General features: G+C 50.1%; 8 protein-coding genes, 4 non-coding genes and 3 pseudogenes across 15 annotated transcripts; 12 read left to right on the top strand and 3 right to left on the bottom strand.

Annotated features, from left to right (window-relative positions):
• Positions 1-12,392: 12,392 nt before the first annotated feature.
• Positions 12,393-20,757, top strand: LOC116893330 (annotated as a pseudogene).
• Positions 20,758-22,817: 2,060 nt separating this feature from the next.
• LOC116894354 (glandular kallikrein-7, submandibular/renal) lies at positions 22,818-26,811 on the top strand. 2 transcript variants are annotated; one of them, XM_032896053.1, is made up of 5 exons: positions 22,818-22,863; positions 24,662-24,821; positions 25,743-26,029; positions 26,126-26,262; positions 26,627-26,811. In XM_032896053.1, exons 1-5 carry the CDS (start codon positions 22,818-22,820, stop codon positions 26,780-26,782), a joined length of 786 nt encoding a protein of 261 aa, XP_032751944.1. In that variant the 3' UTR covers positions 26,783-26,811. The 2 variants fall into 2 exon arrangements, with proteins under 2 accessions (XP_032751944.1, XP_032751945.1); XM_032896054.1 differs by having other exon boundaries at positions 25,734-26,029.
• A 24,683-nt stretch (positions 26,812-51,494) lies between these two features.
• Positions 51,495-55,283, top strand: LOC116894353 (annotated as a pseudogene).
• An 8,610-nt stretch (positions 55,284-63,893) lies between these two features.
• LOC116893329 (kallikrein-2-like) lies at positions 63,894-66,025 on the top strand. The gene is given in 4 exon segments (XM_032895146.1): positions 63,894-63,923; positions 64,150-64,435; positions 64,540-64,697; positions 65,885-66,025. Coding segments are annotated over 4 exon segments (615 nt in total).
• A 14,202-nt stretch (positions 66,026-80,227) lies between these two features.
• On the top strand, positions 80,228-87,172 carry Klk15 (kallikrein related peptidase 15). Its single transcript, XM_032896051.1, is given in 7 exon segments — positions 80,228-80,267; positions 84,338-84,410; positions 84,412-84,483; positions 85,136-85,359; positions 85,362-85,418; positions 85,520-85,656; positions 87,020-87,172. Coding segments are annotated over 7 exon segments (756 nt in total).
• A 2,738-nt stretch (positions 87,173-89,910) lies between these two features.
• LOC116894351 (kallikrein-1-like) lies at positions 89,911-94,124 on the top strand. Its single transcript, XM_032896050.1, is given in 6 exon segments — positions 89,911-90,043; positions 91,967-92,126; positions 93,044-93,330; positions 93,427-93,563; positions 93,924-93,981; positions 93,984-94,124. Coding segments are annotated over 6 exon segments (864 nt in total). The 5' UTR covers positions 89,911-89,916; the 3' UTR covers positions 94,079-94,124.
• A 6,730-nt stretch (positions 94,125-100,854) lies between these two features.
• On the top strand, positions 100,855-107,208 carry LOC116894350. 2 transcript variants are annotated; one of them, XM_032896048.1, is made up of 5 exons: positions 100,855-101,567; positions 101,908-102,176; positions 103,289-103,435; positions 106,735-106,866; positions 107,141-107,208. In XM_032896048.1, exons 1-5 carry the CDS (start codon positions 100,855-100,857, stop codon positions 107,206-107,208), a joined length of 1,329 nt encoding a protein of 442 aa, XP_032751939.1. The 2 variants fall into 2 exon arrangements, with proteins under 2 accessions (XP_032751939.1, XP_032751940.1); XM_032896049.1 differs by lacking the exon at positions 106,735-106,866.
• A 4,646-nt stretch (positions 107,209-111,854) lies between these two features.
• LOC116895083 lies at positions 111,855-111,945 on the top strand. Its single transcript, XR_004387250.1, has one exon. It is a non-coding gene; the product is annotated as a small nucleolar RNA SNORD88 (small nucleolar RNA).
• Positions 111,946-113,931: 1,986 nt separating this feature from the next.
• On the top strand, positions 113,932-114,021 carry LOC116895079. The gene has a single exon (XR_004387248.1). It is a non-coding gene; the product is annotated as a small nucleolar RNA SNORD88 (small nucleolar RNA).
• A 159-nt stretch (positions 114,022-114,180) lies between these two features.
• Positions 114,181-116,419, top strand: C2H19orf48 (chromosome 2 C19orf48 homolog). The gene is made up of 2 exons (XM_032893784.1): positions 114,181-114,439; positions 114,729-116,419. Exons 1-2 carry the CDS (start codon positions 114,340-114,342, stop codon positions 115,640-115,642), a joined length of 1,014 nt encoding a protein of 337 aa, XP_032749675.1. The 5' UTR covers positions 114,181-114,339; the 3' UTR covers positions 115,643-116,419.
• On the top strand, positions 114,235-114,324 carry LOC116895082. The gene has a single exon (XR_004387249.1). It is a non-coding gene; the product is annotated as a small nucleolar RNA SNORD88 (small nucleolar RNA).
• Positions 114,566-114,656, top strand: LOC116895084. Its single transcript, XR_004387251.1, has one exon. It is a non-coding gene; the product is annotated as a small nucleolar RNA SNORD88 (small nucleolar RNA).
• Positions 116,004-124,370, bottom strand: Acp4 (acid phosphatase 4). 2 transcript variants are annotated; one of them, XM_032893782.1, is made up of 12 exons: positions 124,177-124,370; positions 123,673-123,906; positions 121,080-121,184; positions 120,915-121,001; positions 120,004-120,150; positions 119,333-119,431; positions 119,161-119,256; positions 118,394-118,526; positions 118,228-118,310; positions 117,729-117,856; positions 117,462-117,640; positions 116,004-116,551 (listed from the first exon to the last, which is right to left on the bottom strand). In XM_032893782.1, the coding sequence occupies exons 6-12, from the start codon at positions 119,414-119,416 to the stop codon at positions 116,142-116,144; spliced, it is 1,113 nt and encodes a 370-aa protein (XP_032749673.1). In that variant the 5' UTR covers positions 119,417-119,431; positions 120,004-120,150; positions 120,915-121,001; positions 121,080-121,184; positions 123,673-123,906; positions 124,177-124,370; the 3' UTR covers positions 116,004-116,141. The 2 variants fall into 2 exon arrangements, with proteins under 2 accessions (XP_032749673.1, XP_032749674.1); XM_032893783.1 differs by lacking the exons at positions 116,004-116,551; positions 123,673-123,906; positions 124,177-124,370 and adding exons at positions 117,271-117,383; positions 121,262-121,464.
• Positions 124,371-128,311: 3,941 nt separating this feature from the next.
• Positions 128,312-129,403, bottom strand: LOC116894714 (annotated as a pseudogene).
• Positions 129,404-136,677: 7,274 nt separating this feature from the next.
• Positions 136,678-137,710, bottom strand: Gpr32 (G protein-coupled receptor 32). The gene is given in 4 exon segments (XM_032895145.1): positions 136,678-137,193; positions 137,196-137,258; positions 137,260-137,361; positions 137,363-137,710. Coding segments are annotated over 4 exon segments (1,029 nt in total).
• Positions 137,711-140,188: the final 2,478 nt, after the last annotated feature.

Raw genomic sequence — 140,188 nt, 5'->3', positions numbered from 1 at the left:
GACTCCTCCTTACACCAAATGTTTAAAATTACTAGGGAACAAGCCAGAGAAGTAGTAAAGTCCTGCGATAGATGTGTCACCTTGTTGCCAGTCCCTCACCTAGGAGTTAACCCACGTGGATTGGTTCCTAATGAGCGATGGCAAATGGATGTCACTCATTTCCCTTCTTTTGGCAGGCCAAAATCTATTCGTGTAACTGTTGATACCTATAGTGGATTTGTTCATGCTACGCCCCCTTACAGGAGAGGCATCTCGAGATGTCATTACCCACACCTTACAATGTATGTCCACTATGGAAAAGCCACAGGTTATCAAAACAGATAATGGCCCTGGCTATACTAGGGCTAAATTTCAACACTTTTGTACTCAATTTAATGTTAAACATGTCACCGGCATCCCATATAATCCTCAGGGCCAGGGCATAATAGAGCGAGCCCATCAGACCTTGAAAAACATGCTTCAACATTTAACAACAGTCACAGATGCCTATTCTCCTTTGACGCCTCGAAATAGGCTCATTTATGCCCTCTTTGTACTTAACTTCCTATCCCTAGATCCTGAGGGCCGGTCTGCTGCTGACCATTTGTGGTATTCTAGATCACAAGATTCCCACGCATTAGTGTGATGGAAGGATCCCCTGGATAGTGAAAAGGACCAGACCTTGTCCTCATCTGGGGATGAGGATCTGCCTGTGTTTATGATAAAGAAAATGCTGGTCCAAGATGGCTGCCAGAGAGGCTTTTGAGGGTTATCAATCCACCCTTGTCCAAAAAGGAGCAGTCGTCTCCTCCTGAGACTTCTTTTTCTCTTGCAGATGTTGCTCTTCCAATTGCTCCTGATGACCCCTGCCTGGACTATCGTGACCACCAAGCCATCATTGCCTCTCCCTAAGCCTACTGTCAGTAGGCATTTCCCCTGGAACTATACCTGGGTTGTCCTTTCTGATAGACATGACCCGGTTTGAGCCACCTCTAAGATTTCCACCACACCATGGTGGCCTCCCCAATCTGACCCCAGATTTGTGCACACTTGCCCAGGGCTTGGCTGCCCCTTGGGGCTTGGAAGATAAGTTTGGCTTGACCCAGGCTCCTGAAGATAATCTACCTAGTACTTCCTTTTCTGCCATGTCCCCTTAGGGGCCGGCCCAGAGAGCTCCAAAACTCTATGATCTGGGCTGGGATAATTGCTATCAGCGCAACATTCTGGGGTCTCATGATTTTTATGTTTGCCCTGGCCTTCATCGGGATCATTCCTTTTTGCATTAATGTGGCGTTCTTGATGATCTTTACTGCCATTCATGGGGCTGTGAGACCACTGGTGATGCCTATTGGCATCCCACCTCTTCCTGGGACTTTATTACAGTGACTTATAATACATCCCACCCTACTCATATGCATGTCCCAGATTCCCGTTGTGAAGGTTCTAATTCTAAAACAAGGGGATAGTGCATCCCCCTAAATATTAAATTTACCTCCACAGGTAGAAACCAGGATTGGACACCAGGATATACTTGGGGCCTTAGAATGTTTCAATCAGGTGCTAATACAGGCATTATATTTACCATAAAATTGTTTAAAAAAAAAAAAGCCTGTATATTCCTCCTCCCCAGTCCCCCTGGGTCCTAATCCAGTCTTGGTTCCTCCTGCCCCTCCAAAAACTTTCCAGAGCCCCACAATAGCCCCAATTATATACAATGATTCCAGTCCACCCAGTTTGTTTCCCTCGGGCCCCCTTAGCTCCCCAAAGATTAACCCTCCCAATACCAAAAGCTTGATTTTCACCTTGATCAATCAAACTTTTTTTATCTTAAAACTTACAGATCCTAAGTTAGTTGAAAATGGTTGGCTTTGCTATCACTCCCAACCCCCTTTTCATGAAGGAATAGCTGTGGTTGGAGACTTTATCCCCATAAATGATTCCTGCCATTGCAGATGGCAACCAGGGGAATGGAATGGTTTGTCCCTGTCCCAGGTGTCAGGACTGGGGCTTAGTGTTGGGAGATCTCATCTCCCCACTATGTATTCCCACCTTTGTCATCAAGCCATAGCCCCTGATAAATATTCTCAGGATTTATTACCTCAAACTGATACCTGGTGGATTTGCCTTGATGGTCTCACCCCGTTTGACTACTGAGGCTTTTTTCACTGATAGTTCTGATTTTTGTGTATTGGTTCAATTGGTTCCCCGTCTTGTACATTATCATTCTGAAAATTTTTTCCATTTGTAGGACCAGTCATTCGAGTCCCCACCCGCTGTGCTGTCTAGACAGCGCAGAGAACCCATCTTAGTGCTCACCATCTCTGCACTCCTCGGTTTGGGGGTGGTGAGTGTAGGAACAATCATTTCTTCCCTGATCTTATCTAACTCCAGATATCAAGAACTTAGTGCCACCATTGATGCTGATGTCCAGAGGCTCCAACAAGGGGTCGATGACCTCTCTGACTCCCTCTCATCCCTCGCAGAAGTGGCCCTTCAGAATCGCAGAGGACTCGATCTGCTCTTTTTACAACAGGGAGGACTCTGTACAGCACTCAAAGAAGAATGCTGCTTCTATGCCGATAAGACAGGAATAGTTAAAGAGAGCATGAAAAAGGTCAGAGAAGGCTTAGAAAAGAGAAAAGGAGAAAGAGAAAAAGCTGAAAACTGGTATTAAAATTGGTTCTCCAACTCCCCTTGGTTGTCCATCCTGCTTCCCTCCCTGTTGGGCCCCCTAGTAGGACTTCTTTTGCTTATATCGTTTGGCCCTAGTGGCATTTAATCATTGAAACAGCTTTATTAAACAACAGGTAGATAATATAGCAGCAAAACCTATTTTGGTATATTATCATAGGCTACCTATGGAGGATGCCTTTGACGATGGCCAAACTCACCTACACAACTCCTCCCAACCCAGGCAAGGACCTTTTTGTCCTTCAGCCAAATGAGGAGAACATTCTTTTCTGCCTGCTGTCCTGATGCCTTTGCTGAAACATCATCAAATCCTCACCCCTGCATGCTAAACTGGACAGTGAATGATGGGTAAGAGAGTGATATATTCATGAATAAAGGGCCTAAGACAAGAGGGCTGCCATTACCTGCTGCCTTATCCCATGATGGACCCTGGCCACGAGATTCTGTTGGCCATGTGACAAATACTGCACCAACCTAAGACAGAAGCATTTCCCGAGGGGCTAATTCCAGGACAGCATGGCCATTTGGTCGCCTTTTTATTTGATTAAAAGGAAAGGGGAGATGTTGGGAGTTAGGCTCTTAAAACCCTCCATTATTGATGTTAATAGTATAGTTAGAGTTAAGTATGACTGGGTTCATGGAAATTTCCCAACCAGCTCCAGAAGACTAATACAAATCTGGTGGTCAGGATGAATAATGATATGATAACGTTCTGACCTTGCTGAGAAATACATCTGATATCAGGATGCCCAATGTGATGACCTGTAACCTTTCTGAAAAACAAATATCCTGCTGACTAATGATATGACAAACCTGTGACCTTTCTGGTTGACGTCAGCCGATTGATGACCACAAGAACTATGTCCTTGGCCTGCGTAAATATTTCACACTCCCCCCTCCCTCTGTTACCCCTGTTATGGTATAAATTCAGCCTTGGGAAAAATTAAAATTGTCGCCTTGATCAGACTCTTGTCTTGGCGTCCTCCTTTGCATCTCTTGTCCCCCAGTCTCTTCCAGGTACCCTCTGCACCCTCGTTGACTGTCCTTCAGAACGAGACAGAAAGTGCAGGTATGGGAACAGACCCACACTCACTGGGGACTTGGTGGTCACCCCATTCCTTTTTCTTCCCAGCCTTGTGCAAAAAAGAATCTCACCCTAGGTCCTAAGGAAACAGGGATACCCAGCCTTCCATATTGGACATTGGAGACCATAGAGTGAGTCATGGGGACATAGAGAGACCACAGCTGAGGAGTAGGGCATGGCTGGGCACATGGAACCACACCACTGTAAGCAGAATCAGGCTGAGGAGTGACACAGCTTAGTGAACTCCCGTTCTCCTAGGGAGAATGGAATTGTGGCATCAACATCCAGAAGGCTGGCAGGATATGAAGACTTTGTGAGATACTGCTGATGGTGCCACTGATGGAGAAAGAAGCTAGGTTGAGAGCCTTCCTTAGGGTGGGGCCCTGAGGCCTCTGAGGCCTCCTGGTGACAGACTTTGAGACAGAGGCTGTTGTTGAGGACACAGGGTGCAACTGGATCCCTCCCTCACAGTCAGCAACCTATGGAACCCAGTGCATGGGCTTCAGGACTTTAATTACTGGTCAGGAGGACAGGGTCTGAGTCATGGCTATGGCCCTGGTATAGGAGGTGGTGCCTGAGCTACTCCAGGAGCTGAAGTCTGGTGAGATCATACCCTACAAGGAGGCTGAGAAACAACATGGATGTTCCACTCCCCCATCCAACTGGGCCTGTGAGTCACACGGACAAAACCAAGTCCCCCAGGAAAAGCTGCCTGCCCTAGAGGCTTTGGGAATAGGGTGAAGCCTGCCTAAAGTGTAGACCAGGATATAGTCCATCCTCCCCCTGAGTGCCTCGCTCTCCAATAAGCTCCCGTCTTCTACATAAAGCTCTCTGCACCTCAGATGAATTATTTTTGATGGAGATCACAGGGCATGGGGAGCCAGGGGGAATCCAGCACCAGGTCTTGATGACTGTACCATAAGTATGTGACGGGTCATTTGGTGACTAAAAATATTTAAGTTGAATTCCAGGTTGAGTTAGAAATGTTCTATTAAAGGGCTGGAGAGAAGGCTTAAGCATTAAGATCACTGGTTGCTCTTCCAAAGGACCTAGGTTCAATTCCTAGCACCTACATGTCAGCTCACAACTGCCTGTAATTCCACTTCCAGGGGATCCAAAACAGATTCAGGGAAAAGACCAATGCACCTAAAATGATAATAAACAAATAATTTTTTAAAAAATCTTTTAAAAAACGGAATGTGCTAATAAATAGACTGAAGGAGATAAGGCAAGATATTAACAATATTGAACATGAAAGCATTAAGCAAGGCTGGAAAAAAACTAGGGAGGAAGATTTGAATGCACTTAAAGAAAGAAAATTTTCAGAATGTGAAGATCTAGGCTAGATGAATGACTCAGTCACTAAAGTGATCAGTGTGCAAGTGCAAGGACCCGAGTAGGCATCCCCAGAATGCACATGAAAGCCAGGTAGGGCAATGCCTGTCTCCTGGGCTTGGGAGACGGATTCCTGGAGCTTGTTAGCCAGTCACTCTGGCTGAATCAGTGAGAGATTTTCACACACACACACACACACACACACACACACACACACACAGAGAGAGAGGGGGGGAAGAAAGAGGGGAATGAGAAGGAGGAAGGACAGGAGGAGGGACAGGAGTGAGAGAAGCAGAAAAGAGGGAAGAAAGAAAAGAAGAAATGCCACACAATTGGTTATTTGCAATGGACTAGGTAGGATATCAGCTGTCTGATTTCAGATCAGAAGGCTCTCCAGGGCACTGCATGTGCGAGCTGGCCCCCTCCCTGGAGAATACCTAACCTGTTACACTGACCAGGCACAGGCTGTCAGCATCCATTACAGTCTCCACTCCACAGACACATAATTTCATGAAAATCCTGTGACAAGGGCCATACCTGCAGCAAACAGGAATCTTCCAGAATGTTCATCCCAGGAGAACAGCACAGTCAGTGGTGTGGTCTTCACAGCAATGAGGACAGTGTGCAGTGACCCAGGACTGTGAACCATCAAGACAGAGCAGCAGAAACATGGGGAGTCTGGGCTAAAGGGGGTAAGAGGAGCTGTGAAGCTATGCAGGGTGTCCAGAGACACAGGGAGACAGGAAGGCCCTCTCCAATGAAGATGAACATCATGGTGTCTGGGGTCGGGCTCTGCGCTGGACCTACCAGGATCCCACTGAACACAGTTCAACCTTCTCTGATCCTCTCTGCCTGGCCCCTTGCCTCCATCACTGTCTGCCACGGTCTCTAAGGTTCAGTCCTGTGAGTGAGAGTCTCAGCCTCCACCTGACTCTTGTCTCACATCTTCTCCAACTCTCACCTTCTAAGGACACTGGGGTTCCTGGAATCTGATCTAGCAGGTTGGTGTATGAATATTGGGTCTCTCTGGTCTGGGTCTGCAATTCTGAATCTCTACACTGGAAGGTTTTTGTTTTGTTTTTTTTGGGGGGGGGTTGGTTGTTTTTTGGTTTTTTGGTTTTTTTTTGGATGACTGGATGTACCTGGACTCTCTCTTCTAGCTCTGTGAATATGTCTGAATACACACACATATGCTCGCACACACACACACACACACACACACACACACACACACACACACACAAGCACGGTGACTAACCCTATGAATCTTTTATTTTTTTCGGAGCTGGGGACCGAACCCAGGGCCTTGCGCTTGCTAGGCAAGCACTCTACCACTGAGCCAAATCCCCAACCCCTAACCCTATGAATCTTAAATAAATAATTTTCCCTTGAGAAAAATAATCACTTTCACAGAGGAGCTCCTGTATTTTGGGGATTATCATTCACACACAATTCCCTGTACCCTTAAAAACAATGGGCATCTCACAGATTAAGTAGAATAGTGTGAACAAAGAAATTCTTCGAAGAATGAGAAATGACCTGCTGAATGGCAGACATTCAAATTGGTATGAACTTGTTGTGCGGCAGACCATATTTTGATAAATAATTCTGTCACACACCCACAAAGCTCTTTGGGCCCACAAAGCCCTTTCGTGGAGATTTGGAATTGCAGACTCAGCTCCAGAGATTCAACATCTAAGGACACATTAGATCACATCCCAGCCAGCTCTGAGACACAGAGTAGGGCCTCAGTATATGTCAGCATCCCCCCTCCCCCACTTCACGTGCAAACTTTTAGAGACTCCCCCCTTGCACATCCAGACTCTGTGTGCAAATATGTGCTCATGGGACATGAGACATCCAAGTTTATACTGGAGACTGAGTTAGATCTAATTTTACATCCAAAGATGTCTCAATGTTGCATATTAATATATGCATATGAACATACGTGTTGTGGTTATTGAAGCTTCACTGTGAGCACAGTTGTCATCCACAGTGGTACGCTAGCTGTGCCCATGGATCCTCAGCTGCTACGGTCACAGCCATGCTGTCCTGGTTAGGGTTACTATGGCTGTGATGAAAGACCACGACCAAACCTCTCAGATGACTCTAGCTTGTGTCAAGTTAAAACTAGCCAGCATGGAGAGGAGGGGACAGAAGCCATCAATGCCTGCAGGACAGACCATGGAGAGGGGAAATGCTGAGGAGGACTCTGCTCTCATGGATGGTGACACACTTCTGAGGGCTGTAGCCCCTGGGTCCCATGCCCAGCCTAGAAGGTGACCTCCTGGACCTTGGCAGATTGAACCTCACGCTCACCTCAAACATGTCCCCTCCTGAATGCTCTCTGGGGACTGCAGCTCCTGCAGTAGAAAGTTAGGGTCTGCATACTGGCATAAGGCACTCAGAGCAGGAAGTCCTCACTGCTGGGAAGCATTGGGGAAGACAAGAGCCCACAGTCATGGGTCCTGGGGCAGACAGGCGCTTGTACCCAGCCTACACCTTCAAATGCTCTTCGCATTTTTGAACAAGATTATCCTTCCTTCAGCAACCCTATAGTCCAGGTCCCAGCCCTCAATTCCTCAGACCCAAAGCTCCAGGCCTAGGATCCTCTCTCTCAATCCCAGGGGTCCACACACAAGCCCCCATCCCTTAGACCCAGAGACCTAGACCCCAGTTCTACTACTGAGAACCATGGGACCGGACTTCAGCCATTTCCCTCAGACACAGGACAATTTCCAGCACTTGTTCCTCTGACACAAAGGTCAAAGCAGTTCCCTCTTCCCTCAGATAGAGGAAAAGTCTCCCTGGTGCCACCTAGTGGCTAATCCCTCTAAGTACAAAACCGACTTTTTTCCACTTTGCACAGCACAACAGAAGCCCTGTTCTTGGCTCTGTGGTGCTGCTACACACCAGGGCCTCCCACACTCACTCACCTCTCCCATGCCTCCAGTTCCTCAACTGTAAACAGGGTTGTGGTCGAGGGGCTTTAGGGATAGAGAACAGGATGTCGTGTCTGTCAGATTAAAAAGAAACAGCCAGGGACGGTGGTGAGCATCTTTAATCCCAGCACTTAGGAGACAGGGAGAGGGAGGCAGATTTCTAAGTTGGGGTCAGCCTGGTCTACAGACTGAGTTCCAGGACAGCCAGGGCTACACAGAACATCCTTGTGTGGAAAAAAACAAAAAGAAAGTAAGAATCAAAAACAAAATGTCTTCTTCCACTGACTCTATCCACTCCCATGAGCTCTGTGCCCAGATATTGTAACTCAGCACTGACTCCCAGCCAGCAGGAACCCCAGCCACCAATGTTGCTGAAGAGGGGACTTATTGCTCCTGCCTCTTAAATGAGGAAAACACGGCACAGAAAGACTGGGTGATATGCCCAAAGGCAGGAAGCATTATGTGTCTGGGCAGGATTTAAACTCAGCACCTTATTCCAGATCAAATGCCTGAATCACATATCTTAGCTGGTTTTTAAGCATTAGCCTGATTTACACACATACTTCACAGACATTACATCACTGTAGCCCTGTGAGGTCTGCACCTTCCCATCAGCCCAGCCTAAGTCTGTGACAGCCAAGCAAGACTGGTGCACACCCAAGGAGCCACCCTGGAACCAAAATCTTAGCCTCTGTCTGTAGCTTGGAGACTGCACCAGTCTTCTTGTGAGCTGCCTGTTTGTGTGTGATGAGTCTAACACTGTCACTTGCTATGCAAACAAAATGTTACTTAGCTTTTCAGAAAAAACTACCATCTGTGCACTCGCACGCACGCAGGCGTGCACACACGCACACACTTAGAGGGATAAGAGGGAAGAAGGGAGGGAGGGAGGGAAAGAGGAAGAGAGAGGGAAAGATGAGTACACTCACACGAACATACACACAGACTCTTGTAAATGCATATAGATGCACACACATGTGTAAATAAATCTTTTCTTCTCCTGTTGTAATGGTTGTCACTGGAGTTTATTGCCTCAGTCTCCTAACCTAGCCCTAGTCCTGCAAGCTTCTAACCTCCATACAATGTTTCCTAGGTCTAGAATGTTTTCAGCCTCTGAGACTTCCTGCTGAAAACGCTCACTCTTTCTTGTTCATCCTGAACTCCGATTGGCTGGTTCAACTCAGCTGTTCTGACTCAAAATTCCTCTCCATACTAAACAATCTGATCTCTCTCTCTCTCTCTCTCTCTGTGTGTGTGTGTGTGTGTGTGTGTGTGTGTGTGTGTGTGTGTGTGTGTTCTCTTAATTAGCTTTCCTATACTCTCCTTTTTGTGAGAGTTGGATATGTCCTATCCTATCAAATCTTTCTCCGACTGGTCACTTTGTCTGCCACTCAATTAGAGATCCTTTCAAACACGTGTGTTTCCTTCTACAAATTAACTTGACCTTCATTGTTTGGGATTAAAAGTTTGCATTAAGGGTGTGTCTAAGTTCCAGCCAGAGGGCTGAGCCACACCACAACTAGAAACAGGGACTTTCAGTAACTAATACAACTTGGGGTTCACAGTGTAATCAAATGTCCTGCAATACGAACACACCACTGATACTGGACACTAACTAAGTTAATGGATGGAGTCTGAGCTGGGCTCTGTGAATCCAGTTAGAGGCTCTGAATGCATCCTTGACTGAACGGGAGAAGAGCGGGGGTTGGGAGGTCAGGTTCCCTCAACTGAGACATCTGCTTTCCCTGAGCACAGGACTCACAGGCATTGTCTCCAGCAGAGACTCCTCCAAAGCCTGCAGCTCCAGACTATAAGTCAGGGCCTTGTTCAGGGTTGATAGAAACATCACAGAAGGGCTGTGAGCCTGTGAGGGTGTGGAGACCAAGTGGGGATGAACGGAGTGGACAGACTGCAGGGTGAGAAGGCAGGGAGGAGGGCGCAGTGACAGAGCAATGAAAGATTAGAATGTGAAGCCAGACGGAGAGAGCAGAAAGGTGGGGACTTGGCTGAGGGAGAGGCTAACAGGAAACGGCTGGGGTGGGTGAACCACAAGAGGGAAGAGGTTAGTGAAAATAAAAGAATAAAAAGAAGATATGACAAAGAAGAGATAATTTCATGACAACCAGATCCAAGACCTTCCCAGTCCATTTGCTAACAGAAATCCACATGCAAGGTGGCATGGTGACACACACCTGTCATCCCAGCCTTTGGGAGGCTGAGGCAGACGGATCTCAAGTCCACACTCAGATCAGCAAGACCCCGTCTCATAACAACAGGAAGAACCAAAGCTCCAAGAGTCTCTCCCGGGTCTGAGAAGCACGACTTTAACAGTCAGCGTCCACAGCTACCAAGAAGCTCTGGCTCTGTGCTACTCTATCCTCTGGTTTCTGCTCTTTCTCTCCTGTCCCCTCCCTCTGAGGCATCTGCCCCTGGGTGGAATTTCTCCTTGCAGACTCAGACAATGCCTTCAGACTAATAAATGCTCATTAGAAGGACCTAGTCCCACAACCCACCCGTCACCATGGTGTCCAGCCTGTAAACCTGACCATCCACTGCCTCTCTCTCCACTCTACCCAGCCCCACCCCGAGACCCAGGCTGGGCTAGGAGCTTATATTCAAGCTGTCGGGTGTCTGCTTTTCTTCTAGCATGCTAGCTGCCCTGGATATCACTGGAAGACCCGGAAGGGGTGAGATCTTTGACAGATAACATGGGACAATGGGTGGGAGCACACAGGGGACCCTAAAAACGCCATGGTGTCCAGGAGGCAAATACTACTCTGGAGATCAGTTGTCAAGAAATTTGGGTCTTCTGTGTTCTTTTCCTGTCACTTCGAGTTGAATTTGAACCAAGAAAATGTCTTGAAACTTCTAGAAAGAGCCTAGGCTGAGGTGGGAGGAAGGGACTGGGAGGTGCTTGTCATGGAGCCAAGAACATGGTCAGCAGTTATCACAGGTCAAGTCAGTTCAGAACCACCTCCCAAATGTGTCCCATGCTGGGCAGAACTGGGGACAGGAGGGTCTGACCTGACTCCATCCTCCTCAAGATAAGGAGTGGGGAGCAGCCAGGTCTCAGTATCTGTAGGCACTGCTTCCATTCAGGGGCAGGACAGATGCCATGGAATCTTGATGACATCGCCTCTGGATTACCATGTCTTGGTCTTCCAAGGCTTGCATAGTCTTTCAGGATGAGTTGAAAGAGGAAATAGCAAGATGAGAAGGACTTGAACTCACTCCCCAAACTTCCTGAGGTCAATCCATGGGCCAGACTCTAAAACTGTGTGGAACCTGGGAATCTAGGGTCAGCTTGGTGGGATCTGCTTAGAAGGAGCTCTCAGTCTGATGAGGAGAAACCACAGAGAGTCTGGGGATTGAGGGGGGACAGAGAAGGTCAAGAATTGGGGCAAGATAAGCAGTCTGTGTGCGAAACTGCAGTCCGAAGTCCAGCACTGGCAATGCCTAGGGCAAGGTCACAGAGACCCAGCTGGGCAGGTTGGAAGGGGAGGAGGAACTTCAGCCTCTCTAACTCCTGCTGAGGACATGGGACTTTATTTAGGGGCTATCAGAAGTCCATGGGAGGCTTGACAGGAGAAAGGAGTGCTCATCTCTTCTGTAGAAAGACCCTGGAGAAGGCAGATGAGGTAGTGAAATCCTGCCATTCAACACCTGAGAGACTAAGGCATGAAGGTGGAGAGTTCAAGGCTAACCTGGGTAGTTTAGTGGGACCTGTCCCAAAATGAGTAGTAATAAGAGAGGTGGGCATGTAGCTTGGGAGTAGATGGCTATTCTAGAATCCACCAGTAAGGAGCAAGTGGTATGTGTGGCTCAGTGCAGTTATCCAGTTTCGAACAGAAGAGAGGGAAGAAAGAAGGGAAGGAGAGAGGAAAGCTCTCTGGGGATTTGTGCATTGGGAAGACTACAGAGTACTAGATTAAAGAGGATCCATGGAAGCTGGATCAGGTCCTGATCCAGGGCCTTAGGAATAAGAGAGGGACCCAGAGGCTATTGAGTAACACTGGAGTCTGTCAATTCTGGAAGGCACAGAGGACCCTCCAGAGATAGTGACCAGGAGGGAACAGAGGTGGAGGCTGCGGGAGACAGGAGGGAGATCAGTAAAAGTAGATCTCTCAGTCAAGCTTTACAACTGTCCTCTCTATAGTCAGGAGGCTGAGGCTGGAGGATCATGAGTTTGAGGCCAGCCTGGAACATGTAGAGAAACATTATGATAAAAGACAAAAGAAAAGTGTCTCCTACACAGGGGATGCACTTCTGTCTACAGAAGGGTGATGGGGACAGATGGATCCAGACTTTCCCCAGTTTTTGTCATGACCCTCAGATCGCTAAGACCTGGACCTTACTCTACAATGTGACTTCTCCTTGCTTTCATCTTGCTGGTGTCTGCAGGTGAGGGGCACCAAAGTCAGGTACTGGTTTGATCAAAGAGGGTACCCCTTTCCCCAGAGTATCTGCACCCTGGGACCTGCCAGCTCATACTTCACCCACAGACCCCTATTCCCTTTTCCATCTGAGCCACCAGCTAAATGTCCCTGAATCCTCAATCCTGAGTCACCAGAAATTCTCAGCCACCTGAGTCCTGAGTCCAAGGATGATCTCTCTTGCCGTGTAACCTAGGGGAAACTGTTCTGCGTCTCTGGGCCTGGAGAGCTTTCTAGCTATGACAGTCATGGTGAAGTCCCAATCACATCATGTTGGTGACACATGGGACAAGCAATCAGGATGGTTTAGACACCAAGAGCTCAGAACCTAGTTTTAAGTCCTGCGGCTACCAGTTCCCCAACACTGCAAGTCTAGTTTCCCAACTGTAGGAAGGAGGCAAGTGTCCTCCCTAAGAATTCAGTGTTGTTCTCTATTAGGTGTATGAACATAATGGGACAATCTGACACTCCAGGCACAGCTATTCCCACACCAGGACCAAGTGAGCTAGAGGGCTTGGGGAAAGCCCAGTGGATACAGCATTTGCTGTGGAAGCATGGGTGTCTGAGTTTAGATCCCCAGTACCCACATGGAAGCCCTGCTGCATGCTGGTAAAACTTCAGAGAAGGGAGGTGGAGACAGGGGAACCCTGGGGCTTGCTGGCCATCCAGTCCAGCCAGTCTCTAAACTCGATGTTTCATGAGAAAACCTGTCCACCAAAATAAGGTCGGAACTTTTGAGATGACACAGATTAGGTACATGCTGTCAGGCCTGAATAATGGAGATCGGGACCCACACTGTGGAAGAACAATCACTATTGCCTTCCTTTACTGAGGAGCAGGTTGGAATCAGGGATGGACAATAAACCAAGGTCACCCTGGGTGACAGGCCAAACACACACCAACCAACCTCTGTCACACATCTTGTGGAAATTTTCAATGTAACCTGATGCTTTCTGCCCTGCAGAAATCTGGAGGGGTGTCCATTAACGATCCTCCTGTTCCCCACATGACCTCTGCCCAGGGCTCTCAGCCTTCCCCATGGTGGCCAAGCCTCCCCTTGGGCTCTCCCTGGGCTCTGCCTCAGCTGTGTGCTGCACCCAGCCAGAGCCTCCACCCTCCTCCAGCCGGGACCGGCTGGGTGCAGCTCAATGCCCAGCTGTTCAGCAAGTGCCCTCCTCCACAGGGCGACCTCACCCTTCCTCTGTTAAGCCCCTCAACTGCCACATCAGCACTCCCACAGCCTCTCAGGTCCTCAGCTCTATTCATGACCTTGGAAGGTAGAGGGCAGAGTGTAGACAGATGGCTTGGTTGTAACAGTCCAGCCCAGGAGTAGGTGACTGTGATGATCTTGAACTTGGAGGAGTTGGGAAGAAAATTGCTGTAGTGTCTTGATTGTATTAGTCTCTCTGTGTCTCTCTCTGTCTCTGTCTCTCTGTCTGTCTCTGTCTCTGTCTCTGTTTCTCTCTTTTCTGTCTGTCTCTCTCTCTCTCTCTCTCTCTCTCTCTCTCTCTCTCTCTCTCTCTCTCTGTGTGTGTGTGTGTGTGTGTGTGTGTGTGTGTGTGTGTGTGTGTCTGTGTCTGTGTGTGTGTTGTGTCAGGAGAAGGTCCCCCCACCCCTTGTGTCCTTAAACATTAGTGGTCCTGTTCCTAGGTCTGTTCTCTCCTGCTAGGGGTCTTTGACCTTGAAATCTCAGGTCTGTATCTGGTGGTATCTGTATGTGATCTGGGTTCATGAGAACTGCCCGTATCTGAGTATTCACCCTATAGGTGAGTGTCTGGGTCCCTGAGTTCTACAAAGTGGCTTGTGGGTAAAACACATTTTTTTCTTTGTGTGCACAAGTATACACATCCAATATGTGCACATGCATGTCAGACACTGCCTGCCTTGTTTTATTTTATTATTTTATGTGAAGGAATGGTTTGTCTGCATTCATGTATGTGCACAGTATGTGTGCCTGGTGCCCTCAGAGGTCAGAAAGGGCCATCAGATCCCCTGGAACTGGAATTACAGATAGTCATGGGCTACCATGTGGTTGCTGGAAATTGACACTGGATCCTCTGTGAGAGCAGCCTGTGCTCTTAACCTGTGAGCCATTTCTCCAGCCCCACCTTTGTTTTTTGATACAGAAGTTGTCAAAGGTACAATGCTCACTGGTTAGCCCAGGCGAGCTCCAGAGATCTGATTGCCTCCAGGCACTGTAGCTTATGGAGTTATAAGCACGCGCCACCATGCCTGACTTTTTACTGGAGTGCTTGGGATGAAACCTCGGTCCTTGTGATTGCAAGGCAAGGACTTTACCCACTGAGCTGTGTCCCCAGACTTTAAATTGTGGTTTGATGTTGTAACTAGATCTGCACAGATGTCTGTCATACTTCAGCCATACCTACCATCACCAACATGAACATCCTCATGGACACCCCATAAATAAATGGGTGTCCTTTGTTTAAAGTAACAAGTGTAATCCCAGAACATGAGAGACTGAATAGAGAAGACTGTCATGCATTCAGACTGCCCCAGTTACAAGTTTTAAGCCAGGCTGTGCAACAGAGTGAGACCTTGCCTGAAAACACTGAATGAATAAATCAGTTCGTAGTGTTTCAAGGACTTAGAATGCTTCAGGCACAATTCACCACACACAGACACCTGTAGGCCCCTTCTGATTTTCATGTCCACACACACGTTCTAGTATTGAGAAAAACAAGCTCCAAGAGTCCAACATCTGGCTGGGGAGACAGGTCAGTCAGTGAGAGTCCAGTCAGTGAGCTGCTTACTGTACAGGATTGTGGATCTGGGTTTGACCCTCAGAACCTGTCAGAAGCCATAAGAATACAGCACTGGGTGTGGGGTGGTAGACCCAGGGGGTTCCCGAGGGTCACTGTCCAGCCAGCCTAGCACAGTCAATGAGCACAGGTTCAGTGAGAGTAATCTATCTCAGTACTTGAGGTACATGAGCCTGAAGAGTGACCCTGGAGATTTTCCTATGACCACACATGCGCATGTGTACACACAGGGGCACACGCACATACAAACACAGGAGTCAAGGCCTCAGTGCAAGTACAGGTAGCAATTGTCAAAAACAAAATATAGAACTTCAAGACAAGTAAGTGTGTATGTGTGTGTGTGTGTGTGTGTGTGTGTGTGTGATATGCATGTATACTCATAGGTCCAGTGTGGGTGGAAGCCAGAGCCTCTGTCACTTCTTATTTATTTCTCTTTGCTTTAAGAATTTATTTCCTTTTTAATCGCACATGTGCACAGGAACGCAGCCATTCAAAAATGTGCGTGCACATATGCACATGTGTGTTTGTAGGTGTTCCTGAAGGTCAAAGATGTCAAATCCCCTGGAACTGGAGTTACAAGTTGTGAACCATCATTTTGGTGCTGGGAACTCTAATCACTCCTTCAGGAAAGTAATCTGAGTTCTTAACCCAAGAGCCATCTCTTTAGCCCTCCATCTTTTTCTTTTTTCTTTTCCTTTCTTTTGTTTGAGGCAGGGTCTCTCACAGACCTTACACTAGCTGGTCAGCCAGCCCTGGGATCCGACTGTCTCCCTCCCCCAGGCTCCAGCACTAGGGTTGCAGGCATGTGCTGCCACACCTGACTGTTCATGTGGGTGCTGGGGATCCAAACTGGGTCTTCAGGCAGCAAGCGCCTTACTCAGGAGCCATCCCCAAACCTAGCAGGGATTTCTTTAACGAGGAGGAGCTCTGACACACCCAGCGATTTCTTAATGAACAAATGACCTGGGCGAAGCCTGTGGGGATAGGGTGAGGAGGAGGCAGGAATCCTGAAAATCCAGAGATGAGGAGAGCTCTTCTACCTGTATCTCTCCACAGCATAGGATGGTGACAAGGTGCTAGAAAGCTAGGGGTGTGTGCCTCATTCGCAGCCATGGCAAGTGGCCTTCCTGTGGCCCCTTCAATTGTGGTGCATTCCTCATCTCCCCTCACTGGGTGTTGACTGCTGCCCACTGCCAAACCCGGTATAAAGGAAGGGTATGGGGACCAGGGTGTGTGACGATAACTGGAAACTTCTAGGTTTGGGATGCATAGACTGTGGCTTTGGTGGGGAAGTAACCCAAGTTCTTGGTTTCTGAAGGATGGGTAGGCTGGAGGTGAAGGCCCTGGGTGGGGAAGGGAGTGGATTCTGCACCTGTGGGTTCCTAAAGGAGAAAGAGAAGGCTGAAAATGCCCCATCTTTTGGGTCCCTGGTGCAGAAGGGGTCTAGGAGGTGAGCATTTTCTATTCTGAAGGAAGGAAAGGGGCCAACCCTGGAGCCTAAGTTCCACTTGTGTACCTCATTTGTGAACCATCATTTTGGTGCTCATTGTGGGACTCCTGGTTTTTTCTTTCTTTGTTTTTATTTTGTGCCAGGGGCCAGCCTCGACATTAGTCTTCTTTCTCCTGTTGGTTTTCTTGAGGCAGAGGAGGGGGAAGAGCGTCTGCGGAGGGTAAGACTTTGTCTTAAGAGATATGGGGTAAGCCTTTGTCTTAGGAGATATTTAGGGTTGCTGTATAATAATAAGTTAACTTATCTAAGTCTAAGTTACTATGTTACTGTAGCTGATTTACTTATCTATGTCTAAGTCACTATGCTCTGCTACTGTAACTAACCCGCCTTCTGTGTCCCTCTGAGGCCAGAAACTGCATCTCTGGCATTTAGCACCTCATTCTAAAACAGCAGGAGATAAAGTAGAGGATTAATTGCTGGAGCCTTTTCCATTTTGTCCCTATGCCTCTTCCTTGTCAGGCCAGGGGGAAGTTTGGAGCAATAAACTTCTATTGGACCAAGAGAAGTGAATAGCGCTTGCAGAAGGAAAAGCTTCTACTTATCCAAATATACATAAACATATATAATTTCACACATGGATTCATAAATGCATATTTATACATTTCCACTTATAATTTGTTGGTTCCAACTTACATACATTATCACAATTACATTCTTACACACACACACACACACATGCATACATTCTCATGACACATACTTACACACACAACCATACTTACATATGCATATGGAGCAAAAACCAAGCATCAGTGCAGAAAGAACTCCCTCATTCTGGATGAAAGATGAGCTCCAATCTTTATTACATAGAGAAAGAAATCGCTTCTACCCTTTTAATGCTAAGTGAATTAAACCCAAGTTTGTAAGAGAAAAGGCGTGTTCCTTTTAATAAGACTAAGCCTGCCTTGCTATTAAGAAATGACCTGTTCTGTCCTATGGTAAGGAGAAACCTGCCCGCGCCTTCTGTTCTCTCCAGCTTCTGTTTCCCTCTTTTCCTCTGCATTCTGCACATTGCTCTCTTATGTTACCTATAGTCTCTAAGTTATTCCTCTCTGCATTTCTTCTCAGCCCAGATCATGTGTTACAAAATTCATCACAAGTTCATATGAAAGATCAAAGCATAAATTGAAATAGAAGTTTACAACAGAAAATGTTTACATGAAAATCTATCAGGAGTAATTATCTGGCTAACCATTCATCACAGTGTCAGCTATACAGATTTGCTGAAGGTCTAAAACCATACCTAAGTTGTTAGTGAAGTTTTGTATAGATAAACCCAGTCAATATCTTATCCTCTGTCCTTACACCTGTAACAAATCGTTTGTTCTCTTTTTATGACTCTTGATAATTGTTTTACAACCTCTTGGAATGTGTTCTGAGAAGGAGAAAGTCTGGTTACTATCTAAGAGCAATTAACTGGTGACACCTGGGAGACTGGCAGAGTTCTCACTGCAGTTTTGACTATCAGAAAGAGACTTAATAGCAGACCCACTATAAAAGAGCTTAATAATCATTGATATAATTTTAGGAATTCTTACAGGATCATCATTAAGACTAAAGAAGTCATCTATTTGTCTATATAGCATCATTACGAGACAGTACATCTTCATAGATCTGCAGAGATCTGCTCCAAAGGGGTGGGCTATTACTTAATGATTGCTATATGTGTCTAATAATAACAACAGAAAAAGCATTTTAATAGCAGGAATCTTTCCCAAAATGAATCCCTTACAGCCTTGCTTAATAAGGACGAACCAGTCGCAGATTATATAATGATCCAAGGCTGGCCATCTCAGGATGATCACCTGCTAGTTATTAGCTTGTCCTGTTATGACTCCTGACAATTTTGTTTGTATATTTTTTGAGACAGAGTCTCACTGTGTAATCCACCTTTCTCTAGAACTCACTGCGTAGATCAGGCTGGTCCACAACTTAGAAAAATCCACCTGCCTCTACCTCCCAAGTGTGGGGATTAAAGGCATGAACCATCACATGCAGAAACTCCTTGATTCTGAAGGGGTCATGGTTGGAGCCACTGGCTTCAAGGACTTGGGAAAACAAAAAAGTTCTCAGAAAATCCCAGGATATCCACTCTGACCACTTTGTCTACTCTTATTCACTCACCCAGCTTCATGAGAGTGCGCCTGGGCGAGCACAACCTTCAAAAGTTCAATGGCCCAGAACAATTATGCTCCATCTTTCGCATCATCCCCCATCCGGGCTATGAGGCTCACACCACCATCATGGCATCATGATGTTGGGACTTTTCCAGCCTGCCCGGCTAACGCCCTAGGTATGTCCTGTGGCGCTGCTCACAGGTTGCTCCCTCATCAGTTAGGACAGAGTGTTGTCAGGCTGGGTCCTATTATCAGACATCAACCCTGGAGCCACGGGGAGTCACAAGTGACAAGGTGAGTGGAAGGATGGGGCTGGGTGTAGGAATTCCAGCAATGCTGTCCTCCAGGGTTCTTGAATGGAGGGGACAAGGAGCAAAGGGATTGAATATACTCCAATCCATCTGTTCTCCTCAGTAAGACTCCCTGAGACATTGCATTGTGCCAACATCAGCATTATCTCTGAGGCATCTTGCAATGAGTACTACCCCGGTTGGTCGCCTGTTACCCACCATTTTCTGTGAATGTGTTGAGGGTGGTGGCACAGACTCCTGGGTAAAGGAGGGAATGGGATGTATCCTAGCTTGATTCACTGTTGCTGTGATAAAATACTCTGACCAAAAGCATCTTGGGGAGGAAGGAATATATTTAGCTTACACCTTACACTTTGACATTGAGGGAAGTCAGGGCAGGAACTCATGTGTGTTCCCCTGTATGTATGTCTATCTGTGCATCACACGTGTGTACTGCACATGAAGGTCAGAAGATGGCCTTGAGATTGAAATTACAGATGGTTCTGAACCGCCTTGTGGGTGCTGGGAATCAAACCTGGGCCCTATGCAAGAACAGCCAGTGCTCTGAATCGCTGAGACATCTCTCAATTTCTTACACAGTCAAGGCCCATTTGCCTAGGGATGGTGCCACTCATAGTGGGCTGGATTCTCCTACATTTCACCAGCAATCAAGACAACTTCCCACAGACACGCTCTGGGCAACCTCTCAATTGAGACGCCTCAGACGATCCTAGGTTGGGCCACATTGGAAGCTGAATTAAGACAGAATAGGACAAATAGGGTTCCTTGAATTTTCTTTGGGCCAGAGACAATGCTGTGTGTATTGTGTGTGTGGATGAAGTTACAGGATCAGTTAGAAGCATGGTGAGGTTGAAAGTGGGTTTAGATATATGTGTATGGAATAGATTACATGGCCTGGGAGGGCACTGAGGGAGGGAGTTTGTTTGAATTCAGAATGGGAAGGATATTGTGGTTGTCATTGGGTGGCGTGGGTTTGTGGGAGGGGTAAAGAATGAACAAAGATGGGAGTTGGGTTGTGTTTAAAGTGCCCAGCTTTAGTTTGGCTTTGGATAAAGACGATATTTAGAATTTGGAGGGCATCTGACATGAACTGAGTGGGGCTGGGTACTGAACATGGGGGACTGAGTTCTCATGGGGGCTTGGAGTGGTTTGGGTTATTGTTGGAGTTTCATGGGCTGGAGTTGGCTGGGGAATTCATGGATGAAAAGTAGTGGTTAGTTAGAGTAAGCAGGACAGTGGGTTTCGGTGTAACTCAGTTGATTGGTAGAGTTCCTGGCTTCCATCTCCAGCACCACAGACAACAGGCAGGGCGGTGCACACCTGTCACCCCAGCACTCAGGAGGTTGAGACAGGAGGAGCAGGTGTGCATCCTCTCACTACATGGAATGAAATATTGAGGAAAACCCCTTCCTATGTCTACAGGGTGACTCTGGAGGACACTTGTTCTGCGGGGGTGCCCTCCATGGCATTGGATCCTGGGGTGATGTCCCCTGTGATACTACCACCAAGCCTGGAGTCTACACAAAAGTCTGCAGCTACATGGAGTGGATCCAGAAAAATATGAGAAGGAACTGACTCATTGGCCCAACATCTATGTCCCTCAAGGACCACCTGGGACTCTGACTAACAATCTCCCTCATACCTACCTGAGAAAGTTGAGTCCCTCTGCACATCAACATACACTGTTATCCAGGGCTTCTCCCCTGCTGCTGTCACCTGCTTAGCATGAAGAAAACAGTGTTGGTAGGGTGGTAGCGTGGGTCTTTGATCCCAGCACTCAAGAATCAGAGGCAAGTAGATCTCTGATTTGAGGCCAGCCTGGACTACAAAGTGTGTTCCAGGATAGCCAGGGCTACACAGAGAAACCTTCTCTTAAAAACGGAATATAGAAAAAGAACATAGTGTTGATCCATAGTGTTGATCCAACTTTCTCTGTAAGGGTGTGGCTGCTATGTTTAGGGTATTGCTGTGGTAAATAATATTTGGGGGTTTCTACATCAACTTAGATCATTTAGCTCCCAAATAAAAGACTCAAAACCTTTATATTTATGATAAGCCATAAAGCACTAAGGTGGGCAGATATCAGCCCTCTGTGCTCTTCTGTCTACTTCCCTGTCAATGACCCCAAGATGCGACTCTCCTTGTTACACCTGGGCCACTCCTACTGTGAGAGACTGGCCATCGTGGACATGTGCTCATGAACCACCTACCCAATGACGACTTCTTCCTTCTCCCATATCCTTTTCTTCTCATGGTCCTGCCTGAACCCCAAGCCCAGGAACCTCCAGGCCTGCCTATCCCTCTTCTGCCTATAGACTGTAGGCATCTTTATTAAACAATGACAGATAACTTGGGGGCAAGGTTTTACAACAAATGTGAGGATCTGCTGGTCTTGGAGCAACCAGATTTTGTGGTACAGGATTTAGCATTGAATATAAGGGCCACAGTACCAACCCTCTACAGGGCACTTAGCCTGCATCCCAATCCCACCCATCCCCACACACACTTCTTTTGGAAGACAAGGTCCACGTAGCCTGACCTAGAACTTGTTCTGTAGCTGAGCTGACCTTGAACTTCAGGTCCTCCCTACTCCACTTCCCCAGTGCTGAGGTTGCAGGTGTGACCACCATGCAGGCCCTGTGAGCAAAATCTTGCCCAGGGAAGGAAGTTAGTCCTGATCTTTGGGACTTTGAAGGATGGGACCTTGCGTAGCCTTACCTAGGAAACAAGAAAAAGTCATTGTGACTCCAACACTGTTCAGGGCGTGTGACACTCCCCAGGAATAACCTGAATCCTCGTATTCTAGAACCAAAGAGTGGCAGGCATGGTAATGTGCACCATAACTTCTATTTATCTTATTTTATTTTATTGGTTTGTTTTGAGACAGTTCTCTATATAACCCTGGTTGTCCAGAAACTCACTATGTAGACCAAGTTGATCTACATCACAGATTATTAGAGCCTAGAATCACAGAGATCCGCCTGCCTCTGGCATCAAAGTGCTGAGATTTCAGGTGTGCACCAGTATACCCAGCTCCCAAACTTCTAATAGGAACAATAAAATCAGTGATCCAGAGTCCAGGTCCACAACAGCAACATTTTTGCCATTCTCAACAAAAAGGAAATAAATAAAAACGACATATATGAGGGAAACTTGCAGCCTTCTTGGCTGTCACTGGTGCAAAGAATTTGTTCTAATGGCTGATTTCTGAGGATAATCTTGGTCTTGAGGTGCAGGACTTACCTTAGAGCTGTGCGTTGGGGGTCACTTTCTCCTCCACCTGCCTATTACACCCCTTCACTGTCACCCCTGACCTTGCCATTTGGCTTTAATCACCAAAACATGAACAGGTACAGGAGAACCAGTCACTGCCCTACCCAATCTCAGCCCTGGGAAGGTATCCAGGGTGACCTAGAGCCTACTGGATGGCAGGTGCAACAGGGCCCTCCCCTCCCACAGCCATGAGGGTGAGAGCACGGAATCCACCTCCGTCAGCAAGGGCAGGGCCTTAGTCAGCATATGGGTGCCAACAGGACAGGGGTGGGGCTGGGGAAGAATGAGGAGTTTTTAAAGGCTCCCCAAGGAGGCTCCTCAGCTCCAAGATCACCACCTGCTGCCCCTGGACACCTGATACCATGTGGTTCCTGATCCTGTTCCTCGCCCTGCCCCTGGGACAGATTGGTGAGACAGGGTGGGAAGCTGGTGGGGTCACAGCCCTGACTGTTATGCTGCTTTTGGCCCTGGACATCCCTTTCTCCTCTCCCCTGGCCCCACCTACATTCTAAAGCACCACTTGTTCCTCCCTCTCTGCCCCTGCACACTGCCAAGTCCCTCACAGTCCTCCGATGCCAGGCCCCTATTTTCTCTGAGCTTCTCCAATCTTTCCAAAGAATCTTTCCAACCCCTGATGAACGTTAGGACCTCGGTTTCCCTCTATTTTGCTGTTTTCCCTAGAGCCTAAGAATCTAATCCCTGAGTCAGGAGCTTGCCCAAATTCCACACTAGAACCCTTGGCTGTCCAGAAGCTGTCAGACTTCAGCTGTGCTCTCCACATCCTGAAAACTGGTCTCCCATCTTCTCAAGGTGCTCAGTTTCTATTGATAGTTTCATTTCCCAAATTGGCTTGTGACATCAGATGAGTCTCCCCACACTTTCTGCTGTGGGGAATTGGCCCATGGCCCTTCTCCATGACTTTTTGGTTAAGTCTGGTTTTGGGAGGAGGAGTCAGGTGTCAGAAGCCATTCGTGGACATCAAGGATCTTCCTTGATCACTTGGATAGAGTCTCACTGAATGGGGAGTTTCTCTTTAAGCTAAACTGGCTGTCTGGAAGGTCTCAGGGGACTCCTACTGCTTCCACCTTGGTGTTACAGGTGCACACTGCCACACCTGACCTCTTACCTGGGTTCTGGGGAGTTCAGCTCGGTCCTAATGCTTGCACAGCCAATACTGTAGCAACCAAGCCATCTGCCCAGCTCTTGGGAATAAGCACTGAGCTAGTGTCTCATGGTGAAATTCAGGCTTGTCTTTGTTCTGTGGCAACTCTCCTGCCTCAGCCTTCTGTGTGCTGGGATTACAGATAAATGATTGCCAAGCTTCCCTGTTTCCTAACGCAGTGCTTTGGCCCACTCTTCCCTCCCGTGCTGCCCACCCTCAGCGGCAGGCCCCTTGTTCTTTCTAGCCCCACCAGCTCCTGTCCTACCTCACTGGAACCCCACTGCACAGCTCTAGTTCCCATGCTGTGCAGGACATCCCAAGACCCCAACACCTAACCCTAGCACCCACACCAACTGGGTCCTCCTCTCTGCCTCACAGTGGTCTGACTTGTTTAACTCCTTTTCCACCCCTGTGCTGTCTTGAGGCTGCCTCCAAGAGAACCCTGAACCTCACCAACACCCTGACCATTTGCCCCTGCCCACTCCGTGGGAAGCAGAACCGTTCCCTCACATCCCCCAGAGTCTCCTTCTCCCACTGCTTGTCCAGGCTCAAACTATGTTCTTAGGGAGCCCCACCCTCTTAGGTATCATCTCCACCACAGACCCTAACAGGAGCCCACACCTAAGCCTTGACCCTGCCCCTTTGATCTGGAAACCCCTCATTCTCTCCCATCCCAGCTGGTTGCTTCATGCCCAATCCAAGAATCCCGAAGTCATCCTGAAGCTCCCGTTTCTGGATTCATTTATTCCCTCAAATCTAGTTATCAGGGGGCCTCACCCTTTCCAGAATTCCCAAAACCCAATCAAGGCCCTGATATCTTCTCAAGCTTTGGAGACTTTAAATGCGAAAGTGTCTTGGCCTCTGATTTCACTCTCATTAAACTAGGAATGGTCCTCTCCTCTCTCTCTCTCTCTCTCTCTCTCTCTCTCTCTCTCTCTCTCTCTCTCTCTGACTGCCTGCCATCCCATAACTTTGTCACCCAACACTACAACCATACCCTCTAGCTGTGCCAACCATACCCCACCCCCTGTGCACCTGCTGCAGATGCTGCACCTCCCGGCCAGTCTCGGATTATTGGAGGATATAAATGTGAGAAGAATTCCCAACCCTGGCAAGTGGCTCTATACAGCTTCAGTGAATACCTCTGCGGGGGTGTCCTGATAGACCCCAGCTGGGTGATCACAGCTGCCCACTGCTCTAGCAAGTGAGTAACAGAGGGGACAGGAATGACTAGAGGACAGGCTGGGTTACTGAAGGGCAGGAGGGTGGGACTGGCTCAAAGACAAAGGAGGACAAGCAGGACTGGACCCATGGTCTGTCCATGACCTCCTGTGTCTGTCTTTGCTTCTCTCTCAAGGCTTGTGTTCAAGTCCTGGTTCTTTCTTTTCTATCTTATTGTTCATGTCTCCTGTCTGTATTCACATCTGAGTGTCTCTGTGGCTGTCTGTATCTCTGTGTCTCCTCCTCCTCTTGGCCCATTTCAGTCTGGGTCTGGGTCTCATGTGGCCTCTTTTATTACTACTGACAATACTGGCCTAAATGCCTCTAGGATACAAAGTCATGTCCTTGACTGTAGGGTGTCCCTGAATGTAGGGTGTGAGAGAAGTCCTCACTCTCCTCAGACCAGCTTGGCCTTTAGGACCTTCTGTCCACTCACAGGACACAGGGAAGGGCTGGTCAGAGCTGGATCTGGGTGAGGTAACTGAGTACAGAGGGAGAGCAGGATGCTGGTGTGGGGGAGGGGAGTTAGGGAAGGGGAGCTCAGACCTTGGGCTGTGGGCCAGGCCTTACCCACTGGGGAAGTTCAGCCCAGTTCCAGCTGCACCTGAGCAGCTCTCAGGCCCTCCCCCTCCTCCCTTCCCCCTCTTCCCTTGTCTTCTGTATCTGTCTCTCTGTCTCTAAATATGTGTATATATGTGCCTTTCTGTGTGTGTGTGTGCACGTGTGTGTGTATGTATGTGTCTGTGTATGTATGTACCTTTCTGTGTGTGTGCAAGTATGTGTGTGTTTCTGTCTGACTCTCTCTTCCTTTCTCCCTCCCTCCCTCATCCCTTCTTTCCCTCTATTCTGCCCAATCTCCCTGGTTGCCTCTTCTCATTCACTCCATCTCCTTTCCTGCCCTCAGCAATTACCAGGTTTGGCTGGGCCGAAACAACCTATTAGAAGATGAACCATTTGTTCAGCACCGGCTTGTCAGTCAGAGCTTCCCTCACCCTGACTATGAGCCATTCCTCATGAGGAACCACACCCGAAAACCTGGCGATGACCACAGCAATGACCTGATGCTGCTCCACCTCAGCGAGCCTGCGGACATCACAGATGGGGTGAAGGTCATCGATCTGCCCACAGAGGAGCCCAAAGTGGGGAGCACCTGCCTTGCCTCAGGCTGGGGCAGCACCAACCCCTTTATATGTAAGTCTGAGCCAGGAAACACAGCTGGGTGTGAGGGAGAGGCAGAGAGGACCTGGCTGGGGTCTGCTCACCACCCTCTTGTCTCCTGGTCCACAGGGGAATTCCCTGATGACCTCCAGTGTGTGAACATCCACCTACTGTCTAATGAGAAGTGCATCAATGCCTACAATGATAAGGTGACAGATCTCATGCTGTGTGCAGGAGAGATGGAAGGAGGCAAAGACACTTGCACGGTGAGACAGCCCCTCCCTGCGGTTAGGTGAAGGGCTGAGAGAGGGAACTGAGGTTCTCCATTCCCACTTCCAGCCCCTGTCTAAGCAGAGGCTTCCCATCCTTCCTGTGGAAGTGATGTGAGCTGGGAGGGGAGGATCCTGCAGCTGGTACTATTCCTCCTCATTGACTTGGCTTCAGGGACTGGCCTGTCCACCCCTCACTCCCCTGAAGAGATGGCCTCCCAGAAGCTAGGTAACCTACCCTACTGGCCAGAGCTGCCTCTTAGAGTCCCCCTGTCTTCCTCCCTCTGAAGTCAGTTCCAGGTTGTCAAGTAGAACCCAACTCCCAATTCCTACCTTACTCCTGTCCCTCTCCTTCTTTCAGGGTGACTCAGGAGGCCCCCTCATCTGTGATGGTGAGCTCCAGGGCATCACATCATGGGGCTCTGTCCCATGCGCCAAAACCAACATGCCGGCCATCTACACCAAACTTATTAAGTTCACCTCCTGGATAAAAGAAGTTATGAAGGAAAACCCCTGAGTGTCACACTGTCCCCTGGTCTCAATAAAACCCATCATGCAGCACACGTGTTCAAGTTCTGATTCTCTCTCACCTTCTGGAGTCTGGAGCTGGGGTCTGCCCAGCTAAGGTCAGGACTTCCAAAGCAGATCAGCAAGGGATAGGGGTCCATGTATGGTTGGATAAAGGGATTGGCTTGAGACAAAGGCAGACAAAAGGCTCAGACCAATCAGGGATGGCCCAGGGTTCTCCTCTGGCAAGTAGCATGTTCAGATCACAAAGTTTAGTAAAGTTAGACACAGTAGAAAGATCAACTCCAGCTAGGCCGGACCCTACACCAAAAGCAGAAGAGATGACAAGCAGTTGGGACACTAAAAATTTAGAGTGCCGACCTGCTTTTATCAAATCTGGGAAGCCAGAAAGATGGCGGGATGTTATATTAATTAAGCCTTTACGTCTTGGGGAGTTGTCTGTCCACAGAAGGGTAGGTACTGCCCCCAAGGCTAGGCTGCAGAGTATCCCCTGGAGCCCCTGGAGCCCCTGGAGCCCCTGGAGCCCCTGGAGCTCTGGAGCCCCTGGAGCCCCTGGAGCCCCTGGAGCCCCTGGAGCCCCTGAAGCCCCTGGAGCCCCTGGAGGGTATGTCTCTGGTAGGGCTGGACCAAAGATGAAAGGTGGCTTAGGGGCATGCCCTGTGGGGCAGAGCATCGCCCGGCTTGGGAAAAGGACCACATTGCTCCCACTGCTTGGGACCACAAACCAGTGTCTGTTCAGAAAGACAATGCCACAGGTGAGAGTATTGGAGGACTTTCAGAGGAGGGTCCCTGCCAAGACTCAGGCAGTAAGGAGTGGGTCCTAGAGCTGGGAGTGGGGCTTGCCACCTGTGTCCCCAGGGTGCTCCCTGCTCTCAGGGGAAGAATGGGACCTCAAGGGAGGTCTGATGGAAACTGAGCCACAGGGACCGAGGTAGAGGCATCAGGCTGCGGGGACTCATCAGTGTCCTGAGAAGTTGCGTCGTCCCTCTGTTGGGGAGGCCCGGGGTAGTTCACAAAGTTGCTTGCAGTAGACAGCTTCTGGGCGGGCTCCAAGCTTCTGGCCGAAATGGACAGCTGCTGCAAGTGTAAGGAGTGGTGTCGCGAGGCCCAATGGAAGTAGCTGAGCCTCCGCTCCATGAAAGGCGTACTGTAGCTCCACATCCGCACTTGGTTGAGGAAGGACAAAGTCCCTGTGGGAAGGGACCCCATGGGCACTCGACTCAGAGCCCCACCCCAAGCCCCAACTCGGTCCTGGAGGATGACCCCCTTTCCTGGGCTCCGCCCCTGCCCTGCCGAGGCCCCGCCCTTCCCACTGAGTCCCCGCCCTCACCGGCCCACAGCGTCCAAGACTCCAGTGCACCAGTACAGGAAGAAGGCCAGCTAGTAATATACCTGTGGCTTTGGGTGCCACGGACCGTTGAGGCAACCCAAGGGGACTGGTTTCAGGTGGACAAGGAGTCGGGGAATAACAAACAGACACAGACGCGAGGTGGTCTTGGATCTGAATGCAATTTTACTATTCAAGCGTCAGACTTTTATAATCATAAAGCAAAAGAGAAAAGCAATGTTGCATATGCATAGGAACAGAAAAGACAAAGGTTCTCGGGAACAGTTTTACAATGTTCTTATTAGATATTCATAAATTGGACCCAACTCTAGGAAATCAGTAAACCATTCATTGGCAAGGAACATGTGAAGTTGATGTTATCTCTAATGTTTGAGACAGTAGCCAAGTTGGCAAGCCACTCAGTGGTGCCTGTGGTTAGTAGTTAACTATCTAAGATTTTTACAGTAACCTTCCTCTTGTTGCTTTATAAGCTGACAAGTTAGATTCATCATATATGGGCTCCTTTCTAATTTCTTCTAATATATTTAATTCTAACATTAACTCTACTTAGGGGTTGCTGTAATTGTGTAATGATACTATTTCTATTCTCTTTAAATAATAGACACCATGAGGGTCATGATTGTGCCAATTTCTCCATAAATGGGAGTGAATAGTATGATACCTTTTTATCCATTGTGATTGATCCATCGATTCCCAGATCCATTATAAACTCCTATAATATGGCAAGGGATCAAGGGGAGCACTCTGTGGCCCCATCCTGCTTACAGGGGAGAAACCACCATTTCCCTTCTATAAGCCATTGCCATCTGCCATCCACGAATCTCTTAGGAATGCCACACAGCCCCCCCTTTTAGAGATTTCAGGATCTTATGAAGGAAACTCATAAGAGTGAGTGACTGGAATTATTTCCTGTCTAACCATCCCCATATTTAAGGACTATGTGTCTTTAAGGGGGTTCTAGTAAAGCAATTCTTACTGCTATAGTTCAGGCAAAAGTCCCTGTTTTCATAAGATAAATGGTGACATTTTCCCACAGAAAGGCCAAATCCAAAATAGGGTCAGTGGTTGCCTCTATTGCACTTTCTGTGATCTTTCTTTGTCCATGGGAGGAGAGCAGGGCAGAACATGCCCTGAGCAAAAGTAAAGAGGGTAGAAATGAGATAGCAAGAAAAGATGTTCCAAGCATGGCAGCCACAACACATAAAGCACATATCCTTCTAGGAGCACAACCAACCCTCCAGGAGACTGACTTCCTTGAAGCCATCGCCCCAGGTGAGTGTGCCAGGCTTTCGCCCAGTCACACAGACTCTACTGGGGGGACTGTGGCACTTGAGTGCAGCCTGTTGAAGTTGAAGACAAAGAGCTGAAGAGAATCAGCAGCTGTACAATGGGGTGGGGCCAGAGAAGGACAGAAGGCTAGACAGGGAACACCACCCCACACCCCAAATGGAGAGAAATAGAGACAACCACCCTGACATGCTTCAAGTGGGCACGCACACACACACACACACACACACACACACACACACACACACAAACACAAACACACACACAAACAGGACAAGTGGATACACACTCAGAGGGGAAAGGAAAATGGGAGACAAAGCCATCAGTCACAACTAGTGGGCATAGGCTTTTAATCTCAGCTACTTAAAATACTGAGGCAAGAAAATGGTATATTCAAAGCCAGCATGGAATAGAGTGAGACCACAGCAGGTCTGAGCTACAGAGAAACCCCTAGAACGACACAGAGACACCCCTCTCCCTCAGAGCAGCAGAATTGGAAATCTAGCCACACCTCTGGGTAGGAGCAGTTCTGGGCTTGAGTGGGGAATCTCCAGTCACCCCTGTCCTTGCCAACACTTACTGATGCCAATGCTGAGGAAACTGAAGATGAAGTCTATCTTGTTCAGGCAGGGGCAGACTGGTCAGAAGGAGAAGAACATGGTGGGCAGAGCCAGAAATATGAAGCCCTTGCTCATGTGAATGTAAACTGGGGAGAAGAGTCAGAGAGATGACTACAGTTATCCCCCCCCCGCCTCTCTGTGTCTCTGTCTCTGTTTCTGTCTCTGTCTCTCTGTCTCAGTCTCTCTCTCTCTCTCTCTCTCTCTCTCTCTCTCTCTCTCTCCCTCTCTCTCTCTCCAACCTAATTACTCCAGCAGCTGGGAAGGAGTGCCACCTCAAGGCCTGCCTGAGCAGTTTAGAGACACCTGGACCTTATCTGTCTCACAATATAAAATATAAGCAGTCCAGGGGTCCTGGGGTTGTGGCTTCATTGGTGGAATGCTTGCCTAGCATGTGTGAAGTCCTGCACTCTAGCCTCAGCACTGTGCTGAACTGAGGTGGTAGCACACTCAGGGGATCCCCGCCCTTGGAAGCAGGATCAGAAATTCAAGGTTAGCCACAGCTACACATTGGCCTGGAGGCCAGCCTGGGCTACATGAGACCCTGTCCCAAACAAGGCAGAGGATGGGAATATAGCTCAGCACCTGTCTAGAATCCCCCAGTGAGGGTCTGGGGCTTACTTCAGAGGTAGAGCACCTGCCTAGAATCCTCAGTGGTAGGACATGGCTCACTGGTAGAGCCACTATGGACTGTAAGCTCTGGGTTCTAACTTCAGCAAACACTGACCCCACCCCCAAAAGAAGAAAAAGCGTCACCTCCACTCACATTACCAAAATGACTATGTAGAATGTCTAAAGTAATCCTACTACCACTCACAGAGTTACATTCCACCACCAACAGTGCCCCTACTGTGAGCCCTTACCTACTCCCCAAAAGAGACTCCTGGGAGAGAGCACGTGGCCCACCCCACAGTCACCTCTAGCACCCATTATCAGGACCCACAGTCTATGAATACACTGACCAGTGAATTGGCCCACATTGGCACACTTATGCCTACTGCAGTCAATCCAGATGAAGCCAGTGTACGGACCATGCACATAGGCCATCCGACCATCCACCACGCTGAACACCAACAAAGTTGCCAGGAAGATGAAGAATAGGGACCCACCTAGGACCAACTTTCGGTCCTCCTCCCAGTAACAGAGCAGGTCAGCTGGGGAGGGAGAAAGTTCTGGAAATCTGGGTCTTTCTCCTTGCTCTCACTGCCAAATTTAATCCTCATCTCATTTCCATTCCACCCTCTCATCTACAACCAGTTCCCTGTGGCAGTGTCTGCAGCTCATCTCCAACACCAGGTCAACTCTTCCCATTCCCACTGGCCTCCTGTGATGCAGTACACCTATCTCAAACTCCAGCTGACTGATGATGCATGCATGACTGGATGAGTGCATGAATGAACTCACGAGTGCACGAATGCATGATTCCTGTCTTATCCTTTAGAGCAAAGAACAATGTAGTTTCCAGAACACACACACACTATAAAAAACACGTAAATGCTCTGAGGTGTTGGAAAGTTTGTCTTGGCCTCAGAACAGCAAAAGGGCCATTGGCATAGATTGTACTGACCACTGAGACTTAGCAGGGAGGATTTTATTGGAGTCTAGGCAAGGACACTTTGATTGAGGGCCAGTCATACCCCTGTTCTTGTCACTCTTTTCCGAACTTTCAGCTTCTTTGATCAAGCAGCCCTGCCATGGGTCCTTCCCAAGTTAGATCTCAGACCCCAGCAATTCATCCAGTGTCCACAGAAAAAGGAGATATGGGTTCTCATGCTCAGCCACTGTACTTGGTATGAGTGTACAACTCACAGACTTAGAGACATGGCTCAGACATTTCCCGTGTGCCAGAAGGGCAGGGTGGGTGTGTGGAGGGGTGAAGGCTTTCTAAGGCCTTGCAGAGAGACCAAGAGACCTGAGCTCTAAGCTCACCTCCTGCTGCCATGCAGTTCCTGGTTCTGTGCCTCATCTTGTCTCTGGGGGATTATGGTAAGAAGTTGAGGGTTCCACAGGAATAAAAGGGGACCAGAATCCTCCCTTCTTTCCCAAAAGCCCTCCCTCTTACAGCAGCACAGTGTCATTCTCCAGGAAATGGTATTCCTAGGACTGGGGACTAGGGTTCTTATTTCTTGTGGTTCTACCCTGAAGCCCGTCTCCGCACTTCGATACCACATAAGCTTTCTCCCTCCTTTTCTCTACCTTGATGTCCTAGAACATCTCTTCTAGTCCACACCCTGCCTCCAGCCACTTTACCTCAGGTGCAGATCCCGGGTCACCTCTGTCTGTCATGGTGGGATTCAGAATTCTTCACTGCAGAACATCACTCTGCCTTTCAGCATCCGTTAGCTCAACCACAACACTCCTGTCATTCTCACGCAGCCTCAACTATCACCCTAGGCCCTCCACCTTGACTTCTGTCCCCGTTATTTTGCTGGGAACACATATCCCAGGACACACCCTCCTCTATGATATAACTAAGAGGTCTAGTGGAAGATTCTAGCACCCCTTAACCTGACCACCCTCCTGGTCCTCTACCCCATGTCCCTTCACATTCACAGGAAAGTTTTTCTTCCCAATCCATTTTCAATGCCAACACTGTGCCCTACCCAGAACTCCTTTCTGCAGGTGCCTTTCCCCTCGTCCAGTCCAGGATCCTTGGAGGCTGGGAGTGGGAGAGACATTCCCAACCCTGGCAGGTGGCTGTGTATCACTATGACAAGGCCGTCAGGGGTGGTGTGGTGGTGTCCTGGTCCAACCCCAGTGGGAACTCACAGCTGCCCCCTGCATCAGCAGGTAGGATGGGTTCAGGTGTGGCTGTGGCCGTAGCACTTGTCTGACAAGCAAGGGTCCCTGGGATCCACCTCCCAAACACATTAGTAGGAGGACAATTGGGGTGAGGGAAGCTCCTGTTCTTCAAGGAAGAACATGACAGCCTCTTCCTTGGAGGACCTCATGGGAGGATTAGGTCTGAGGGATGAAGGTTGGTGCTGGGTCAGAAGGGCAGAGTGGTGGGTGGGCCATGAGCACCTGAGTCTCTCCTCACGTCTCCCATGTTCTTGTCTCGCTAACTCTTGGGACCCTGTTCTTTGTATGACTATGTGAAATTGTGTTTTTGTCTCTCCTCCTTCCCTGAATCCATGTCTGGGCATCTGTCCTCTCTCTGTCCTCCTCTAGGTACCTCTTTGACCATCTGTCACTATGGGTCTGCCCCCTCTAGGTCTCTGCCCAACTCTCTCTGGGGACTGGGTCTCTCTCTCCATCCATCATCACTGCAGACCACACTGAAGAACAGGATTCTCTGGGCCCTAGTAAGCAGGAAGGCGGGGGGGGGGGAGGACAGGACATATGCACGTGTGAGGGAAGTCCTCAGCTTCTCCAGATCAACCTAGTATTGTAGTATTGTAGGATCATGTCCACTCTTGGGAGACACAGGGAGAGGCTGGGCTGGGCTGGGACAGGGCAGCTGCATGAGCACAGAGAGAGGGCAGGGTACTGGGAGGAAATGGGCTCAAACCTTGGGCTGTGACTACGTCGTGGGGGCCAGGCAAGCTCAGTCTAGCCCAGTGCACCTGAGTGGCTCTCAGGCCTGCCCTTCCCTGTTACATTTCCCCTTCTCTCTATATTTCCTGCCTCATTTCCACTTCCGCTGTCTCTGCCTCTCGTCCATCCCCAGTCCCTTCGTCTCTCCCATGTACTTGCTGCTCCCACGTGATCCCACATGCTTTACCGTGGTCCAAACTGCCCCTTCCCTCCATTACATTTGCAGTTCTCTCATTTTAATCATGTGTGTGTGGAGCATGTATGTGTACTGTTTGTGAGTGTGTGTGAGAGTGCGTGTGTGCATATGGAAGCCAGGAACACACGTGAGCTGTCTTCCTCTCTCGCTCTCGAGCTTGTGTTTTATAACATGATTGATCAAGTTTATTTGTTTTATATGTGTGAGTGTGTGAGTGTGTATATGTGCAAGCATGTATGACACTGCATGAGCTCGGAGGTCAGGACACAGGTTGCAGGTGTCAGTTCACTCCTTCTACCATATAGATCATGGGATTGAACTCAGATCACGATGCTTGGCTGCAAGAGCCCCTACCAACTGAGATGCTTCACTGCCTGTATCTTTTTTCTTTAATCATCTTAATAAAATAATCCTGTATATGAGTGTTTTGCTTATGTGTGTGTCTGTGCACTATGAACTAGAGCTACAGACACTTGTGAGCCAGCAGGTTTGTGATAGGAATTGAACCCAGGTCCTCTGAAAATGCAGTCAGTGCTCTTAACCACTGAGCCACCATCTGTCTAGCCATCTTCTGCCCCTATTTTTTGAGACAGGAGCTCATATATTCAGCATAGCGGGGTCCCAGGCAGCACTAGAGATCATCATGTCCCTGTGTCCTCAGCTGGGAATTGCAGGCACGTGCGCCACTCAACCTGATTGGCATCTGAGTTCCTAAGGTCAAAGTCAGGTGCCCACACTAGTGCAGTAAGCTCGTTACCTGCTGAGCCATCTCACACCCTGGTGTCCCTGCCTTTCCCATTCTGTGTCTGCGTCTCCCTCCCTCTCCTTCCAGTACTTTCCTGCTCTCTCTGCTATCCACCCTCTCTTTCCCCATCCATTTCTCTTCTCATTCTCCCTGTTGTCCAGATCCCCTGCCCGCTCTTTCTCGCTCATCTCTGCCTCTTCCCTTGCAAAACAAGGTGAGGCTGGGTCAGCACAGCCTGGATGCTGATGAAGACACTGGCCAGTACGTCCCTGTCCCACATTCCATCCCATACCCACTCTACAACATGAGCCTCCGAATGCCCACGTTTCTCAGCCCGGATGCTGACAACAGCCACGGCCTGATGCTGCTTCAGCTGAGGGAGCCAGGCAACACCTCAGAGGCTGTGAGGGTGACTGAGGAGCCCACTGAGGAGGCTAAGCTGCCTGGCATTGAGCTGGTGCAGCACCAGGCCAGATAAGTGTATGCCTGGGTCACACCCTGTAACCTGGAGCAGGAAATATGGTTCTGGAGGAACAAGCAACTGAGCTTCTCTGCTGCTGCCATGGTTGGGTTCTCTCAGCCCACAGCTCTAAGTGCAAAGATGCTGCAGTGTGTGGACCTCACCCTCATGTCCAGTGATGTCAGTAAGGATCCTTATTCACAGAGGTGACAGAATTCATGCTGTGTGCTGGACACCAGGAAGGCTGCAGAGATACCTGCATGGTGAGCAGCCCCAACCCCAGGTCGCTGAGACGAGACATGGAGACAACCAGAGTGAAGGAAACTGATTTTACCTGAGGCCCAGCCAGCATCTCCTCAGATGCTTAGGCTCCATAGCCCATCAGCACCCTGCCCCACAGTGTGTCACAGCCTCCTCTGCTCCAGTCCTGTCCCCTCTCCTTCCCAAGCCACCCATGTCTCTCACTCTTCCACATCCAGGCTTCTCAGCCTGTGAACACCTTTTCTTATGGATCTCCATGGTGCCTATGACCATCCTAGGTCCTGGGCAGCCAACAGTTAGCATAGCACAGCCCCTCCCTCCCAGAGCAACATCATGGGGGTGTGGGGAATGCTGCATGGCTCTTGCTGGGCCAGCATTTCTACTCACCACAGACAGAGAAGACAACACACCAGGTCATCCATCTTGGCGAGCTCATGAGTTGTTAGATTAGCCTCAGGAGCACGGAAGGCAACTGCATCATCAAAGAGCCTGCCCCAGGACAGCACTTAGGAAAGCTGCACCTCCTGAGTCTCCTGCACAACTCAAGCCGTTCCCCTCAAGACCCTCCTGTCCTGAGGGGCCTCCTGAACCCCATGCTCATGCCAGGAGGGGGATTTGGATGTGGAGAACACAGATCCAGAAAAAGGGGCAGCCATAAGCACCGAGCACAACTCAGGCGTGATGGGATAGAATTTAAGGTGGTGGAGACTTGAGGCAGACAAGAGGCCTGAGATGGTGGGAGGGTCACTGTGGTAGGAGGGAATGTTGTGTGCAAGGTCAGAAGAGGCAGCACCTGACACAGGGGTGCAGGGTACTTGGAACTAGGGGGGAGCAGAGGGGGAGGCAGGTACCAGGTCCTCAGGGGAGAGGCTAGAGGACTTAGGGGAACCAAGGCTCTTGTGACTAAATAAGTGTCAACAGACAGAGTGTGAACGGGGCTCAGAGCACAGGGGATGGCCCTGTCTGCAGGGCCTCAGCTGAGCCACATGGGACAGGAGAAGGAACAAGTGGAGGGAGAGGAGGAGGGAAAAGCAGAAAAGAGGGAAGAAGAGAAAAGGAGAAATACCACACAATTCGTTATTTGCCATGGACTAGGCAGGATGTCAACTGTCTGATTTCAGATCAGAAAGCTTCCCAGGGCGCTCCATGTGTGAGCTGGTCCCCATCCCTGGAAAACACTTGATTTGTTACACTGACCAGGCACAGGCTGTCAGCATCCATTACAGTCTCCACTCCACAGACACATATTTTCATGAAAATCCTTGTGACAAGGGCCATACCTGCAGCAAACAGGAATCTTCCAGATTGTTCATCCCAGGAGAACAGCACAGTCAGTGGTGTGGTCTTCACAGCAATGAGGACAGTGTGCAGTGACCCAGGACTGTGAACCATCAAGACAGAGCAGCAGAAACACGGGGAGTCTGGGCTAAAGGGGGTAATAGGAGCTGTGAAGCCATACAGGGTGTCCAGAGACACAGGGAGACAGGAAGGCCCTCTCCAATGAAGATGAAAATCAAGGTGTCTGGGGTTGGGATCTGTGCTGGACCTACCAGGATCCCACTGAACACAGATTAACCTTCTCTGATCCTCTCTGCCTGGCCCCTTGCCTCCATCACTGTCTGCCACGGTCTCTAAGGTTCAGTCCTGTGAGTGAGAGTCTCAGCCTCCACCTGACTCTTGTCTCACATCTTCTCCAACTCTCACCTTCTAAGGACACTGAGGGTTCCTGGAATCTGATCTAGCAGGTTGGTGTATGAATACTGGGTCTCTACGGTCTGGGTCTGCAATTCTGAAACTCTATAATGAAAGGGGTTTTTTGGCAGGGGAAGGGATGATCCTGGACTCTCTTTATCTAGCACTGTGAATATGTCTGAATACACACACATTCGCATGCACACACACACACACACACACACACACACACACACACGGTGACTAACCCTATGAATCTTAAATGTACCATGTTCCCTTGATGAAAATAATCACTTTCACAGAGCAGGTCCTGTATTTCGGGCATTATCATTCACACACAAACACAGAACTCCCCTGTACCCTTAAAAACAATGGGCATCTCACAGATTAAGTAGAACAGTGTGGACAAAGTAATTCTTCAAAGACTGAGAAATGACCTGTTGAATGCCAGAGGTCAGATTGGCATGGACTTGATGTGCCGCAGACCCACATGCCTGGGATGAGGAATTCTGTCTCTCACTCACAAAGCTCTTTGGACCCATAAAGCCCTTTCATGGAGATTTGGAACTGCAGACTCAGCCCCAGAGATCCAACATCTAAGGACACATTAGATCACATTCCAACTGACTCTGAGACACAGGGTTGTGGCCTCAGTATATGTCAGGATACCTGCCCCACCCTGGGCAAACTTTTTGAGACTCTCTCCTTGCACATCCAGACTCTATGTGCCCAATATTTGCTTATGGGACATGAGACATTCAAATTTACACTGGAGACTGAATTAGATCTAATTTTGCATCCAAAGATGTCTCAGTGTTGCATATTAATATGTGCATATGAACATGCGTGTTGTGATTATTGAAGCTACACTGTGAGCACAGCTATCATCCACAGTGATACGCTAGCTGTGCCCATGGATCCTCAGCTGCTATGGTCATAGCCATGCTGTCCTGGTTAGGATTACTATGGCTGTGATGAAAGACAACGACCAAACCTCTCAGATGACTCTAGCTTATGTCAAGTTAAAACTAGACAGCATGGAGAGAAGGGGACAGAAGCCATCAATGCCTGTAGGACAGACCATGGAGAAGGGAAATGTTGAGGAGGACCCTGCTCTTATGGACGGTGACACACTTCTGAGGGCTATAGCCACTGGGTCTCAACCCAAACTGAAGGTGATCTCGAGGACATTGGCAGCTTGAACCTCACACTCACCTCAAACATGTCCCCTCCTGAATGCTCTCTGGGGACTGCAGTTCCTGCAATAGAAAGTTAGGCTCTGCATCCTGGCATAAAGCACTCAGACAGGAAGTTCTCACTGCCTGGGAAGCATTGGGGAAGACAAGAGCCCACGGTCCTGGATCCTGGGGCAGACAGGCGCTTGTACCCAGCCTACACCTTCAAATGCTCTTCACATTTTTGCACAAGATTATCCTTCCTTCAGCAACCCTATAGTCCAGGCCCCAGCCCTCAATCCCTCAGACCCAAAGTTCCAGGCCCAGGATCCTCTCTCTCAATCCCAGGGGTCCACACACAAGCCCTCATCCCTTAGACCCAGGGACCTAGACCCCAGCTCTCCTACAGAGAACCATGGGCCCAGACTTCAGCCTATTCCCTCAGACACAGGACAATTTCCAGCACTTGTTCCTCTGACACAAGGGTCAAGGCAGCTCCCCCTTCCCTCTGATAGAAGAAAAGACTTCCTGGTGCCACCTAGTGGCTAATCCCTCTAAGTGCAAAACCGACTTTTATTCCACTTTGCTCAGCACAACAGAAGCCCTGTTCTAGGCTCTGTGGTGCTGCTTCACACCAGGGCCTCTCACACTCACTCACCTCTCCCATGCCTCCAGTTCCTCAACTGTAAACAGGGTTGTGGTCGAGGGGCTTTAGGGATACAAGAACAGGATGGCATGTCTGTCAGATTAAAAAGAAACAGCCAGGGATGGTGGTGAGCATCTTTAATCCCAGCACTTGGGAAGCAGGGAGAGGGAGGTAGATTTCTAAGTTGGGGTCAGCCTGGTCTAGAGACTGAGTTCCAGGACAGCCAGGGCTACACAGAAAATCCTTGTGTGGAAAAAACAAAAAGAAAGTAAGAATCAAAAACAAAATGTCTTCTTCCACTGTCTCTATCCACTCCCATGAGCTCTGTGCCCAGATATTGTAACTCAGCACTGACTCCCAGCCAGCAGGAACCTCAGTCACCAATGTTGCTGGAGAGGGGACTTATTGCTCCTGCCTCTTAAATGAGGAAAACACGGCACAGAAAGACTGAGTGAGATGCCCAAAGGCAGGAGGCATTATGTGTCTGGGCAGGATTTGAACTCAGTACCTTGCTCCAGATCAAATGCCTTAATCATATATGCTAGCTGGTTTTTAACCGTTAGCCTGATTTTATGATTTGCATACATACTTCACAGGCATTACCTCACTGTATCCCAGTGAGGTCTGCACCTTCCCATCAGCCCAACGTAAGACTCTCACAGCCAAGCAAGACTGCTTCACAACCAAGGAGCAACCCTGGAACCAAAATTTTAGCCTCTGTCTATACCTTGGAGACTGGACCAATCTTCTCCTGAGCAGCCCGTTTGTGGGCGAGAAGCCTAACACTGTCACTTGCTATGCAAACTAAATGTTAATTTAGAGTTTCAGAAGAAAACTTCATGTGGGAGGCAGCAGAAGCATTGTCCTTAGGGGTGTGTCTTAAAAGAGGAGCAGGTACGCCAGGGTCTTCACATTACTCACTAACAAACAAAAGGTGAGGATGTAGCTTAGTCAGTAGGATCTCACGTTGCGTGCACAAAGCCCTGTGCAATCCCCATTAGACATAAACCAGGCATGGTGATACACCCGGGAGAGTAGCAGCAAGAGAATGAGAAAAAAAGATCATGGCCATCCTTGGCTATGTAGCAAGTGCAAGTCTAGCCTAGACTACATAAGACCCTGTGATTAAATGGGGAGATGAATTGTTGGTAAAGTACTAGCTGCACAAACATAAGGCCCCGAATATCATCCCGAGCACCCACATAAAAGTGGGGCACATGTGGAATGAATGTACTAAAGAGATCTGGCAGGAGGAACTCTGAGGGCCAATCAGGCTAAATGCACAGGCATAACGCTGGGTTCAATGAAACATCCTGTCTCAGACAATAAGATGGAGAAGGATAGAGACATCCAAGGCCAACCTCTACCCTCTGGGATTGTGCACACACAAAAGCACAGGCATGCACGCACGCACGCGCACACACACACACACGCATGCATGCACACATGCAGTGAGGGTGGAGGAGGGAAGGAGAGAAAGATGAGTGCACACACAGGAACATACACATAAACTCTCGCACATGCATATAGACTCATACACATGTGTAAATAAATCTTTTCTTCTCCTGTTGTAATGGTTGTCACTGAAGTTTATTGCCTTAGTCTCCTAACTTAGCTCTAGTCCTGGAAGCTTCTAACCTCCATGCAATGTTACCAAGGTCTACAATATTTTCAGCCTCTGAGACTTCATGCTGAAAACGCTCACTCTTTCCTGTTTGCTCTGAACTCTGACTGCCTGGTTCAACTCAGCTGTTCTGACTCAGAATTCCTCTCCATACTAACCAATCTGTGCTCTCTCTCTCTCTCTCTCTCTCTCTCTCTCTCTCTCTCTCTCTCTCTCTCTCTCTCTCTCTTCTGTGAGATTCTTTCAAACATGTGTGTTTCCTCCTACAAACTAACTTGACTGTCATCGTTTGGAATTAAAAGTTTGTATTAAGGGTGTGTCTAAATTCCAGCCAGAGGGTTGAGCCACACCACAATTAGAAACAGGGATTTTCAGTAAAAAATAAAATCGTGGGGTTCACAATGTAATCAAATACATATACACCATGATATTAGAAACTAATTAAGTTAATGGATGGAGTCTGAGCTGGGCTCTGTGAATCCAGTTAGAGTCTCTGAATGCACCCTTGACTGAACGGGCGAAGAGCGGGGGTTGGGAGGTCAGGTTCCCTCAACTGAGACGTCTGCTTTCCCTGAGCACCAGGACTCACAGGCATTGTCTCCAGCAGAGACTCCTCCAAAGCCTGCACCTCCAGACTGTAAGTCAGGGCCCTTGTCCAGGGTTGATAGAAACATCACAGAAGGGCTGTGAGCCCGGGAGGGTGTGGAGACCAAGTGGGGATGAACGGAGTGGACAGACTGCAGGGTGAGAAGGCAGAGAGAAGGCTGGGGTGAATCTTTACAGAGCAGTAAAAGATTAGAATGTGAAGCCAGATGGAGAAAGCAGAAATGTGGGGACCTGTCTGAGGGAGAAGCTAACAGTAAGTGGTTGTGGTGGGGGAACCACAAAGGGGAAGAAGTTAGTGAATGAAAAAAGAAATAAAAGGAGGACATGATTGATCCTAAGTGTGGTGGAGGAGAAGGTTTATTGTAGATATGAGGGACCATAAGATTCAGAGAGGACAGAGCTGGCAGACTGAGCTAGATCATGAGAGGAGAGGGAGGAGGAGATGAGAGCCAGGTTCCAAGAGACCAAATGGGCGAAAAAATGGTAACCAGAACGGCTGAGGTTATATAGGGAGGAAGGGCAGGGTACCCCAGCTTTGAGGACCCTATAACAGGCAGGACCTGAGAGGCACCTGAGGAAAACCTGACAGCCAGCATCAGCTTGGAGACATTAATACTCACTCCAGGTTTGAGACCTAACTAACGATGAGGACAGCAGGAGGATGCAGGGCAAGCTAAAGAGAGTTCCAGGGGGAGAAATGAGTCAGGGAGGGGAGTACTAGGAAGCCGGGGCCTGCAGAAGACCAAAGGTCTGCATAGAGAGAAGTCCTGAGTTTTCATAACTGATCCATGGGAGCTGATCAAAGAAAGACTCCTCAAGAGCTGAAAGGGAAAGTAAGAACGGGAAGAGAAGGAAAGAGGGGACAAAGGGAAGAGAGAGAAGGGGAGGGGAAGAGAGGAGAAGAGGAGGAGGCAGAGGAAGATGAGGGAAGAAGGGTGGAGAGGAGGAAGATGGAGGCAGGACAAAGAAATAGAAAGAAAACTGGGAGGTGGGGAGGAGAGGAGAAAAGGGGGAAGGGGAGGCAGAGGAGGCTCTGGGGAGGAGGCACAGGAGGTGCACAGAGTGGGAGCCAGGGGAGGAGGAAAAACAACACACCCAGCCTAAGGCTCAAGGACTTCTGTGTTGGCCAAGGTTCCCAAGAGGTTTGCTGCAACCAGCTTGGGGCAGGCAGGAGGACATGCAGATGACATCACCTCTAGGGGGGCAGGGCAAGCACACTCCCAAAGCCCACACCCTGGACTGTAGTTGACAAGGTGTGAGAGCTCCTAGGTTGTCCCTTTGTGTGTCTTAGAGGCAGGATGTGCCTGGGACCCTCACAGTAATGTGTCCTACAGGAAAGCTTAGTTCAAGCTCCTCCTCCAGATCCATCAGGAGCCCTCAGTATAGCCACCAGGGTGTTCCAAAGAAGTGGCTGGAAGCTGGGAGTGTGAACTGTGGACTCCCCTCCCCTTGGCCTTCTGCATAGCTTTTGCCCCTATCTGAGCTTCATTTTCTCTCTATTAAGGAAGCCCAGGCACCATCTCCCAAGAAGACACAGGGATCTGAGGGCAGACAGCAGTGAGCAGCAGCCCGAGTCCCACAGGAAAATGACACAGATGAAGCTCATCTCAGCGTGAAGCTGGGCAACGCTGAGTGTGAACGTGGCAAAGAGACACGTGGACATGAGAGACTTCTAGAACAGCTTAACCTAGGGCGTCCAGAGTGTCTGTAGGTCTAGCATGGAGACCTGAAATGGGGATTCTGGAGGATCTGAAGCACCAGGGTTCCAGAGTGCCTGGAGTCAGGTGATTCCAGACAACTCTAACGCCTTGGGCTCTGGAGTTTCTGAGGATACAAGTAGACAAAATACTCTAGAGTCTGAAAGCCCATGTTCTAAAGATATGTTTCCTGTATGTACAGGGGGACTGAGCCAGTCCTTCAGGTTTGTCCCATAAAGCCAACAGCTTCCCAGACCTAGACAGGGACAGAGCTTGTAACTGATGTCATGCTTGGCTGTGTGACCTCAGCTTAGTCCCTCCTGCTCTAAGGAACTTCTCATTATGGTGGTTCTAGGGAATTATTCAAGGCCCTCTGGGGGTTCTGACACACAACTTTCTGTTACTCTAGTGCCTGGTGATCCCATGTCTCTAGCCTCACGGGCACCTGCACTGGTACACAAGTTCACATACGAAGCACACACACAAAAACTAAAATAAAATAAATGAAACTCCCTAAGTCACTTTGGGGAGATATGCAGACTTGATATCTGGTCTCCATGTGTACATGGGCATGTGTGTTCAAATTTAATATATTTTAATGAATAAAACTAAAATTAGTCAAGCAGATGGTAGTAATGCACACCTTTAATCCCAGCACGTGGGAGGCAGAGGTAGGAAGATCTCTGAGTCTAAGACCAGCCTATTCTAACGAGTGAGTTCCAGGGTAGCCAGGGCTACACAGAGAAACTCTGACTTGAAAACAAAACAAAAGAATTAAACTCACACTCTAGACTTTAGGTCATGACAACCAGATCCAAGACCTTCCCAGTCCATTTGCTAACAGAAATCCACATGCAAGGTGGCATGGTGGCACACACCTGTCATCCCAGCCTTTGGGAGGCTGAGGCAGAAGGATCTCAAGTCCACACTCAGATCAGCAAGACCCCGTCTCATAACAACAGAAAGAACCAAAGCTCCAAAAGTCTCTCTGGGGTCTGAGAAGCACGACGTTAACAGTCGGCGTCCACAGCTAACAAAAAGCTCTGGCTCTGTGCTACACTGTCCTCTGGTTTTTGCTCTTTCTCTCCTGTCCCCTCCCTCTGAGGGAACTGCCCCTGGGTGGAATTTCTCCTTGCAGACTCAGACAATGCCTTCAGACTAATAAATGCTCATTAGAAGCACCTAGTCTCACATCCCACCAGTCACCATGGCGTCCAGACTGTAAACCTGACCCTCCACTGCCTTGCATTCTCCACTCTACCCAGCCCTACCCCGAGACCCAGGCTGGGCTAGGAGCTTATAAATTCAGGCTTTCAGGTGTCTGCTCCCTTCTGGCATCCCAGCTGCCCTGGATGTCACTGGAGGATGCAGAGGGGTGAGATCTTTGAGAGAGAACTTCGGAAAGTGGGTGGGATCTAAGAGGGGACCCTACAAATGCCTTGGTGTCCAGGAGGCAAATACTACCCTGGATGATCAGGGGTCAAGGGTTTGGGGTCATCTGTGACCTTTTCCTGTTGCTTCAAATTGAATTTGAACCAAGAGAATGTCTTGAAGTTTCTAGACAGAACCTATGCTGATGGGGGAGGAAGGGACAGGGTGAACTGGGAGGATGTCCCTGAAAACAGTTGCCATGGAGCCAAGAACATGGTCAGCAGTTACCACAGGTCAAGTCAGTTCAGAACAACCTCTCTTACATGTCTCACGCTGGGCAGAGCTGCGGACAGGAGGGTCTGACCTGACTCCGACCTCCTCAAGATAAGGAGTGGGGAGCATCCTGGTCTCAGTATCTGTAGGCACTGCTACCATGCAGGGGCAGGACAGACGCCATAGAATCTTGATGACATCGCCTCTGGATTACCATGTCTTGGTCTTCCAAGGCTTGCATAGTCTTTCAGGATGAGTTGAAAGAGTAAATAGCAAGATGAGAAGGACTTGAATTCACTCCCCCAAACTTCCTGAGGTCTCTCCATGGGCCAGACTCTAACACTGTGTGGAACCTGGGAATCTAGGGTCAGTCTGGAGGGATCTGCTTAGAAGGAGCTCTCAGTCTGATGAGGAGACACCACAGAGAGTCTGAGAAGGGAAGGGGACAGAGAAGGTCAAGAGTTGGGACAAGCTGTGCAGTCTGGGTGTGAAAATGCAGGCTGAAGTCCAGCACTGGCTATGCCTAGGGCAAGGTCACAGAGACCCAGCTGGGCAGGTTGGAAGAGGAGGAGGAAGTTCAGCCTCTCTAACTCCTGCTGAGGACATGGGACTTTATTTAGGGGCTATCAGAAGTCCATGGGAGGCTTGACAGGAGAACGGAGTGCTCATCTCTGCTGTAGAAAGTCCCTGGAGAAGGCAGCTGGGGTAGTGAAAGCCTGTCATTCAACACCTGAGATCTAAGGCATGAAGGTGGAGAGTTCAAGGCTAACCTGGGTAATTAGTGAGAACCTTTCTCAAAATGAATTGTAAAAAGAGGGCTGAGGATTTAACTTGGGGGTAGAGGGCATTTCTAGAATCCACCAGTAAGAAGCAAGGGGTGAGTGAGGCTCAGTGCAGTTATCCAGCTTAGAGCAGAAGAAAGGAAAGAAAGAAGGGAAGGAGGGAGATAAGCTCTCTAGGGATTTGAGTATGGGGCAGACTACAGAATACTAGACTAAATGGGAATCATGGGAAACTGGATAGAATCCTTATACAGGTCCATGGGAATGAGAGAGACCCAGAGGCTATTGAATAACACTAGGGCCTGACAATTCTGGAAGGGCACAGAGGACCCTCCAGGGACCAGGAAGGAACAGAGGTGGAGGCTGCAAGAGACGGAAGGCAGATCAGTAAAAGTAGATCTCTCAGTCAAGCATCGTGCTGTACAACTGTCCTCTCAATAGTCAGGAGGCTGAGACTGGAGGATCATGAGTTTGAGGCCTAGCCTGGGACATGTAGAAAAACACTGTGACAAAAGACAAAAGAAAAGTGTCCTACACAGGGTGATGGTCTAAGAAGGGTGATGGGGACAGATGGATCCAGCCTTTCCCCAGTTTTTGTCATGATCCTCAGATCACTAAGACCTGGACCTTCCTCTACTCTGTGAATTCTCTTTGCTTTCATCTTGCTGGTGTCTGCAGGTGAGGGGCACTAAAGTTAGGTACTGGTCTGATCAAAGAGGGTGCCACTTTCCCCAAAGTATCTGCACCCTGGGACCTGCCAGCTCACACTTTCCCCAAGACCCCTATTCCCATTTCCATCTAAGCCACCAGCTAAATGTCCCTGAATTCTCAATCCTGAGTCACCAGAAGTTCTAGGCCACCTGAGCCCTTGAACCTGAGTTCCCAGGATGGTCTTTCTTGCCCTGTAACCTTGGGGAAACTCTTCTACCTCTCTGGGCCTTGAGAGCTTTATAGCTACGACAGTCATGGTGAATTCTCAACCACATCATGTAGGTGACACATGTGATAAACAATGAGGGTGGTTGAGACACCAAGAGCTAAGGACCTAGGTTTGAATCCTGTGGCTACCAGTTCCCCAACACTGCAAGTCTAGTTTCCCAACCCTAGGAAGGAGGCAAGTATCCCCCCTAAGAATTCAGTGTGGTTCTCTATGAGGTGTGTGAGCATGATGGGACAATTTGGACACTCCAGGCACAGCTATTCCCACACAGGGACCATGTGAGCCAGAGGGCTTGGGGCAAGCCCAGTGGATACAGCACTTGCTGTGGAAGCATGGGTGTCTGCATTTAGATCCCCAATACCCACATGGAAAGCCCAGATGCATGCCTGTAAAACAGAGCTGGGAGGTAGAGACAGGGGGATCCCTGGGGCATGCTGGACATCCAGTCCAGCCAGTCTCAAAGCTCCATGTTTAGTGAGAAAACCTGTCCCCCAAAATAAGGTCGGAACTTTGAGATGACACAAATGGTACCTTCTGTCAGGCCTGAATAATGGAGACCCACACTGTGGAAGAACGACCACTATTGCCGTCATTTACTAAGGAACAGGTTGTCAGCAGGGATGGCACATAAACCAAGGTCACGCTGAGTGACAGGCCAAACACAGACCAACCTCTGTCACACATCTTGTGGAAATTTTCAATGTAACCTGATGCTTTCTGCCCTGCAGAAATCTGGAGGGGTGTCCATTAATGATCCTCCTGTTCCCCACATGACCTCTGCCCAGGGCTCTCAGCCTTCCCCATGGTGGCCAAGCCTCCCCTTGGGCTCTCCCTGGGCTCTGCCTCAGCTGTGTGCTGCACCCAGCCAGAGCCTCCACCCTCCTCCAGCTGGGACCGGCCGGGTGCAGCTCAATGCCCAGCTGTTCAGCCAGTGCCCTCCTCCACAGGGCGACCTCACCCTTCCTCTGTTAAGCCCCTCAACTGCCACATCAGCACTCCCACAGCCTCTCAGGTCCTCAGCTCTATTCCTGACCTTGGAAGGTAGAGGACAGAGTGTAGACTTGAACTTGGAGGAGTCCGGCAAGAACATTGCTCAAGTGTCTGATAGTGTGTGTGTGTGTGTGTGTGTGTGTGTGTGTGTGTGTGTCTGTCTCTCTCTCTCTGTCTCTCTCTGTCTCTCTCTGTCTCTCTCTGTCTCTCTGTCTGTCTCTGTCTCTCTGTCTCTCTGTCTCTGTCTCTGTCTCTCTGTCTGTCTCTCTATATATATATACATGTCTCTCTGTGTGTCTGTGTGTGTGTGTGTGTGTGTGTGTGTGTGTGTGTGTGTGTGTGTGTGTTTTGCTGTCCACAGGCAGGAGCAAACCCCCCCATTCCTTGTGAACTTCAAAGAGTGTCCTTAAACTTTTGTGGTCCTGTCTCCCAACCCCCGTCTGTGCTCTCCTGCCAGGCGTCCTTCACCTTGATATCTCAGCTCTGTATCTGAATGTGTTCTGGGTTGGTGGAGAACTGTCCCTATCTGAGTATTCACCCTATAGGTGAGTGTCTGGGTCCCTGAGCTCTACAAAATGGCTGTGGGTAAAACACATTTTTTCATTGTGTGCCATATCTTTAGCCCTCCATTTTTTTCTTTTCCTTTCTTTTGTTTGAGACAGGGTCTCTCACAGACCTTTGCACTAGCTGGTCAGCCAGCCCTGGGATCCAACTGTCTCCCCTGCCCCAGGCTCCAGCACTAGGGTTTGAAGGCATGTGCTCCACACCTGACTTTTTATGTGGGTGTGGGTGTTTCCCCTGGATGTATGACTTAGTATCACACGTGTGTAGTGCACATGAAAGTCAGAATATGGCCTTGGAATTGAAATTACAGATGGTTCTGAACCGCCTTGTTAGTGCTGGGAATCAAACCCGGGTCCCATTCAAGAATGGTCAGGGCTCTTAGTCAGTGAGACATCTCTCTATTTCTTACACAGCCAAGACAAATTTGCCTAGGGATGGTGCCCACAGTGGGCTGGATCCTATTGGACCAGCAATCAAGACAACTTCCCACAGACATGCACAGGGCAACCTCTCAATTAAGACACCTCCGATGATCCTGATCTGTGTCAAGTTGGAAGACTGAATTCAGACAGAATAGGACAAGTAGGGCTCCTTGAATTTTCTTTGCTTTGGGGCAGAGACAATTCTGTGTTTGAGTGTGGATGAAGTTCAGGATCAGTTAGAATCATGGTGAGGTTGAAAGTGGGATAGAGATGGGGGCATGGAACAGATTATATGGTCTGGGAAGGCATGGAGGGGGGGAGTTTGTTTTGACTCAGGATGGGGAGGATATTGTGGTTGGCATTGGATGGCGTGGGTTTGTGGGAGGGGTAAAGAATAAGCAAAGGTGGGAGTTGGGTTGTGTTTACGAAGCACAGGTTTAGACTGGCTTTCGATCAGGATGATACATGGAATTTGGAGAGCATCTGACTTGAACTGAGTGGGGCTGGGTACTGAACATGGAGGACCGAGTTCTCTTGGTTTGTGTTGAATCAGAGGAGGCTTGGATTGGTTTGGGTTAGTGTTTGAGTTTCCTGGGCTGGGTTGGCTGGGGATTTCATTGATGAAAAGTCGTGGTTGGTTAGAGTAAGGGGGACAGTGGGTTGGGGGTAACTCGGTTGGTTGGTAGAGTTACCTGGCTTCCATCTCCAGCACCACAGACAACAGGCAGGGCGGTGCACACCTGTCGCCCCAGCACTCAGGGGATTGAGACAGGAGGAGCAGGTGTGCATCCTCTCACTACATGGAATGAAATATTGAAGAAAACCTCTCCCAGTATCCATAGGATAACTCTGGAGGACCGTGGTCTGGGGGGGTGCCCTGCAGGGCATTGTATCCTGGGGTGATGTCCCCTGTGATACTACCACCAAGCCTGGAGTCTACACAAAAGTCTGCAGCTACATAGAGAGGATCTGGAAAAATATGAGAAGGAACTGACTCATTGGCCCACCACTTACAACCCTCAAGGACCACCTCGGACTCTGACTAAGAATCCGCAGTAGTAGGCCACTCCTACTGCAAGGGGCTGGCCATCATGGACATGTGCTCAACCACCTAACCAATGACTACATCTTCCTTCTCCCATGTCCTTTTCTTCTCATGATCCCTGCCTGAAACCCCAAGCCAAGGAACTTCCAGGCCTGCCTATCTCTCTTCTGCCTACAGGCTGTAGGCATCTTTATTAACCAATCACGGATAACTTGGGGGCAGGGTTTGTACAACAAAAGCTGGTACATGAGGATCTATTGGTCTTCAATCAACCAGATCTTGGGGTACAGAATTTAGCATTGAATATAAGCAACACTAGACCAACCCCATACAGGGCATGATGGGAAATGAATGGGGAACTAGGATACAAAGTCTACTGTTGCATGTTACCCAAAGACCCCTTCCTTGGGAGATGGTACACGGCTTCAGGTATGGCTTTGCTCATTTGAATTAGATGTGGAATCAGGGATCAAAGGTGTGACCTCACTCATCCTTGGTGTTCCCATCTGTGACCTAAGTGACCACAGCACATGTCTCCTAGGGTGTCTGTGAGGATTAAATGAGCTGTGCATCTTAGCCGATCAGAACTGTGTCTTTTACTTTGCCCACACTCATGAGCTTTAGTCCCCCCAATAAGAGGACCTAAATCTAGATTTCCAAGATCCACCATTAGGTCTAGGATTCCTGGTGGCCAAGCCAGTAAGGGAAATGTTCTCTTTGCCTTGGTTGCGTTGGTGACACACAATCCAGGCTTGGACACGGTGAGCTGCCTTGCTGATTGCATCCAGGTCTCAGGGTTGAAGCCTGTGGCTTTACCATCAAGGATACAGGAGTCCAGTTTCTGATTCTCCTCAGAGACCCCAACCTGTGATTCTTAGGATCACTGAATGTTGAAACCCTTGATATTGATCAATGAAATCAACAGATTTTGAATAATATTTTTTATTGCAGCTCTTTATTGTGTGGGTGAGAGTGGCTGTCACAGGACATGTTTCGAGAGTTGGCTTCCTTCTGCCACTCAGGAGTGAATTTAAAGGACGTCAGGCTTGGTAGCAGACACCTTACCCACTGAGCCATCTGGCCAACCTCTAAATATTTACTTATATATTTATTCCCTCCTGTCAGTCAAGGATGACCGTGAACTTCTGATCCTCCTGCCTCCACATCACACATGCTGGTTCTACAAGCTTGCACCACCTCACCTGGTTTTACACAGTTCTGTGGCTCAAACCCAGGGCCTCGTGCATTCTAGGCAATGAGTCCACCACTTGGCCTGCATCCCAATCCCACCCATCCCCACACACACTTCCTTAAGAAGACAAGGTCTCATGCAGCCTGACCTAGAACTTGTTCTGTAGCTGAGCTGACCTTGAACTTCTGATCCTCCTGCCTCCACTTCCCAAGTGCTGAGGTAACAGGTGTGACCACCATGCAGGGGCAGTGGGGAAAATCTTGCCGAGAGAAGGGGATTAGTCCAGATCTTTGGGCTTTTGAAGGATGGGACCTTGGGTACCCTTACCTAGGAAACAAGAAAAAGTCATTGTGACTCCAACACTGTTCAGGGCGTGTGACACTCCCCAGGTATAACCTGAATTCTCATATTCTAGAACCAAAGAGTGGTCAGGCGTGGTAATGTGCACCATAACTTCTATTTATCTTATTTTATTTTATTGCTTTGTTTTGAGACAGCTCTTTATAAAACCTTGGCTGTCCAGAAACTCACTATGTAGACAAGGTTGGTCTACATCACAGATTATTAGAGCCTAGAATCACAGAGATCCGCCTTCCTCTGGCTTCAAAATGCTGGGATTAAAGGTGTTCACCACTATAACCAGCTCCCAAACTTCTAATAGGAACAATAAAATCAGTGATCCAGAGTCTAAGTCCAAAAAGGAAATATTTTTGGCATTCTCAACAAATAGACTCATATCTGAGGGGAGCTTGCAGCCTTCTTGGCTGTCACTGGTGCAAAGAATTTGTTCTAATGGCTGGTTTCTGAGGGTATTCTTGGTCTTGAGGTACAGGACATTCCTTAGAGCTGTGTGTTGGGGGTCACTTGCTCCTCAACCAACCTATCGCACTGCTTCACTGTCACTTCTAACCTTGCCATCTGGCTATGATCCCCAGAACTTAAACAGCCCCAAGAGTAGCAGGCCCTGCCCCACCCAATCTCAGCCCTGAGAAGGTATCCCGGGTGACCTAGGGTCTACTGGGCAGCAGATGCAACAGGGCCCTCCCCTCCCACAACCATGAGGATGTTAGCACAGAATACACCTCAGTCAGCAAAGGCAGGGCCTTGGCCAGCATCTGGGTGCCAACAGGGCAGGGGCGGGGCTGGGGGAGAACGAGGAGTTTTTAAAGGCTCCCCAAGGACACTCCTCAGCTCCAAGATCACCACCTGCTGCCCCTGGACACCTGATACCATGTGGTTCCTGATCCTGTTCCTCGCCCTGTCCCTGGGACAGATTGGTGAGACAGGGGGAGAAGCTGGAGGGGTCAGAGCCCTGACTCTCATGCTGCCTTTGGCCCTTTCCCCTCTCCCCTGGCCCCAGCTACATTCTAAAGCACCACCTGCTCCTCCCTCTCTCCCTCTGCACACTGCCAAGTCCCTCACAGTCCTCTCCCTCATACCAGGCCCCTGTTCCATCCAATTTTCCAGAACTTTCTCCTCTTCCTTAGCCACCTGATCATCTCTGGACTTCTCCAGTCTTTCCAAAGAATCTTTCCAACCCCTGATGAACATTAGGACCTCGGTTGTCCCTCTATTTTGTTCTTTTCCCTAGAGCCTAAGAATCCAACTCCTGAGTCAGGAGGTTGCCCAAATCCCACACTATGGGCAGTTTCCTTTACATAAATTGGCTGTCCGGAAGGCCTCAGGGGACGTCTACTCTTTCCACCTTGGTGTTACAGGTGCACACTGCCACACCTGACCTCTTACCTGGGTTCTGGGGAGTTCAGCTCGGGTCCTAATACTGCAGCAACCAAACCATCTCTGCACAGCTCTTGGGAATAAGCACTGAGCTAGTGTCTCTGGCCCATGACAATCCTCCTGCCTCAGCCTTCTCTGTGCTGGAATTACAGATATATGATTGCCAAGATTCCCTGTTTCCTAACTCTGTGCTTTGGCCGATTCTTCCCTCCCATGCCACCCACCCTCAGCCACAGGTCCCTTGTGTTTCTAGCCCCACCAGCTCCTGTCCTGTCTCTCTGGAACCCCACTGCATAGCTCTAGTTCCCATTCTGTGCAGGACATCCCAAGACCCCAACACCTAACCCTAGCACCCACACCACCTGGGTCCTCCTCTCTGCCTCACAGTGGTCTGACTTGTTTAACTCCTTTTCCACCCCTGTGCTGTCTTGAGGCTGCCTCCAAGAGAACCCTGAACCTCACCAACACCCTGACCATTTGCCCTCGCCCACTCCGTGGGAAGCAGAACCGTTCCCTCACATCCCCCAGAGTCTCCTTCTCCCACTGCTTGTCCAGGCTCAAACTATGTTCTTAGGGAGCCCCACCCTCTTAGGTATCATCACCACAGACCCTAACAGGAGCCCACACCTAAGCCTCAACCCTGCCCCTTTGATCTGGAAACCCCTCATTCTCTCCCATCCCACCTGGCCACTTAGTGCCCAATCCAGGAAACCCCAAGTCATCCTAGAGCTCCCATTTCTGGATTCATTTATTCACTCAAATCTACTTATCGGGGGCCTCACCCTTTCCAGAGTTCTCTAAACCCAACCAAGGCCCTGATGTCTTCTCAAGCCTTGGAGTCTTTAAATTCAAAGCCTCTTGGCCTCCTTTCACTCTCATTGGACTTAGAATGGACTGGAATATTCTCCCCCACACTCTCTCTCTCTCTCTCTCTCTCCTCTCTCTCTCTCTCTCTCTCTCTCTCTCCTGCCATTCCTTAACTCATACCTGATTTCTGCTTCAGGAGTTATCTCTATCCTCACAGCATTGATCTCCCTACATAGGACCAGCCACACTTGAGTCCCTTCCCCACATCTTCTGGCCATGTCCCAGCCCTGCCTAACTGTGTCCCCCAACACTACAACCATACCCCCTATCTGTGCCAACCATAACCCCACCCCCGTGCACCTGTTACAGATGCTGCACCTCCTGGCCAGTCTCGGGTTGTTGGAGGATATAACTGTGAGAAGAATTCCCAACCCTGGCAAGTGGCTGTCATCAATGAGATACCTCTGCGGGGGTGTCCTGATAGACCCCAGCTGGGTGATCACGGCTGCCCACTGCTATAGCGAGTGAGTAAGGGAGGGGACAGGAATGACTCCAGGACAGGCTCTGTTACTGAAGGGCAGGAGGGTGGGACTGGCTCAAAGTCAAAAGAGGTCCAGCTGGGCTGAAGAGGTCCATGACCTCTTGGGTCTGTGTTTGCTCCTCTCTCCATGCTTGTGTTCAAGTCCTGGTTCTTTTTTTTTTTTTTTCTGCCTTATTGTTCATATGTCTCCTGCCTGTATTCACATCTGAGTGTCTCTGTGGTCATCTGTCACTGTGTGTCTCCTATTTGGGTCTAGGACCATCTCAGTCTTGGTCTGGGTCTCATGTGTCCTCTTTTATTACTACTGACAATACTGGAGAACAGGCCTAAAGGTCCCTGAGGATACAAAGTCATGTCCGTGACTGTAGGGTGTCCCTGAATGTAGGGTGTGAGAGAATTCCTCACTTTCGTCAGAGAAGCTCGGCCTTTAGGAACTTCTGTCCACTCACAGGACACAGGGAAGGGCTGGTCAGAGCTGGATCTGGGTGAGGTAACTGAGTACAGAGGGAGAGCAGGATGCTGGTGTGGGGGAGGGGAGTTAGGGGAGGGGAGCTCAGACTTGGGCTGTGGGCCAGGCCTTACCCACTGGGGAAGTTCAGCCCAGTTCCAGCTGCACCTGAGCAGCTCTCAGGCCCTCCCCCTCCTCCATGCTCCCTCCTCCCTTGTTCTGTCTCTGTCTCTGTCTCTATTTCTCTAAATGTGTTTGTATGTGTGTGTGTGACTGTCCGTGTGTGTGTATGAGACTTTCTGTGTGCATGTTTGTGTGTGTGTGTGTTTCTGTCTGACTCTCTTCTTTCCTTCCTCACTCCGTCCCCCCTTTTTTCCCTGTACTCTGCCCAATCTCCCGGTTGCCTCTTCTCATTCACTCCATCTCCTTCCCTGCCTCAGCAATTACCATGGTTTTGCTGGGCAAAACAACCTATTGAAGATGAACCCTTTGCAGCACCGGCTTGTCAGCAAAGCTTCCCACCCTGACTTTAAAACCATTCCTCATGAAGAACCACACCCGAAAACCTGGGACTACAGCAATGACCTGATGCTGCTCCACCTCAGCGAGCCTGCTGACATCACAGATGGGGTGAAGGTCATCGATCTGCCCACGGAGGAGCCCAAGGTGGGGAGCACCTGCCTTGTCTCAGGCTGGGGCAGCACCAACCCCTCTGAGTGTAAGTCTGGGCTAGGAAACATAGCTGGGTGTGAGGGAGAGGCAGAGAGGACCTGGCTGGGGTCTGCTCACCACTCTCTTGTCTCCTGGTCCACAGGGGAATTCCCTGATGACCTCCAGTGTGTGAACATCCACCTACTGTCTAATGAGAAGTGCATCGAAGCCTACAAATGGAAGGTGACAGATCTGATGCTGTGTGCAGGAGAGTTGGAAGGAGGCAAAGACACTTGCAGGGTGAGACAGCCCCTCCCTGCAGTGAGGTGAAGGGCTGAGAGAGGGAACTGAGGTTCTCCATTCCCACTTCCACACCCTGTCTAAGCAGATGCTTGGCTTCCTTCCTTATGGAAGTGATGTGAGCTGGGAGGGGAGGATCCTGCAGCTGGTACTATTCCTCCTCATTGACTTGGCTTCAGGGACTGGCCTGTCCACCCCTCACTCCCTGTAAGAGATGGCCTCCCAAGAGCAGGGTTCCCTCCCCTACGGGCCAGAGCTGCCTCTTAGATGCCCCCTGCCTTCCTCCTTCTGAAATCAGTTCCAAGTTGACGAGTAGAACCCAACTGCCAATTCCTTCTTACTCATGTCCCTCTCCTTTCAGGGTGACTCAGGAGGCCCCCTCATCTGTGATGGTGAGCTCCAAGGCATCACATCATGGGGCTCTGTCCCATGTGGTGAACCCAATAAGCCAGGCATCTACACCAAACTTATTAAGTTCACCTCCTGGATAAAAGAAGTTATGAAGAAAAACCCCTGAGTGTCACACTGTCCCCTGGTCTCAATAAAACCCACCATGCAGCACACGTGTTCAAGTTCTGATTCTCTCTCACCTTCTGGAGGCTCGAGCTGGGAGTCCACCCAGCTAAGGTCAGGACTTCCAAAGCAGATCCGCAAGGGATAGGGGTCCATGTATGGTTGGATAAAGGGATGGGGTTGAGACAAAGGCAGACAAAAGGCTCAGACCAAGTCAGGGATGGCATAGGGGTCTATTCTGGCACTGAACATGTGCAGATCTCAAAGTTTAGTAAAGTTAGACACACCTGAAAGGTCAACACCATCTAGACCCAACCCTACACGAAAAGTGGAAGAGTTGACAAGCAGTTGGACACTGAATACTTAGACTGCTGGCCTGTTTTTTTATTTGTTTGTTTGTTTGTTTGAGAAGTGGAAGCCAGGAGAGAGGCAGGGATGTTATATTAATTAAGCATTTTCTTCCTGGGGAGGAGTCTGTCCACAAAAGGGTAGGGACTGTCCCCAAAGCTAGGCTACAGAGTATCCCCCTGGATCCCCTGGAGGGTATATCTCTAGTAGGGCTGGAACAAAGGATGAACAGTAGCTTAGGGGCATTCCCTGCAGGGCAGATCATCACCCGGCTTGGGAAAAGGGCCACATTGCTCCCACTGCTTGGGACCAAAAACCAGTGTCTTCTCGGAGGGACATAGCCACAGCTGAGAGTATTGGAGGACTTTCAGAGGAGGGTCCCTGCCAAGACTCAGGCAGTAAGGAGTGGGCCCTGGAGCAGGGAGTGGGGCTTGCCACCTGTGTCCCCAGTGTGCTACCTGCTCTCAGGAGAAGCATGAGACCTCAAGGGAGATCTGATGGAAACTGAGCCCCAGGGACCGAGGTAGAGGCATCAGGCTGCGGGGACTCCTCAGTGTCCTGAGAAGTTGCGTCGTCGTCCCTCTGTTGGCGATGTCCCTGATAGGTCACAAAGTTGCTTGCAGAAGACAGTTTCTGGGCGGGCTCCAAGCTTCTGGCCGAAATGGACAGCTGCTGCAAGCTTAATGAGTGGTATCGCGAGGCCCAACAGAAGTAGCTGAGCCTCCACTCTATGAAAGGCGTACTGTAGCTCCACATCCGCACTTGGTTGAGGAAGGACAAAGTCCCTGTGGGAAGGGACCCGGTGGGCACTCGACTCAGAGGCCCGCCCCAAGTCCCACCTTGGTTCTGGAGGCTTGACTCCCTTTCCTGGGCTCCGCCCCTTCCCTCCGAGGCCCCGCCCTCACCAGTTCACAGCATCAAGACTCTGGCCCACCAGCACAGGGAGAAGGCCAGCTGGTAGGATACCTGTGGCCTTGGGCACAGCCTATTGCAGTTGAAGACAAAGAACTTCAGTCTGAGGAGAATCAGCAGCCCTGCACTAGGGTGGGGCCAGAGAAGCACAGAAGGCTAGACAGGGAACACCACCCCACACATCAAAAGGAGAGAAATAGAGACAACCACCCTGACATGCTTCAAGTGGGGACACACACACACACACACACACACACACACACACACACGACAAATGGATACATACTCAGAGGGAAAGGGAAATGGGAGACAAAGACATCAGTCACAACTAGTGGGCATAGACTTTTAATCTCAGCTACTTATGATGTTGAGGCAAGAGAATGGCATATTCAAAGCCAGCATGGACTAGAGTGAGACCACAGCCAGTGTGAGCTACAGAGAAAGCCTAGAAAGACACAGAGACACCCATCTCCCTCAGAGCAGCAGAATTGGAAATCTAGCCACACCTCTGGGTAGGAGGCAGCTCTGGGCTTGGGTGGGGAATCCCAGTCACCCTTGCCAACTCTTACCAATGCCAATGCTGAGGAAACCGAAGATGAAGTCTATCTTGTTTAAGTGGGGGTAGACTGTTTGGAAGGAGAAGAACATGGTGGGGAGGAGGATGAGGCATAGTGCCAGGGCCAGAAATATGAAGCCCTTGCTCATGTGAATGTAAACTGGGGAGGAGAGTCAGAGAGATGACTACAGTCTCCCCCTCTCCCCACCTCTCTCCATCTCTCTCTCTCTCTTTCCCTCTCTCCTTCCTCTTACACCATAAGGAATCAACCTAAGTACTCCAGAGGCTGGGATGGAGTGCCATCTCAAGGCCAGCCTGAGCAGTTTAGAGACACCTAGACCTTATCTGTCTCACAATATAAAATATAAGCAGTCCAGGGGGCCTGGGGCTGTGGCTTCATTGGTGGAATGCTTGCCTGGCATGTGTGAAGTCCTGCACTCCAGCCTCAGCACTGTGCTGAACTGAGGTGGTAGCACACTCAGGGGATCCCCGCCCTTGGAAGGAGGATCAGAAATTCAAGGTTAGCCACAGCTACTCATTGGCCTGGAGGCCAGCCTGGGCTACATGAGACCCTGTCTCAAACAAGGCAGAGGATGGGAATATAGCTCAGCACCTGTCTAGAATCCCCCAGTGAGGGTCTGGGGCTTACTTCAGAGGTAGAGCGCCTGCCTAGAATCCTCCAATGAGGTTGTTCTGAGGACATGGCTCAGTGGTAGAGCCACTGTGGAGTGTAAGGCTCTGGGTTCTAACTTCAGCAAACACCACCCCCCTCAAAAAAACAAGAAAAGTCACCTACACCCTCCCTCCTCACCCAAGCCTGACCTCAGACTCTTCCTCTTCCAGAACCCAGACTTCCTCACTACCATTAACAAAATCACTACCTAGAAAGTCTAAAATAACTCTACTACCACTCACAGTTACCCACCACCAACAACGATGCCCCACTGTGAGCCCTTACCTACTCCCCCACAGAAACTCATGGGAGAGAACATGGCCCACCCCACAGTCACCTCTAGCACCCATTATCAGGACCCACAGTCTATGTATACACTGACCAGTGAATTGGCCCACGTTGGCACACTTATGCCTCCTGCAGTCAATCCAGAGGCCGATGAAGCCAGTGAATGGACCATACACATAGGCCATCTGACCATCCACCACTATGAACACCAACAAAGTTGCAGGAAGATGAAAACGAGGGACCAGCCTCACGTGGGACCAACTTTCAGTCCTCCTCCCAGGAACACAGCAGGTCAGCTGGGGAGGGAGAAAGTTCTTGGGACTTGGGTTTTCTCTCCAAGCTCTCACTGCCAACCTTCATCCTCATCCTCATTTCCATTCCACCCTCTCATCTACAGCCAGTTCCCTGTGGAAGTGTCTGCAGCTCATCTCCAACACCAGGTCAACTCTTCCCATTCCCACTGGCCTCCTGTGATGCACTACACCTATCTCAAACTCCAGCTGACTGGTGATGCATGCATGACTGGATGAGTGCATGAATGAACTCACGAGTGCACGAATGCATGCTTCCTGTCTCATCCTTTAGAGCAAAGAACAGTGTAGTTTCCAGAACAACATGGGCACAGAGGCCTAGGACACAGAGGAGAACTTGGTGGCCAACTGGTCATCTCCTCAGTTAGCCAGGATTCGGGCTAGCCTGGCCTTCTTGGACCTTATAGTGCACACATGCATACACCCAGGTCAAATGTGATAGTTGCCATGAGAGTTGAAATAGTCTAGATGCTCAATGAGAGGGGGTCAGTCTGAAACCTGCAACAGCAGCTAGGTGTCAAAGGCTAAGTATTTTTCTTCTCTGTAACAACCCATGCTGAATGAACTCTCCCACTCTAAACCCTAAAATAAAAACAATACTCCTAAGTACACATAGGGGTCCTGTGGAAGAACAGTCAGTCTTTGTTTCCGTGGCCATGTTATCTTCATTAGACTAGGCCACAACCACAGACTTTTCATTTACTGTCCTAAGCAATAAAGAAGTTGGTTGCAAGAGGGACAGTACATTCACTGCTAGGACAGCAAGCAAAGCAGATCTCCAGAGACGCCATCTCACCAGGCTGCCTGCTGGGCAAACATCCTTGAAGGGCAGCTTGGGAAGGGACAGGAGAGAGGGCCTGGCTGGAAGAGACAGAGCAGACTCCTGTCTCCTCAGTGTTGCTCTGGCCTCTCCCAGCTGCAGGGCACCTCAGCAGTGTGTCATGAAATACTGTCAGCTACATTCCTCATCTCCTTGGCAGCCAAAGCTGCAGGTCCAGGTCCTGACACTGTCTTCAGCATCCTGCTGTCAATCTCGAAGAAAGGCAGGGTTAGAGTCTGTGGGGCTTGGCTGAGTGGAGACCCTGAGTGGGAGTGGAAGGGCGGGAAGGCTGGGTTCTGGAAGAGGAAGCAGCTGAGTTCAGGCTTGGGTGAGGAGGGCTTAGGTCTGGCCCCTGAATCTCCTGAGGGGCAGACTGGAGAGACACCATCTCATCAGTACTGAGATGGGAATGTCACATGATGTCCAGGATTCCTCCATCCTTGGACGGAAGATCTGGAAGGCAAGAGGCTGTGTTCCAGTTGTGTGACTGGGAGCGACATGTCCCTTAGAGGCAGGGACAATTGGTCCAGGTTGTCAGGGAAGAGCATGGGACCTCCAGGTTTCCAAAGAGATAGAGAAAGAGCTTCTGCCCCTGCCATGGTTTCTTCTTCCCATGCCTCTGCAGGGTGCTCCAGAGATAGCACAGTGAGCCTCGTGAGAAGCCCTAGGGGTTTGGGGGGTTATCCCACCTCACCCAGAAACCAGGATCTGAAGTCTACTGCCATGATCTGCCATGTCATGAACTTCACCAAGTTCCCAGGCCAGGGTCACACTGTGACCTCACTTGTGTCCATTTCTAGGGACAGCTTGTGTGATGCTCCCTGGAACCTGGCTCAGACAAACATCCTGGGAGCCAAGGGAACCTGGTTGAAAGGAGGATGAGGTAGGCCAGGCTTTCAGTGATGGCTACTGGGTGGAAGCAGGAAAGGCCTGCCTTTAGAGGCATCATCTACTTCCACTGGCCTTCCAGGTCTCTGAGAGATGTTGGACTGTGCTGATAACCAAGGATCTCAGCCATGTCTAGAACAAGGACTAGTCAGGGCGCTTGGCACAAAGGAACTTATGTGTCAGAGTGGAGTTGGGGGCAGGGACTCCTCTGCAGTCCTAACTGAGAGGGACTCAGGTGACAAGTGTGGGGTCCATTTGAGCATCAGGATGTGCTGGTTTGGGGTTCCTCTGAGCAGTTCAAATACTGAGAACAGAGGATGGAGATCAGAGAGGGTGGATAACTAGGGCACAGGTGGGGAGAGTTCACCAGGTCAGTGGCCAGGCTTTCATCTGATTCTCCTGTGACACATCAATGCAATTTTCAGTCCAACCAAATATGAGCTCCAGGTCTTTGTGATGTACTGAGAAGACACGGGGTTTCTGACATTTGGTATTCTCTCTTGGCCTGAGAGAATATGGCCATCTGTGGAGAATGCATGGGAACGGAGGGTGCTTAGGGAAGTCAGTGAACCCCACATCCTCCACAGGAGCTGCACTCTCACACGCTACAGGCTCAGTCATGGAGGGTCCTTCTCCTGATGGGAGGGTGCTGGACAGGAGCATCTGTGAGCCATGAGGAGCAGCCCTGTGACAAGGGAGTGCACATCTGCACGTGTGAGGGTGGAGTCAGAGGTTCTGAGTGCTGAGACCGTTTCAGCTTCATTAGAGCCTGGACTCGGGCTGTGAGGAAAATGCTGGGGACGCAAGCAGGAAGATCTGAGTCTAAGAACTCCACCACACACCCCTTTTTAAATGATCCCTGTCACCCAAACACACCTGAGAGTCCCATTGATGAGTGGTGTGAGGACAGGATGGTCGCTGGGGCTGCTGACCACCAGCTGAGCTCCTGATTCAGAGAGACCTTGTCTCAAGGGAGTAAGGCAGACACTGACAGTGGGGGACATCCTGTCCTCCCCTGGCCTCCATGCCTGACACAGATGCCTGTACCAGCAGAAACATTCACACACACACACACACACACACACACACACACACACGCGCGCGCGCACGCACACGCACACTATAAAAACACGTAAATATTCAGAGGCGTTGGAGAGTTAGATTTGGCCTCAGAGCAGCAGTGGGGTAGTTGGCATAGATTGTTCTGACCACTGAGACTTGGCAGCAAGGATTTTCTTGGTGTCTAGGCAAGGAGACTTTGATTGAGGGCCAGTCAAACCCCTGTTCTTGTCACACTTTCCCGAACTTTCAGCTTCTTTGATCAAGCAGCCCTGCCCCTGGGTCCTTTCCCCGTTAGGTCTCAGACCACAGCAATCCGTCCAGAATCCACAGAACTAGGAGATACGGATTCTCGTGCTCAGCCACTGTCCTTGGTGCAAGTGTACAGCTCACAGAGTTAGAGGCGAGGCTCAGACATCTCCCGTGTGTCTGCAGGGCAGTGCAGGAGTGTGGAGGGGTGAAGGTTTATTAGGTCCTGCAGAGAGACCAAGAGACCTCAGCTCTAAGCTCACCCCCTGCTGCCATGCGGTTCCTGGTTCTGTGCCTCATCCTGTCTCTGGGGGACTATGGTAAAAAGTTGAGGGTTCCACAGAAAGAAAAGGGAACCAGACTCCTCCCTTCTTTCCCATAAGTCTTCCCTCTCACAGAAGCCCAGCTTCATTCTCCAGCCCACGGCATTCCTAGGACCAGGGACTGGGGTCCTTATTTCTTGTGCTGCCACCCTGACACCCGTCTCACCCCTTCCATGCTGAATAGACCTTCCCTCTACTTTTCTTCTCCCGTGATGTCATAGAAGATCTCTTCTAGTCCACTCCCTGCCTCCAGCCACTTTACCTCAGGGGCAGATCCTGTGTCATCTGGTGGGATTCCTAATTCTTCAATGGAGGACATATCTCAGCTTTCCAAAATCGTTATATCTGTCATTATCAGATCACCCTAACCTCCACTTTGATCTGTCATTTCTTTTATCACAGATCACAGGACACACCTGCCTATCATATAATGTGGGTCTAGTGGGGGTGGGGCCCCATGTCCCTTCACATCCACAGGAAAGTTTTCTTCCCAATCCCTTTTCCATGTGGGCCCCTACCCAGCACTCTTTTCAGCTGCCTTTCCCTGCATCCAGTCCAGGATCCATGGAGGCAGAGACAGGATGGGCTCAGGGCTGTGGGGTGGGGTAGCTGTGGTCCAACCACAGTGAGCACTCACAGCTTTCAGCAGTTTGGATGAGCAAGCTGGATCCCTGGGATCCACCTCCCAAACACATTTGTCAGGAGGACAATTGGGGTGAGGGAAGCTCCTCTTCTTCAAGGAAGAACATGACAACCTTTTCCTTGGAGGACCTCATGGGAGGTTAGTCTGAGGGATGAAGGTTGGTGCTGGGTCAGAAGGGCAGAGGGGTGGGTGGACCATGACACCTGAGTCTCCCTCATGTCTCCCTATTTTTGTCTTGCTGTCTCTTGGGATCCTGCTTTTGTGTGACTCCATGCCTGTGTTTGTTTCTCCTTCTGTCCATGTCTCTGTCCCCCATCCTCTGGGTTCCTCTGTGACCATCTGTCACTATGTGGTCCCCCCTCTAATCTATGTCCAACCCTCTCTGGGTCTGGGTCTCACTCTCCATCCCCCATCACTACTGACCACACTGAAGAACAGGATTTGCTGGGCCCTAGTGAGCAGGAATTGGGGTGGCCCCATATGCACACGTGTGAGGGAGTCCTCAGCTTCTCCAGACCAACCTGGCACTGTAGGATCATGTCCAGGCTGGGGGACATACAGGGAGAGGCTGGACAGAGCTGTGTCAATACAGCTGGATGAGCACAGAGAGAGGGCAGGGTACTGGGAAGAAGTGGGCTCAGAGCTTGGGCTGTGACCATATCGCAAGCACCAGGCAAGCTCAGGCTAGCCCAGTGCACCTGAGTGGCTCTCAGGCCTGCCCTTTCCCTGTTCCATTTCCCCTTCTCTCTTTACTTCCTGCCTCATTGTCCACTTCCTCTGTTTGTCTCTGCCTCTCGTCTGTCCCCAGTCCCTTATTCTCTCTCATGTACTTGCTGCTCCCACGTGTCCCCACGGCCTTCCCTACGCAGCTCAACGCTGCCCCTTCCCTCCATTACCTTTGTAGTTCTCTCATTTTAATCATATGTGTGTGATGCATGTGTGCGTACTGTTGGTTCGTGGATGTGAGTGTGTGCGTGTGTATGTATGGAGGCCAGGAGCAGATGTCAGCTGTCTTCTTCTCACTCTCTAATTTGTGTTTTGAAACTTGATTTATTACTTTATTTGTTTTGTATGTGTGAGTGTGTGAGTGTATGTATGTGTAAGCATGTATGACACTGCATGAGCCTGGGGGTCACGAGACAGGCTGCAGGACTCATTTCCCTCCCTCCACCATAGCGGTCTTAGAATTGAGCTCGAGTCACCATGTTTGGCTGCAAGAGCCCCTACCTACTGAGATGCTTCACTGCCTGTATCTTTATTCTTCAATCACCTTAATAAAATAATCCTGTATATGAGTGTTTTGCTTATGTGTGTGTCTGTGCACTATGAACTAGACTTACAGACACTTGTGAGCCAGCATGTTTGTGATAGGAATTGAACCCAGGTCCTCTGAAAAAGCAGTCAGTGCTCATAACCAGTGAACCACCATCTGTCTAGTCATCTTCTGCCCCAATGTTTTTAGACACGAGCTCAAATATTCAGCATAGCTGGGTCCCAGGCAGCACTAGAGATCATCATGTCCCTGTGTCCTCAGCTGGGAATTGCAGGCACACGCCACTCAACATGATTGGCTTCTCAGTTCCTAAGGTCAAAGTCAGGTGCTCACACTAGTGCAGTAAGCTTGTTACCCGCTGAGCCATCTCATACCCTGGTGTCCCTGCCTTTCCCATTCTGTGTCTGCATCTCCCTCCCTCTCCTGCCAGTTCTTTCCTGCTCTCTCTGCTGTCCACTCTCTCTTTCCCCATCCATTTCTCCTCTCATTCTCCCTTTGTCCAGATCCCCTGCCCACTCCTTCTCCCTCATCTCTGCTTCTCCCTAGCAAAACAAGGTGAGGCTGGGTCAGCACAGCCTGGATGCTGATGAAGACACTGACCAGGATGTCCCTGTCCGAAATTCCACCCCACACCCACTCTACAACATGAGCCTCCGAATGCCCACGTTTCTCAGCCCGGATGCTGACAACAGCCACGACCTGATGCTGCTTCAGCTGAGGGAGCCAGCCAACACCACAGAGGCTGTGAGGGTGACTGAGGAGCCCACTGAGGAGGCTAAGCTGGGGAGCCGCTGCCTGGCATCCAGCTGGGGCAGCACCAGGCCAGATAAGTGTATGCCTGGGTCAGACCCTGTAACCTAGAGCAGGAAATATGGTTCTGGAGGACCAGGCTGGGCTCCTGTATTCCAGTCATGGTTGTGTTCTCCTGGTCTACAGCTCTAAGTGCAAAGAAGCTGCAGTGTGTGGACCTCAACCTCATGTCCAGTGATGTCTGTAAGGACGCCTATTAACAGAGGGTGACAGAATTCACACTGTGTGCTGGACACCAAGAAGGTGGCAAAGTCACCTGCATGGTGAGCAGCCCCAAAACTGAGGTGGGTGAGATAAGATATGGAGACCACCAGAGTGAAGGAAACTGATTCTGGGCTGAGGCCCAGCAGCATCTCCTCAGATGCTTAGGCTCCACAGCCCATCAGCACCCTGCCCTGCAGTGTGTCACAGCCTCCTCTGCTCCAGTCCTGTCCCCTCTCCTTCCCAAGCCACCCTATGTCTCTCACTCTTCCACATCCAGGCCTCTCAGCCTGTGAACACCTTTTCTTATGGATCTCCATGGTGTCTATGACCATCCTAGACCCTGGGCAGCCAACAGTGAGCCTAGCACAGCCCCTCCCTCCCAGAGCACCATTGTGTGGGGGGAGGGGGGATGATGCATTGCTCTTCCTGGGCCAGCATTTCTACTCACCACAAACAGAGAAGACAACATACCAGTTCATCCATCTTGGCAAGCTTGAGTTGTTAGATTAGCCTCAGGAGCACGGAAGGCAACTGCATCATCAAAGAGCCTGCCCCAGGACAGCACTTAGGAAAGCTGTGTCTCCTGAGTCTCCTGCACAACTCAAGCCGTTCCCCTCAAGACTCTCCTGTCCTGAGGGGCCTCCTGAACCCCATGCTCTCGCCAGGAGGGGAGGTTTGGATGTGGAGAACACAGATCCAGAAAAAGGGGCAGCCATAAGCACCAAGCACAACTCAGGCAGATGGGGTAGAATGTAAAGTGGTGGTGCCATGGGGCAGACAAGAGGCCTGAGACTGGGAGGGTCACTGTGGTAGGAGGGAATGTTGTGTGCAAGGTTAGAAGAGGCAGCACCTGACACAGGGGTGCAGGGTACTTAGAACTGGAGGAGGAGAGGGGGAGGCAGGTACCAGGTTGCTAGGGCAGGGGCTAGAGGGCTTGTGGGGAACCAAGGAGCTTGTGACTAAATAAATGTCTGCAGACAGAGTGTGAACGGGGCTCAGAGCACACAAGAGGAGAGGTTGCTTTCTGCAGGGCCCTCAGCTGGGCCACTGTGAGATACTTTACTCTCTGGTGTGCTGGAAGCTGGCTCTGGGTGGTGCTGGACTGAGCAGGAACAAGCTGACTCTGCTCTCAGGCGCCCTCTGGTGTTCATGAGATGAGGCTGCAGGAAGGCTGAAGGGGGAGGGCTTGTCTCAGGGTTGAGCTGGGTGAGGACTCCAACCAGATCTTTTATCCTCATCTTATCTCACCCCACCCCCTCCCTCGCAGGTGTTTGCCACAGTCTCTCCTGCTGCATTACCTCCAAACTACCCTTCTAGTGTCAGAGCTGGCCTTTCCCAGCCCCTGCTCACCCTTGGCTATGAGATGTCTATCCTAGAAAATGTTCTTGGGAATGGGGCCAGGAGATGACCCTGGAGGCAGTGTCACCTCTGTTCCCCTACTGCTGACCTGGGGACCCTGCCTTCTGTTCCCTCACACTGACACGGAGACACTGCCTTCAGTACAGGAGCTGCATCTGTTTGCCTTCCCCTCTGCCCAGGGCTTCAGGCTGTGTTCCCTTTGGGATGGATCCTGCATTTTCCTGGGAGGCAAACTGCAAATTTGCTATCAGTAATCTGTTGGTGGTTAAGGATGAGAGGTGGGGCACCCCAGACAGAAAGTGGGATGTTCTCTCGCTCTACCTCCATGCCTTCTTCTCTCAGGGTGACTCTGTAACCACACTCATCTGTGATAGGATGCTCCAAGGGATTACATCATGGGGTGGTAACCCCTGTGCCTATCCTAAGAAGCCTAGCATATTCACCAAAGTGTCTAAATACATGAACTGAATCAAGGCCAAATGCATATCACCCCATGATGTCCTGTGCCTTCCCTAGTAAACTGACAACCATCCATTTCATGGTCCACACCATCCGTTTTTATGGGCCCTAGGCATCTGGGGGCCCACGACTCAGCTGGCAGAATACAAAACCTCCTGCCTCTTCCAACTCTGGTTCTTAGCAGGAAGAAAGAGCAGAGACACTTGGTTCCCGAGGTCTCAGAGGGGTTCCCTATGCCTCTCCCATCTTAAGAGCATGGCAGGTCTGCAAACTGCTCAAGCAGAAGGAGGTGGTGGTGGCCTTGGCATGTGTGTGTTGCAGAGATGGAGGAAGGAGGTCACCCAGGAGACAGGACAGAGGCACACAGTGACAAGTCCATGGATCCCTGAGGAAGATCCAAGCCCCATGCACCTGGGTACATGGTGGGGTGGTGCTAAAATGTCACCCTCATTTTTCCTGGAGATGACAGGATGCCTAAGGAAATTCTGAGCAGAGGAAGGAGGTCACTGCATGTCACAAGGCTGGGGAAAAGGAGGGTGACCACTGAGTGGGGAAGCTCATTCACTTTGTGGGTGTTGGTGACAACAAGCCACGATTAACAGAGGGACTCTCAGTCACAGATGTGGAGCTAGGGTGTGCCATGGGTGAAGACTATGACGGGGAGCAGAGAGGGACCCAGAGGCAAACTCAGAGGAAACCTGTGGGGTGGAGAGACAAACCTTACCACTCCCACCCCCTGTCAGAGGTTCCTATGGGCAGCGGTGTGTGAGGCCATGTCCAGAGGGCTTCCATCGACAGCAGCTCAGCAAGCCTGGAGTGCAGGGGGCTCACTGGGCTCTGTCTCCTCCACTCTGTACTCAGAGGGGTCACATGACTGACACACTGTCCAGCTCCAGGGTCTGCAGGGCATAGCCCAGGACCCCAGATACCCAAATCCACATTCACACTTACAGTCTCGCTGTCAGCACAAACTGCTACTGATGTCCAGGGCTCCAGTGGACTGAGATCCCACTCAGGCTGGAAAGTCTCAGGCATCCAAAATTGTCCCAGGAGGGACTCAAGTCAGCGTTTTCTCAAGGTTGAGTGCCTTTGCCTCTAGGGAATCTTCTCCCATCCAGAAGATGAAGGAAGAAAGACTGAGGAAGAGGAGGAGAGAGGAAAGGGGGGAAGGGGAGAAAGGAGTGGGGAGGAAGAGAAGGGGAGGGTTGAGGAAAACAGCAGCCCTGGTGACATCCTGTGATCTGTTGACCAGAAAGGGGGCATGCAGAAGAAAGTGCATGTGTAGGGACAGATCCACACTCACTGGGGACATGGTGGTCACCCCATTGCTTTTTCTTCCCACCTTTGTGCAAGAAAGAATCTCACCCTAGGTCCACAGGGTACAGGGATACCCAGCCTTCCATACTGGACATGAGAGACCATAGAGTGTGTCACAGGGACATAGAGAGACCACAGCTGAGGAGTAGGGCATGGCTGGGCACATGGGACCACACCACTGTAAGCAGAACCAGGCTGAGGAGTGACACAGCTTAGCGAACTGCAGTTCTCCTAGGGAGAATGGAATTGTGGCATCAACATCATGAAGGCTGGCAGGATATGAGGACTTCGTGAGATACTGCTGGTGGGGCCACTGATGGAGAAAGAAGCTAAGTTGAGAGCCTTCCTCAGGGTGGGGCCCTGAGGCCTCTGAGGCCTCCTGGTGACAGACTTTGAGACAGAAGCTGCTGGTGAGGACACTGGGTGTGGCTGGATCCCTCCCTCACAGTCATCATCCTATGGAACCCAGTGCATGGGCTTCAGGACTTTAATTACTGGTCAGGAGGACAGGGTCTGACTCACAGCTATGGCCCTGGGATAGGAGATGGTGCCTGAGCTACTCCAGGAGCTGAAGTCCGGTGAGATCATACCCTACAAGGAGGCTGAGAAACAACATGGATGCTCCACTCCTCCATCCAACTGGGCCTGTGAGTCACACTGACAAAACCAAGTCCCCCAGGAAAAGCTGCGTGTTCTAGAGACTTTGTGAATAGGGTGAAGCCTGCCTAAAGTGTAGACCAGGACATAGTCCATGCTCCCCCTGAGTGCCTCACTCTGCAACAAACTCCCATCTTCTACACAAAGCTCTCTGCTCCTCAGATGAATTCTTTTTGATGGAGATCACAGGGCATGGGGAGCCAGGGGGAAACCAGCACCAGATCTTGGTGAGTGAACCATAAGTATGTGACGGGTCATTTGGTGACTAAAATATTTAAGTTGGATGCCAGGATGAGTTATAAATGTCCTAATAAGGGGCTGGAGAGATGGCTTAGCTGTTAAGACCACTGGCTGCTCTTCCAGAGGACCTAGGTTCGAATTCCCAGGCACCTACATGGCAGCTCACAACTGCCTGTAATTCCATTTTCAGGGGATTTGACACACATACAGGAAAAACACCAATGCACCTAAAATAATAATAAATAAATAAATCATTTAAAAATCTTTTAAAAAAGGAATGTCCTAATAAATATGCTGAAGAAGATAAGGCAAGATATTGACAACATAGAACATGAAAGCATAAAGAAAGGCCAGAATAAAACTAGGGATGAAGATTTGAATATACTTAAAAAAGAAAATTGTCAAGATGAGAGGATCAGGCGAGGTCAATGACTCGGTCAGTAAGTGATCAGTGTGCAAGTGCGAGGACCCGAGTAGGAGTCCCCAGCATGCACATAAAAGCCAGCTAGGACAGTGTCTGTCTCCTGGGGATGGGAGACGGATTCCTGGTGCTTGTTTGAGCCAAACAGTCTAGCTGGATCAGTGAGAACTTTTGCCTCCCCCCCCCCAAAAACACAGAAAAAAAAGAGGGGGAGAAAAGAGGGAAGGAGGAGAAGGAAGCAGAGAGAAAGGAGGAGGGAGAGGAAGAGGGAGAGGAGGAGGGAGAATAGGAGGGAGAGGAGGAGGGAGAGGAAGAAAAGAGGGGGAAAAAGAAAAGGAGAAATACAACACAATTAGTTATTTGCAATGGACTAGGTAGGATGTCAACTGTCTGATTTCAGATCAGAAGGCTCTCCAGGGCACTCCATGTGTGAGCTGGTCCCCTTCCTGGAAAATACTTAACCTGTTACACTGACCAGGCACAGGCTGTCAGCATCCATTACAGTGTACACTCCACAGACACATAATTTCATGAAAATCCTGTGACAAGGGCCATACCTGAAGCAAACAGGAATCTTCCAGAATGTTCATCCCAGGAGAACAGCACAGTCAGTGGCGTGGTCTTCACAGCAATGAGGACAGTGTGCAGCGACCCAGGACTGTGAACCACCAAGACAGAGCAGCAGAAACATGGGGAGTCTGGGCTAAAGGGGGTAAGAGGAGCTGTGAAGCCATGCAGGGTGTCCAGAGACACAGGGAGACAGGAAGGCCCTCTCCAGTGAAGATGAACATCATGGTGTCTGGGGTCGGGCTCTGTGCTGGACCTACCAGGATCCCACTGAACACAGATTAACCTTCTCTGATCCTCTCTGCCTGGCCCCTTGCCTCCATCACTGTCTGCCACGGTCTCTAAGGTTCAGTCCTGTGAGTGAGAGTCTCAGCCTCCACCTGACTCTTGTCTCACATCTTCTCCAACTCTCACCTTCTAAGGACACTGAGGGTTCCTGGAATCTGATCTAGCAGGTTGGTGTATGAATATTGGGTCTCTACGGTCTGGGTCTGCAATTCTGAATCTCTACAGTGGAGTTTTTGTTCGTTTGTTTGTTTTTTGTTTTTTTGTAGATGACTGGATGACCCAGGATTCTCTTTATCTAGCTCTGTGAATTTGTCTGAATACACAGACATTTGCATACACACACACACACACACACACACACACACAGAGTGACTAACCCTATGAATCTTAAATATACCATGTTGCCTTGATGAAAATAATCACTTTCACAGAGCAGGTCCTGTATTTTGGGGACTATCATTCACACACAAACACAGAACTCCCCTGTACCCTTAAAAACAATGGGCATCTCACAGATTAAGGAGAACGGTGTGGACAAAGAAATTCTTCAAAGACTGAGAAATGACCTGTTGAATGCCAGAGGTCAGATTGGCATGGACTTGATGTGCCGCAGACCCACGTGCCTGGGATGAGGAATTCTGTCTCTCACCCACAAAGCTCTTTGGACCCACAAAGCCCTTTCGTGGAGATTTGGAATTGCAGACTCAGCCCCAGAGACCCAACGTCTAAGGACACATTAGATCACATCCCAACCAGCTCTGAGACACAGAGTAGGGCCTCAGTATATGTCAGCATCCCCTCCCCCACTTCACGTGCAGACTTTTAGAGACTCCCCCCTTGCACATCCAGACTCTGTGTGCAAATATGTGCTCATGGGACATGAGACATCCAAGTGTACACTGGAGACTGAGTTAGATCAATTTTACATCCAAAGATGTCTCAGTGTTGCATATTAATATATGCATATGAACATGCGTGTTGTGGTTATTGAAGCTACACTGTGAGCACAGCTGTCATCCACAGTGGTACGCTAGCTGTGCCCATGGATCCTCAGCTGCTATGCTCACAGCCATGCTGTCCTGGTTAGGGTTACTATGGCTGTGATGAAAGACCACCACCAAACCTCTCAGATGACTCTAGCTTGTGTCAAGTTAAAACTAGACAGCATGGAGAGGAGGGGACAGAAGCCATCAATGCCTGTAGGACAGACAATGGAGAAGGGAAATGTTGAGGAGGACCCTGCTCTCATGGATGGTGACACATTTCTGAGGACTGTAGCCACTGGGTCCCATGCCCAGCCTAGAAGGTGACCTCCTGGACCTTGGCAGATTGAATCCCACACTCATCTCAAACATGTCCCCTTCCTGAATGCTCTCTGGGGACTGCAGCTCCTGCAGTAGAAAGTTAGGGTCTGGATCCTGGCATGAGGCACTCAGAGCAGGAAATCCTCACTGCTGGGGAAGCATTGGGGAAGACAAGAGCCCACGGTCCTGGATCCTGGGGCAGGCAGACAGGAGCCTGGGTTTCCCCACTGTACCCAGCCTATATTTAGTAAATAAACCTTCAAATTCTCTTAACGCCTGCATTTTTGCCACAAGATTATCCCTTCCTTCAGCAACCCCTATAGTCCAGGCCCCAGCCCTCAATCCCTCAGACCCAAAGCTCCAGGCCTAGGATCCTCTCTCTCAATCCCAGGGGTCCACACACAAGCCCTCATCCCTTAGACCCAGGGACCAAAACCCCAGATCTCCTACCGAGAACCTCGTACCCAGAGTTCAGCCTATTCCCTCACACACAGGACAATTTCCAACACTTGTTCCTCTGACACAAGGGTCAAGGCAGCTCCCTCTTCCCTCAGATAGAAGAAAAGACTTCCTGGTGCCACCTAGTGGTGAATGCCTCTAAGTACAAAACCAACTTTTCCTCTTTGCACAGCACAACAGAAGCCCTGTTCTTGGCTCTGTGGTGCTGCTTCACACTGGGGCCTCCCACACTCACTCACCTCTCCTATGCCTCCAGTCCCTCAACTGTAAACAGAGTTGAGGTCGAGGGGCTTTAGGGATAAAGAACAGGATGTCATGTCTGTCAGATTAAAAATAAACAGCCAGGGACGGTGGTGAGCATCTTTAATCCCAGCACTTGGGAAGCAGGGAGAGGGAGGTAGATTTCTAAGTTTGGGTCAGCCTGGTCTACAGACTGAGTTCCAGGATAGCCAGGGCTACACAGAAAATCCTTGTGCAGAAAAACAAAAAGAAAGTAAGAATCAAAAATAAAATGTCTTCTTCCACTGACTCTATCCACTCCCATGAGCTCTGTGCCCAGATACTGTAACTCAGCACTGACTCCCAGCCAGCAGGAACCCAGCCACCAGTGTTGCTGGAGAGGGGACTTATTGTTCCTGCCTCTTAAATGAGGAAAACACGGCACAGAAAGACTGAGTGGTATGCCCAAAGGCAGGAACTATTATGTGTCTGGGCAGGATTTAAACTAAGCCCACCTTGCTCCAGAGCAAATGCCTGAATCCCATATCAAAGCTGGTTTTTAACCATTAGCCTGATTTTATGATTTGCACACATACTTCACAGACATTACATCACTGTACCCCAGTGAGGTCTGTACCTTCCCATCAGCCCAACGTAAGACTCTCACAGCCAAGCAAGACTGCTTCACACCCAAGGAGCAACCCTGGAACTAATATCTTAGCCTCTGTCTTTAGCTTGGAGACTGCACCAGTCTTCTCCTGATCTGCCTGTTTGTGCATAGTGAGTCTAACACTGTCACTGGCTATGCAAACTAAATATTATTTTAGCATTTCAGAAAAAAAAACTTCATGTGGGAGGCAGCAGAAGCATTGTCCTTATGGGTGTGTCTTAAAAGAGGAGAGGCAGGTACGCCAGGGTCTTCACATTACTCACTAACAAACAAAAGGTGAGGATGTAGCTTAGTCAGTAGGATCTCATGTTGCGTGCACAAAGCCCTGTGAAAATCCCATTAGACATAAACCAGGCATGGTGATACACTCGGGAGAGTAGCAGCTAGAGAATGAGAAAAAAAGATCAGGGCCATCCTTGGCTATGTAGCAAGTACAGGTCCAGCCTGGACTACATAAGACCCTGTGATTAAATGGGGAGATGAATTGTTGATAAAGTACTAGCTGCACAAACATAAGGCCCCGAATATCATCCACAGCACCTACATAAAAGTGGGGCACACGTGGAATGAATGTACTAAGGAGATCTATCAGGAGGAACTCTGAGGGCCAATCAGGCTAAATGGACAGGCAAACGCTGGGTTCAATGAAACACTCTGTCTCAGACAATAAGATGGAGAAGAATAAAGACATCCAAGGCCAACCTCTAGCCTCTGTGATTGTGCACACACAAAAGCACAGGCACTCTCGCACACACACACACACACACACACACACACACAGAGGGGTAGGAGAAAGGAGGGAGGGAAAGATGAGTGCACTCACACGAACATACACACAGACTCCCGCTCATACACAGACACACACATGTGTAAATAAATCTTTTCTTCTCTTGTTGTAATGGTTGTCACTGAAGTTTATTGCCTCAGTCTCCTAACCTAGCCCTAGTCCTGCAAACTTCTAACCTCCATACAATGTTTCCTAGGTCTAGAATGTTTTCAGCCTCTGAGACTTCCTGCTGAAAACACTCACTCTTTCCTGTTCATGCTGAACTCCGATTGGCTGGTTCAACTCAGCTGTTCTGACTCAAAATTCCTCTCCATACTAAACAATCTGTTCTCTCTCTCTCTCTCTCTCTCTCTCTCTCTCTCTCTCTCTCTCTCTCTCTCTCTCTGTGTGTGTGTGTGTGTGTGTGTGTGTGTGTGTGTGTGTGTGTGTGTGTGTCTGTGTGTCTGTGTCTGTGTCTTAGTGTCTTTCTGTATGTTCTCTTAATTAGTTTCTCTCTCTCTCTTTGTGAGAGTTGGACACATCCTATCCTGTAAATCTTTCTCTGACTGGTCACTTTGTCTGCCACTCAATTATAGATCCTTTCAAACATGTGTGTTTCCTTCTACAAACTTACTTGACCGTCATCGTTTGGGATTAAAAGTTTGCATTAAGGGTGTGTCTAAATTCCAGCCAGAGGGCTGAGCCACACCACAACTAGAAACAGGGCTTTTCAGTAACTAATACAACTTGGGGTTCACAATGTAATCAAATGTCCTGCAATACATACACACCACTGATACTGGAAACTAACTAAGTTAACAGGATGGAGTCTGAGCTGGGCTCTGTGAATCCAGTTAGAGTCTCTGAATGCATCCTTGACTGAACAGGGCGAAGAGCGGGGGTTGGGAGGTCAGGTTCCCTCAACTGAGACATCTGCTTTCCCTGAGCACCAGGACTCACAGGCATTGTCTCGAGCAGAGACTCCTCCAAAGCCTGCAGCTCCAGACTATAAGTCAGGGCCCTTGTTCAGGGTTGATAGAAACATCACAGAAGGGCTGTGAGCCTGGGGGGGTGTGGAGACCAAGTGGGGATGAACGGAGTGGACAGACTGCAGGGTGAGAAGGCAGGGAGGAGGGGCAGTGACAGAGCAGTGAAAGATTAGAATGTGAAGCCAGACGGAGAGAGCAGAAAGGTGGGGACCTGGCCAAGGGAGAGGCTAACAGGAAACGGCTGGGGTGGGTGAACCACAAGAGGGAAGAGGTTAGTGAATGAAAAAAGAAATAAAAGGAGGACATAACTGATCCTAGGTGTAGTGGAGGAGAAAGTTTATTGAAGATATGAGGGACCGTAAGATTCAGAGAGGACAGAGCTGGCAGACTGAGCTAGATCATGAGAGGAAAGGGAGAAGGAGAGAGGTGAGAGCCAGGAGCCAAGAGGCCAAATGGGCGAAAAAATGGGAGCCAGAATGGCTGAGGTTATATAGGGAGGAAGGGCAGGATACCCCAGCTTTGAGGACCCTGTAACAGGCAGGACCTGAGAGGCACCTGAGGAAAACCTGACAGCCAGCGTCAGCTTGGAGACATTAATCCTCACTCCAGGTTTGAGACCTAACTAACTGTGAGGACAGCAGGAGGATGCAGGGCAAGCTAAAGAGAGTTCCAGGGGGAGAAATGAGTCAGGGAAGGGAGTACTAGGAAGCCGGTGCCTGCAGAAGACCAAAGGTCTGCATAGATAGAAGTCCTGAGTTTTCATAACCGATCCATGGAAGCTGACCAAAGAAAGACTCCTCAAGAGCTGAAAGGGAAAGTAAGAACGGGAAGAGAAGGAAAGAGGGGACAAAGGGAAGAGAGAGACGGGGAGGGGAAGAGAGGAGAAGAGGAGGAGGCAGAGGAAGATGAGGGAAGAAGGGTGGAGAGGAGGAAGATGGAGGCGGGACCAAGAAATATAAAGAAAACTGGGAGGTGGGGAGGAGAGGAGAAAAGGGGGAAGGGGAGGCAGAGGAGGCTCTGGGGAGGAGGCACAGGAGGCTCACAGAGTGAAGCCAGGGGAGGAGGAAACAACACTCCCAGCCTAAGGCTCAAGGACTTCTGTGTTGGCCAAGGTTCCCAAGAGGTTTGCTGCAACCAGCTTGGGGCAGGCAGGATGACATGCAGATGAGGTCACCGCTAGGGGCCAGGGCAAGCACACTCCCAAAACCCACATCCTGGACTGTAGTTGACAAGATGTGAGAGCTCCTAGGTTGTCCCTTTGCATGTCTTAGAGGCAGGATGTGCCTGTGCAGCTCACAGTAATGTGTCTACTGGACACCAGGGTGTTCCACAGAGGTATCTGGAAGCTGGGAGTGTGAACTGTGGACTCCCCTCCCCTTGGCCTTCTGCATAGCTTTTGCCCTATCGGAGCTTCATTTTCTCTCTATTAAGGAAGCCAAGGCACCATCTCCCAAGAAGACACAGGGCTCTGAGGGCAGAAAGCAGTGAGCAGCAGTCCGAGTCCCACAGAAAAATGACCCAGGTGAAGCTCATCTCAGCGTGAAGCTGGGCAACAAAGAGACAAGTGGACATGGGAGACTTCTAGAACAGCTTAACCTTGGGGGTCCAGGGTGTCTGTAGGTCTAGGATGGAGACCTGAAATGGGGTTCTGGGGGATCTGAAGCACCAGAGTTCCAGAGTGCCTGGAGCCTGGTGATTCCAGACAACTCTAACACCTTGGGCTCCTGGGTTTCTGAGGACACAGGTAGACAAAATATCCAAGAGTCTAAAATCCCATGTTCTGAAGATATGTGTCCTGTATGTCCAGGGGGACTGAGCCAGTCCTTCAGGTTTGTCCCATAAAGCCAACAGCTTCCCAGACCTAGGGAGGGTCGGAGCTTGTAACTGATGTCATGCTTGGCTGTGTGACCTCAGCTCAGTCCCTCCTGTTCAAGGGACCTTCTCATTATGGAGGTTCTAGGCAATTGTTCAAGGCCCTCTGGGGGTTCTGAGACACCAGGAGCCAGCCAACAAATACCAGAAGCCTTGGATCATCTGTATGATGTCTCCTGGCCCAAATATAGAGTCTAGAGGCCAAGCTCCAGATCCCAGGACCACCTCAGAATCCAAAAAACAAGACCCTGCAACCTAGATGTTCAGTGCGTGCTCCACAGCCTACATTGCAGTGATCCAGAGTCAGAAGCCAAGCTGACTTGGGTCCTGACTATTTGTCTGTCTGTTGAGATAGCATTTCTCCATTCCTCAGCCTGGACAGCCCAGGCTGGCCTTAACCTTCCATCCCTTCCCATCCCTACTTCCTAAGTCCTGGGATGACAGTAAAAAGGTTTTGGGCCTGGCTCATCCAAACTCTGTTCTTTGGGGGACTTTTGTTTTGTTTTGTTTTTGTTTTTGTTTTTTTGGAAGGGGGATGTTTTATTATGTTTTGTTTTGTTTTGTTTTGCCATTGTTATCTTGAAACAAGTCTCAGGTATCCCAGGCTAGCTTCAAGCTCATGTAAGTAAGCAAACATGTCCTGAACTCCTGATCCTCCTGCCTCACCCCCTCAAGAGCTTTGATTGCAGGCTTGCCCTATTCTCTCTGGTTTATGTGGTGCTAGGGAATCAAGTGGAAGAGGGAGAGGAGGGGGAGAAGGGGGAGTAGAGTAGGATGGGGAAGAGGGGGGAAACGGGGAGGATAGGGAGGATGGAGAGGAGGAGGAGGAGGGGAAGGAGGGGGATGAGGGGGGAGTAGGAAGGAAAGGAGGGAAATCATGGAGATGACACCAGAAGGAGGAAAAGGTGCAGAATACAAGCCTGGGACCACAAAAGTTATTCTCAGTTCTGAGCCCAGGCTGCAGCTGACTGAAGGCACTGGACCTCAGACTTCAAAAGTAAACCATCATAGGGACAAGGCTCAGTGAACAAAGTGCCTGTCATGCAAGCCTGAGGACCTGAGGTCAGTGTCATCCAGAACTGGGAAGATGGGACAGGTGGGTCTCTGGAGCTGACTGCCCAGATAGCCTGGGTCTATCAGGAAGCTCCAAGACCAACTGAGAGAGAGAGAGAGAGAGAGAGAGAGAGAGAGAGAGAGAGAGAGAGAGAGAGAGAGAAGAGAGAGAGTGCTCAAAAGAGAAGCTGGAGAGATAGCTCAGTAGTTATGAATACATGCTGATCTTTTAGGGAACCCAAGTCTGGTTCCCAGCACCCATGCCAGGTAGCAACCAGAACGACCTTCTGTAACTCTAGTTCCTGGGATCCCATGTCTCTAGCCACAGGGACACCTGCACTGGTACACAAGTCCACATATGTAAGCACACACATAAAAAATGAAAATGAAATAAATAAAACTCCCTAAGTCACTTTTGGGAGATACCCAAAGTTGATATCTGGCCTTCACATGCACATGGGCATGTGTGTGCAAATTTAATATATTTTAACTAATAAAACTAAAATTAGTCAACCAGGTGGTGGTGGTGCCCACCTTTAATCCCAGTTCCTGAGAGGCAGAGGCAGGGAGATCTCTGAGTCTGAGGCCAGCCTGTTGAAAAGAGTGAGTTCCAGGGGAGCTACACAGAGAAACTCTGTCTTGAAAACAAAACCAAAGAATTAAACTCACACTCTGGACTTCAGGTCATGACAACCAGATCCAACATATTCCTAGTCCATATGCTAACATAAATCCACATGCAAGGTGGCATGGTGGAAAATACCTGTTATTCCAGCCTTTGGGAGGCTGAGGCAGAAGGATCTCAAGTCCAGACTCAGATCAGCAAGACCCCATCTCATAACAACAGGAAGAAACAAAGCTCCAAAAGTCTCTCCCGGGTCTGAGAAGCACGACTTTAACAGTCAGCTTCCACAGCTACCAAGAAGCTCTGACTCTGTGCTACACTGTCCTCTGGTTTCTGCTCTTTCTCTCCTGTCCCCTCCCTCTGAGGGAACTGCCCCTTGGTGGAATTTCTCCTTGCAGACTCAGACAATGCCTTCAGACTAATAAATGCTCATTAGAAGCACCTAGTCTCACATCCCACCAGTCACCATGGCGTCCAGCCTGTAAACCTGACCATCCACTGCCTCTCTCTCCACTCTACCCAGCCCTACCCCGAGACTTGGGCTGGGCTAGGAGCTTATAAATGCAGGCTTTCGGGTATCTGCACCCCTTCTGGCATCCCAGCTGCCCTGGATGTCACTGGAGGACCTGGAGGGGGTGAGATCTTTAAGAGAGAACTTGGGAAAGTGGGTGGGAGGGGAGAGGGGACCCTACAAATGCTTTGGTGTCCAGGAGGCAAATACTACCCTGGATGATCAGTTGTCAAGGGATTTGGGTCTTCTGTGTCCTTTTCCTGTCTCTTCAAGTTGAATTTGAACCAAGAAAATGTCTTGTAGCTTCTAGAAAGAGCCTAGGCTGAGGGGGAAGGAAGGGACAGGCTGAACTGGGAGGACGTCCCTGAAAATGTTTGTCATGGAGCCAAGAACATGGTCAGCAGTTATCCAGGTCAAGTCAGTTCAGAACAAGCTCCCTAATGTGTACCACGCTGGGCAGACTGTGGAAAGGAGGGTCTGACCTGACTGCATCTCCCTGGAGGATAAGCAGTGGGGAGCAGCCAGGTCTCAGTATCTGCAGTCACTGCTACCATGCAGGGGCAGGACAGACACCATAGAATCTTGATGACATCCCCTCTGGATTACCATGTCTTGGTCTTCCAAGGCTTGCATAGTCTTTCAGGATGAGTTGGAAGAGTAAATAGCAAGATGAGAAGGACTTGAATTCACTCCCCTAAAACTTCCTGAGGTCTCTCCATGGGCCAGACTCTAACACTGTGTGGTACCTGGGAATCTCAGGGTCAGTCTAGAGGGATTTGCTTAGAAGGAGTTCTCAGTCTGATGAGGAGACACCACAGAGAGTCTGAGGAGCGAGTGGGAGAGAGAAGGTCAAGAGTTGGGACAAGCTGTGCAGTCTGGGTGTGAAAATGCAGGCTGAAGTCCAGCACTGGCTATGCCTAGGGCAAGGTCACAGAGACCCAGCTGAGCAGGTTGGAAGAGGAGGAGAAAGTTCAGCCTTTCTAACTCCTGCTGAGGACATGGGACTTTCTTTAGGGGCTATCAGAAGTCCATGGGAGGCTTGACAGGAGAAAGGAGTGCTCATCTCTGCTCTAGAAAGACCCTGTAGAAGGCAGATGGGGTAGTGAAAGCCTGTCATTCAACACCTGAGATCTAAGGCATGAAGGTGGAGAGTTCAAGGCTAACCTGGGTAACTTAGTGAGACCCTGTTTCAAAATGAGTAGTAAAAAGAGGGTTAGGCATGTAGCTTGGTGGTAGTGGGCATTTCTAGAATCCACCAGTAAGGTGAGAGGGGTGTATGTGGCTCAGTGCAGTTATCCAGCTTAGAGCAGAAGAGAGGAAAGAAAGAAGGGAAGGAGGGAGGTAAGCTCTCTAGGGATTTGTGTATGGAACAGACTACAAGAGTACTACATTAAAGAGGACCCATGGGGGAGCTGGATAGAGTCCTGATCAAGAGCCATGGGAATGAGAGAGAGAGACCCAGAGGCTATTGAATAATACTAGGGCCTGACAATTCTGGAAGGCACAGAGGTCCCTCCAGAGATAGGGACCAGGAGGGAACAGAGGTTGAGGTTGTGGGAGACGGAAGGCAGATCAGTAAAAGTAGATCTCTCAGTCAAGCATTGTGCTGTACAACTGTCCTCTCAATAGTCAGGAGACTGAGGCTGGAGGATCATGAGTTTAAGGCCAGCCTGGGACATGTAGAAAAAAACTGTGGCATAAGACAAAAGAAAAGTGTGTCCTACACAGGGGATGCACTTCTGTCTACAGAAGGGTGATGGGGACAGATGGATCCAGCCTTACCCCAGCTTTTGTCATGCCCCTCAGATCACTAAGACCTGGACCTTCCTCTACAATGTGGCTTCTCCTTGCTTTCATCTTGCTGGTGTCTGCAGGTGAGGGGCATCAAAGTCAGGTACTGTTTTGATCAAAGAGGGTACCCCTTTCCCCAGAGTATCTGCACCCTGGGACCTGCCGGCTCACACTTCCCCCAAGACCCCTATTCCCATTTCCATCTGAGCCACCAGCTAAATGTCCCTGAATCCTCAATCCTGAGTCACCAGAAGTTCTAGGCCACCTGAGCCCTTGAACCTGAGTTCCCAGGATGATCTTTCTTGCCGTGTAACCTTGGGGAAACTCTTCTACCTCTCTGGGCCTTGAGAGCTTTATACCTGTGACAGTCATGGTGAAGTCCCAATCACATCATGTGATACATGGGACAAGCTATCAAGATGGTTGAGACACCAAGAGCTCAGGACATAGGTTTGAATCCTGCAGCTTCCAGTTCCCCAACACTGCAAGTCTAGTTTCCCAACCCTAGGAAGGAGGCAAGTACCTCCCTAAGAATCCAGTGGGGTTCTCTTTGAGGTGTGTGAACATGATGGACAATTTGGACCCTCCAGGCACAGCTATTCCCACACAGGGACCATGTGAGGCAGAGGGCTTGGGGAAAGCCCAGTGGATACAGCTCTTGCTGTGTTAGCACTTGCTTTGTAAGCATGGGTGTCTGAGTTTAGATCCCTAATACCCACATGGAAAGCCCAAATGCATGCCTGTAAAACAGAGCTGGGAGGTGGAGACAGGGGGATCCTGGGGATTGCTGGCCATCCAGTCCAGCCAGTCTCTAAGCTCCATGTTTCGTGAGAAAACCTGTCCCCCAAAATAAGGTCAGAACTTTTGAGATGACACAAATGGTACCTGCTCTCAGGCCTGAATAATGGAGTTCAGGACCCACACTGTGGAAGAACGACCACTATTGCCATCATTTACTAAGGAACAGGTTGTCAGCAGGGATGGCACATAAACCAAGGTCACGCTGAGTGACAGGCCAAACACAGACCAACCTCTGTCACACATCTTGTGGAAATTTTCAATGTAACCTGATGCTTTCTGCCCTGCAGAAATCTGGAGGGGTGTCCATTAACGATCCTCCTGTTCCCCACATGACCTCTGCCCAGGGCTCTCAGCCTTCCCCCATGGTGGCCAAGCCTCCCCTTGGGCTCTCCCTGGGCTCTGCCTCAGCTGTCTGCTGCACCCAGCCAGAGCCTCCACCCTCCTCCAGCTGGGACCGGCTGGGTGCAGCTCAATGCCCAGCTGTTCAGCCAGTGCCCTCCTCCACAGGGCGACCTCACCCTTCCTCTGTTAAGCCCCTCAACTGCCACATCCGCATTCCCACAGCCTCTCAGTCCTCAGCTCTATTCATGACCTTGGAAGGCAGAAGGCACAGTGTAGACAGATGGCTTGGTTGTAACAGTCCATCTCAGGAATAAGTGTCTGTCATGATCTTGACCTTGGAGGAGTGGGGCAAGAAAATTGCTCAAGTGTCCTGATTATATTAGTCTCTATGTGTGTCTGTCTCTGTCTCTGTCTCCCTGTCTCTCTCTCTGTCTCTCTGTCTCTGTCTCTTTGTTAGTCTGTCTCTGTCTCTGATTCTCTGTGTGTCTGTCTGTCTGTCTGCCTCTGTGTGTGTGTGTGTGTGTGTGTGTGTGTGTGTGTGTGTGTGTGTGTGTGTGCCTTGCTGTCCAGAGGCAGGAGCAAGGTTCCCCCACCCATTGTGAACTTCAAAGAGTGTCCTTAATCATTAGTGGTCCTGTTCCCAGGTCTGTGCTCTCCTACTAGGTGTCTTTGACTTTGAAATCTCAGCTCTGTATCTGGTGGTATCTGAATGTGGTCTGGGTTGGTGGAGTACTGTCCATATCTGAGTATTCACCCTATAGGTGAGTCTCTGGGTCACTGAGTTCTACAAAATGGCTTGTGTTTAAAACACATTTTTTCTTTGTGTGCACATGTCTATACATCCAGTATGTGCACATGCATGTCAGGCACTGCCTGCCTTGTTTTATTTTATTATTTTATTATTTTATGTGTAGGAATGTTTTGTCGGCATTCATATATGTTTTGTCTGCATTCATATATGTGCACATGTATGTGCCTGGTGCCCTCAGAGGTCAGAAAAGGCCATCAGATCCCCTGGAACTGGAATTACAGATAGTCATGGGCTACCATGTGGTTGCTGGAAATTGACACTGGATCCTCTGTGAGAGCAGCCTGTGCTCTTAACCTGTGAGCCACTGCTCCAGCCCCACCTTAGTTTTTTGACACAGAACTTGTCAGAGCCACAATGCTCACTGGTTAGCCCAGGGGAGCTCCAGGGATCTGATTGCCTCCAGGCAGTGTAGCTTATGGAGTTATAAGCACGCAGTACCATGCCTGACTTTTTACTGGAGTGCTTGGGATTGAACCTGTGTCCTTGTGATTGCAAGGCAAGGATTTTACCCACTGAGCTGTGTCCCCAGACTTTAAATTGTGGTTTGATGTTGTAACTAGATCTGCACAGATGTCTGTCATACTTCAGCCATACCTACCATCACCAACCTGAACATCGTCATGGATACCCCATAAATAAATGGGTGTCCTTTGTTTAAAGTAACAAGTGTAATCCCAGAACCTGAGAGACCAGAGAAGACTGTCATGCGTTCAGACTGCCCCAGTTACAAGTTTTAAGCCAGGGTTGTGCAACAGAGTGAGACCTTGCCTCAAAACACTGAATGAATAAATCAATTCATAGTGTTTCAAGGACTTAGAATGCTTCAGGCACAATTCACCACACACAGACACCTGTAGGCCCCTTCTGATTTTCATGTCCATACCACGTTCTAGTATTGAGAAAAACAAGCTCCAAGAGTCCAACATCTGGCTGGGGAGACAGGTCAGTCAGTGAGAGTCCAGTCAGTGAGCTGCTTACTGTACAGGTTTGCGGATCTGGGTTTGACCCTCAGAATGTGTCAGAAGCCATAATGCAGCACTGGGTGCAGGGTGGTAGACCCAGGGGGTTCCCGAGGGTCACTGGCCAGCCAGCCTAGCACAGTCAGTGAGCACAGGTTCAGTGAGAGTAATCTATCCCAGTACTCGAGGTACAGCTGCCTGAAGAGTGACACTGAGATTGTCCTCTGACCTCATAGGCACATGTGTACACACAGGGGCACACGCACATGCAAACATAGGAGTCAAGGCCTGGCTGTAAGTACAGGAAGCAATTATCAAAACCAGACTATAGAACTTCAAGACAAGTAGGATAGTATGTGTGTGTGTGTGTGTGTGTGTGAGATATGTGTGTGTGTGATATGTGTGTGTGTGTGTGTGTGTGTGTGTGTGTGTGTGTGTGTGTGTGATGTGTGTGTGTGTGTGTATGTGTGTGTGTGTGATATGTGTGTGTGTGATGTGTGTGTGTGTGTGTGATATGTGTGTGTGTGTGTGTGTGTGTGATATGTGTGTGTACTCCTCTGTGCAATGTGGGTGGAAGCCAGAGCCTCTGTCACTTCTTATTTATTTCTCTTTCTTTTAAATTCTTTTTCCTTCTTAAATGCATGTGTGCACACAAATGCATGCATTCATAAATGTGCACGCACATATGCACATGTGTGTTTGTAGGTGTTCCTGAAGGCCAAAAGAAGGTGTCAAATCCCCTGGAACTGGAGTTACAAGTTGTGAACCGTCGTTTCGGTGCTGGGAACTCTAATCAGGCCTTCAGCAAAGTAATCTGAGCTCTTAACCCAAGAGCCGTCTCTTTAGTCCTCCATTTTTTCTTTTCTTTTTTTCTATTCCTTTCTTTTGTTTGAGGCAGGGTCTCTCACAGACCTTACACTAGCTGGTCAGCCAGCCCTGGGATCCGACTGTCTCCCCTCCCCCAGGCTGCAGCACTAGGGTTGCAGGCATGTGCTTCACACCTGACTGTTTGTGTGGGTGCTGGGGATCCAAACTCGGTCTTCAGGCAGCAAGCGCCTTACCCAGGAGCCATCCCCAAACCTAGCAGGGATTTCTTTAACGAGGAGGAGCTGTGACACACCCAGCAAATTCTTAATGAACAAATGACCTGGGCGAAGCCTGTGGGGATAGGGTGAGGAGGAGGCAGGAATCCTGAAAAGCCAGAGATGGGGAGAGATCTTCTACCTGTATCTCTCCACAGCGCAGGATGGTGACAAGGTGCTAGAAGGCGAGGAGTGTGTGCCTCATTCGCAGCCATGGCAAGTGGCCCTCTTGTGGCCCCTTCAATTGTGGTGCATTCCTCATCTCCCCTCACTGGGTGTTGACTGCTGCCCACTGCCAAACCCGGTATAAAGGAAGGGTATGGGAGCCGGGGTGTGTGACGACAACTGGAAACTTCTAGGTTTGGGATGCATAGACTGTGGCTTTGGTAGGGAAGTAACCCAAGTTCTTGGTTTGTGAAGGATGGGTAGGCTGGAGGTGAAGGCCCTGGGTGGGGGGGGAGTGGATTCAGCTGCTGTGCATTCCTAAAGGAGAAAGAGAAGATGGTAAATGCCCCATCTTTTGGACCCCTGGTGCAGAAGGGGTCAGGGCAGTGAGCATTTTCTATTCTGAAGGAAGGAAAGGGGCCCAACTTGGAGCCTAAATTCTACTTGTGTACCTCATTTGGGACTCCTGGTTTTCTTTCTTTCATTGTTTTGATTTTGTTTATTTGTTTCTTTGTTTGTTTTTGAGACAGAGTCTCACTGTGTAACCCAGTTTCCTCAAGAACTCACTATGTAGACCAGGCTGGTCCAAAACTTAGAGAAATCCACCTTCCTCTGCCACCCAAGTGTTGGGGTTAAAGCCTGAACCATCACACCCAGAAACTCTTGGGCTCTGAAGGGATCATGCTTGGAGCCATTGGCTGGCTTCGAGGACTTGAGAGGAGGAAAAAGTTCTCAGAAAATCTCAGATTATCCATTATGACCACTTTGTCTACTCTTACTCTCTCACCCAGCTTCATGAGAGTGCGCCTGGGTGAGCACAACCTTCGAAAGTTCGATGGCCCAGAACAACTGCGCTCTGTCTCTCGCATCATCCCACATCCGGGCTACGAGGCTCGCACCCACCGGCATGACATCATGCTATTGCGACTTTTCCGGCCTGCCCGCCTAACGCCCCAGGTGCGTCCTGTGGCTCTGCCCACACGTTGCCCCCTCCTCGGTGAGGACTGCGTGGTGTCAGGTGGGGCCTGTTATCAGACAACAGCCCTGGAGCCACAGGGAGTCACAAGTCACAAGGTGAGTGGAAGGATGGGGCTGGGTATAGGAATTCCAGCAAAGAATGGAGGGGACACGGACCAAAGGGATTGAATATACTCAAAGCCATCTGTTCTCCTCAGTGAGACTCCCTGATACGTTGCATTGTGCCAACATCAGCATTATCTCTGAGGCATCTTGCAACAAGGACTACCCTGGTCGCGTGTTGCCCACCATGGTGTGTGCTGGTGTCGAGGGCGGTGGCACGGACTCCTGTGAGGTTAGAGACAAGAGGGGACTTTGGGTAAAAGGAGGGAATGGGATGTATCCTAGCCTGATTTGCTGTTGCTGTGATAAAATACTCTGATCAAAAGGAACATGGGGAGGAAAGAATTTATTTAGCTTACATTCTATAGTCTGCCTTTGAGGGAACTCAGGACAGGAACTCAAGTGTGAATCTATAGCAGAAACCATTGCTGGCTTGCTCACTGACTCACTGACTCCTATTCCGCGAGTTCTCTCTCTCTCTCTCCCTCTCCCTCTCCCTCTCCCCATCCCTCCCTCTCCCCTCTCCCCTCTCTCTCTCTAATGTTAATGAGTGCTTCCCCTGCATGTCTATCTGTCTGTGCATCACAAGTATGTAGTGCACATGAAGGTCAGAAAATGGCCTTGAGATTGAAATTGCAGATGGTCTGAACCACCTTGTGGGTGCTGGGAACCAAACCTGGGTCCTAGACAAGAACAGCCTGTGCTCTTCATCAGTGAGACATCTCTCAATTTCTTACACAGCCAAGGACAATTTGCCTAGGGATGGTGCCCACAGTGGGCTGGATCCTCTGACATTTGACCAATGATCAAGACAACTTCCCACAGACACGCTCTGGGCAACCTCTCAATTGAGACGCCTCAGATGATTCTAGTCTGTGTCAAATTGGAAGCTGAATTCAGACAGAATAGGTCAAGTAGGGCTTTTGAATTTTCTTTGCTTTGGGGCAGAGGCAATTCTGTGTTTGAGTGTGGATGAAGTTCCAGGATCAGTTAGAATCATGGTGAGGTTGAAAGTGGGATAGAGATGGGGGCATGGAATAGATTATATGGTCTGGGAAGGCATGGAGGTAGGGAGTTTGTTTTGACTCAGGATGGGGAGGATATTGTGGTTGGCATTGGATGGCATGGGTTTGTGGGAGGAGTAAAAATAAGCAAAGATGGGAGTTGGGTTGTGTTTACGAAGCACAGGTTTAGACTGGCTTTCTATCAGGATGATACATGGAATTCAGAGAGCATCTGACTTGAACTGAGGGGGGCTGGGTATTGAACATGGAGGACCGAGTTCTCTTGGTTTGTGTTGAATCAGAGGAGACTTGGACTGATTTGAGTTAAGGTTTGAGTTTCCTGGGCAGGGGTTGGCTGAGGATTTCACTGATGAAAAGTAGTGGTTGGTTAGAGCAAGGGGGACAGTGGGTTGGATGTAACTTGGTTGGTTGGTAGAGTTACCTGGCCTCCATCTCCAGCACCACAGACAACAGGCAGGGCGGTGCACACCTGTCGCCCCAGCACTCAGGAGGTTGAGACAGGAGGAGCAGGTGTGCATCCTCCACTACATGGAATGAAATATTGAGGAAAACCTCTCCCTCTGTCCACAGGGTAACTCTGGAGGACCCTTGGTCTGCGGGGGTGCCCTGCAGGGCATTGTATCCTGGGGTGATGTCCCCTGTGATACTACCACCAAGCCTGGAGTCTACACAAAAGTCTGCAGCTACATGGACTGGATCAGGAAAAATATGAGAAGGAACTGAATCAATGGCCCACCACTTACATCCTTCAAGGACCACCTTGGACTCTGACTAAGAATCCCCAGTATCTGGCCAGCAGCCTCATTCCTACCTGAGAAAGATCAACCCTTCTGCATATCAACATACACTGTTAACCAGGGTCTCTCCCCTCCTGGTGTAACCCGCTTAGCATGAAGAAAACAGTGTTGGTAGGGTGGTAGGGTGGATCTTTGATCCCAGAACTCAAGAATCAGAGGCAGGTAGATCTCTGATTTGAGGCCAGCCTGGACTAAACGTGTGTTCCAGGAGAGCCAGAGCTACACAGAGAAACCTTCTCTTTAAAAAAAAGAAAAAAGAAAAGAAAAGAAAAAGAAAGAGAAAATATTGTTGTTCCATAGTGTTGATCCAACTTTCTCTGTAAGGGTGTGACTTTCTTTCTTTAGGGTATTGTTGCGGTAAATAATATTTGGGGGTTTCTACATCACCTTAGATCATTTAGTTCCCAAATAAAAGACTCAAAACCTTCATATTTACAATAAGTCTTAAAGCACTATGCTGGGCAGATATCAGCCCTCTATGCTCTTTTGTCTACTTCCCTGCCAATAACCCCAAGATGTGACTCTCCATATTCTACCTGGGCCACTCCTACTGCAAGGGGCTGGCCGTCATGAACATGCGCTCATGAACCACCTACCCAATGACTGCATCTTTCTTCTCCCATATCCTTTTCTTCTCATGATCCCTGCCTGAAACCCCAAGCCCAGGAACTTCCAGGCCTGCCTATCTCTCTTCTGCCTACAGGCTGTAGGCATCTTTATTAACTAATCACGGATAACTTGGGGGCAGGGTTTGTACAACAAAAGCTGGTACATGAGGATCTATTGGTCTTCAATCAACCAGATCTTGGGGTACAGAATTTGGCATTGAATATAAGCAGCACTAGACCAACCCCATACAGGGCATGATGGGAAATGGATGGGGGACTAGGATACAAAGTCTGTTGTTACATGCCACCCAGAGCCCCTTCCCTGGGAGAGAGTACACGGCTTCAGGTATGGCTTTGCTCATTTGAATTAGATGTGGAATCAGGGATCAGGGCTGTGACCTCACTCATCCTTGGTTTTCCCATCTGTGAACTAAGTGACCACAGCACATGTCTCCTAGGGTGTCTGTGAGGATTAAATGAGCTGTGCTTCTTAGCCGATCAGAACTGTGTCTGGCACTTTGCCCACACTCATGGGCTGTGCACCCCAGTAAGAGGACCTAAATCTAGATTTCCAAGATCCACCATTAGTTCTAGGATTCCTGGTGGCCAAGCCAGTAAGGGAAACACTCTCTTTGCCTTGGCTGTGTTGGTGACACACAATCCAGGCTTGGACACAGTGAGCTGCCTTGCTGATTGCATCCAGGTCTCAGGGTTGAAGCCTGTGGCTTTACCATCAAGGATAGAGGAGTCCAGTTTCTGATTCTCTTCAGAGACCCCAACTGTGATTCTTAGGATCACTGAATGTTGAAACCCTTGATTTTGATCATTGAAATCAACAGATTAGCTTGAGTGAAAGATGCTCATTCAACTTCTGATAATATTGTTTTTACTGCAGGTCTTTATTGTGTGGGTGAGAGTGGCTGTCACAGGACATGTTTCGAGAGTTGGCTTCCTTCTGCCACTTGGGAGTGAATTTAAAGGACGTCAGGCTTGGTAGCAGACACCTTACCCACTGAGCCATCTTGCCAGCCTCTAAATATTGATTGATTGATTGATTGATTGATTGATTCCCTCCTCTTAGTGAAGAATAACCTTGCACTTCTGATCCTCCTGCCTCCACTTCCCAAGTGCTGAGTTTACAGGTGTGACCACCATGCAGGCCCTGTGGGGAAAATCTTGCCCAGGGAAGGCAGTTAGTCCTGGGCACTTTGAAGGATGGGACCTTGGGTAGCCTTAACTAGGAAACGAGAAAAAGTCATTGCGAGTCCAACACTGTTCAGGGCGTGTGACACTCCCCAGGAATAACCTGAATCCTTGTATTCTAGAACCAAAGAGTGGTCAGGACATGGTAATGTGCACCATAACTTCTATTTATCTTATCTTATTGGTTTGTTTTGAGACAGCTCTTTATATAACCCTGGCTGTCCGGAAACTCACCATGTAGGCCAGGTTGGTCTACATCACAGATTATTAGAGCCAAAAATCACAGAGATCCGCCTGTCTCTGGCTTCATAGTGCTGGGATTAAAGATGTGCACCAGTATACCCAGCTCCCAAACTTCTAACAGGAACAATAAAATCAGTGATCCAGAGTCCAAGTCCAAGAAGGAAAGATTTTTGCCATTCTCAACAAAAAGAAAACAACATATATGTGGGGAGCTTGCAGCCTTCTTGGCTGTCACTGGTGCAAAGAATTTGTTCTAATGGCTGATTTCTTAGGGTAATCTTGGTCTTGAGGTACAGGACCTTCCTTAGAGCTTTGGGTTTGGGGTCACTTGCTCCTGTACCTGCCTATCACACCCCTTCACTGTCACCCCTGACCTTGGCATCTGGCTTTGGTCCCCAGAACATGAATAGTTCCAAGAGCAGCAGGCCCTCCCCCACCCAATCTCAGCCCTGGGAAGGTATCCAGGGTGACCTAGGGTCTACTGGACAGCAGGTGCAACAGGGCCCTCCCCTCCCCCAGCCATGAGGGTGAGAGCACGGAATCCACCTCCGTCAGCAAGGGCAGGGCCTTGGCCAGCATCTGGGTGCCAACAGGGCAGGGGCGGGGCTGGGGAAGAATGAGGAGATTTAAAGGCTCCCCAAGGAGGAGGCTCCTCAGCTCCAAGCTCAGCACCTGCTGCTCCTGCATGCCTGTTACCATGTGGTTCCTGATCCTGTTCCTCGCCCTGTCCCTGGGACGGAATGGTGAGACAGGGGGGAAGCTGGAGGGTCAAACCCCAGACTCTCATGCTGCCTTTGGCCCTGGACATCCCTCTCCCCTCTCCCCAATCCCCAGCTCCATTCTAAAGCACCACCTGGTCCTCCCTCTCTGCCCCTGCACACTGCCAAGTCCCTCACAGTCCTCTCTCCCATGCCAGGCCCCTGTTCCCTCCCATTTTCCAGAACTTTCTCCTCTTCCTTAGCCACCTGATCATCTCTGGGCTTCTCCAGTCTCTCCAAGAAATCTTTCCAACCCCTGATGAACATTAGGATCTCAGTTCTCTCTCTATTTTGTTGTTTTCCCTAGAGCCTAAGATTCCAACCCCTGTGTCGGGAGCTTGCCCAAATCCCACACTAGAGCCCTTAGCTGTCCAGCAGCTGTCAGCCTTCAGCTGTGCTCTCCACATCCTGACAACTGGTCCCCCATCTTCTCAAGGTGCTCAGTTTCTATCAACAGTTTCACTTCCCAAATTGGCTTGTGACATCAGATGAGTCCCCCAACCCTTTCTGGTGTTGGAGGATCAGCCCATGTCCCTTCTTGATGGCTTTTTGGTTAAGTCTGGTTCTGGGAGGAGGAGTCAAGTGTCAGAAGCCAGTCGTGGACATCAAGGATCGTCATCGATCACTTGGATAGGGTCTCACTGAATGGGGAGTTTCTCTTTAAGCTAACTTGGCTGTCCGGAAGGCCTCGGGGGACTCCTACTGCTTCCACCTTTGTGTTACAGGTGCACACTGCCACACTTGACCTCTTACCTGGGTTCTGGGGAGTTCAGCTCAGGTCCTAATGCTTACACAGCCAATACTGTAGCAACCAAGCCATCTGCCCAGCTCTTGGGAATAAGCACTGAGCTAGTGTCTCATGGTGAAATTCTGGCTTGTGTCTGGTCCGTGGCAATCCTCCTGCCTCAGCCTTCTCTGTGCTGGGATTACAGATAAATGATTGCCAAGCTTCCGTGTTTCCTAACGCAGTGCTTTGGCCCCCTCTTCCCTCCCATGCTGCCCACTCTCATCCACAGGCCCCTTGTTCTTTCTAGCCCCACCAGCTCCTGTCCTGTCTCTCTGGAACCCCACTGCACAGCTCTAGTTCCCATTCTGTGCAGGACATCCCAAGACCCAACACCTAACCCTAGCACCCACACCAACTGGGTCCTCCTCTCTGCCTCACATTGGTCTGACTTGTTGAACTCCTTTTCACCCCTGTGCTGTCTTGAGGCTGCCTCCAAGAGAACCCTGAACCTCACCAACACCCTGACCATTTGCCCCTGCCCACTCCGTGGGAAGCAGAACCGTTCCCTCGCATCCCCCAGAGTCTCCTTCTCCCACTGCTTGTCCAGGCTCAAACTATGTTCTTAGGGAGCCCCACCCTCTTAGGTATCATCTCCACCACAGACCCTAACAGGAGCCCACACCTAAGCCTTGACCCTGTGCCTTTGATCTGGAAACCCCTCATTGTCTCCCATGCCAGCTGGTCACTTCGTGCACGATCCAGGAAACCCCAAATCATGCCCAAGCTCCCTTTTCGGGATTTGTTTATTCACTCAAATCTAGTATTCAGGGGTCTCGCCCTTTCCAGAATTCTCAAAACCCAACCAAGGCTCTGATGTCTTCTCAAGCCTTGGAGACTTTAAATGCCAAAGCCTCTTGGCCTCTGATTTCACTCTCATTGACTAAGAATGGGCTGAATCTCTCTCTGCTCTGCCTGCCATCCCTAAACCCATACCTGATTTTTGCTTCAGGAGTTATCTCTGTCCCCACAGCATTGATCTCCCTAGAGGATCAGCCATACATGAGTCCCTTCCCCATATCCTCTGGCCATGTCCCAGCCCTGCCTAACTGTGTCCCCCAACCCTACAACCATACCCCCTATCTGTGCCAACCATACCCCACCCCCGTGCACCCCTGCTGCAGATGCTGCACCTCCCGTCCAGTCTCGGGTTGTTGGAGGATATAACTGTGAGAAGAATTCCCAACCCTGGCAAGTGGCTGTGTACTACTTCGGCGAATACCTCTGCGGGGGTGTCCTGATAGACCCCAGCTGGGTGATCACAGCTGCTCACTGTGCAACCGAGTGAGTAACAGAGGGGACAGAAATGACTCCAGGACAGGCTGTGGTACTGAAGGCCAGGAGGGTGGGACTGGCTCAAAGTCAAAAGAGTTCCAGCGGGCCTGGACCCATGGTCTGTCCTTGACCTCCTGGGTCTCTTTGCTCCTCTCTCCAGGCTTGTGTTCGAGTCCTGGTTCTTTCTTTTCTGTCTTACTGTTCATGTCTCCTGCCTGTATTCACATCTGAGTGTCTCTGTGGCCGTCTGTCACTCTGTGTCTCCTCCCCCGGTCTTGGCCCATCTCAGTCTGGGTCTGGGTCTCATGTGGCCTCTTTTATTACTACTGACAATACTGGAGAACAGGCCTAAAGGCCCCTGAGTATACAACGTCATGTCCCTGAATGTAGGGTGAGCCTGAATGTATGGTGTGAGAGAATTCCTCACTCTCCTCAGACCAGCTTGACTTTTAGGATCTTCTGTCCACTCACAGGACACACAGGAAGGGCTGGTCAGAGCTGGATCTGGGTGAGGTAACTGAGTACAGAGGGAGAGCAGGATGCTGGTGTGGGGGAGGGGAGTTAGGGAAGGGGAGCTCAGACCTTGGGCTGTGGGCCAGGCCTTACCTCCTGGGGAAGTTCAGCCCAGTTCCAGCTGCACCTGAGCAGCTCTCAGGCCCTCCCCTTCCTCCATGCTCCCTCTTCCCTTGTCTTCTGTCTCTGTCTCTCTGTCTCTAAATGTGTGTATCTATGTGCCTTTCTCTGTGTGTGTGTGTGTGTGTGTGTGTGCCTTTCTATGTATGTGCACATGTGTGTGTGTGCAAGTATGTGTGTGTTTCTGTCTGATTCTCTCTTTCTTCCTCCCTCCCTCCCCCCCTTTCCCTGTATTCTGCCCAATCTCCCTGGTTGCCTCTTCTCATTCAATCCATCTCCTTCCCTTCTCTCAGCAATTACCAGGTTTGGCTGGGCCGAAACAACCTATATGAAGATGAACCCTTTGCTCAGCACCGGCTTGTCAGCCAAAGCTTCCCTCACCCCGGTTTCAACCAGGACCTCATATGGAACCACACCCGACAACCTGGGGACGACTACAGCAATGATTTGATGCTGCTCCACCTCAGCCAGCCTGCGGACATCACAGATGGTGTGAAGGTCATCGCTCTGCCCACTGAGGAGCCCAAGGTGGGGAGCACCTGCCTTGCCTCAGGCTGGGGCAGTACCACACCTGACGGATGTAAGTCTGGGCCAGGCAACAAAGCTGGGTGTGAGGGAGAGGCAGAGAGGAGGTGGCTGGGTTCTGCTCACGACCCTCTTGCCTCCTGATCCACAGTAGAATTAAGTGATGATCTCCAGTGTGTGAACATCGATCTTCTGTCTAATGAGAAGTGCATCGAGGCACACCAAGAAGAGGTGACAGATCTCATGCTGTGTGCAGGAGAGATGGATGGGGGCAAAGACACTTGCAAGGTGAGACAGCCCCTCCCTGCAGAGAGGTGTAGGGATGAGAGAAGGAACTGAGGTTCTCCATTCCCAATTCGAGACCCTGTCTAAACAGATGCTTGGCTTCCTTCCTATGGAAGTGATGAGAGCTGGGAGGGGAGGATCCTGCAGCTGGTACTATTCCTCCTCATTGACTTGGCTTCAGGGACTGGCCTGTCCACCCCTCACTCCCCTGAAGAGATGGCCTCCCAGAAGCTAGGTAACCTACCCTACTGGCCAGAGCTGCCTCTTAGAGTCTCCCTGTCTTCCTCCCTCTGAGGTCAGTTCCAGGTTGACAAGTAGAGTCCAACTGCCAACTCCTTCCTACTCCTGTCCCTCTCCTTTCAGGGTGACTCAGGAGGCCCCCTCCTCTGTGATGGTGAGCTCCAGGGCATCACGTCATGGGGCTTGTCCCATGCGCTGAACCCGAGAAGCCAGGCATCTACACCAAACTTATTAAGTTCACCTCCTGGATAAAAGAAGTTATGAAGGAAAACCCCTGAGTGTCACACTGTCCCCTGGTCTCAATAAAACCCACCATGCAGCACACGTGTTCAAGTTCTGATTCTCTCTCGCCTTCTGGAATCTGGAGCTGGGGTCTGCCCAGCTAAGGTCAGGACTCCCAAAGCAGATCAGCAAGGGATAGGGGTCCATGTACGGTTGGATAAAGGGATGGGGTTGAGACAAAGGCAGACAAAAGGCTCAGACCAAGTCAGGGATGGCACAGGGTTCTCTGGCAAGGAACATGTTCAGATCACAAAGTTTAGTGAAGTTAGACACACCTGAAAGGTCGAATCCAGCTAGGCCAGACCCTACACTGGAAGCAGAAGAGATGACAAGCACTTGAACGCTGAGAATTTAGAGTGCCGACCTGGTTTTATTGAGTCGGGGAAGCCAGAAAGGTGGCGGGATGTTATATTAATTAAACCTTTACTTCCTGGGGAGGGGTCTGTCCACAGAAGGGTAGGGACTACCCCCAAGGCTGCAGAGTATCCCCCTGCAGCACCTGGAGGGTATGTCTCTGGTAGGGCTGGACCAAAGATGAAGGGTGGCTTAGGGGCATGCCCTGCGGGGAGAGCAGTGCCCAGCTTGGGAAAAGAGCCACCTTGCTCCCACTGCTTGGGACCACAAACCAGTGTCTGTTCAGAAAGACAATGCCACAGGTGAGAGTATTGGAGGACTTTCAGAGGAGGGTCCCTGCCAAGACTCAGGCAGTAAGGAGTGGGTCCTGGAAGCTGGGAGTGGGGCTTGCCACCTGTGTCCCCAGGGTGCTACCTGCTCTCAGGGGAAGTATGGGACCTCAAGGGAGGTCTGATAGAAACTGAGCCACAGGGACCGAGGTAGAGGCATCTGGCTGCGGGGACTCATCAGTGTCCTGAGAAGTTGCGTCGTCGTCCCTCTGTTGGGGAGGCCCGGGGTAGTTCACAAAGTTGCTTGCAGTAGACAGCTTCTGGGCGGGCTCCAAGCTTCTGGCCGAAATGGACAGCTGCTGCAAGTGTAAGGAGTGGTGTCGCGAGGCCCAACGGAAGTAGCTGAGCCTCCGCTCCATGAAAGGCGTACTGTAGCTCCACATCCGCACTTGGTTGAGGAAGGACAAAGTCCCTGTGGGAAGGGACCCCGTGGGCACTCGACTCAGAGCCCCACCCCAAGCCCCAACTCGGTCCTGGAGGCTTGACCCCCTTTCCTGGGCTCCGCCCCTGCCCTGCCCAGGCCCCGCCCTTCCCTCCGAGGCCCCGCCCTCACCGGCCCACAGCATCAAGACGCTGGCGCACCAGCACAGGTAGAAGGCCAGCTGGTAGGATACCTGTGGCCTCGGGCGCAGCCTATTGCAGTCGATGGCAAAGAGCGTCAGGCTGAGGAGAATCAGGAGCCCTGCACTGGGGTGGAGCCAGAGAAGGACAGAAGGCTAGACAGGGAACACCACCCCATACACCAAAAGGAGAGAAATAGAGACAACCACCCTGACATGCCACAGGTGAAAACACACACACACACACACACACACACACACACACACACACACACACACACAAACACACATGCACACACACACACAGGACAAATGGATACATACCCAGAGGGAAAGGGAATTGAGAGACAAAGCCATCAGTCATAACTAGTGGGCATAGGCTTTTAATCCCAGCTACTTATGATGCTGAGACAAGAGAATGGCATAGTCAAAACCAGCATAGACTAGAATGAGACCACAGCCAGTGTGAGTGACAGAGAAAGCCCTAGATAGTCACAGAGACACCCCTCTCCCTCAGAGCAGCAGAATTGGAAATCTAGCCACACCTCTGGGTAGGAGGCAGCTCTGGACTTGGGTGGGGAAATCTTCAGTCACCCCTGTCCTTGCCGACACTTACCAATGCCAATGCTGAAGAAACTGAAGATGAAGTCTATCTTGTTCAGGCGTCGGCAGACTGGTCGGAAGGAGAGGAACATGGTGGGCAGGAGGATGAGGCATAGTGCCAGGGCCAGAAATATGAAGCCCTTGCTCATGTGAGTGTAAACTGGGGAGGAGAGTGAGAGAGATGACTACAGTTACCTCCCCACCTCTCTCTTTCTCTCTCTCTCCTTCCTCTTACACCATAAGGAATCCAACCTAAGTACTCCAGAGGCTGGGATGGAGTGCCATCTCAAGGCCAGCCTGAGCAGTTTAGAGACACCTAGACCTTATCTGTCTCACAATATAAAATATAAGCAGTCCAGGGGTCCTGGGGTTGTGGCTTCATTGGTGGAATGCTTGCATGGCATGTGTGAAGTCCTGCACTCCAGCCTCAGCACTGTGCTGAACTGAGGTGGTAGCACACTCAGGGGATCCCCGCCCTTGGAAGGAGGATCAGAAACTCAAGGTTAGCCACAGCTACTCATTGGCCTGGAGGCCAGCATGGGCTACATGAGACCCTGTCCCAAACAAGACAGAGGATGGGAATATAGCTCAGCACCTATCTAGAATCCCCCAGTGAGGGTCTGGGGCTTACTTCAGAGGTAGAGCGCCTGCCTAGAATCCTCCAATGAGGTTGTTCTGGGGGTGTTGCTCAGTGGTAGAACCACTGTGGAGTGTAAGGCTCTGGGTTCCAGCTTCAGTAAACACCGCCCCCCCCCAAAAAAAAAAACAAGAAAAGCATCATCTCCACTCACATTATCAAAATCACTACCTAGAAAGTCTAAAATAACTCTATTACCACTAGCAGAGTTACCCACCAACAACAACGATGCCCCACTGTGAGCCCTACGCTACTCCCCCACAGAGACTTCTGAGAGAATGCACGTGGCCCACCCCACAGTCACCTCTGGCACCCATTATCAGGACCCACAGTCTATGTATACACTGACCAGTGAATTGGCCCACGTTGGCACACTTATGCCTCCTGCAGTCAATCCAGAGGCCGATGAAGCCAGTGTATGGACCATGCACATAGGCCATCCGACCATCCACCACGCTGAACACCAACAAAGTTGCGAGAAAGATGAAGACGAGGGACCAGCCACGTAGGACCAACTTTCGGTCCTCCTCCCAGGAACACAGCAGGTCAGCTGGGGAGGGAGAAAGTTCTGGGGACCTGGGTCTTCTCTCCAAGCTCTCACTGCCAACCTTCATCCTCATCCTCATTTCCATTCCCCCCTCTCATCTACAACCAGTTCCCTGTGGAAGTGTCTGCAGCTCGTCTCCAACACCAGGTCAACTCTTCCCATTCACACTGGCCTCTTGTGACGCAGTACACCTATCTCAAACTCCAGCTGACTGATGATGCATGCATGACTGGATGAGTGCATGAATGAACTCACGAGTGCACGAATGCATGCTTCCTGTCTCATGCTTTAGAGCAAAGAACAATGTAGTTTCCAGAACAACATGGGCACAGAGGCCTAGGACGCAGAGGAGGTTAACTGATCATCTCCTCAGTTAGCCTGGATTCGGGCTAGCCTGGCCTTCTTTGAGCCTATAGTGCACACATGCATACACCCAGGTCAAATGTGATCATTACCATGAGAGTTGAAATAGTCTAGATGCTCAATGACAGGGGGTCAGTCTGAAACCTGCAACAGCAAGTAGGTCTCAAAGGCTAAGTATTTCTTCTTCTCTGTAACAACCCATGCTGAACGAACTCTTGATGGTTTAGGTTTTGAGACGAAGTCTCCCTATGTAGGTCTTAGTGGTCTGAATACACTACATACATGAGTCTGACCTGGAACTCACAAAGACCCACCAGCCCCTGTCTCCTAATGTCTGGGCTCAATGTTGTACACCCGAATATGCAGCTGCCAAGCTGAACCCTTAATGGGACTCCTGGGGGAAAGTGACATTATCTGGTTGCTGTTTCTTGAAAAAGGGTCTCACACAAACCCAGGCTGGGCAAGCCTCAAAATGTAGCTCAGGATCATCTTACACTTCTGATCCTCCTGCCTCCACCTACCCAGTTCAGGGATGACAGGCATGCACCACTCTGCCTGGTTTGTGCCAGGCTAGGGACAGAGCCCAGGGCTTTATGTGTGCCAAGTGGACACTCTACTGAGCTACAGTCCCAGCCCTTGTTCTGCAGTTTGGTTTTGAGAGTTTGCTTGTTTGCGTTTGTATATTTTTGTAGTCTGGAAGGGGGGGCATGAGTGCCACAGAACACATGTCAGAGAAAACCTAGGGAGTCGGGTCTGTCTTTCCACCATGTGGGTTCCAACCATCATCAGCCGGACTCAGGCCCTCGGGCTTAGCAGCGAGTGCCTTTACCAGCTGAGCCGCTGCACTGACCTGGGTTTTGCTTACTTTGTTTTGTAGATAGGATTTCGATATTGGCCTGGCACTTCAGACCAGACTGACTTCAACATTCTGGTGATCCTTCTGCCTCAGCATATTCAGTCCTGATATTACAGGGGTGCCCCATCTAGTCCAGCACGTGTTCACAATTTAAATCACTGTTGCTTCATTTTGAAATTAAGCAAACTAGTAGAGGCCAAAGACACATCTCAGCAATGGGATATACCGCATTCTGTTCCGTCTTATAATGCAGCCTGCTCTTAGAGCTTTAGTGTGGTGACAGGGTCCTACCTGGAACTCACTATGTACATCAGGCTGGCCTTGAACTCAAAGTGATCTGCCTGCCTTTGCCTCCTGAGTGCCCGGCCCTACCACGTCTTGCTCTAAGATGCAGTTTTTGCACCTTTTAAACTAGAATGTATCAGCACTTCTCAAAAATTCACCTTTGACCTCTAAAATAAAAAAATTAACGACAAAAAGATTTACTAAGGTCAGGTGTGGCAAAGCACACCTTTAATCCTAGTGCTCGGGAGGCAGAGGCAGAGAGATCTCGGTGGGTTCGAGACCAGCCTGGTCTACAGAATGAGTTCCAGGCCAGCCAGGGCTATGTAGAGAAACCCTGTCTTGAAACGACAAGCAAACAAAAGAATAACACCTGGATTCTCAATATTGCACAATCACCGGAATCTGACCAAGCTTGGCATGGTGCCACCTGCCCATGATCTCCGCACTTGAGAAGCTGATGCAGGAGGATTGTCTTGAATTTGAGGCCAATTTGAGCTACATAGTGAGATTAGGCATGGCCAGGGCTAGATAGAAAGACAATGAACAAATTAATTAATTCATAAGAGGCCAACAAGCTAGGGCTTAACAGGTGGAAGATTTTACCACCAAGGCTAAAATGAGTGATCTGATCTCAGAGTCCCTACAACCCACATGGTGAAAGAAGAAAGTCGAACTCTCAGAATTTATTCTTTGCCTTCCTTTGGCTTGGTTCTCAACACACACACACACACACACACACACACACACACACACACACACACATGTAAGATAGGAGAGTATGATTGCTTAGAGTTAAGAGCATGGATGGATCTTGCAAAGAAAGGGTCAGGGTTCAGCTCTCAGCATTCAGAGCTGGAAAGCTCTCAACTGCCTAGCAGTCCAGTTCCAGAGACCCTGACACTCTCTTCTGGTCTCTACAAGCACATGGTGCACATATAGACACACAAGCTCTCACACATACACACTAGGAAATATAAGTGAGGGCTGCTCTTCCCCAGAACCTGGCCTCGATACCCAGCAACCAGATGGCAGCTCACAGCTGTCTGCATCTCCAGTTCCAGAGTAGCTGACACGCTCACATAAATAATGCATGCAAGCGGGCTGGGGATTTAGCTCAGTGGTAGAGCGCCCTAGGAAGCCAAGGCCCTGGGTTCGGTCCCCAGCTCCGAAAAAAAAGAACCAAAAAAAAAAAAAATAATGCATGCAAAAAACGCCAATCTATCTAAAATAAAAATATAAATAACTAAATCTTAAAACAAATAAATGTAAAAATAAATTCAAAAATTGAATAATGCATATATTCATATCATAAACATAAAATTTGTGAGCAATCCTCTAAAGTTCATTGAATAAAAGTTTGGGGAAAGAGCAGAATGTTTTCCATTGTTGTTGTTGTTGTTATTGTTATTTTGAGACAGCCTCTTGTAGCCCAGGATGGACTCAAATTCAGTGTAATCCTCCTGCCTCTGCGTGCTGGGACCGCAGACATGCACCATCATACCCACCTTGGAAAAGGGATTTCGAAACTCCCTCCCTCTGTTTGGAATGCCTGCCTGCCTACCTTAGTCCTTACCAAGTTGTGGCTGGGTCTTTCTCCTCCTCCCAACCCTAGCCTGGAAGTCTTCAGAAGCAAGAAGCAGACCTAGTCTTGTGTGAGGTCTCAGGGGAGGGTGAAAGGAATAGAAACAGGCCAGAAAGAGAAGAAGCACAGTGAGCCATGGAGGCAAATATGGGGACGAAAGACAGAAATGGCTCAGAGCAGGCCCTGGGAATTGACGGAAAGGCACGAGTAGGTAAAAGGAATTATGGGTTCAGATCTCAGGCCTTCTAAACTCTCAGTCCTGCCTCACCCTGATCCTAGTCAGGCCTAGATCAGACCTTCATTATCACGGCAGCACCCTGTCCTACCCAATCCATACTCTGTCCAGTCCCATTAGCCCAGCCCTAACAGCAGGGTCACTCACAAAGGCTTATGGTGCAGTCTGAGGCCATGGCCAACCTCAGCCTCTTGGAACCCCTCCAACTGTCATAGAACCCGCCCCACCCCCAGCTGCTACCTAGCCCAAATCCCTGAGTGCTGTCTGGGGATAGAGAGACAGAGAGCTGGAGCCACAGACAGAGGGACACACAGCCTTAGAGTCAGACTGACAGGTATCCAGGAGGCCATGGGCATGCCTGGAAGCAGAGGCAGATGCGAATTGAGTACATTCAGAGACTAGCCCCATCCTGCTCTTCAACATGGACCAGAACCCCTCTGGCCGCCAGAGCAAAGAAACAGCAGCTCCCTTCGGCAGGCAAGATGAATCCCAAGACTCTCTGAAAGTGACCTCGAGCTGCCAAGATGCCACCCAAGGTCAGCAAACTGACATGCTGGCACCTATGCCCATCATCTACACTCGCAAATTCAGTGGCATGGAATCATACACACCCACACCTAGCCGAAGGGTTAGCATCCAGGAACCACCAGCATCTATCTTTCTCCCTCGCAGGATCAGTACACAGAGTCCATCCCCATCCACCATTCTCCCTCGAAGGTTAAGTACTCAAGAGAACCCTCCTCAGGGTTTCCAGTCCATCGCCAAAGACATACAATCTGTGGCCTACAATCGCTGGCTCAGTTCCAGAGAGACTTCTTCCCTTTACCCGAATCGCCGACTGGGCATCCTAAGCTCTCATACCCTGTCCTGTGCCCAGGAAGAAACCTCAAACTTACAAATCGACCCTGAAAGTCACTCCTCCATGACCCAGGCATATGGCCTCAACAGAAAACAAATTCGCCCCAGTGTGGATGTTCCCCCGTCCATAACCCAGAGCCCAGAGGCCAGCATCAGAAGTTTGGAAGCCTTTCTCTGGGACTCCAAGGACAACTTGAAAGAATTCACAGAGGACTCTGAGTCCAGTCACAGCTCCTCAAGACTGTCCAGCATTTCTACTACAATAAACTCTAGCAGGTGAGTACAGGAGGGACATGGGGGGCGGGGGTGTGCATATTCAAGCCTGGAGTCCTACAGCTGCATTTGAAACTGGGGGGTGTGGTGTTGGGTAGAGGAATACCTGGGTGGAAACATAATGTCTGGTGTTTCGTTTTGATGAAATGGGGTCTTGGGGTCTCCTCTCTACGTAGACCAAGCTGGCCTTGAGCTCAGAGATCCTCCTGCTTCTGTCTTCGTGCTGAGAGTCAAAGGCACATGCCACCAAGCCTATCTTCCCGGGTGGGGTTTGAAGAACTGTGGGGTGACTGGACAGGGCAGATGGGCTTCCTGCTGATGCCAGTCGCGTGATCTGTCACAGGGTTCAGAGCAAATGCTGGACACTGCTTCCCATAGGCTGGAGGCTGCTGCTCGAGGCCAAGAAGATCACTAGACACCTCAGCCTGGTGCTGGCTGTGGCCGGCATGGTGATTCTCAGCCTCATCGCCCTGTGGAGACCCTGGATCCACTTCCAAGTGCCTCTAACGCCCCCAGGGGACCCCGCTGGCCCCAAAGCCATCCCCATCGACACCATCTTCTTCATGCGCTGCCCTGACATCTCCTGCATGAATGAATACGACAAGAATGCTTGTAAGGTTGGCCCCGCCCTCATCCCTCCAGAGACTCGGGTCTCCTCTTTGTCCCAGAGAGCTTCAAGAGCAGCTCTCCCCCTTTGGTGACTCTGATACCCACACAATGTCTTCATGCCCAAGAGCCTGATGTCACTGACCAAAGATGGAACCTCACATGCCAGATCTGACGCATGCAGTGCCCACTGTTTTAGAGCAGCTCAGCGCTGGTTTGTGTGGACACGCATCCGTGTGCAGATGTGAGTGCATCTGTATGAGCTTGCATGTGTGGAGGCCAGAAGACGACCTCGGGTTTGATCCTTCAGGAACTATCTGAGTAGGGGATTCGATTGCTATGATAAAACACTGTGACTAAAGCAAGTTTGGGAGGGAAGGGTTTATTTCCCCTTCAGTGATCAGCATCTGTTTCAGCAAAGCACAGGTTTCATTTTTCTGGCTCTCTAACTATCCCCGGTGCCCTACAAGGCTTACAACCACCTGTAACTCCACTCCCAGGTAATCTGATGCCCTCCTCTGGCCTCCAATAGTATGTGTGTGCCTGTGTGTGCCTGTGTGTGTCTGCGTGTGCCTGTGTGCACACGCACGCCTGTGCCTGTGCCTGTGCGTGTGTGTGTGTGTGTGTGTGTGTGTGTGTGTGCCTGTGTGTGTGTAAATGTTCATGGTACATGGGTGGAAGCCAGACGTTGATGTCAGGCACTTCCCCATTTTCCCATCTTAATTCTTAAGGATGTATTTATTGGAGACAGGTCATCAATATGTAGACCAAACTGGTCTCAAACTCACAGAGATCTGCCTTCTTCTGCTTCCCAAGAGCTGGCTGGGGTTAGAGGCATGCACCACCACGAGCATCCATTTTAAAGTTTTTATTTATGCATCTGTGTGTGTGTGTGTGTGTGTGTGTGTGTGTGTGTGTGTTATGTACATTAGTGCAGGTCCTCACAGGAGCCAAAGAAGGCATCATATTCCCTCAAACCGGTGTTACAGGTGATCGTAAGCCACCAGTGAAGGTGACAGGAACTGAACTCAATCCTCCAGAAAAGCAGCGAGCACACTTAACTGCTAAACCATCTCTTCAGCACAGTCCTGGTGTTCTTGATTCTCCTATTTTTCCAGATTTGCTGGATATGGCCTGGGCCTGCCTCCTCATCTCCGGTGTCATGAGTTTCTGCGTGTGCATGGGTCTCGTCAGCACTATATTCTTCCCTAGCACCAACCTGCCCTTGATGGACTTCTCTCTCTTCATTTGCAGCCTCATGACAGGTATGCTACTACGATGCTTTCCATGGGTGCCCATGACAAAGGCCAACCCCATCCCCTCTATCCCAGCTTCATCTTCACCTCAGCCCCGGCACTACCTCCTTACAAATCTCCAGCCATCATGACGCCTCCGGCCCTGAAAACAGTCTCACTGTCTTAGCTCCCATCTCGTTGCCAGCAAATCTAAACCCCAAGTCCTTCTCCCTGATACCTGGTCTAGCCCCACCTCATCCTCAATACACCTTTTCCCAAACCACCCTCCTTATCCTTCTCAGCCTCTTCACAAATCTCAACACTCAACTTGGCCTCAAGCCCCGTTACTCTCCATGACTGTCTCAAGGTCAACCCGACCGTGTCCTTCTAAGAGGTTCAACCTCATCCTCAGTCCAAGTCCAACCATAGTTTCACCTCCTTCTCAGTCCACACTCCAATCTCCCAGCTGGGAACTTCCCTCTGAAACTCGTCCTAAGCAATTTCCAACTCCATCCTCTTCTTCAACCAAAACCCAAGGACACCTTCTGCCAATTCTCATTGCCAGCACTTCCTGGACCCCAACCTCTATACACAGCTCCATGTGGAGCGTTAGCCCACCTTCCAAAGAGTGTCCTTCAAGCTGCTTCATCTCTCCAAGTACACTTTCCTCATCTCTTGAATCGAACTTTTCATTTTTCTTTTTTTTTTTTTTCAAGATTGGGTCTTGTGGGGTTGGGGATTTAGCTCAGTGGTAGAGCGCTTGCCTAGCAAGTGCAAGGCCCTGGGTTCGGTCCCCAGCTCCGAAAAAAAGAAAAAAAAAAAAAAGATTGGGTCTTGTGTAGCTGAGGCTGACCTTGATCTTCGTATATATGCAGCCAACTATGTCCAGTATGTCCTACATTGAGATAATAGGTGTGGGCTGGCATGCCATGTTTATGTGGTGCTGGGCATGGAACCCAGGGATGTACGCATGCTAGGCAAGCACTCTACCAACTGAGCCACATCACAGGCCAGTGGAGATGATATTTTCTGCCATGTGAAAATGTAGTGAGTGTTCACTTACAAAATGTTAGCTCTGTTATTTCTGTCACCACTCTGAGTCCCATGGTTGGTTCGACTAATCTGACTAGCTAGACAAGCATCCACTTCCTCCCTCACCACTCTATGTGTGTCCCCCCCTTAGCCAGCAGAGAAGGGCAGTTCTTTGGTTAAGATCATAAAAATAACTGGAAATCCCCTGCTAAAACCTCCAGACAAGTTTCTAAGGTCCATCTGAAGCACGCAGGATAGTGACAAGCCTAAGTCTCTGGGCACGCGTAAATGATGTCTATGTGGTCTCTCTTCAAAGAAGTCATGAATGGTGGCACAGATCTGAAATCCCAGCATTCAGGAAGCTGGAGTGTGAGGATAACTGAGAAAAGAGGGGCCAGCACTTCATGCTACTTTGATAAATAATACTCACTGTGATAATCTCCCAGCCTCTCCCAAGTAATTCAAAACTGACATGCTGATTAGAGCATCTCATGTCCAAACACATACCCAGACTGGGAGAGGTCGAGGGCATTTTAATTAGGTAAAAAGTGATGTTGTCCTCCTGTTCTGGATAGTAATTGACCACAACTTCGAGTTGTGTCACAAAACATTTTTGTAGAAGAACAGCAGTGCTGAGAACAGACAGCAGTGCTGACAACAGAGAGCAGTGCTGACAACAGACAGCAGTGCTGACAACAGACAGCAGTGCTGACAACAGACAGCAGTGCTGACAACAGACAGCAGTGCTGACAACAGACAGCAGTGCTGACAACAGACAGCAGTGCTGACAACAGACAGCAGTGCTGACAACAGAGCAGTGCTGACAACAGAGAGCAGTGCTGACAACAGAGAGCAGTGCTGAGAGCAGTGCTGACAACAGAGAGCAGTGCTGACAACAGACAGCAGTGCTGACAACAGAGCAGTGCTGACAACAGTGAACAGTGCTGACAACAGAGAGCATATAGCTCCTGTCTGCTGGTCACTGGCTGGTGTCTGCTTTATCTTGTAGCTCTTGCTATATTATCACTGTGTCTGTTTCTGAGACCAAGTCTTACTTTGCAACCCATACTGTCCAGAAATCCCAACCACTGCCTTGCTTCTGCCTCTCTGCTGCTGGGATTGAAGGCAGCACACTCCTAATTGTCTGAAGATAATTGTTGAGACTGGAAAGACAACTGGAGGTAAAGAGCACATATTGCTCTGAAGAAGAGTGGAGTACTTAATATTTCCAGCACCCACATCGCAGCTCACAGCTCTGTGTGAATCCAGCTCTAGGGAGAGCTACTGCCCTCCTCTGGGCTCTATGCGCACTGCAAGCAGTTGTGCACACCAACCCCCCCACCACCACCACACACACACATGTAATTAAAAAATAAAATAAATTTTAAGTATAATTGTTTCACTATAAGCCACAATTAATAGAAAATGCCTTAGTTTACAATGACACATTTTCAGTCAGATAATTCTATTATGTCCAATGTGAGTAAGAGTTTCTTTTTCCCCCTTTTCACAAATTATCTTCAATTCTTGTTAATTCAAATTACCCAAAATTATTGAATTCTCTCTCTCTCTGAGATTCTCTCTGGTTATGTGCATACCAATGACCACACCCCCTCATGATGGCCCTCAAAGATAAGCTGGTGGTAATGACCAAAATAGAGATGAAAATACTGAGGCTCAGACACACAAGAGACTGCTGTGAGGTAAGGGACAAAGGCAGGGTAAGGGGCCTGGTTTTTGAGCCCCAAAACCTTCCAATATCTCACATCAGGGTACTGTCAGGAGTCCGAGGGTGGAGGTTTAAGATCTGGAGATCAAAGACATTAGAGGCAGCGTGCTTACACATGCTGCCACTTGGGAAGTTAGAGCAAGTTCAAGGTCAGCCTGTACTACACAATGAGTCCAGTAGCTAGCCTGGGCTATAAAGGAAGCAAGATCTTATCTCCAAATAACAACAACCAAAAGAAAGGTAAGAAGTGAAGGAGGGAGGGAGAATGGAAGGAAGGAAAATGGAGAGAAACAGAGGAAAGAAGTTGCAGGAAGAGAAAAGAGGCCTGGAGAGGTAGCTCTGCTGATAGAGCACTTGTGTAGTGTGCACAAAGCCCTGGGTTCCATCCCCAAACAGAATACACTGAGCACGGGGATGCGCGGCTGAGACAGGAAGAGTTCAAGGCCATCCTTAGCTGCATAGGGAGTTTAAAGAAACCAGCACCACAGTGAGAAAGCCACAGCCTGTGACTAACCTGGGGTCAGGAGGTGCGGGGAGGGGGATGTCACACCTGTTCTGTGCTACACAGGGATCAACATCATTTTGGGGGTCCTGTTCTACCTGATGCAAGCCCGAAAGTTCCTACAGGAAGGCATGACCTACACACTGGGGAGCAGTTTCTACCTTGCCTGGATCAATGTCTTCTTCTTCTTAATGACTGGTCTGGCTGGGCTCTGGTGTGGCCTCAGTGGTGCAGACGGTGTTGTGGGGATTGTTGGGAGGCAGGGTAGGGTTTCACACAGGGCCAGGGAGGGTGGGACTGGGCTTGGAGTCAGGGCTAGGGATTCTTGTAGGCCTGGGGTAGGTTGGGGACAAACAGGGTGAAGTTGATTTGGGGTTTAAGGATGGGGCAGTGGCTGGGTTAGGACAGCGTGGGGTACAAGGTGAGGCTAGCCTACTAACCTCTGTGTTCTCTGCCCTCTTTTCCCTCTCAGGTCTCTTCTCCTATCTGAACTACATCAACTTCTGGTCTATCCTGTCACTCCAGGCCATATGGTCTTAAGACCTGACTATGAACTAACACTGATGGTCTGCTTAGACTGTCAACTGCCAAACAATCCATCCCTATACTCAAGTTATGTAACTTCCGACTCCCTTCAACCCAGAAGACTAATTTATATTTTACAAAAAAATATCTTCTTGACATGGCTCTGTATGTTGAACTGCCAAATTCCCTTATCCCCTACTCTGTCCATCCTTATCCTCCTAAGTAGAGGGATAGAGAAGAGACTCAAGGGTAAAACATTAAAGGTCAGAAAACACTGGGGTAAGGGTCCTTGGCAAACAAATGGTAGGTCTTTGTTTTGTTTCATTTTGGTGGGTTTTATGGGGGTTGGTTTTTCAAGACAGGGTTTCTCTGTGTAGCCATGGCTGTCCCAGATCTTGCTCTGTAGACAAGGCTGGCCTCAAACTTATTGAGATCTCCTTGCCTCTGCCTCCAGAGTGCCAGAGATTAAAGGTGTGAGCCACTACCACCTGGCCACAAGGTGCTTCATGGTTGTTGAACAGTTGACTTCAGCTTTCTTTTGATTCCTGTTGTGGTTTTTTGTTTTTGAGACAGGGTCTCACTATGTTGACCAGGCTAACCAGAACTCACAGAGATGGGCCTGCCTCTGCCTCCTGAACACTAGGATTAAAGGCATGCATCCCCAGCTCCAACCTTTAGTCTTATAATCAAGATCTCACCTTCTCTGAGGAAATCCTGCTCACATCCTCAACTCCCCTCCCATCCTTTCCTGCAGTCCCACCCCCACAACCCCCTTCTCTATTTCCCAAAGGCCCACAAGACAAGTGTAAGGCTTTGGGAGGGAAGTGTGGGGCCAAGAATGCTCTGATAAGTGGGGAAGGGTTAAAACCCAGGTAAAAATCCCAGTTCTGTCCAAGTCCACTAGCTCCATGACTCACTGCAAGGTTGGCCCATGTAGGACTCAGTTTCCTTGTCTGTAGAGGCAATGATATACTACACAGACGCAACCTTTTGATATCACCACATAACATTATCTACAAAGTTCACACCCAAGAACTGCATGATCAAAGGACTGGAGAGATGGTGGGGTGGTTTGGCCCCCATAGACTCATATGTTTGAATGCTTGGCCCATGGGAGTGGTGCTATTAGGAGGGTGGCCTTGTGGGCGTAGGTGTGACATTGTTGGAGGAAGTGCGTCACTTTGGGGCAGGTTTCGAGGTCTCTGAACACAAGCTCCTTCTGCCACCTGTGAATCAAGACGTAGAACTCTCGGCTCCTCCAGCACCATGTCTATCTGCACACTGCCATGCTTCCCACCATGATGACACTGGACTAAACCACTGAACTGTAAGCCAGTCCCAACTAAATGTTTTCCTTTATAAGAGTTGCCTTGGCCCTGGTGTCTCTTCACAGCCATGAAGCCCTAACTAAGACAGATGGTTTAGTGATTGAAAAGTGCTTGCTTGCTTTCCCAGAAGACTTAGTGCAGTTCCTAGCTTCCGTGTTAGGTGCTTCACAACTGCCTGTAACTCCAGCTCTGTCCTTCCAGCCTCCGCAGGTACGGCATTCATACATATGCATATATGCCCCTCCCAACATGCACCACTCACACAAATTAAAATAAAATAAATTTGAAAAAAAGAACTGCATAGTTGTTTTTTTTTTTAAAGGGGGGGGGCATCTGGATTGGTGGCTCAGCTATTAAGAGCACTTGGTTTTGCAGAGAACCAGGGCTTGATTACCCAAACTCACATGGCTGTTCCCAACAGCCCATAGCTCCAGTTTCAACACTCCCTTCTGACCTCTGAAGGTATCGGGCACACACACTCATACATATAAATCTAAAATAAGTACACTTTATTTTCAAAGGAGAAAAATTTAGATGTGCTCTCATGTATTTCAGGCTGGTCTGGTACTCGCTATGTAGCCAAGATGGAACCTAAGTTCTCAACCTCTTGCTGGCACTGCAGGTGGGCGCAACCATGTCTGGCTTAATGCTGGACACGAGCCAGCCTAACCTAGAGAACTGTCCACAAGGTCCGCTCCAAGGCTTGTTTCCTAGGAGATACTAGATTTGGTCAAGTTGCCCATGTTAACCATCAGTGTGGTAATGGAAGTCAAGCACAGAGGCAGACAGGCCGTGTATCAAGAAGCAAAACAAAAATTCGGTAAGGGAGTTAGGACTAGAAAGAGGGGGCTTGGTGAAGTGGAGTCTGGGGATTCTTTGCTAAAATGGGAAGAGGGAAGCTTCAAATGCAGAGAGAATGAAACATGCTAAGAGTCCTGTGGCAAAGAAGGGCTCAGTAGGTTCTATAGATATGTGGAAGGCTACAAGTGGGGGAGGAAAATGAGGGATGTCACTGGGGGCCCTGACGAAACCATTGCCTTCCCTCAGGTGTGAGCCAGCAGCAATAATAGAAACTCATTTACATTCCTAAGAGAAGAAACTTTCCCTTTACTTCAGACCACTCCGTTCCAAGGCCAAACTCCTCAACGGAATGAGAAAGAGCCCTAAAGAGCAGAAGGCCAGCTAAACAAAGAATACTCAGGTCACATTAAGGACTCCATAGCTTAAAGAGTATTACATGGAAAGACTATTTGGAGGACAAAATGAAGAAAAAGAGAACTGGTACAAAATACAAACTTAATTTTTTTTAATGTTCTATTAATTTTGTGGTTGAGGATCCACCTCCAGCTCGTCCCAAGAATTCAGAACTCTGACCCTTATCCCCAAGACCTAGGAGTCCAGACCTCCGCCTCCTTCCTCGGACCCACCAGTCCATTTCGCAGCTTCCAGATTCAGACACAGCCCTCCAGCCCCGCTCCCTCATACCCAAGGATTCAGACACCATCCACCCTCCCTCACACCCAGGGGTCCAGAACCAAGCTACCCTCTCTCAGGCACAGGGAATTCCCGCGTTCCGCCCATCACAGAACACAGTCCTCTAACAACACCACATCCATGCTCCCCTAAAAGCCTGCCAGTCTGTGCTGGTTCTGCCTCCCGCGTGGCAGCTGCGACTGCTGCTGGGTAGGCCCTTTAAGCATAACCCAGCCCCTGCAGCACAGACTAACTCCACTGACGCGCTGGCTAGTCCGGGAGCTTCCGGTTCTGGCCCCACCCTCATCCCAGGGGACCTTTCTCGTCCCGCCTCTCCTCGGGAGCTGTCTAAGTGGTGCCTGACGAGAGTAACGGAAGACCCTTTCAGATATGTCCTTCATTCTTTTCATCCTTTTCGGAAACAACATACCTTATCACCTGGCCAGGAATGTTCTAGCGGCAACAGACGTTTGTTCTTTCTGCCACCAAGAAGGCGGAATTCCCGGCTCAGGCGTAGGTGTAGGCTGCCTCAGGGCGGGGCCTAAGAGCCGCTGGAGGCGGCACCTTGCGGGCGCGGTGGGAGGGACTGACAGGCGGCGCGCGCTATAAAGTGGGACACGCGGCTCTGGCGCGCGCCTGTGGCGATTACGTGTGAGGTGAGGTCTTTACTGGTGAGTTTTCTCGAGGTTGGCTTCGGCGCCTTCCAGTCAGTGGTGCTCCTGTGCGCCCTGGGAATCTCGTGTCCCGAGGTATCCATGGCCTGGTCACGGGTGTACCTGTCGCGTGGACGGGCTCAAGGGCGCTGCTTGGGGCCGCGGGCGCTCTCGGGTTGGAACCAGGGTGTTCCCTGAAGGGGCGGATGCGGGTACTTTTGGGACGATGCCTTTCGCCAGGTTTGTGGAGCTTGGGATGCTGGGACGGGCCTTCCTTTGTCTTGCCTTAGCCGGGCTACGCCATTTCTGCTGCTCACGTCGCGAGTCTTGTCCGCCATCTTCCCGTTTTTAGGTGTCAAGGGAGGGGGGTGTGTGACATCGAATTTTTCCTCCCAATGACAGCCCCGTGCTACCTGCAGGTTCTCTCCGTAGGAAATCTCTACCACTGCCCCTCCCCCGTGTGGGATTTTGGCATTTTTGTGCAACCTAGAACACATGAGGGCTGGAGGAGGATGGGGTGTAGGGGCAGATACACGATACGGAGTTACCAAGGCGGATGTGAGTGCACGTGGAGGACTGGATTGCTTCGGAGCAGCAGGTAGGAGTAGACGAGGAGAAAGGAAACCAGGCCTTTGTTCACCTGCAAGAATACTAATACAATGTCTACAGGATACCTAATGGTTTTGTGGTTGGGCCTAATGGTACAAACATGACGTCCCAGCTACTCAAGTAAATTACTTATTTCACCCAAAATAACCACACATTCGCCTCTAAACCAATCTTTTTCTGCCTACTAGTCAGTGCTGTTATCATCCCTGATTAGACTTTCCTCCTGGGATCCTACTGTTCTCTTTGTGTTCCTTGCTAAGTCATCTCCCAGACGGCTTTCACAGGGTGGTTCAAATCTGGCTGAATAAGTCACTGGGCCTTGTTTATGTCAGTTATATCTTAGCAGGGTTTTGCTTGTTTGTATTTTGCTCAGTAGAACAACCTCCTTAGTTCTCCCACCAGGTTCCTCAGGATTTGTGTCTTTTCGGGCTTTGTTTTTTCAAGGTTACTAGCAATTACAGCCAAGACAGGAGACTATGGACCCATTGGGCTGGGGAAGTTGGAGCATCTAGTGAATTTTCTGTTTATTAATCGTTTATATTGTGTTAGCTTGACCACCATCCTGATGGCAAGTAGCCCTGACATTGCAGAAGGCCTGAGGATCCAATGATGTTTAGCACTGGGCTCCAAACATCCTTGAGGACACAGTGCCCCTCCAGGACCTTTGACACCTGGAGGTCTGAGGACCTCTAAATTTGATGTTCTCTACACCTTTGGGCTGTCTCCACACAAAACCCTCACCAAGTCCTTTCTGTATTACAGGTGTATCTTGAAGCCAAGAAGTCATCCATCATCTTCTTACTGTGGTGAGAACCTTTTTAATCTACCCATGGCTAAAATATGGTACCTTCCTTTTCAGTTACTTTCTGTAAGTTGGATTTAATGAGCCAGCAAGTATAGGGTATTATATATTAAATGGAACCAGTCAGGTGGTTGATAAAGATCCCAGACCTACTGTTCATAACTCCATACTGGTCAGTTAGCCACCTCAATAAACCTGGGTGGTTAATGGAACAGACACATCACCTAAATTCAAAGAGAGGGTGGCAGTATTTTCTGCCTTCTAAGGGTAAGGACTAGGTAAGATGCAGAAAAGACCAAATTTTCAAACCCAGTAGAGGGAGCAAAATGTCAGCATTATCGCCTACCCACTGGATTTGTAGACTGAAGACAATGTGCCTTTGAGCTTCGCTTAGGTCCTAGTAAATAATTTATAAATAAAAATGATTTTTTTTTTCTTTAAGAACCTTGAATTTGGGGTTGGGGATTTAGCTCAGTGGTAGAGCGCTTGCCTAGAAAGCGCAAGGCCCTGGGTTCAGTCCCCAGCTCCAAAAAAAAAGAACCTTGAATTTACATAGGTGCCATTATTGAAATAACAGGCTTTATCAGAAGACAGGAATGTGCGTTATCTGAAAAAGAACAAGTTCTCAGCTCTAGGAGAATATCCTTGTTTCTCGGGTGTTGGGAACAGGGAAAACAATGGCTCTGCTGTTGACCACACTGGCCTTGGACTGGTACCAAAGTGTCCTGCACAGTGCTGGACACATGGAGCCTCTGCAGACTGGGCAAAGATAGGAACTGAGAAGATACTGAGAGCTGGAGAGGAAGGCCTGGTGCCTGTCGGCTGTGTCCTCAGAGTGGAACAGGCAGGAGAGAAAATTACCTGTTGCCCACCCCACAACCACTGGTTTTGTGGGTTTTACAAGAACCTGAAATGGGGTGAGTGTTGCTAGGGCTGAATTTTTCATTATTATGTGGTTACATCTTTAGACAGCTCATTTCTGCACAAAATATGGAGGCTTATGGCTGCTGAATAATTGTGAGCATAAGCAGAATAGTGTACTTTCCTTTTCAGTTACTTTCTATAACTTGTATTTATTGAACCAGCAATTATAGGGTTCAAGGCCAGCTTGTACTACACATACATACGTACACACATACATATATATAACAAGACTCTTAGGTGGAGGAGAGGGCGGGATATTTGAGGGAAATGAGTTCACCACATCCCACTGAGGCCTTAGGCAGGTGTCATTTCTTCTGCAAAATGCAAAGTCATTGCTTCCCCAAGTTGCAGGGTGGAACAGTGGTACTCGCCTCAGAGTCGGGCAGGTTTCAGAGTTGGTTTAGGGGGAGACAGGCCTGGAAGAAAGGTAGAAGCCATTTAGGGACATATTCACTACATTCTGGGAATTCCCAACAGTCATAGGGCTGAGCCATGAGACCAGGACCAGCCTCTGTCTCGTTTGCCCCACATTCCCAAGGACAAAGCAGCCTCAGTCTACAGCATGCAGGTCAGCGTGGCAGTTGAGGGATAATTGGTAACTTCCTATAATCCCAATATTCCAGGTGGCTAAGGCGGAAGAATCGTGAGTTCATGTCCAGCCTGGGCTACATAGAAAAATAAGTGAGTAAGATGTGGGGTGTGGTAGAATGTATCAGAAGCTACCTGGGGAGGTAGAGGCATCTTGGGAATATAAAGGCCAACTTTGCCCACATAGACTGTCTCAAGCAAGTAAACAGTGAACTATTACAGACCTCTAAGGGGCCTGGGTTCTCTGAAACCAAGTCTCAGCCATTTTCTTGACTGGATTTCTGAGCACTGGGATACACTGTCCCCCTTAAGACTTCAAGTGGCCCCAAGGCCTGAGAAAGAGAGGATATTAATATTACCAGGACCCCTGTGATGTTCAGCACTGGGCTCTGACCATTCTGAGGACATGGTGCCCCCAGGGACCTTTGACACCCTGGGGTCTGAGGGGTCCTGGCTACAAAAGGGAGTGGATGGAGGAGCTGTGTCGTCTTCATGAGTCTCATCAGCCTCTCCCCTCTCCCTCCTGCCAACAGACAAGAGGCGGTTCCTTCAAACAACCAGGCTTCCCTCCAGGTAAGCAGAAGGGCTACCTAAAGTAGGGTAATGGTGTTGATACTTCTATTACAAAGCTGTTTAAGACTCTGCTGTCAGTGTGTATGCTTGGGGACCCCTGTGATGTTCAGCACTGGGCTCTGATCACCCTGAGGACATGGAGCTACCCAGGACCTTTGACACCTGTGGGTCTGAGGGGTCCTAACTACAAGGAAGAATGAATAGGGGGTGCTGTGGTCTTCCTGTCCCTTGTCAACCTCTGTCCCCTCTCCTTCCTGCCTACAGGTGGTTTCTGCAGACAGTCTACTTCCCTTCAGGTAAGAGCAGGAGGACTATCTGGAGTAGGGGTCTAGTGCTGATCACATGAACTTGGTTTACACAAAACAGTGGGTGAAGAAGGCTGGACCAGGTTGCTATGAGGCATCTTGTCATACCGTTCTTGGGAACCCCCATGATGTATAGCACTGGGCTCTGACCACCATGGTGACGTGTTGTGCCTCCAGGACCTTTGACATCCTGGAGTCTGAGGGGTTTCCATTCTAGAGGGATGCTGGGTGGGAGTGTAGCCCTTTATCACCTACCAGCATGCCCTATGTCTTTTTGCAGCCTCTGCAACAGCATTGCTTCTAGCTGTGTTGCTATCTTACCTTGAGACTGTGAGGGCCATGGCGGAGAGAGTGCTGGTGCCCACCCAGATAGGCCGGGGGGACCGCTACTACACATACACGGAGCTGTTGGCTATCTCAAGGCGTTTCAAGCAGAATCCCAATGAGCTGATGGTCACCTGGATCCTGCGGGTGTATGACCAGGGAGGCCCTGCCCTGTCCCTGAATTCTGGGGAGCTGGGGCTACTGGGTGACCTCACCAATGATGCCATCTTTAACTACCGCTGCAAAGCCCTACGGGGGGCTGGCTGCCAGACTCTACTGAGCTGGCTACTGCAGGCCTGGCGTCAGCGCTGGGAATCCTCCCTGCATTTTGAGGCCACTGAGCTACCTTTCAGGCCCTGGACCACTATGGAGGAAGGCATCCAACTGGTTCGTGAGCTGGGCATGATTGAATGGATCTACCTTGACCCAGAAGGGCCTGTGGACCTGGCCCCAGAGGATGTGGCTTTCACTCAAGGCCTGCAGCGGCGCCTGCTAACAGCAGCACCCTCTGAGCTACGGCTTTCACTGGTCAGCCTGCTGGTGCGTGGCATGACAGTATTGGAGGCTGTGATGGAGATCCAGACTATTGCTGATGTGGGCCTGCTCTGGCGCCAGAGCCATCCAGGCCGCACCAAGCTCATGTTGGGGCCCAACCCAACTCGCAAGGACCTCCTAGGCTGGCTGCTCAGCCATGGTGTACCCAGGGAACAAGTAGACAGGCAGCCTACCAAGGTACTCCTGGAACTGTACATCAAAGAAGCCAAGCGCAGTCGTGGTCACCCCAACTATGGGCTAACCGAGGAGCAGCCCCCACCACCCCCTTACTCTGACCAGGCCTGTGGGGAAGAGCAGCCAGTGCGTCATGACTAGTCCTGGACTGACATCAAGAGGACACCTGCACCCCAGGGTTGAAGGTGGGGAAATGAATTGCAAAGAGGCTGCCTGTAACCCAGGTCACTAGGAAGCAGCTTGGCAAGCACCTTCCCCACATTCCCATCCCTACAGCACTTAAGGCCAAACTCAGTGGCCCCAAAGAGGAGTGTGCATGTTCCTAGCCACACAGTCCATGTGGAAAGTGAGCTACAGGTGGCCATTGGCTGTGATTCTAGGGTGCTTATGGCCCTGGACTTAATCCCCTTGAGTTGGAGCTTAACGCAATGCTAAGATGTGTGGCCACTTCAGGGTCCCCACCCCTCTGCCTCCACATGGGCCCCAAAGCACTACATACAGGCCATCTTGAATTTTTTACTTTTTCAATGCAACACTTACATAGATTTTAGGTATAGGCCGCACTTCCATGGACTTATACTGGATGTTTGACACTTGAGGGCCAGTCTCCTATTGTAAAGGCTTAACATTGCAAACTTTTCTAATGCAGCATTTTTACTTTATATTTTATTTTGAGCTTATGTGACACTTTTTTGTGGGGAGGAGAACCCCCTTTTGTAAAGACTTTGCTTTGGGGACCCTGTCCCCATTTTCTTTTAACCATACCCTTCCCTCTTGAAGCACCTTCCAGCTGGGTCTGGTCTCCCTGGCTGCACAGATGGCCCCTGGCCAATGTAGATCTGGATTTAGTGGAGGGGTGAGGTGGGCAGCCCTGGAACTTTTGCCTTCGTGAGTTCCTATTAAATGGCTGGATCATTGCCCTCTGTGGGGTGTGCTGTTTGATTCGGTTCCGGCGTGGGTAGAATCTGGGTGATGAGCTGGGTCCAGGGCAGGTGAGGCACAGGCGCACTTGCCCACCTTTGGCCTGTTTCCAGAGGATACTCCAGCGGTCTGGTGAGGAAAGGTGGGCTGGTAGGGGCCAGTCATAGCCACTGGCTGGCCTCATCCCCTACCTCAGCCTGCATTTGATTCGAGTTTGCTTTGGTTCTTGTGAATCAGACCTTCTGGTTGAGGCTGTCCTAGGATTCCAAGGTATGCCCCTTTGCTTCCTTGGGATCTCAGGTTTTGATGTACCTCCCCCAGATAGGAAACCTCTCAAGACAGGGATCACCTATTGGCTTTCCCAGTGTTGGCTGGGGGCTCTGGAGAATAATGTGGACACAAGACAATGGGCATGGGGCTCCGGGTGATGGCAATGGCATGGTGGCTGCTGGTCAGCAGGGGTTAATCCCTCTACTTCAGGGAGGGCTTGAGGTAGTGGAGCTTACAGAAGGTACTGGTTACCTTGGTGCCCTGGGAGAGCCCCTACCTCCATCTGCTCTGCTACCAGTAGGAAGTAATGCCAGGGTAGAGTTGCTTAAGGCAGTTCAGTCCTGTGTGCTCTCAGGCTACAGGTTCCCACCTGCACACAGGCTTATTGTGAGCCCTGACACCTGTATGTACAGCACCTGATTGCAGTGTCCAAGCTAGCATAATGCTTGGGGTCCACCCAGCCATCATCCCCACACGCGCATGAGCATAGTAAGTGACAAGCCAGAGTAGCAGGTGAGCACACGTGTTGGGATCCAGTGTCAGCTCGGGGCACTTTTGTGTCTCTTCCCTCCCCTCCCTCACACAACCCCTCCCAGGGCCCGCAGGCAGCTGGGCCTCCAGGCCAGAAGGCCAAGCCCAAGGCTTAGCACAGCCAGCACAGCCACAGCTCCGGCCAGCAGGGGCACCGTGGCTGCAGGAAGAACATGGGGGTTGTGAATCCCAGGCCTTGGGAACTCCCCACTCCCACCCCTGCGTAGAGGGCTGTCACCTGGGGGGCTGGCAGGCTCATAAGAACCATGGCAGGGGGCCCCGTGAGCTGGAGGCCGGGCTGGAGCAGTCAGCTGCTGGAAGCGCCCAAGTGGACAGGGAGCTGGGCACCCAGGGACCCTGAGTGGCAGGGGTGGGCGAGAGGTGTCATTGCGGTAGATGAGAGAGACAGTGACATTCCTGGTGGTGGAAAGGACAGTAGCATCACTCGCTCCCCATCCTAAGAAGAGCCCATCCCACCCAATGCCAAGCCATCACCCATCCTCACTCTCCATCTTCCTCCTCAGGTTCCCTGGAGCTCCCCCGGAATTCAAAGGCCATGCAGGCAGCATAAGGTGGGGTGTTCCCATCGTAGAGGCCCAGAGCCCCCTGGAGGGCCAGCAGGGTGCTGTCATGCTGAAGAGAATGTCCAGGAATAGAGGCTAGATCAGGACCCCAGAGTGTTTGTAGCACCTAGATTGTCTCCAGTTAGAAGTGACCCCAGACCACTCCCATCTACACCATAGACATTCTATAATGATTGTTCAGGCATACAAATTGGGACTGGGCAGTTCTATTCAACAGTCAACCCTTGCAGGGGTTGCTAAGGTCTTGCTCCTATGACCCCTCCCTCATCTTTACTGTGTGTCTAATGATACAATCTAAGGACTGTAGGAGATAAGGGTGAGCCAAGGCAGTGGACTGAGATTACATAGGCACCATAGTCTGACCACCTCCACCACAGCCTGTCCCTCATGTAGCAATGCCTGCCCTTCCCAAGGACTCACAGCTGAATACATGACCATCTTGAGGGGCAGCCCCAGGCGCTGAGCCCGCGAGAAGTTGCTGAGGATGGCATCCAGCAGAATCCCTGAGGGACAGGAAGAAAGTATTTAGATGCCCCCTCCTCACCTGAAAAACAGCTCCCCTAAAACCACAGATCTCACACCTTACCCCCTGTCAGCTGGGCCTTTTCTGCTGCTCGGGGTGGGCCCACATGTGCCCTGATATCCAGAGCGGAAATCTGTGACAGAGTCCTCAAGACATCTGGGGAGGCCCAGGAGGGAAGAGCAAGACCATGGGCACGCTGGGGGAGGAGAGAGAGGGCCTCAGGAGTGAATCGTCAGTCACCCCCATTTGGGGTGTGTGTGTGTGGTGTGTGTGTGTGTACACATGTGTGTACGTACACCTAGGTTAGATGTTCTCTGCAGATGTTCCTCAAGCCTGGCCCACCTAGTTTGTGAGAGCCTCATTGGCCTAGAACTCACCAAGTGGGCCAAGTTGGCTGGCCACTGAACCCCAGGATCCTGTCAAGGTCCAGCTTTTTTCATGTATGTACTAGTGATCCAAATTCCTCATGCTTGTGTCTTACTAATGGCCAACCCTCCAAACCCTGGCCCTCATTCAAACCCCTCAAAGATCAGCTCACCACAGTATGAGCCAGAGCAAGTACCAGACCAGAGTCCTTACCAAGCCCTTTGGGACCAGAGATGCCTTGGAATCTGACATTCGGTTTTCTAGAAAGATCCAATGAAATGGTACCAGGAAAGGGGATATATATATATGTATGCTATGCCACCATCCTACCAGCCTGTCACTATCCCCAACCATACAGGTGGGGGAACCAGGGCACACAGGGCTAAATCACATGGCCTGATAAAACAGCTAGGACAAGTGCAGATTTGAAATGCGCAGCTGGGAGAGGTGAGAAGAGGACTCACCTGACAGATCAAGGTATCCAGAACTTTCCATGCTCTGCGGAGTGGCTCTCCAACCAGGGACAGCCCAGTGAAGTTGCCCAGGCGGGTCAGGAAGTCCTGAGTGGAGACAACTGGATGAACCCTACCAATCCTTGCCTGGCACCCAGCCCCACCAGCCCACACCAGCACTCACTGTCCAGCCCTCCAGGGCCTCCTGGTAGTCAGCTGCCTCTGTGGACTCCCGCAACAGCTCATGGTATCGAGGGCAGCTGCGCATGGGGAACCTCAGCAACTGGGGGAAACTGAGGCTCAGGGAAGACAGCAGCAAGTCTGGGGTCTCACAGGTGGCCTTGGGGCCAGGGTCTCTGGCCCTTGCCTCACCCAGTGTCCCCTGTATCCAGCTGTACTGGGCAGGGGTAGCAGCTCCCACTCTGACCAGCTCTGCCAGGGATAACCTTGCAGATCTCAGCTGTTCTGGGCCTCCAGAAATAGATCCACTCAGCTTGGAGCTGCCCCTGCCCCTCTCCAGCTCAATATTGAGCTTTATCTATATCCTTTTTTATATGTGTGGTGCTAGTTATAGAACCCAGAACCTTGGACAGGCTAGGCAATCCCTCTACCTCTAAACCACACCCCCAGCTCCTCACTAGGGAATTCTAGGTGGGTAGTTTACTACTGAGCCATACTCCCATCCCCTCCTCACTAGAGGAGTCTAAGCTGAGGGTGTCTACCCCTAAACTACATCCCTGTCCTCTTGCTAAATTTTTTTTTTCATTTCAAGAAAGTCTCACTAAGTTTCCCTGAATGACAATGATGTTGAACTCAAGACTCTTCTGTCTCTCCCACCAGATCAAGCCCCCTGACCTTGTCCTCAGACACAGGCACTGTGTGCACTGGAATGGGCTTCCAGTCAGCCTCAGGACTTCCAGGGGCAGCCTCGGGGAAGAGCCCAGCCAGGTTGGCCTGTGCACTCTCCAATGTCCGGTCAAAGTCTGTGCTGCGGATGTACACCTGGGGCGAATGAGGGCAGCAGAGCAGGTGGACAGGCCAAGGGTCAGCAGGGTCCCAAATCAAAAGCTTCAGATTTAGTTTGGGGTAGGTAAGGTTAAAGGTCAGGAAGAGGGGGGGAATCAAAGGACAGCCACTGAGGGTCAAAACTCAGAGTTCATGAGTCTAATTTTCATCTTTGGAAGTTGGGATCAAAGGTCAGAGTTGAGTGATGTGTTGGATTGCAGGGGTCTGCTGAGATCAGAATAAGGGGGTTGGGGCTAACAGGTCAAGATGTAGAGGGTGGGAACTGAATGACATAGAGCTAAAATTCAGTACCAGTCCTCAGAGGAGTCAGGGGGCAAAGGAAGTAAGAAGACAGAAAAGGAAGGTGGGAATGATGGTGGTAGACAGCAAAGGTTGGAGGTTGGAAACAGGGGTGGTGCTCAGTGATGGAGGGCTTGCCAAGCATGTGCGGGTCCAGGTTCTTACTGAGAAACCCCACCCCGAGAAATATCAGGTGGGCAAAGCAAGGATCAAAGACAGAACCAGGTTTGAAGGTCAGAAGGTCAGGCTGGAGTGGTTGGAAATCAAGACAGAGGTTGAGTGAGGTCAGGTGAGTGGTTAAGGCTGTGATAGAAGGTCAGAGGACTGTGAGAGAAGGTCAGAGGTCAATGTGGATTCCCTACTGACTTAGAAGCCTACGGGGGTGCAGGTCAAGTAGATGGAGATCAAAGACAAGAGGTGAAGACCAAAGGGGGCTCTGGGTTCAAAGGTCAACAAAGTACCTCTTCGCGCCTGTACTCAGGGCTCAGGAAGGCCTTGTAACGCCTCCTCAGAAATCGGCCCAGTTCCAGCTGCTGGCGGATGCCCTCCTGGGGACAGAGGGGGCCTCAGCAGACCCTCATCTCCTGTCCCCTACCCCTCTTCCTCACCCCCCTCTCCCTCCTCACCTTAGTCAGTTGGCCCAAACCTCGAGGCCACAAGGTGGAGGCAGCTTCCTTGTGTGGATCTGTGGGGTAGGAGGCCAGTGGAGCCCGGTCGCCATGTCGGAACACCTGGGGATGTTGGAGAGGCAGGTCAGGGTTGGCCTAGAAGGTAGAAGGTGGGTCAGGTGGGGTGGGGGGCTTCGCACCAGAGCCACAAATAGCAGGGGCCCCTCCGGCAGGGCCTGGGGCGGCAGCAGCAACAGCAGCAGCAGCAGCAGCAAGGGTCCGACGGTGTGGCCTTGAGACCCGGGCTCAGCCATTTCCACAGAGAGCAGACGCTGAGCTCAGCCTCCGTCTGTGCTGTGGCCTCACCTGCTCATTAGCCTCAGACTCAGCCCCCTGCATACCCTGCAGGCCCCAGCACGCTCCCCAGCACTGAGGAGACCTGGGATTAACACAGTTCATCTTCACAGACCCCCCAGGAGATGTCCATTTGGCTACCAGCACCTATACTGTGCTGACAGGGAAACTGAGACACGACAGGATTACTGACTTGCCTGAGGAAACACCTAGGAAATGGCAAAGCTGAGAGGTAGTTACAGACATCCCCTAACCCCTAGGCTTCCCATGTTTCCTGCCTTTCCTAAAGTGTCAGGATTCTCTGAGGCCTCCTTGGACTTCTTGAAGATTTCATTTTCTTTCCACACCATATATATACACCTGGTTAAAGCCAACAGGGCCCTGTAGCAAAATACCCACACCAGAAGTCAGACAGACCAGGTTCAATGCTCTCACCATTACAAGATGTATCGTGTTAAGCAAGTTGCTGTACCTCTGTGTGCCTTCATCTCACAAAACAGATCAGACGAGCTCAAAGTATATTAAGCACTTAAGATAACCCATTTGCAGAGAGGAGCTGTTAGGAAGTTGTGTTGATGACCACATAACAAGTGACCCTAAAATTCAGTGATTTGTGTGTGTGTTCATGTGTGTGCAGGAGTGCACATGTATTGAAGCCACATGCCGGTGTCTTTTGCAAACACTCTCCACCTTATCTTTTGAGACAGGGTCTCTCACTTAACTTAGAGCTTGCTGATTCAGAATAGACCAAGCTCCAGGAATCCTCCTGTCTTAACCTCAACAAGCTCTAAGACTGCAATTACAAGCTGCCATGCCAAGATCTGTCATATGGGTGTTGGGGAGCTGATCTCGGTCCCCAACTTGCTTGTGGGGCAAACATAACAATGTGCCACCTCAGGGGTTGGGGATTTAGCTCAGTGGTAGAGAGCTTGCCTAGCAAGCGCAAGGCCCTGGGTTCGGTCTCCAGCTCCGAAAAAAAGGAAAAAAAAACAAAAACAAAAACAAAAAAAAAAAACAATGTGCCACCTCCCTAGCCCCAAACTGAGTATCTTAAGACAGTCATTGCTCATGGGCCTTATGGGTCAAGAGTTGGGAGGGCTCAACTTAGAGGGAATCTAGCTGTTTACTTTTTGAGATTTTTTTTTTTTGAAGTGGTGGTTTAAGACAAGATCTCACCATGTAGCCCTAGCTGTCCTAGAACTCACTATGTAGACAGGCTGTCCTCAAACTCACAGATCTCTGCCACGCAAGGGCTGGGATTAAAGGTGGGCTTCACTACATCCAGCCGTGACTTATTTATTTTTATTTTATGTGTTTTTATGTATGTGCATGAAGTATCTGTGGAGGCCAGAAGAAGGCGTTGGATCCTCTGGAACTGGTGACTTTGAATTCCAGTCCCGAAAGGACAGCAGCGTCGCTGACCCAAGAAATTACTCCATGTCCAGCATGGTGAACCAGTTCATTTACTGGGGTCACTCACAGGTTTGTGACTCAAAAGCAGCTGCTGCACCCACACTGGAATGTCCTAGACAGATGGTGCGAGGACGACAGATGTGTCACTGGGGGTCCTCTGTGCACCTCAAAGGCAGCTCCACTTAAGAATTCTGTCTTGGGTGCTGGAGAGATGGCTCAGAGGTTAAGAGCACTGGCTGCTCTTCCAGAGGTCCTGAGTTGAATTTCTAGCATCCACATGGTGGCTCACAACCATCTAGCAAGATAACCACGAGATCTGGTGCCCTCTTCTCACCGGCAGGCATACATGCAGACAGAATGCTGTATACATAATAAATTAATAAGTCTTTTTTAAAAAAGAGCCCTCTCTCCAGCAACCACCTACTTCTTCTATATCGGGTGAATCTGGAAAAATGTCTTGAGTTTTGTGAACCTCTTGAGCCGTCTTCCCACCCTGGACTGGAGAAACACCTGCACCACAAACAGAAGTTCTCCGTGTGGAGAGGTCAGAGGTCAATGTCAAATGTCTTGTTTTATTGCTTTTCACTTATTCTGATCATTCTCACTCAACCTGGAGTTCACTCATTTGGCCAACAAACCCCGGGATCTTCCAGTCTCTACGTCCTAGTGCCGAGGCACAAGCACCATGCCTGGCTTTTTATAGGCATGCTAGGGAATCAAACTCAGGTCCTTGTGCTTAAAAGGTAAGTATACACCCACTGAGCCCTGCCCTAGCTCCTTTCCTGGGGGATATGTTTTCTTTACATTAAAAAAAAAAAATGGCAAAGACATCTTTGTGACTCACTGAAGGTCATTCCACTGACAGCCGTCAGAGCTGGGGTTCAAGCCCACACAGGCATCACCGCAAGAGGCTTTCTCACCATGTATGTCCCCTGAGTCTCCAGCCTGAGGACACTGCAAAGAACTGGGCTCCTCCAGTGGTGCATCCCTCTGTGCACAGCTGGTAGCAATTAGTGGGGGATGAAGGCAGTTCCACACACACGTGTGTATCTCCCCTCTCTGCTGCACCTCTAATAACCTGAAAGTTATAAGAGGAAAGGTATACAGAGGAAAGAATTCGGAACCTACAAGAACACTGGGTGGTCAGAGTCAAAGTGCCTGGCTGTCCCTGTGGTCCAGAGGTCAGAAGCTGCCACTGCCACCATGCTTCACACCAGGGTGCACATTCTGCCATTTTCGCAAGCTGGGGACCAAATTCTAGTCTAAGTCCCAACTGTCATTCCCACCCTTGCATCTGGCAGACACAAGCATGCCATTTTGCCTGTGCCATTGGACCCCTTCTTCATACCTCAGTCATTCTCCTGCCTCAAGATACCAGAGGCTATCTGTTCCTTCCCAGCTCACAACTCTCCCATGGCTCCCCAGCACACTCTAGGGAAGAAAACGGGACCCAGTGTGGAGATCCAGGTCTGGACTCTTCAATCTCATAAGTCTTGATGCTGGATTTAGGTCCCATGTGTGACACTACACACCTACATCCCCTTCCTCCCAATCCCCAGTTCCAATGTCTCTTCTACCCAAAATGCCCTTCCCTGGTCACCATGGTCACCATTCTGGTCTCCCCGACAACCCCCTCCCATTCTTGGAGACTCTTTCCTGTTGGACCCAGAGGTCTGAGGGAGGCAGGTCAAGTGCTGTGTGGCTAGGACCCATGGCTATGAACTTGCAGGAAGTGAGGACAGGTGAAGGGACTGGGGCAGGGGTGGGAATAGGGAGGGGAGGGAGCTGACTCCTGACCTCCTCCCCCAGAATGTGACCTTGGCCATGGCCGTGTTCACCATCCTAGCCTCCATCTACTTCTTCAACAAGGTGAGGGGGAGGTGGGTGTAGGAGGGGTCTGTCTCTCTTGTCTCTCTTCATTTGGCCCTGAAGCTTTTTCTGTACTGAATTGCCATGTGTCTACATCACACCTCTATCTCTGCTCTAGGCTCAGCAGTAAGAAGGCATGGCTCCCCAGTCCACCAGCTTGGCTCCCGCCTGCTCTGCCATTGCTCTGGCCTCTAAGATCCAATAAATGTAACAGCACCAGACCAAGGCTTCCTGCTCCCTAAGCTCTGCTCCCTACAACCCTGTTCCTCATAGGTCCACACAACCATGGATCTCAGCAGGCAGGTGAAAAGTAGAGACCTGGCCCCTAGATCTGAGGGAGGAGACTTGGGACCTGTTGCTCCAAATCTGTGAGAAACTGGGCCCTGGGCCTCTGAGTCTGAGGGAAGAGGCTGGGCCCTGAACATCTGAGTCTGAGAAAGGAGGCTGGGCCCTGAATCTCAAAATCTGTGGGAGGAGGCTGGGCCCTGGACCTCCAAGTCTGTGGGAGGAGGCTGGGCCCTGGACCTCTGAGTCTTTGGGTGGAGAATTGGGCTTGGAGTCCTGTGTCTGAGGGAGAAATGCTGGAGTCTGAACCTCTGGGTCTGAGGGAGGAGTGGCTCTTGAAGAATAAGTAGGAACCTTTAGGTCACATGAGTATTTAAGGGGCATTTCAGCTGTGAGTGCCAGGGCACAGAGAAGAATTTCCAGGGTTCGATTCTCCATCTGGCGCTAAACAGCTTGCTCAGGACTTCAGGCTTGTCTCTCTGAGCACTCCTTCCCAGCAAAGGTGCAAATCTGTTTAAAGGAAGGCCACACTAAGGATTGCCAGAGATCAACGGTGTGGGCAGATGTTGTGACTGTATGTGGAGAGTCTAAGTGGATGTAATTCCTTTCCTGGTTATCTTAAGAAATGCTAATATTTCTTCCTTTTTTTTCTCTCTTGTCTTAGCAAACTCCTATTGAACCGTTTATCACCTGCCATCAAATCCCTATCTGATAGAAGTGTCCAGAACCCCAAATAGAGGGAATCTGTTAGCAGCGCACTCCATCACCTTCCTGCCTCCTCCAAACTTCCCAAGGGAGTGAGTGCCCTGAGGGACAGACACACCTGCCCAAGAAAGTTCATTTGTATGCTCTGGGTCTTCTGGACAAGGACTAGAAATTTCCAATCACGAACATATTCGCAAATCCTTGTAGTTCAGATCCGTGCAATTTTAGTGGGTTACAAGCAAATTGAGATCAAGCAGAACTAGCGGTCGTGCTCTCTCTTGATGAGAGCCAGTAACAGCATCCTTTGTCCTCCAATGCAAGGATTCCTTGTGCGCAAAACCAGAAATAGCCGCAAGGTGGCGATGTCAGACTATTTTCCCAGATTCTAATTGGCAACAGGGGATTGACTTGCAGGAGACTGAGCCTCCTGCCTGAGCTCTCTCCCAGGTATTTTCCCAAACCTCCACCCCTTCCTGTAAGTTCTTGGCCTCTCCCTGCACCTCCTTGCCCACAGGGCCCCCACCAGGCTGTATCCTTAGCCCCTGTAACTAAAAAAAAAAAAAAAAAAAAAAAAAAAAACGTTGAGCAGCCACACCCCAATGGCTTTTCACCTTCCGTGCCCCCACACACTCCAAAAGGCCTGAGGTGGCTTTGCAACCTCAGTTTTGCGAGTCCTCCATGGAAAACTTCCGGAGCATTCCTTCTTGTCTCACCCCCTCCCTTAACTCCCCAGGTGGGCTTGGCTGCCAGCGGTTTTTCAACCACAGAACCAAGTCAACCTTTGCGTCCACCACATCCCTCCTTCCCCCAGGGCTTGACCATTTATGAGGTTTCTGAGTCCTCAGGGAGCTATCAACTTGGCATTTTCTCAACCGCAGTCCAGTGGAGATGGATGTGTCTCAAGCCGGCGCTGTGTAGAGCCACTGAGGGCTTTGTCAATTCCCACCACTGAGCTTGGGGTGGGGCGGAGCATCGATTCTGCTCTGAACGTTCCCCAGGGTACTATGAATGGGCAGCTGGGGTTCTGAGGCCGCTCCTTACCGGGAGGAAGCTGAGCGCTTCCAAGGGGTACCTCTGCTGCCTGGGAAATCTTTCACAGACCTCCACTCAAACAAAGATGGGACTTTTTTTTTTAATTATCACTATGCTTATTTTTTAAGCAAATACTTATACATATAATGCCAGGATTATATTATGTGCTTTAAAGATTATAGTTTAGTTAATTGACTTATTTCTCAGTCAGGTTAGCTGGAACTCACTATATAAGACCATACTGGCTTCAAATCTGCCTGTCCCTACTAGAATAAAGGGGTGAACCACCACCCCTTGATTTTATTTTACTTTTAAATTGCATGTATGTGGGGTGTGTTTGCGTGCGTGTGTGTGTGTGTGTGTGTGTGTGCGCGCGCGCGCGCGCGCATGTGTGTGAATGTGTGAATTAAGAAACAATTTTAGGGCTGGAGAGATGGCCCAGTGGTTGGAAACTTCTGTTTCAGGGGATCGGGTACCCCAATGGGCACTGCACACCTATGATGCACAGACATACATGCAGGCAAAACACTCAGACACAGAAAAAAATTTCAGCACATGAATCTAAAAATAAAATTTGTGGGGGGAATGAGGATACTGGGTAAACTGAGGACCTGGGTCTGACATTCCAAAACCCAAGGGATCAGAAACATGGAGCTGTGATCTTAGCACCTCTATGCCAAGATGGAAGGCGCACACAGGAGAGCCCTTGGACATTCAAAGGGCGGCTACCCTGCTATACACAGTGGTAAACCAAGCAAAGACACCCCAGCTCCTATTCCATTGTTACGACAAGACACCACGACTAAAGCATCTCATAAAATGAAGTGTTCAATTGGAGGCTTGCCTACAGTTTCATCCGTCGTTGGTCCATGTTCCTCACTGTGGGGAGCGAGGCGGCACATAAGCAGACATGATGCTGGGAAAATAGCCGAGAGCTTACACCTGATGCTCAAGACAGGTGAGGTTCACCTTTGGTGTCGAGGTGCCTGGGAGGAGTACACATTTTAGAATTCCCCAGCGGGGGGCTAGGGTGTGGCTCAGTGCTAAGACTCCACCCTTTTATGCTGAAAACCTTGGGTTCTATCCCCAAAGGGGAGGTGTAATTAGAAGGCACTTGGGAATTTCAAAATACCAGAAGAAGAAAGATAGCTGACACCTAGCCAAAAAGCAGTCCCCCAGAGATTCAAAGCTGGCAGGTCTCTCTGTGAACCACCCAGTGGAGCAAGCATCCAGGTTTGTGAATAATGCCTGGGACTGTCCCAGCATCAAGCCTCAGGAACTGCTCAGTCCTGGGCCAGTGGGGTGGCTGGTAACCAGGACTCCGCACCCCTATTCATCTCCAGGCCAAGGCGACTAGCTCCCTTGCACCTGTGCTGTCATCTCCCGGTCTACCCTCCTGCCCCGCTTTCCCTGTTCTTCAGTTCTATTTACATACCTCATTGGAGCCTCCTGGTTTCTGTCTCTACCCCGTAATCCTGCTGTCTGTCACCCCTTGCTCCCTGTCAGGACCTCTGTCTGCCACATTCTGTATGACTCCAAACCCATGGGACCAGATGTTCTTTCTTCGTGCTCTATACACCCCTCCCTCCTTTCTAAACCCCTCCCTCCTTCCCCATCTCACTTCCCATCACCTGTGCCTTCATTTCAGCCCACCCCACATTTTCAGAAGACAGAAGCCCCACACCCCAGATTGTGCCCTGCTCTCTCAGGTTGCAGCTGAGCTCTCTCAGTCTCCATCCCCAGTACCTGGGGTTCCTCTTCCTCCTCCTCTCCTTCCCTTCCAAGGAACCACAAGGCACAGCCTAACCTTCGGATTTCCTTGTCCCCACACACATACAGCAGTGGATTGAAGAAGCTAGTTGATCCCAGCAGAGTGAGCCCCAGTGGTCTCAGCAACACCCACACATCCCCCAGCTGCAGTCTGAACCCCCACTTGCCCAGGAACCTCAGCAACAGCAGAAGGTGGAAGGGAAACAAACAGATGAACAGCACGGCTGCAGTGGCCCCTGGCAGGCCCAGCAGTAGAGGCCTCCCTGAGCTGCAGCTACTTCCGCACGAGGCTATGGAAGACTCTCAGTACCCCCAGCGGCACACCAAACCCAAATACTAACTGATCCAGCATGGGGTTCCAAGCCCAGGGGTTCTGGTCATGCCTGGGGGATTCCAGGGTCATTGTCCCATTGAAGGGGTTTCTCTGGCCAGTTCGGTCCCTTGAAGTTCCCAGGGCTCTCCCAGCAAGGCCCAGCAGAAGGATCCAGAACCCACCAGCCCAGACAACTACTTGATGAACTATACGATGATCCAGTGCCCAGGATGGTTGGAGCAAGGAGATACAGCAGTCTGCGGCCACATGAGTCAGCAGCCAGCCACTGGCACAGAAGGTCAAGAAGGCCAGACCTGGGTCCAGGTGGCAGAAGGCGAGGCCCAGGGACCAGCAGGTGTGAGTCCAGGTGAGGCTGAGCGGGAGGAGCCCCAGGAATACGATGTCAGCTATGAGTTGGTGGCCAAACCAGGCCACAGACAGTGGGGCAGGAAAGAGGGATCAGGGCCAGCAGGCTGCAGCTGGTCATGTGCAGGAGGTAAGAGACAACTGCCATCAGAGAGTATAGGAGAAAGAGAACCGCCCAGGGCAGGTACTGACTCCCCAGCAGTGCTGGCTGCTGCATCTCCACAGGGTCCTCCATGGGCTGCACAGAGATGGGTAGACCAACAAAGCCTCCATATTAGAGCACACACATACCCCTGTTCCACGGTCCTCTGAGAGCTGCACCTCAGGGATGGTCCCAGAGCCCCCAGATCTCTGGTGTTCACCTCTCTCCCTCTGCTCCTGTGACCTCCCACCAGTCTCTCATCTTGACAAACCATGCCTCTATCCCCCTGACCCAGCTCAGCCCTCATTCTCTCCAGTGACTCCTTAGTCGGTCCCAATATACTCCAGGGCTGATGTCCCCACTCTCACCTCCTCCCCTGCCCTATACCTTCTATGGTTCCCCAAACCCTGAGTCTAGGAAGAGAAAATTCCACCTGGACCTGGCCTCCTCAACCACCCCTCCCTGGCCTCTCTTGTCAGACCCTCACCCTCCGGGTCTTCCTCTTCATGCCTGCCACCTTCCTCCATTCCGGAGGACGTAGACTCTTCAAGCCCAAGGCCCAGCCAGTCTGGATGAAGAGCCCCACCAAGGCCAGGAGGGACTCAGGACCTGGACCCTGTTCCATCCCTCAGTCTTCTGACTCTTGGTTGTCAGCTCAGGATTTAGATTCAAGTCCTCCCACCACCTCCCGCATCCCCTCGGCAAGTGGTTGTCTGGTCTTCTTCTCTTGAGGGTGTGAAGTTCCCCCCCCCGCCACCCCCCCCCCCGGAGCTGAGGAAGAACTCAGGGCCTTGCACTTGCTAGACAAGCGCTCTACCACTGAGCTAAATCCCCAACCCCTGGGTGCGAAGTTTTAAAGTGTGGCAAGCTCACACACAGAGGAAGGAGTCAGACCTGGCTAGAAGCAAAGCCAGCAGGACTGAGTCTGGGCCTTAGGTGCCTCTGGGAAGGGAAGGAATGGTTTTTTCATCTGGGTACCCCCAGGGAGGGTCGGAGCCCCTCATGGTCTGTGTGTTGTGATTCTACCCACCTCATCAGCCTCCTGGCCACCACTTCCCTCCTTCTGGAAGTAACTTCCTAGAATAACACACACACACACACACACACACACACACACACACACAGAGAGAGAGAGAGAGAGAGAGAGAGAGAGAGAGAGAGAGAGAGAGAGAGAGAGATCCCTGATATTTCATCGTTCTGGTGTATCTGGCTTCATCCCATTACTGTAGATACCATACTTCTATTCACCCTTCAAAACCTCACTGGTACCGCCTTCTTGAGAGGCTCTTCCCTGGCTATCGCTTACTCCATCAGGCTGGGAGAGTGTCACATCCTTGAAAGCAGGGTTCTAAGAGTGAGTTCTAGTCATACCATGGGTAAGTGACTATGTATTATTTTGTGCAGAACCATATTATTTTAAAGGTCTATCCTTTATGCATATGTATGTTATATGTGTGTTTAGCCTATACATATGTCTATGCCTATGTGTGTGCAATGCCTGTGGGAGCCAGAAAAATGTGGCCGATCTCCTGGAACTAGAGTTACAGAAGGTTGCAAGCCACCGTGGGGCTTGGAACTGAACTTGAGTCCTCTGAAGGCCCAGGTCTTAACTTCTGACCCATCTCTCCAGCCTCACATGGACCACATGGGACCTCGTCTCAAAACTAAAACTGAAATGAAAAACGCAGATGAATCACTGAATGGGTGAATGTCTCCCTCTGCCCTGAGAACTCCTCACACAGTTCCCGATTTGTGACCCTTCCTGAAAAGCGCTCTGTGTGTGTGTGCGTGTGTGTGTGTGTGTGTGTGTGTGTGTGTGTGTGTGTGTGTGTGTGCCTGCCTATTTGTCTGTCTGTCTGTACATCTAATCACCTGGCACTGGAGTCAAAGGTGGTGTACAGCTGCCTTACCTGGGTGCTGGGAACTGAACTCAGACTCTCTGCTGGAGCAGCAAGTGTGGTTAACCATGGAGCCGTCTCGTTTCTCCAGCTCCACCCCTCCCATCCTTACCCTCCCCAAATGCTAGAAAGCTGTGCCCATTTCATGTCCCAAATAGCCTGAATTCTCCCATGATCGATTCACATCTAGTTCCCCATTTTCTTGTCTTAGGGTTTCTACTGCTGTGGAGAGACACATGAGCCTTTGGTCTCTTATAAAGGACAACATTTCACTGGGGCTGGCTCACAGGTTCTGAGGTTCGGTCCATTGTCGTCATGGCAGGCATGGCACTGGAGATGGAGCTGAGAGTTCTGCATCTTCGTCTGAAGGCAAACAGGAACAGACTTTCTTCCAGGCAGCTTGGAGGAGGGTCTCAAAGCCCACCCCCACAGTGACACACTTCCTCCAACAAGGCCACACCTCCTAGTAGTGCCACTCCCTGGGCCAAGCACATTCAAACCACCTCAGTCCCTTAGGCCAGGCCGGCAGGTGGCTTCAGCACAGGCTCGCGTGGTGGAATTCACACTCTGGACTCTAAAGAATCTGCTGCCCAGAACTGAGGAAGATTAAAACTGGGGATCTTCACCAAAGACAGTCAGGACCCCAGGGTGGAGAGAGCACTGGATAGGGAATCTCTGTAGCATACTGACTCATACACACACACCACACACACACACACACACACACACACACACACACACACACACCTCATACACACACACACGCCCTCCATGTTTCTCATTAAATACCCTCTCTTCTGAGGTGGCCTCCCTCTCAGCCCTTCACCGAATCCCCCTTCTGGCATTAAAGAAAAATTCACCTTATTTTGTGTACATATATGTTAGTATGTATATGTATGTGTATGTGTGTGCATGCAAAGGTTAGACAACTTTCAGGGGTCAGGTCTCTCCTCCTCCTATGTTTGTCCCTGGGTTCAAACTCAGGCTGTCAGGGTTGGCTATAAGCACCTTTACCCCCCAAGCCATGTCCAGGCTTCCTGACCTTTATGATCACATTTGCCTGACATATCGCCCATACCCTTGAACCACTTTAACACACACAGTAAGAGGAGGGGTATTAAGTCAACAGGATCTAGAATCACCTGGGAGATGGGCTCATGCATACCTGTGGGAGACTGGCTTGATTCTGTTGAGGTGGGAAGAGCCATCTTAACTACAGGCAGTCATCCAGACTGTGGGCAGCCATCTTGTCTACAGGCAGCCAGACAGACTATGAGTAGCCATCTTAACTATGGGCAGCAAGCCATCTTAACTTGGGGGAACCTCAGGATGTGTACACCCTGATTCCTGAGGCTGGATTTCCTGCAGTGCAGAGGGAACTGCGGGCATTAGGTAGGAACTGTGATACCAACAGGGCCTCCTATGGCTAACGGAACCTCAGGTTGTTAGAGCAACCTGACAGCCCCTGGATCCACACGAAGTGGGTCTGTGTACCCCGTGGGGGCCTGGAGGGCATGGCCAGGCTGTAGTGGGAAGGGCAGTGGCACTGGGGAAGAGGAAGTGGGTAGGAGGTTTACCCAGGTTTTGTCTTAGGTTTGCTGTGGGAAGTGGGGAAGAGAGAAAAAGGAGAAGGGGGTGTGGAAATGAGTCTGCATTCAGCTCCCCACTCTAACCAGCACCCTACAATACTCTGTTCTCTCTGCCCATCTCCTTGTAACAAATATCCTTATGTGTTTTAGATCAGAATTGGCTCCTCGGTAGTCTTCGGGTACCTGCAACTTGGGCATAACATAGCAACGCCGAACTCTGAGACAAATCCCAGTCTCCCGCCTGACCCTTCATAGAGGCCTCCTTGGTCCTGATCTTTGTGCCCACCGTTTGGACCTCCAGGGATGTTGATAGCAACCCGACTCCACACAGGAGGCCATGGAAGGGCGGGGCTGGTTTCTTCCCTTTTCTCCTTTCTCACTCCTTCTCCTTTGCAGTGCTGCACTGGATGTGGACTAGAGAGCTTTGTACACACACACTACCAGCTTATTGTATTGCTGAGGCACACCCCCGGCCCCTCGCTGGGGGTTTCTGGGCAGCGACCCTCTATCAGTGAGCCACGCCCCCAGCTGGGTTTTGTTTTTAAAACAGCGTCACAAAGTTTCCCAGCATGGCCTTGAACACAGACTCCTCCTACCTTTAGGTAGGTGGACCCACAGGCATGCCCTAGCCAGAGGCCCCACTTTCAAAGCCCGCATCACGGCTTCACCCCTGTAGCTGCTGTGCTCCTGACTCAGTCGGACAAGGTCTCCATCACCATTATAAGTGGGTGGGACCAGGAGTCGGCACATCCTCTTTCCAACTCTTTTTCCCCACACAAACGAGAATGAGAACCAGAATTCATGCCTGGTGCTGGAGGACAACTTGCAGCAAGGTCCCTGGGTCTTGATTTTGAATTCTGCCCGGGCAGTGGGTCTGCCAGACTTTCTGAACAGTCACAGGATGAGAAAATGCAGGAGCTCGGGGAGCAGCTATAGGCCCCGCACCTGTTCTCAGGGCGGGTTCCACGCTGGGCGGGGAGATGTCAGGGGGCGAAGAGCTCATGACAGCTATTTCCCAACATGGGTGACAGACTGTCTCCTACTGCTGAGAAGATAAAACCAGGCCAGATTGGGGGCTCTGCCTCCCCTGCTGCCTTTCTGGAGAAGCACACAGGTAGTGATTAAGAGCGAAGCCTCCCTCGGTAAGGAGCTGGCTTCCACGCTGCCTAAGCTCCTGGAGCTTCAATCCAGAGGGAGGGGGCATGTATACCTATTGTGTGCTAGGTCAGAGCTTGTTGAAAAAGGAAAGATTGAAGAATGAAGTCACAGGCTTCAGAGACCCTCCATCAGCCCCTCCCCCGGAGTATTAACCCCTTCCTAAGATATTATTAGCTACTCCTCTAATAAGGCCCTTGCTCTTAAATACTAGTACCACCTCTAAGATATTGGCCCTTCACCTAATTGTCCACCCATTTACCTGACAGGTGCCTTATGTATTTAATTCAATGTATTAGTCACATCCATGGAGCCCTGAACCCACCCACCATCCCTTCTTTGCTGTGGGACCTTCAGTAAGTGACTTAACTGCTCTGAGCTAAATAGCCTCATCTGTGACAAGACCAAGGAGCTTATCCCAACAGCTTGCATGCATACAGATGTCTGCTTGGGACCTGGGGTTTAAGGAGATGTGAGCACCTGTGAGCAGGGGCATCTGACCAAGGCGTCGTATGTAACTATAATTCTTTTCAACGTCTATTTTTAATGATGATTCTTAAACACTTTAACCTCCCTGCTGGTCCACCACCCACCAGAGGCAGTGGCAAAGAAAGAATACGGGGAAGTGGACCTTTTAGAAATGGTTCTTTGGAGCAACTCCCATCTGTCAGGAAGCCAGCAGTTTAGTTTAGGTCAACAGTGGCAGCTCGATCCACTCACAACATACTTCATGGATAGACCAGAGGTCCAGTTCAGCAAAGTCAGGTAACAAACATGAATCAGCAGCAGTGACACTATCTAGCAGAGTCAGCCAGGCCTCAGCCTCAACTCAAGTCAGCAAGATGGACCAGCAGGGATGCCACGAGTTCTCGGCTGTACCTCTCTCAGCAAACCAAAGATCAAGACCAGCGAAGACTTGAGCTCAACAAGTGTTGCACAACCAGCTCTCCCAGCAAGCCAGCCTCAGCATCTGTCACTGTCCATTGGGTTCTATTTATACTCCCTCCAAACATCACGTGTCCTGCATGTGTCTCGGCGCACGAGGTCTGTCTCAGCTGACATCACTCTGCCAATTGGCCCAAGTCTACAGAAGCGGCAAGAAGTCACTAACATACACCAGAAGTTTTTGGTGGGGTTCTCTCTACAGTCCCAACAGAGCTCGACTCTGCAATGCAAGGCGGACCCATTCACTTGTGTCATTAACAAAGAATCCTTCGTCACGTGTCCCTTCATGTGCTTGCTTTAGCAGAGCATCCTCTCTCCTGGGTCTGCTTCAGCAAAACGTTCCTTCACGAGTCTGCCCCAGAAAAACAGCATCCGGTACAACTGACTTTCCAAAGAACCCTTAAGTTTCTACTGCAGTCATCTTCAGTCTCATTGGGGATCTCATTAGAGATGCTCTGGTCCACTGCACAGAGCACAGTCCACAGTCCCCAGGGAGATCCCTGTGACATCTGCAAGGGGCTGGCCCCTTCGTACTCTCTGACCCAGGCGGTCATTCCCTGGTGTTAGTTCAGGCACCGTAGGACCATATAGAACTAACACAGCAGCTCCACGCTGTCCCCAAGTACTCCCTGACCCAGGCCATCCAAGAGCCATTCCAGCATGACACCGTGCCACACTGCTCCCTAGACTTAGTTCCGGCACCGGAGTGCCATATGGCACTAACTAAAATCAGGGCTCTAGAAGTCCAGCAGCCGCTGGCCTATTGCACGGCTCCCTGCCACGGACTGCACAAACACTCCCAGCAACCACCCCCTGGTAGTTAAGGTATAGACTCCCAACTGTCCGGTGAAATCAAGACTCAATAAACTATAACTTAACAATCAGATTTATGTGTTAAATTCTTAATCCACAATACATCCACACGATAAACTCACAACCAACTGACAAAGATATAATCTGTCCACCTAGATAAGATAAATTGACCTGTAGAAATCCATCCCCTAAGAAACATTCATTACGGGGTTGGGGATTTAGCTCAGTGGTAGAGCACTTGCCTAGCAAGCACAAGGCCCTGGGTTCGGTCCCCAGCTCCGAAAAAAAAAGGAAAAAAGAAAAAAGAAAAAAAAGGAAGAAGAAACATTCATTACTACTCAGGGCCATTTAAGACCCCCCAGGATCTGGGTCCTACTTCTCTGTCTCCATCTTGATTCTCCTTCTCCTTCCCCTTCTCTCCCACCTTACAAAAGCTTTGTCCCCCACCTTACTTTTTACTCTCCGATCATGGGCCATGACCTAACTTGTGCCAACCCTCACCTGCATATAGACATCAACCTACAGTTGTACATTAGCATATGGGCGCTGGGAATCAAAATTGGATCCACTGTAAGAGCAACCAGTGCTCTTAACTGCTGAGCCATCTCTCCAGTCCCATGTGGGTTTTGTTTTTTAAATGCCTTTAAACTTGAAGGGGGATGTTAGTCAAATAACAAAACCTGGCTAATACATTCCATTTCTAGTCAAACTAAGGAAGAGTGGACAGAAGCCTTGCATTTAGTCACTTCGAATAAGTTACATTGCATACTTAGAGCCTATTGCCCAGATTTCAGTCACATGGCTATATGTAGTTACAAAGGATACTGGGAAATGTAGTTTTATTTTCACCATTTACCATTTGGGAAACAGATCTGATGCTAATACTAGACGGCTTTTGAGGATGGATAGCTGGGAGGACTTCCTAGAAGTAGAAGCATGTTTCAGAAGTTAATGTATTTGTTACAGGCTATGAAGGTAGACTTCTAGTCTGTAAGGTCTCCACCCTCTGTCGAGGTACTGGTCTCAGAGACAGGATGACTGATAAACCTTCATACCCAAACACTCCAGCCAGGGCAGGAGATAGAGACTGGAAATTTTTCTGCTGGAAATCTCTGCCGAAGAAGACATAGAGGAATGGGTTGAGGTACCTGTTGAAGCAGCCCAGAGCGAACGCAGCCCATGAGATGTGCTGCATCCTGGGGGAGTGGGGCTGCTGCAGACACATCAGCACCGTCGACTTCACCAAGAGCACCACGTTAAAAGGGAAGCAGAAGATGAAGAGGGCGCTTACAACCACCACCAGCAGCCTCTTGGGCCGCCTTGCATACACTCAGCCCTCCCTCCAGAGCCTGGCCCAGATGCAGTGGGCACAGATGCTGATGACAGTCAGGAGTACTAGGAAGCCAAGCAGGAGGTGGGTGATGGCTGTTGCCACCTGTCTCTTAGCAACTGTTGCACTCCAATCCTGCCCTGTCTCTCTTTCTCTGAATTGAAGTCAAAGTAGCAATATTCACAGCCGTGTACTTTCCCAGTGGTTCGGTACTTTTCAAGTATGGAGAACAGAACAGGCAACAGCTGCCAGCAGCCACACAGCGATGGACAGCCATGTGGCTCGACGCACCGTTCTGTGGTTTCTGCCCCACACAGGGTAACAGAGCCAAGATGCAGTGATCCACAGAGGTGAGGACCAGCAAACGGATGCTAGCGAAGAAGGTGAGAGCCAGAAAGGCCATGCAGACTTTACAGACCAAGTTAGCAGATGGCCACTAGCCATAGACCATGACATGGATGGAAATAGGAGCAGACAGGAGGACAGGAAAGGCAGCCAGGGCCAGGTTGAAGAACCAGATCCTGGTGACAGTGCGGGCCGTGCAGAGTACAGCCATCCACAGTGCCAGCCCATTGCCCAGGACTCCAGCAACACAGGACGCAAACAGGATGGTGTTGGTGAGCTGGCAGAGATACCACACCTCCACAGGCTGGCATTTGAGATCAGCCATGTTGCAGAAGGAGACCATGTCAGAGCCACCAATGGCATCTCATTAGAGTCCATGCCCCACTCCCTGAGATAAAGCCATTTAATGCCTTCACATTGTATGTGTGGGGGTGAGGGTGTCTGTCTTTTAGGCAAGGTCTCTACCACATAGCCACACCCAAGCCCCCTCACTGAGGGATCCTATACAATAAGGCACAAGAAACTAATAGTCAGGGGATCATAGTAGGGCTACAGAAATGGTGAAAATAACTGAACGGAAATTCTAGAAGTTCAAAAGGCAACTTGAATTGTTTACATTTTACAGATTGGGAATGAAATTAATGAATTTGAAGGCAGGTCAATAGAGATGATCCAACTGAAGGAAGAGAAACCATGAAAGAAAAGTGAGTAGACTCTCAGGACACACACACACACACACACACACACACACACACACACACACACATTATTTTAGCTGCTTGGGAGGCTGAGGCAGGAGAGTCACAGGCAAAGATCTGCCTGACCTGCAGAATAAAGTTAAGTTCAGGCCAGCCCAGGGAACAGTGAGCTCTATATCAAGGTAGACTATGAGAACAAAGCAGGAGATGTAGGTCAGGACTGCCCCTGCCTAGGATATCCCACTGAAAGGCAGGGGTGTGATTCAGATATACTCTCCATAGAATCCCCCAGTAGAGGCTGGGCGTGGCTCAACCATAGAGGGCTTGTGTGAGGTCTGGAGTTTAATTCTCCAGAACAACAACAGAACAAACTATAAACAAACAAACAAACAAAACAAGGGGATTGGGAGAGCGGAGAGGACTCTCTGAGTCCACTCTACCCTAAGAGCATGTACATCCAGATGTGGTGCACATCTGTAATCCCGGATTACAGATTGGGAGATGTAGTGTTAAAAGGCATAGTGTTTTAAGGCCAACCTTCAGATGGGCTGTGCGTTTCCAGAAATACTCAAATTTACTAAACGAAGTGGAAGCCGTGGATTTACAGATACACAATAAGGCACAAGAAACGGATAGTGTCAACTCCCAGTCTGAAAGAAGCCATGGCGTTAGGGCAGAATGAGTGTGTCACTGCAGGTGGCACCGTGCCAGGCTATAAGACAGAACGGTCGGTCCCCAGCTCCGAAAAAAAGAGAGAAAAAAAAAAAGACAGAACAGGTCTGGAGAGACACTGTGGTTGGTGAAGTGTTTGCTGCACAGTTAGAGGGACCTGAGTTTAGTCTCCGACACCCACACCATAGCCTGGGCTTGGCAGCGCATGCTTCTAATCCCATTGTTGGGAGACAGAGACAGAGGGGTCTCTGGGACCCACTGGGCAGACACTCTAGGCCACTCAATCCCAGGACAGTGAGAGATCCTGGTGAGAGTCAGGCATCTGAGCAGGGATGGCCAGCGGCACCTTTCGACTCTGACCATGCAGAGGAGTGAACCCCGGTCTTTGGAAACATTAAACAAACCTTCTCACTAAGTATTCCAGTCCTTGGAATTATTTTTAAGACTAGGTCTTGGGGTTGGGGATTTAGCGCAGTGGTAGAGCGTTTGCCTAGCAAGCGCAAGGCCCTGGGTTCGGTCCCCAGCTCCAGAAAAAAAAAAAAAAAAAAAAAAAAAAGACTAGGTCCTTTATGTTCAAACTGGCAATCCTCCTGTCTTCGCTTCCTGAGTACTAGAATTATAAGCATATGCCAAAACACCATACCTTGTGTGATTTCCTTGTTCACATCTGTCTTCTCTTCCTCACTCCTCACCCTCTGAACTCTCCAGCTCCACCCATCATACACCTTACGATGCTTGGAATGGACAGCCAGTGTCCAGGGGTTCTGTCTCTGATGTCTGTCTGTCTGTCTGACCAGTCTATGCTAAAGCTCAGGGCAGGGGTGGTGTCATAAACTTGGGAGCAGATTAAGTTACGGGAAAACACGTTGAGCAAGTACGGTGGTGACCCCAAAAACCAGCATCAAGACTGAGGAGCATGACACTCAATGTAGGGCATGCTAGGCTCAGAAGCTTGGATCCCGGGGTCTAAAGAGCCACCTTCCAGGCACACTATGTGTCTCTTGGCTCTTCCCCTCTGACCATAAGATGTGCAAAGACTAGATGAGTGTCTGTCACAAAGTAGGTGTGCAATTAAATACACCTGGCTCTCCTTATTAAAATAGCTTCTCTGGGGGAAGGGGCCTGGAGAGATGGCTCAGTGGTTAGGAGTGCTTGCTGCTGTTACCAAGGAGCCTAGTTTAGTTCTTAGCTCACAACAACTTGTAACTCCAGCTTCAGGGCCTCCTATGCTCTCTTCTGGGCTCTGTGGACACTGCACTCCCATGCACATACCCACACACAGACTTACATGCAACACATAATTAAAAGTAAAGACCCGCCATAACTAGGTGGTGCACACCTTTAATTCTAGCACTTTAGAGGCAGAAGCAGGGGGATCTTTGAGTTTGAGACCAGCCCAGTCTACAGAGTGAGTTCCAGGACAGTCAGGGCTA

The sequence above is a fragment of the Rattus rattus genome, chromosome 2 (genome assembly GCF_011064425.1).
Source record: "Rattus rattus isolate New Zealand chromosome 2, Rrattus_CSIRO_v1, whole genome shotgun sequence".
Lineage (NCBI taxonomy): Eukaryota > Metazoa > Chordata > Mammalia > Rodentia > Muridae > Rattus > Rattus rattus.
This window is presented reverse-complemented; position numbering and strand designations above follow the sequence as displayed.

What these genes read in the sequence shown, in the direction of transcription:
- LOC116894350 (XM_032896048.1), top strand. Translation starts at nt 100,855, where the DNA reads ATGGACCAGAACCCCTCTGGCCGCCAGAGCAAAGAAACAGCAGCTCCC. An exon ending in ACTACAATAAACTCTAGCAG is followed by an intron (nt 101,568 to 101,907) that starts GTGAGTACAGGA and finishes GATCTGTCACAG; the next exon opens with GGTTCAGAGCAAATGCTGGA. An exon ending in TGAATACGACAAGAATGCTT is followed by an intron (nt 102,177 to 103,288) that starts GTAAGGTTGGCC and finishes CTATTTTTCCAG; the next exon opens with ATTTGCTGGATATGGCCTGG.
- C2H19orf48 (XM_032893784.1), top strand. Translation starts at nt 114,340, where the DNA reads ATGAATAGGGGGTGCTGTGGTCTTCCTGTCCCTTGTCAACCTCTGTCC. An exon ending in GACAGTCTACTTCCCTTCAG is followed by an intron (nt 114,440 to 114,728) that starts GTAAGAGCAGGA and finishes GTCTTTTTGCAG; the next exon opens with CCTCTGCAACAGCATTGCTT.
- Acp4 (XM_032893783.1), bottom strand. Translation starts at nt 121,375, where the DNA reads ATGGCTGAGCCCGGGTCTCAAGGCCACACCGTCGGACCCTTGCTGCTG. An exon ending in CCCTGCTATTTGTGGCTCTG is followed by an intron (nt 121,185 to 121,261) that starts GTGCGAAGCCCC and finishes CAACATCCCCAG; the next exon opens with GTGTTCCGACATGGCGACCG. An exon ending in TGGATACCTTGATCTGTCAG is followed by an intron (nt 118,527 to 119,160) that starts GTGAGTCCTCTT and finishes CTCCTCCCCCAG; the next exon opens with CGTGCCCATGGTCTTGCTCT.
- LOC116894354 (XM_032896054.1), top strand. Translation starts at nt 22,818, where the DNA reads ATGTGGTTCCTGATCCTGTTCCTCGCCCTGCCCCTGGGACAGATTG. An exon ending in GCTGCCCACTGCTCTAGCAA is followed by an intron (nt 24,822 to 25,733) that starts GTGAGTAACAGA and finishes CATCTCCTTTCC; the next exon opens with TGCCCTCAGCAATTACCAGG. An exon ending in GAGGCAAAGACACTTGCACG is followed by an intron (nt 26,263 to 26,626) that starts GTGAGACAGCCC and finishes TCCTTCTTTCAG; the next exon opens with GGTGACTCAGGAGGCCCCCT.